Source organism: Chamaea fasciata, unplaced genomic scaffold, assembly GCF_029207755.1.
Source record: "Chamaea fasciata isolate MVZ Bird 193981 ecotype frontalis unplaced genomic scaffold, bChaFas1.0.hap1 SCAF_3, whole genome shotgun sequence".
NCBI classification, from domain to species: Eukaryota; Metazoa; Chordata; class Aves; order Passeriformes; family Sylviidae; genus Chamaea; species Chamaea fasciata.
In genome coordinates, this window is record NW_027094088.1 from 102,501,293 (window position 1) to 102,645,471 (window position 144,179).

Below are 144,179 nucleotides of genomic sequence, written 5' to 3' on the forward strand. Positions count from 1 at the left end.
GGAGAGTTGCAGTTTTAAGTATGATATTTTAAATTAAATATACAAAACCTTAATGCTCTGGAACCTCCTTTTTGTGTTTCACAGTGAAATTCATTGTGACTTTTATTTTATTCTGCACTTGATGCTCTCAGAATGTGTTAAATCTGACTTAAGGGGTAGAACATACCCTTTTAAAAACATAAACATAAGAAACCTCATACATTAAGAAACATGTCTAAACAGATTCAGGGCTTTAGATTAGACTGATGTCTTGAATTCAGAGGTCTACACTCTGTTTCAGAAACATAAGTGGTATTTGGGGGTTTTCACCATAAACTCATTTTCAAACTGTGACAAGTATGAAATGTCATTTCATACATATTGCATATTATTTATGGCCTTAAAGATGATATCTTGGTTTTGGCAGAGCTGAGGGTCTTCTGAGCACCATTAGAATTTTCTGTCACATTGCATGTCAGAATTTTTTTTTCTTCATTTAGTTCTTAAATGAAAAGTTAGAACTTCTAATGCTCGGAATACAAAACGGACATTTTGTCCTCAAAGCCCCTAGTTCCCAAATGCTCAGGAAGTGTCAGTGATGTTTTACACCCACTGACAGTCTGATTCCAGACAGCCAGCTCACTGCTTTCAAAGCTTAAAGTGACCATTTAAGCATTTAACCTTAGACATACAACTTCAGATCTTAACTGTTCAGTACTCATCTCCATAAGAGAAACACCTCCCTCAGGAAGATTTCACATGTTATCAGGTCTGGTTTTCATTTAACCAACAAGTAGCATAGCAACTGCCTTGTCTCTTATTAGCTGTGAGAGCCTAAGTAGATACTTCAAAGCCCCTCTTGAAATTATAATGAAAAACAATTTCTGGCTGAGAACAGTAGAATCATTTGCTTTGTGTTCCCACGGCACCAGAGAAGACAGAAGAGCACAATGAAGCTGAAGAGAAACGTGTTGACAGAGAGAGAGGCTGAAGGCTATAAAGACATGTAAAATAATAAACAGTATATGTCATGCCAACAAAATATTTCAGGGGGAAAAGCAATTCAGGAAAACAGTCTGCTTTGCAGCCGTACCATTTCCTTTTTTCAGATTCTATTTATTATAGTAAAATTGTACTGGATGCCCCTTAAGTTTCCATTGTAGGAAATGGCCAGCAATCAAGCTATATTGTTACCCAAAAGGCTACCAGAAATGGTTATTTAAATATTGAAACATATTTTTGCAGAAGAGCCTTTATTACTGCAGGTGTTTAAGTCCATTTTTTTTTTTGCTTACACATTTGTATTTTATGTATTCTGCAAGAATTGATTTGGTTTTGTGCTCAGAATTTTCATATTTTCTTCTCCTTAATCGTGTTTATGTTTATTGTGGTGTTGCAGAAATCCAGAGGGAAAAGACAGCCAAAAGCCAAGCTAGAGAGTCCACCTCTCTAAAGCTGAGTGTCTCCTGAGAATTCAAGGAGGAGAGGAGAATAAGGTCCCAAATATGAAATCCAGCATCTTGCTTTGCTGCACCAGATATGTGACTGCTCACTGCTCACAGATAAAGCAGGTTTATGCTCCATCCTCTAACCAGGACTCACCAGGTACCAAAATACGCCTTTGTAGAACTGACTGCACCACTGGAGGCAGCAAATGCTGTGATAACTTCAGGAGAAGTTGAAGTGACACTAAAGAAGACCCAGAGAGACCAGTGCAGTCCTAACAGGCTGAAGAAACATCATCCAGGAACCATTTACTGAGTACATCAATCCTGCATCTTACTACTGAATGAAACACTGAATTTGTAGCAATGGCCAACCCACATCCATGAGACATCATTGCAGCACCTCCACTCACTAAAGAAACTGGTGTTTAGTCCTTCCTGTGCCCACAGAAATGGCATATTTTGCCTTTCTTATATTCCTGGCATTTTCAGCCTTTCAGCATTATTCAGTACTGAGTGTCACTTCACTTTTCTCCCATATTATTCACTTCTCCAAATAGCTGAGAAAAATTCTACACTATTGTATTTCTCAACATTTCATTTTTCAATGACTCTGGCAATGGAGGAAAAAAGAGCTTCTATAGATTTTTGCATAGCCATCTCTTACTATGTGGAGAAATAAACATATCTGTGCCTTTTCTCTCTGTCTTCAAGTACAGTGCACAAATTGATGCTCCACCTTTATCAAATGGCTAATTACTCCTCCCATAATGAATTCATTTACTTACTTATATAACGAACAGATGTAATTACATAGTTGCAGATTGAGGCAACCCCTCTGCATGGGCTGCACATTCCCCAGGTAGATATGCCACTTTATTCAGATTTAGAATGAGATACTGCATTTCCACAAAAAACAGACCTAAACAGTCCACCAGTTAATTAGTATGTTTAATAATTACTAACATTCTTTTTAGTACCCTTGGTAATGTAACCTTATAAAATTTATTCATTTATATGACCCTCATTATTTATTTATTTAATGTCTGCTACTTTTTAAATTCTTAAAATTAGCCCTTTCCAAACCCAGAAAAAAAATTCTTTTTCCTCTCCCAAGCACTACCACTTTTGGTGTGTTATTTCATTATTTCTATATTTCACTCACAAAATTCTAAATAAAATCCCATTAGCATTTTTCTTTCTTTCTTACATTTCTATCTGACATGCTCAGTTGCTGAAGCATTTGTTTCTGGGCTGATAACTGGTCAGGCTGTTCCCAGGTCTGGAGCCAATCTGCAGGTCAGCCAGCTGGAGCAGTGACAGAAACACTGAACTGTGTTTCATCCTTCAGAGACCAGCCGCTGTCCTCTCAAAATGTCTTACTTCTTCCTTCATGTTCTCCTGGACAGTGGCCCTTTACTTGACATGCACTCCATCTTCTGAGCTGGTAGGTTTTTTTTGGTTCTTCAGTAGCTACGTCTGAGTAGCAAAGCCCATAATAGGAATGTTCTATAACAAAATACTATTGCAGTGTTTAAACAAATATTAAATTAATCAACCGCATCACATTTGGTAAAGTTTAAAGACTGCTGAAGTCTGCACATGTATGAAAACTCAGCTGAAGCCTCTACTCTTTGTACTTGTGCATTGCACCAAAGAGAACTGCTAAGTTCAAAGAGTTCTGCAAAGCTGAGTGCGATGCAGGCAGTTGGAGGTACAGAGGAAAAGCTGTCATTCTGCAGCTACACCACCTTTGGCATTTAATGGTTCAAGTTAAAAATTCAGGGTTAATTCTTGCCCCATGCGAGAAAGACAACAGTACAGCACACAGTGTTTTATTGAGCACAGCGTGTCTGTAGTTCCAGGCAATGAAGAAATGCCTTTACAGAGGTCTTCCGATGAGGGCAGCCAGTGAAGATACTAGAGTCTGCTGATACAGTTCACTCCTGTAACTGAATCTGTATGTGAGTTTTTGCCAGAGTAACTCTTTAGAAAGGTACAGCAATATAAGCTTGTGCTTATAGTAAAACATGAGTAGTGTTCTAACAGAATTATTAAGGACTCTATTTTAGATAACCTATGAGACAAGAAGCAGAGCAGTTAATCCAATCCACACTACAGGAACTAAGAAACGCATTTGCTGAACACATCCCGAGGCAGCTTAAAGTTTTCCTTTAAGGTCTGTCATCAATGAGCCAACACATACTCTTTCTTAAAGCAAAGGGTAATTTAGTGTCCACATAAGTAACAGAGTGTAACAAGGGTTAATGTAACCTAAGTCTATCAGGATGCTTCTATCTTCTACAAGAAGTCTTTTGACTATTCATCTCCTCTCATACAGGAGGTTCTAGGGTTTGGTTTACTTGAAAAAAGTAATATGTGACCTCCTTTAGAGAGACTATTTAAATTCCTCTCTTTTGTCTTTATCCATTTCATCTCAAAGACTCATAGCCTCACAGACTCATAGAATCATAAACTCATAGAATTATAGAATGGTTTGGTCTGGAAGGGACTTTAAAGATCATCCAGCTCCAACCTCCCCACCACAGGCAGGGACAATTTCCACTAGGTGAGGCTGATCAGGACCCCATCCAACCTGGCCTTAAACACTTCCAGGGATGGAATAATGCAGGTGTCTCCTCCACCTGTGTTTACTAACCTGGGGAAGACAGTCTGGTAAGCCCACAAAGAGGCAGAAGTAATCCCCCACTGTTGTGGGAGAGGCTATTTTGGCTGCCCTCCATCCTCCTGATCAGCAAGCCTTGGAATTTGGAGAGCAAACATATAACCTCCTTGATATTTCTCATCAAGCAGTGCCTCCAGCCTGTGACCACGGAGTTGTTATTGAGCGTATTGGTTGGGATTGGCATTGCAAAGTAAAAATTATCCCAAACGAGAATGCTTGTGATGACCCTCAGAGAAAGCACTAGGAGACACAAGCTGCTGCTGTGCTAGCTTCAGTGTTGGGAGAATCTGGTGATCTGTGTGATCTGAGTTTGAGAAGTGGTTTACATGCTGCATGTAGACTTAAAGCTAGATTCCCACCTTGAGTATAAATAGCTGCTTAATGGAAGGACAACTGATCTGGTGTTCCAGTGGTAATTCCTGAACATCTCCCTCTGCTGCGTCTGTTGGTTTCTGCCAACTTTCATTTTAGATTCGTCTTTTAAGATCTCTTAAAATTGGGTCAGGCACAATCTTTTCATTGTGTGTGTGCATCACACACAGCATAAGAGAGCCTGTGAAGCACTGTGATGTCTGTCTGCACCACTTGCTTGAGCAGTGTGAGATCAAGCCAGGGCCTGAGCCAACCCTGCTGCACAGATGCGTGGCCAGAGCTCCTATGTAAAACAGGACCCCTGCCTGGAGACTTTCTCCACTTGTCTTGGACAGGAGCAGGTCCATCAGGGACTTGGGGATCTAGGCTAACTTGACAAAAGAGACTTCAGGTGTAGTTTCACAGCTGCCTTGAGCTCACATTCCTTTCTGCTGACAGGCTAATCCTGCTCTCTCCTTACCCCAATTTCTTCCCAATTAAAACAGGTGGTCATACAGGTACAGGTGCATGTACTTTATGATGGAATCTACACTCCTTTTCCCAAAACTTGTTCCCACTTTAAGTAAAGAATGTAAAAATGAATTTGAATTTCTTAGTCTTTGTAAACTCCAAACCATAGGTTTCTGTGCTGACTGGTGACAGGATCCAAGGGAATGGCCTGAAGTTGTGTCAGGGGAGGTTTAGGTTGGATATTGGAAAGAGGTTCTTCATTCAGAGGGTCCTTGGGCACTAGAACGGGATCCCCAGAGAAGTGATCACAGCACCAGCCTGGCAGAGCTCAAGGAGCATTTGGACAATGCTCTCAGGCACATGACGTGACTCTTGGGGTATCCTGTGCAGGGCCAGGAGTTGGAGTCAATGATCCTTGCGGGTTCCTTCCAACTCATCAAATTGTGTGATTCTGTAAAATACGTTATTCTTGAAAGACACCACTGTGATAGTGAGTGGGAGCAGAAAGAGCTTATGGAATTCATAGGATCACAGAATGGTTTTGGCTAGAAGGGACTTAAAAGATCGTTCAGTTCCAGACCCTTTGCCGTGACCAGGGACAGCTTTCACTAGACCATGTTGCTCAAAGCCCATCCAAACTGTTCTCAAACCTTGCCAAGATGAGGCAATCACAGCTTCTCTGGACAACCTGTTCCAGTGCCACACAGCTCACACAGGAAAGAAATTTTTTCTTAATACCTCATCTAAACGTGCCCCCTTTCAGTTTAAAGGCATTCCCCCTATTGCAATGTGCCCTTGTCAAAAGTCCCCTCTAGCTCTCTTGTAGCCCCTTTGGATATTGGAAGATGCAATAGGACCTCCCCAGAGCCTTCTCTTCTTCAGGCCAAACAGCCCCAGCCCTTTCTGCCTGACTTCATAGGAGAGGTGCTCCAGCCCTCCCAGCATCTTTGTGGTTTCCTCTGGGCAATTTTTAGGTCAAGCCTTGCTCAAATAAACTGATGCAGTGCTGTCAATTCTACATTTCTTGATCTCTTTGTCTGGGACTTTTAAGATGCAATTTGAGCAGATTGTGTCAATCATTGTCTTACACAAGTAACAGTTCAGATGTTCCCAAAGCAGCTGCATCAGCACTTTTTTTTTATTTCTTACATTATTTTGTCTAAAAGGAAGGAGGATACCCTTTCAATATTGTAGTCAATATTTAAATATTTGTATCCAAGTCATTTTTGGGTGAGCATCTACATCCCCAAATAATTCGTGATGAAAAATGAACACTACCAGCAGCATGCTCCCCCAGTCAGCTCATCTTACAGCAACATTTCCTAAATGAAATTGTACTGAAGATGTACCAACATACACCACCTAAAAAATACTGAATAAACTGTGATTTTCAAGGACGTTTTACCAAGAAAATATTTCAATATCACTCTTTTACTCCAAACTACTGTGATTTTCCAAATCAGTAATCTTTAATTTAAAGATCCCTAACAATATTTTTGTCAGATAAGATAAGTGATTCCACAGGAACTGAAGTCCAAAAGGGTTAGTTTCAGGAGTGGGCAGAAGGAGAGTTACAAGCAGGTTAGGGTATTGACTGCAGAATCTTTCTATAAAATTGAATTTAAAAGAGGGGGTCTTTTCTATGTTGAAAAGTTTGGTCACTTGTAGTTGATCTATTATTCTCTTTCTGCTGTTGAAATACATCCTTCCACACTATCTGGGCTCACTCAGGGTCAGGACACTCTTTAATCCTTGACTCAAACTAGTTACAATACACAGATCTGTAGCCTGAAGTCTCTGAGAGAACAACACATTTGGGGAATTTTAAGGATTCTTCTGGAAGGGTCCACACATTCACAGGTTGTTGTATGAGAAGCTGCTATTATTTCCCTGCAATGCCTGGGACAGGGGGGACCTCAGTTGGATTAGAAGTCATTTATGTTGTTGGAGGAAGGACATTTTTTTAGACCTGTGAGTTTAACATTACTGGCATTTCATTTTTCTCTTAATCAGCTTTCAGTGAAGTTGATCTTGACTTAAGATAGGGGATGACCTCTCAAGGTCATACCCTTTCTGTCATCTGAAAAGCATTAAGCATGGGCAATCTAAGACTTGTTTCAATTGGCAGCCTTGTTGCCTGAGAGCAGAGCTTCAGACTTGACTTTTAATGCATTATATTATGAACTTTCTTTTTCTTTACTGATTCTTCTGTACATATAATGTACTTTGCCTATGAGATTTCAACCCTTTACCTTCCAAAATCAGTGTCAGTAAGCTAATTGTTCTGAGCAGTAAACAGAACTTGCAACCAGGTCTCTGTTCCTAAAAAACAATAATGAGAAAGTTATACAGTGCTTTTTTTCCACCTAGGTCTTGTGGAAATTGCCACCCCTTTTCACAAAATTTCATGATTCCAACGGCACAAGCTTCACTAAAGCTGGACATTCTCCTGATCATTTCTCCCAGTGATGTGTAAATAGGAACAATAATACATTTTAACTCAAATGTGCATGTCTTCAGCTTCCAGACATTGGTTCTTGTTACTTCCTTCCTCTGAGATTGAAGTGTTATTTAATACCCATGACAGTCTCCCTGTGAAAGTAGTGTGATTGTGATCAAGGGCAAAACTACATCATGCTGGCAGAGGCATCCAAGGCATCTGAGCTGTCTCAGTTTATACAAACCAGCACAAGTGGAAGTGTAGAGAAGTGCAGCACAGACACCCCAGCTCTGATTGCACACTGAGGAGACAGGACACAGAGAACAGCCTAGCTGCACTTGCAGGTAGACTGCAATTACAGCTAATTATCAGCACTTTTACCATGCTGAGACCTCACATTAGGTTGCTCCTTCATTTTGATCCCTAGGTCTTTTTCACGGTCCTGTTTATGCAAAGATCATCTTGCCTCATTGTCTTACCCTTATGTACTATTGTACCAACTTGTTTTTCTTTTTTAGATTTTAATTACAAATGTTATCATAAGTGATTTATTATTTACTTTCAAAAACAATCAGTGAAGTCGTTGAATGGTATCAGGTCTGCTATTAATTCCCATGAAACTCTGTTATAAGTATGTTCAGCTGTTGATAATTTCCTCGAGACAATCTCTTTCTAAGATCTATCACTTAACTAGTTCTTAATTCATAAAACATTTGTTTTATTAATAGTATATGATGCCAATGTTTAAATCAGAACATGCTGTGCTGCCAAATTCAAATATTTTACAAAAATCAGATTATTCAAACAAGCTTGCAATTTCATCAAAGAATAAAGTGAGATTTCTTTGACATGATCTGCTTTTCATAAAACCATGTTGTCTGGAAATAATTTTATTTCTATCTTTTAATTATTACTCAGCTGATTCTCTTCCCAGCTTTTCTGTTATATTTTCTGGAATAGATGTCAGACCAATTGACCTACACTGAACTCCAGTCATCTTGTCAGATTTTTTTTAATATTGGCTCACTGTAAACTCAATTTCAGTCTTCTGGAATTTTCCTGGTGTTCCAGAATTTGTTAAAAATAAGGATTAAAGATTTCCTAGAGCAATTTGTGTGCAAAACATCTGTTTCCACTGAATTAGAAGTGTTTAATTCTACTTAAAGTTGCTTTGTATTTTCCTCAGATCATGACAACCCAGAAAGAAATTTGTAGTTCTTTTATGGTGGAAGTACAACATCTGTGTTTTATTTCTAGGAATTCAGGTATTTTTATGAATTTTAACTATTCTATGTCTTCTAAAAAGAATTTGATGATTTGTTTCCAACATCATGATGGTGATATTTTCCAAAATCACTCTATCTTCAGATATATTTTTATACTAGCATACATTACAAACCTACATTTTATCATGCTAGTATTTTTCCTCCATATTTTTAGTTTCTCACTTTTTTTTCAGTATTTTTTAGCATGCAAGTGACATATTGTATATGATTGTGTTTGGGTTTTCTTGTAACTGCCATCTTACTTCTTAATGTAAGCAAGTTTTATTTATAAAAAAATTGAGAGACTTGAACGTGCATTATTAGAAGGTTTAGGTATGTAGCAATTATGAGTTAAAGCAAAATGTATTATCAGCCTAAATTTCTAGTCCAGTCCCTCCTTACCTCAATCTGGTTTTGCCTTTATAAATTGAACCCTTCTGAAGACACTTTGAAGTAAATAGTAAATAATATTTGAGATATATATTCTTCACCTTAAACATTGCAATGGGTGGTTTTTAAGCCTGTTTCCAGTCCAACAGCATTCTTACATTTATTCATCACTTAACACATCCTGTTACACCACTATGAAAGCTTGAAAACATAGAAAGAAGCTTCACCTGTTCCTGAAGAAATTTATCAGCAAAACTGACTTTTATGATTACACCAGTTTCTGTCCTGAAAACTAAAATTAAGTTGTTCCCACTCCAGTGAAGTGTTCCTCCTCGTTTCTCTAATTGTTCTAAACATGAACTCCCTTTGCAAACACGTTTCCTATATGACTGACTATGCAGCTAAAAAAAAAGGGCAAATTTGGAAAACATACAGCAACTTCACAAGTAAAGAGCCACTGAAAAGTGTCACAGAGAAAGAACAACAAAAACATCAGCCTGCCTGCAAAGGCTTCAGGTTTCAGGCAAAGCTAGTGAGAAGGATAATTTCCCAAATGTTACAGTCATTTGTAAGATGTTTAAATGAATTGTTATTTGAGCATGTCATAAGCTTTGCAACTCTCCTGCAAGAGGGAGTTGTTCCATATTTAAGTGTCATTTTTAGCTAATAGGACACTTGAAATGAATTGTTCAAGACCAAAAGTGAGCAGAAGAGGAGGGATTTGAACCCTCTTCTCTAAAAACTTATGAGACATTAAACTCATGAACTCAGCTTCCTTTTAGAAAAAATCTACAGCTGTTCTTTGGCTGGACAAGGAATGTACTTCCTGTGCAGTCAACTCACCCCCCAGCATCTTGGATTTACTTTCTTCCAGTTCTGTTATTCAGCTTTTTTGCTCCTAAACCCAAACAGCAGATAGAGAAATGGGTAGGTCTGGAATGAACTTTGTGATGAAATGAATAATATAAATCCCAGCAAGCTAACTAAACTTTCATCAGCCTACAATGACAATAAGCTCACAATAATCTATATTCCCATCTTCATCTTTCATTGTTCTAGCTAGGTTGTTTGTTTAAGCCTCTTAACCTAATTACTGAAATTCATTGTTCTCATTAGTGCCATTTGTTGCCAAACAAGAAGAAAAAGAAAAAATAAAGGGGTTTTCTGACAGAGCTGGAAAACTCCCAAAGTATGTGGTTGGCTGCAGCACTTCTCTCATTCTCACAAGCTTAGGCCAGCACAGAACATCTTTGTTTTGCAGTTGTCAAGGCTCTAACCACTTGTTGGAGTCTTTGCACATTTGGCATCATTTAAGGACAATGCGAAATATATTGACAGCAACATGGGCATAATTCCCATAAGGGATTACAAAAGGTAATTTTTCAGGAAATGGAAATACTGTGAATTGGTGCTAGTGTAAAAGTTTACAAGAACACAAACAAAGACTTCACTGTGTCAAATATTATTCTTATATTGTGATAAACCTAACTAGATGTTGCCAAAGGACTTTGCAAGAATTACAGCTTGCATTCCTGTCCATCTTGCATTCTAGTCCATTGGCCAGACTCATTTTCCCACAGTACATCTATACTCATGATTGCCTTTTTATACAAAATTAAGTTCATCTAAGGAGCTCATCCTCTACTTAGTTGAAAACATGGGAAAAAGTGAGGGTCTGTGTAAGCATTTCTTCAGTCCCATCCTCAGGCTCTAGCGTTTCCCTTTTCAATTGCAGGCCAGCTTTTAATATAGAATGTGGATGTGGTCAGATAAAATTTCAATTGGCAGTGCAATTTTAATTTGTATAACAGGTGCACTGGAAATATGTGGTGTAAACCCTTGGCAATGATATTGGAGTGAGTGTAATTTTTTTGCATGTGATACAACTGAAAAAATGTGTACTTTTCCTGTATACATTCTGAGAAGTCCCTTGTAAAAAATCTGATTTTTCAGGATGACATCACAATTTTCTAAACTTGTTGGATTTCAAGAGCTCTAGAACATGTGCATTTAGGCATCCACACTATAAGTGAAAACCTGTTTCTAAAATACAGAATTGCTATCTTCCCAATGTTTGAACACAGAAATTACCTGGCATCTCCATTTAGCAAGTCTGTTTAGCAAGATCTTTAAGTTCTTTTTCTGAAGCTACATTTTGGACTCTTAGCTTTATCTCTATATTAATAAACACATTGCATCTTATTCACAAGCAGAAATAACTGATCAAAAATTATCTGACACAAAATTGTATTCTCATTGATTCAAAGTTTATTTTAATGACATTTAAGGAAAGAGTTTAGCTAGGAAGTAATATTTTAAGAAAAAGCTTTACCTTAAGCCTCTAGAGAGGGAAGGGAAGGGAAGGGAAGGGAAGGGAAGGGAAGGGAAGGGAAGGGAAGGGAAGGGAAGGGAAGGGAAGGGAAGGGAAGGGAAGGGAAGGGAAGGGAAGGGAAGGGAAGGGAAGGGAAGGGAAGGGAAGGGAAGGGAAGGGAAGGGAAGGGAAGGGAAGGGAAGGGAAGGGAAGGGAAGGGAAGGGAAGGGAAGGGAAGGGAAGGGAAGGGAAGGGAAGGGAAGGGAAGGGAAGGGAAGGGAAGGGAAGGGAAGGGAAGGGAAGGGAAGGGAAGGGAAAAGAGGAGAGAAAGGGGAGGGAAAAGAGAGAGAGGAGTTTGTTGCAATTTCTGTTTTGTTTTACACTTCTGGCTGTTACCACTGAACAAGCAGTGCATGGATTTAAGAGTTAGAAAATCAAGTTTAAACTCCAGTCCTGCCAGCTTGCTGTTGTCTGCCCATAGGCAAGTTGCTTCAACTTAGATATTTCTTCCCCTGATATTTGTCCATCAAAATTATGGATACTGCTCTCTCCAGCAGTGTTTGACACAGAAATATTGACAAGTCCCACTCAATAGAATCATGTCATCCAGTGGGCGGGCCATGTGAACTCTATTTAATGTAAAATTACACCTTGGTCCTGCCTGAAAATGGAAAGGTCCTTATGCCAGTTATTGCACACTGGTAGAATGTACCTAAAAATCCATTTCTCATGAGATGTCCACCATCAAAGCATCTTGCAATGTAAATATGGACTAAAAACATAGAGTAGATTACCTTTTTAACCTCTCCTTCTCTTTCTCCCTTCCCTTTGCCTCCACCTTGAGCTTAGTAGTGGACCCATTCTCTTATTTTCTAGCCTTCAAAGCTTCTATTCTTCAGATCACAGGTCATAAACACACATTTCTTTCCTGAATTTTTTTCTTCTGCTGTAGTGAATAACCTTATCAATTCTAACAGAAACATTCCTTCCTGACACCATGATGAATCACAAATCCTTTAGATGCAAAGGAGACTGAGTCAATTTCAGGGAGGGAATCCAGAGAATCCAACAGTTCATCTCGTAAATAAGACCACCCCTTCTCGTGTTTAAACCAAATATGTGAGAAAAAAAAATAAATTAGAAACCAGTTTAAATTAAGTATACCTATAGAATGTTCTTTTATTTCCTTTGTAGGTAAAAGAAGCATTGACTACACTGAAGCATGTTGCTGAACTATTGTTATTTCAAAGTCTTAAAGCTGAGAGACATGGAGATAGAATTCTTCAGTATGTTGAATTGAAGAACAAATTAACTTCAATCTTAACTTCAGTGGATCAAGGGGATGACAGCATTTATTTCGATAGCTGAGATTTCACCTTCTGTAGCAAGCTCAGCAGTTCTCTTTGCTTGCAAAGTGCTTGGATTAGGCCCCTAGGACATTGCAAAGACCAAAGAATTTTCCTCTTCAGAAGCTTTTCAGAAAGCCCTAGAAATAAAAGCTACCTTTTGATTTGGATGTATCTGTAGGGTGGATTCCACTGGGGCAGGAAGGTCACCCCTTCTTCCTTCCTGAAGCTCAGGGAAATGGGAAAGAGAGGATTCCCTGAGCACAAGCAAGTCTCCTTCAGTAATGAACCACATGCTTGTTACTAAGCAAGCATAGTAATTATATTATATCCATCTGCAGCTTTTTATATTTGAATTAACTGACTTTGATTAACATATTATTTGATTAATTTTGCAGTATATATAAAAAAACTGATTTTTTTTTGCTAGATTTCCCAAGTTTTTGTACTTTATGTTGAACAGTTATTTATTGCAGCATGGAAACAATGTTTGCACCAGTAAATTAAATTTGAACCATATCATTCCCTGCCACTGAGGTCAAAGGACAAAGTAAAATGTGAATTGAGAACATTGTACCCAGCATGAATATCCAAATGGAAGCCATTCACCCAAAGTGCCTCCTGGAATTGGGATTTGCCCTGTGATAGCTTCTGAACATTTCTGAGGCATTTGGGATAGGGAGGACGGCTCTGGCTAAAGTTGTGCCAAGGATCTTCCTTAGAATTTAACATCACAAGTGATGAAGTTCCAGTCTCAGGAATGTCTGGTGGAGCTTTTCCATGTACATTAATGTAAGACACAGCTGAACAGCAGCAGGACTCTGAGCACAACCAGCTGAGGCCATTCAACAACACCCCCTGCCTCTTTTCTCTGCCTTCACCTGCAGGACTTGAAGGTGCTAGCAAATGTGGAAGAGGATGACGGCAGAGGACATAAGATAGATGCACCACTAGAGCCAGCCAAATGACCAATTGAAGTGGCTCAGTGATTAAACACGAGGTTGACAGCTGATCTCTGACTGCAGGATGGGATGAGGTGTATTTAGCACTCAGAGCCAATTTCATAGTTGAACCAAGTAGGTGCAAATCCTCTGCAGTTCTCTCTTCTGAGCTAATTCCCTGACCCTTGATTAATAGGACTTGCTGGAAATTAGACAGAGTCATAGCATCAACACAAACTGAAAATGCATTCTAGCCTCAAATCAATTGAATCAGCATCTTATCTACATTTCCTGCCTTTTACAAGTGCCAGTATTTAGCTCACCACAGTGACTTCAGAGTGTCAGTATATTTCACAATTCAATTAGTCATTCCCAAGTGAAGTATTGTAATTGATTCTTTTTTGGTCTCTACTGCTGATAAAGGTAATGGATGTTTTTGTCAAGTGATGGACTTCCTCTAAATATCTACTTCTCCGTGTCAGTGCTCTGAAGTAAATGGTGAGGCGTATTTCTATAAATAGACAAGTAGCTGGCAAGAGGAAAAAAAAAAAAAAAAAAAAAAAAGAGAAGGGTAAAAAAGAGTAGAGAACCATACATTTCCTGACGTTGCACTTTCAGGACGGTTTAATTACCACAAACCTACGTTCTTGAACGACTCTTATCTTAGGGAGCAGTGCAGGAAGCAGAGAATAATTTCAATGCTAAAAGATATTGCTTAAAATACAAAAAGAAAATTAATCAAATGCCCCTGTACAGTGTCCAAGGTTTCAGTTTTGGGCGAACTGATGTTTCCAGAAAAGGATGTTTCCAGAAAAGGCTGAATTTGCACCTCAGACTGAGAGCTGTGCCTTACAGCAAGAATTGATGTAACATCTTCCAGCAGCTGGTCTGCACTTGAAAAACAGAGTAAGCAACGCCTGAGAAAAGCAATCAATCAGCTGCATTTGTCACAGCTCTCTGAAGTCCACAGTTATGGATATCATTAACTGAACACAGTTTCCCTGCATGCAGTGAGGGGCAGCATGCCAAGAGCAGGGATAGGGTTACCTCCAAAAACACCCTGACTGCCAGGTTTTAGGGCCTTCCTCTTCATAATGCTTCCTTTCACCACACAGAAAATACTTGCAGACCTAAGAAACATCCTGGATCACATTAAAACCCCATCATATAGAAGCTCACTGGGAAGAATTTTTTCCTCATGGAAACCAACACCGCTGATTCCTTGGCTTGGTGCCAGCATTACAATGCAACCGAACAGGAACACCTGGCATCTTGCCAGGAATATGCACATCTGTCAGTAGTGGCCATTTCTTTCCTGATAGTCACATGAAGATGCTAAAGTAGGAAATTCCGGCATCCTAAGATTTCAAAAAATTAAAAGGTTATAGGGCTACTGTGGTCCCATATTTCCATTTAGCTGATTTTATGAAAGAACATCATGTATCACTCATAATGAAATATGCTCCACTGTAGTCACCAAACATGTCAGATCTAACATAAATCAAGGACTTCTAGAGCTGTACCTAGAGATGAAATATTTCAGAAAATTCTGATGATGTTTTCCCTAAATTCTGTTAAAGCTCTCTATGCTGTTGCCCTTGGATGACATAAAAATGTGAGGGAGGCTTTTGCATATTGCAATCCTATTTTCCAAGGCAAAAAGATATTAATCTGCTGCCAAATTTATTTGGGGATAGACAGTTTTCTGAAATTTCTCAGCTATCTCAGTAAGTTACAGCTGTTGACCTCTAGCCTGTCTTAAAATCTAGAGTGGTACTGTCATGTACTTCCAATACACTGCACAATTTTACATTAAAAATGGACAAAGAGATTAATAATTTTTATAATTATTAGGAAAGTAATCTGAATCAAAAAGCCTTATAATTAATATAAAATAGGATTTCTTACAATTAGAGATGTAAAGGATTGATTAGATCCCATATGGGTAAGATGTAATTTTGCAAAAGCATTGACTGTTGCTTTTCCTTGTAACCTGCATAAAGGACCTGAGCATTTAGAGGAGTTTAAGAATTTGGTAGTTAAAGTAGCTCATCTGATTCAAACCTAAGGATTAAGTTCATCTTAAGGGTTTTCCTTCTTCCGTAGGTAAATAGCACTACAAACCAAACATGAGGGACTAAATAACATCTTCATGAGTCCATTGTCAGCATAGGGAATTGTATCTTGTTGTCCACTCTTGGCAAAGAGAATGTGGAGCTCTCATCTGGGGTTGAAATACACTGAATTCACTGGCCTCTTGTCCATTTGAGTTGACACTTCACTTTGCGTCAGCATTTCTTCCCTACTGATAGAGATGGGCATAGAAGAAGTATGAATTTGCTTGGCTCTTCTCAAGGCCACAGCTTCCTTCCTAGGATTTTCTACCTAGTAAAAATAAAATACTGTTAAGTCCACATCCTTGGCTGCTGTTTTATTATGTGATCTTATAGATTTTGATGGCTGCTGATGCCTCTTTATTTCAAATGAGGATTGGGCTGTCACCAAAAAAATCACTTAACTTTCAAACCTCCTTTCTCAATTGGAAATAATGTTCTGCTTTATATTATGCATGTGACATTATAGTCCATATATTTTGAGTAATATTTTGCAACATTCTCAACCACATTCAAGTTTAGATACCTGATCAAAGCTGCTCATCAAGAAACGCCCCTCCTGCACATTAGTAATATACACAGGCACTGTGAAGGAGTGCCAATAATACGTCCTAAAAACAGCTGGCCTGAATGTTTGTCTGCAGAGGTGCCTGCCTTTCTCTGTGGACAGCAATCCTTTAAGCGGTTCACACAGAGAAGAAAATCTGCAGTTTATAGAGACAGGAAAAAACACTTTATTGATAAAAGGAGGTCACATCAAGCTTGCTCAGACAACTGGATTTAGTTTAGGGATGAAATACATATGCTCCAAAACCAACTCTCTGTCTCCATTAGAAAACATTGGGATATTGGAGGTGGTCTTTTTGGAAAAGAAGACAAATAATGGAGTTGTAGACTTTTTTTTTTTCCCTGTAAATATAGGAGGACTCTCTGTTAAACCTTCACTGATGCACAGCTGCCCTGTGATAGCTCAAAGTGCTCAAAGATCAGAAAAGGAGCAGATGTGGCAGAATTATTCAGCACTGAAGTGGCACAAGCCAGGTTTGCCAAGCAGCTGTCATGGACCACATACATCTGTTCCTCAGAGCTCAGCAGGCCAGCTGTGATGGAGAGAGATTAGCTCAAATGAAATGGAACATGAAAAGTCTGATGAAATTGCCACAAATAAAGTGTGGTTCCTGGAGAGACTAGCAGCTCCATCTGCAACAGATCTAATGAACCTTGGGTTTTATAATGGATTTCTGCCTTGTGGTTGGATTCTTTGTTGTGAGTACCAATTAAAACTCTTCCTGTGGTTGGAGCAGTCATAATAGTTGTCTTCTGTGTGAATTCTCCAGTGGGTGGAGAGCACACTGCAACCCCGTGACCAGAGAAGGTCTGACTTGATTAGACCACTAATGACACCTCTTTTTCCTGCTCAGCCACCCATTCCTACAAAACTGGATATTTAATTCTTGCTAACTTTTGCTATCCTGGGTTGAAACTAGTGAAGTGATTCAGAGTTATTGGGATGCTGCTGGACAGTATGGCAGACGCATGTGCATAGATTCCTGTATATGCACCAGTGGAGTGTAATCTCACACTGCTTACTGCAGGGACCATCACATGGGCCTAGGATATTATCTCCCGGGTAATGCTGGCTTATGATTGAAATAACAAAAGCTGAAACATGCCGGTGTCAAGGTGATGATGTCTACTGAGACGACAGTGAGTAGAGATATGTTCTTGAAGACACATGCCATTCAGCTGTAAGAGTCAGTCCAGGCTTGTGGGTAGAGCACTGCGTGGGGCAAAGGAAACATGAAATCTCACCTTATGCTTTATTTGGAAAAGAAGCTTCAGCTACAGCTCCTGTTTGTAAAAGAAAATAGTAATTCCATCCACATTTTTATCCTTGTCATTACTTTCACATCACATTTTCATGGTCCCTGTAATCTGAGGAGTTTTCACCTTATATGATGATGATGGCCATGACTTGATTGCTGGTTATCCCACTTATGTGACCATGGAACAGATATTTCAGGTGACAGCACTTTCATTTTTGGAAAGCAGAAGTCACCTTTAAGAGAAAGTCCACAGCTCTAATGTAAAGGTCTGCAAAATTAAAATGAATTTTCTTCATGCTCAGTTCTTCTTGGCAATGGGACAAGTGGATATAGTTTTTTTAGCTACTTACTCAACTCTTATTTTTAGTGATCATTAAAGAGTGACAAGAAAATAGAAAAGATGGTGTTATATTTGGCACTACCCTGACTTCATTTCCTGACTTGGTCACAGCCTTTCTTTGTGATTTGAAATCTTGTACCATTTTTCACCCTGTCTAACAGGGTCTTTGCAAACTATGACCTTTTCTCTTTTTAGATGTAATGGTACAAAAGCGTAAATCTATATACACCCATGTAAACATCAAGTCAAGGTTAATATAATTTCAAATCTACTTAGTCACTCACAGAGATAGGATAAACAACTGAGTTCAGAAAAAGGCTAACTTTTTACAGACTACAGGAAACTATTTGCAGAATTCTTATTTTGTTCCATTATTTAAAACCACCAAAAATAATCTTTTTTTTTTTTTTCCCAAATATTTCCTCAGCTAGAGATTTAAACATTAAACAGAACATTTTTGTCAGGGCAATTATTTCATATTGTGTCCAATGATTATGTTAATTATAATGCATTGCTCCAGAACTATGGCTGTGGATTTTGTTATAATAGGACTCTCAGAACAAGAACATTTCTAGGATCCAGTCAAAGCGGTGATCTGGTTGCTGTCAGAGATTGAAACCAACTCTTCTCAGGTGGCAGCAGAGAATTGTCATGTATTTGTGGATTGTATTCTTGAGAAATATTATGCCAAGAACACCCCCACTTGGTCAAGGAAAGAAATGGAATCAGAGAATGATTACCACTTCTGAAATATAGTGCACAAAACCCCCTACTATTCTGTGCTTATTTTTTGAAAGCTGCTGTCCATGAATGTCAGCATGAATGAAATTCAACAGGTCATTGAGAGAAAAAATAAGGTAATAAATGACAATTTTTAGTGTTTTGGTATTCATTGAAAATCTCTCACACAAATGACATATCTCAGACTGCAGTGTAAATACTTAAGCCAACTTGACTGGCATAGCACCCAGGCTTCTACATCACCCTAAGCACAAACTAAGTTTTTTTGTTGTTACCAGGGAACACAATTTCTTAAATAATAATAATCTCAACTCCACAGGAATTTTTGTGTCTACAGGAACTATATCCTACTGTACACAGCCCAGACACAGTCACTGAAAAAGTGCTGTGAATGTTAGCACCTTTTAAAAATTTTATTATCATCTGTTTCTTTCTTTTAGCAAGAAGTTTTGAGTAGTGTTAAACAGTCACAAAGAGAAGCCACCTACACACAGCCACACATGAAGCACAACATCAACACAAACACTTTTTCTGCAGCCACTCTCAGCTTTCCCAGAAGAACAGAAAAGAAAACCAAGAATGCTTATTTTATTTGCTGTAGACAATCAACTTTGAATCATCCCTAATTAGCTTCCTACAAGGTGTCTGGTTCCAGTCCAGAAGTTCTTAATTAGTCTCTATAGCCATTGATTTCAAGGGGAGTTTTACCTGAGTGAGGATTTTAATGAGGTCATGAGGTGTGAGTGAGCCCTGAGGAAGAAAATGAAGCCTCACCCTTGTGCAGGTGTGCAGGTGAAATTTCAAGGAGCTTCACCACTCTTTCTAATATTTTTAGCCCCCTATAGGAAAAAGGCTGCAGTTTTAGCTTGGCACTACAGGAATTTAGAAGCATTCAGGCAGAGTTAAATGTGCCTCAGAAAAGGAAAAGATCCCAGGAAAACTGAGGAAAAAAAACGTAGGGAAAAGGAATCCACAATAAAGTTCACGAACAGCAAAGCTTCAGGAATATGAAATGAGGGTTTGAATTTGAGGCAGTGTTTCTGTGAAAAAAAAACAACAAAACAACCTTATAATAATAATAACAACAAAAACAATAATAATAAAGCAGCTTGTGGCAGGAGACTGGGAGGGAATTGTGAACAGGATGTGAGGAGCTGAGGCTGGACAGAGAAACAGAGGTCAAACCAGCTTCCTGGGCGTTAGGAGGTCTCTGTCCAAGCTCACACTTATGCACAAAAAAAGCCTTGGCCTGAGAACATGTGGGTCTGTAAAAGTGCAGACAATGAAATAAGAAAAGGAATGTCTTTACAGGAAGAACATGGTGATATGTTGCTGTGGGAAGATGAAGACCAAGATGTTGAAAAAAGCACAGACCCTCCCTCTTCCATATTTAAAGTCTCATGGCGTGTGGGTAACTCGATTACTTAAAGTAAATCATCTCGCTGTAACAGCTATAAAAACATATACTTTTCTTAAAACCCATGTATTAGTTTTCAGAAACAGCTGAAGTATTTTCAATAAAACTTTCTGTACATGTGCATTGAATTCTATACAAGACAGATTCTTAGAATAAAAAAAATAGCTGAGAAAATAGGAAAATTTATAAACAACTGAAATTGATTTCCTGTATGCAGAAATTCTTCTAACCTTATTACCTAATAACCTTAACAATATCCCTAATATGGGTCCCCCTTTAAGACTAAAAAATTAATTGAAAGATCTGGCAGACTGTGTGCATGTAAGAGTAGATAGATGATGAAGGTCAGTAAACACAATTGGAGCAATCAATAGGTATATATTGGCTTTGTAATTATCTTCCTATTAATGCTAAATTAGCTAAGGTATATTTTGGACATCTGTTATAATTTAAAGGATTGCCAATAATTCTTATCTTATTGAAAAATAGATTACTCCCTATTGGAAAGGCTGTAAAGCAAACCTGAAAATCTTTATCTATGGAGTTTGTCTCACAGTGCATGGTGTCATCAATAGAACATCTCATGGTCCACTCACTGCTGTGTGCAGACTGAGGACTATAGAAGGTGTTGATAATTTTCTGTCCTGATATACCCTAACACGTTTTAATGGTGGTATTGCTCTTGCATCATATCTCACTCCTTTAGGACATGTCAGCTCATCACCCAGCCGACCTATCCAGCATTCCTGGCATACCTTCAGTCAAGTACCATGAGCTGATATCCATAAAAATCCACTTTAGCTGACAGAAGGCGTATTGTATCCTGAGTTTAATTGCCTCTTTTTAAAAACCTGCTTTATAAAACTTATTTTTGCCTGCCCCCCTCACCTTCCCCCCAGCTCAGAATTTTTTTACACTTCAAGGGGCTGCTTGCATCTTCCTCTCTAGTCTTTACCAAACAATCTGAGGGAGGAGAAGGAGTTAAATATCTCACTACCCAAATGTTAACTCTCACAAATCACCTGTGGGGGGAAGAGTCTGCCTTTCCACACTGACATATTCTGTGCATGCCCCAACTTCTCTCCTATGCAGCTCTGGCAATTTTCTCAGAATTATGTGATTTACATTCTGCACAGGCATATGTGGATCCATACAGCTCAGCAGAAGTGATTTTTACAGATTTACTGCAGCAGCCATAGGCCAGGGTACGATTTGAAATTTTTTCTTACTAAGATGTGATTCACAGCAAAATCTCAATGGCAGAACACCCTCCAGCTGCTGCAGGCTTAAACTCCTGGGAAAATCATACCTGTCCAAGGTGGAAAGTCCTTCCCCAGATACAATGCCTGCCTAAGAATTTTTGAAGCAGCTAAAGGCAACAGAGGCCTCTGACACATGATCAAGGTATTGAATATTAATGAGTTACCTTGCATCAGCTGAACCGCAGCAGCTCCTGTGTACTTAATCACAGCCCATTGCTGCCACCAAGAATAACACACAAGTATTACCTTTTTCACAGAGGTCTGCTGTGACTCCTTTTACCCACATTTACTACGAACTAAATGCACACGCAAAAAGTGAGCTACAGCCACTCAGCTGACAGGCAGTAAGCCATGAAACTCTGGTCACAGGGGATACAGGGAAATCAGGAGTCAGGTTCATCAAAGTTGCTCATGCACTTCTGAAATGCAACGTCAGTTGTCAGTTTCATAGAAAAAGCGCTAGCAAATATCTCCTGAGTTAAAAAAAAGACATCCTTCAGCTGTCAAGAGAACAGCCTCAGTAAATGCTGAGCACTACTTTCAGTAGCTCTGTTCCTAAGCTCTCCCTCCACCTAAGGAGCGGGTATATCACACCAAAAGATGTCATTTCCTTCCAGAACATCTTTGCATTGCCACCATGCTCTTGGCAAGAGAATGAGGAGATTGTTTGCTGACCAGTGCAGCCTGATGTCAGTAAGATGTCTCAGTCTGTTCTTTTCCTATTCAATATGTAGCAAAATCAAGCTTTTAAACAATATCAAGTTTATGCACACAAAGAAGTCTTGAAAAGTGGCTTTTCTGGGTTTAGGGGATAGCTTGTAACTTGGATTTGAGTTTTTTGGCTTTGGTTTGATTTTTCTTTTTTTTTTTTTTTTTTTTTTTTTTTTTTTTTTTTTTTTTTTTTTTTCTTTTTGTTACTGTAGAAAATGGCACGTGGAGTTTATCCACAAAAAATATTTTTGATTTTAGATAACAACAGCCAGCTGGGAGCAGGGAGTGGGAGCACTGCTAGGTAATTGGCCTTTTGTGTGATCTCAGGGGCCATAAGCCACTGAACACTCTTAAAATGTTATTGCTAAGGAGGAAAATATGATACGCTACAGTGACCATCAAAAGTTTGTGAATACAAATGCTAGGGAGGAGAAGTTTCTGTGGGCCACTGAGTGTAAGAGATACTGTATCCTTGCTTTCAAAATTCATTCCCTGAAATACATTTCATGGGTAGCACTTAAAAGATACTTGGGGCTGTTCATAATTGTTCTTGATTTGTTATTGCACAGCTGCAATTCAGCCTCACTGTTCTAAGGGAATTGAGTCTTCTTATGGACCAAGAGAAGTAAAATCTCACCTTGAGCCTAATTCAAGCTAGCAACATACAAGAGCACAGCACAGGTATTTGTGACTCCTGTGTATCCAGACCTCCTGTGCACTAAGGACTAAAATTACCTTCGGTTGTGTTAGTTGCACTGAGAAAACCTGCAGTGTAGAAGTCTCTTTGCAAGTCCATTCTCCCCTAATTCTTGTAAAAATTGATGTAATATCATATTCCTTTATTATAAATGCATTACTTTCATTCTGTCAACCTTTTTTTCCCCACTAAAATCTGATTTTTCCAACAGCTTCTAAGTGAAAATTCTAAGGTGGGATTTCAAAAAGCATGTCATTAAGTGAACATTGCAAACCAAAGTCACTGGGAATACTCCAGAAAGAAGAGAGGTATGTCAAAGGTAGCAGATTTTCAGAGAAAAAAAAAACCCAAAACAATCTAAAGAATCACTAACCAAGAACTCCTTTGCCCATTATTGCAAAATGACTTAAAGTGAGACAGAGCCCTCCTGTTTTGACTGGTGGAGAAATAATAGTAAGAGGCAAATTAATGTGAAAAAGACATTTCTTTCTTTTCATAGCATTTAAATTCCCATTCTGTTACCATACCATACAGGTGATTGATATGCAGGAGTAATATTGATTGAAACCATGATTGCATTTTATGTCCAGAACTCTTAGCCCTCTGGGAAATTTATACTTTTCAATACAAGATCTTATAAGAAGGTATGAATTTTGCAAATAGCCTTTGCTTTTTGTACATCATTGTATCAATGGACCTTTTGCAGCCTCACTTCCCCCTCTTTGTGTGAGCTCCTTGGAGACAGGAATCCTGGAAGCAGGAGAGAGACAAAGCCCTGTCCTTGGGCTCACAGGTCAGCCAGCACAAGGTGACTATATCCACAGTATTGAGCTCTCACTCTTAGCATCACTGAATAATTTCGGTTGGAAGGCTCTTTTAAAGGTAATCTAGTCCAAGCCCCTGCAAATGGGCATCTGCCACTAGATCAGATAACTCAGAGCCCTGACCAACAGGACCTTGAATGTTTCCAGGGATGGGACATCTACAACCTCTCTGGACAACTTCTTTCATTGTTTCACCATCCTCATCCTTCTAGCTAGCCTGAATCTACACTCTTTTAAAGTTTAAAATCATTACCCCTCGTTCTGTTGCTACAGCCCCTACTAAAACGTCTTGTCCCCATCTTTCTTATCAGCCCCCTTTAAGTACTGAAAGGCTGTATTAAGGTCTCTACAAAGCCTTCTCCTCTCCAGACTGAACAATCCAATGCTCTCAGCCTGTCCTCATGGAGGAGGTGTTTCATCTCCCTAATCATCTTGTTGATCTCCTCTGGAAGTGTTCACACAGATCCATGTCCTTCCTGTGCTGGCGACCCCAAAGCTGGATGCAGCCCTGCAGGTGGGGTCACACTGGGGCAGAGCAGAGGGGCAGAATCCCCTCCCTCACCCGCTGCCCACGCTGCTTTAGATGCACCCCAGCACACCTTTGGCTTTCTGGGCTACAAGGGCACATGGTTGGGTCATGTCCAGCCTCTCACCCACAGCACCCCAAGTCCTCCTCAGCCAGGCTGCTCTCTATGAGCTCTTCTCCCAAATTCCACTGAGGGTGCATTTGATCCCAAGGTTACCAATGAAGGTATTAAACAGCAGTGGTCCCAATATGGACCCTGGGGGACATCACTCATCACCACTCTTGGTGCTTCCAGAACAGGTTGCCCATGCTGAGATTGCTACTGGGACAAGGTGTTCCTTGCAGAATTGAAGATGCAGACTGTTATCCCTGTAGTTCAGTGTTGAGACACCTCACCTTACGCTCTACTAGTACATGTCTAATAGATAATTTTAAAATTCATTATGTGCTTAACGGATGAGAAAAAGCGGGCAGGGAGTTGTGTGCGGCTTTGCAGGGTCCATATCGTCAGTGATCCCAGTGCCGGGGGAGCGGACTGCGGGCACAGCCCAGCCAGACACGGAGCCCTGGCGGTGATGGGAAAACGCTCGGCGAGTCTGGCAAAGCTCCAAAGCCGCAGGACAGGGAGGGAGTCGCAGGGAAGGCAAGGAACAGAACATCTGTCCCAAAACGAGCTCTCACGGAGTGGGCGGCCGGGCAGCCCCGGCTCTCCGGGACTCGCATCAGCGCTGCGGGGCGGAAGCAGCTCCAGCCCGGCCAGCGAGAGGGACAAGAGACAAAGCGGGGCCCTTCCCTCCCGGGCTGCCGGCAGGAGATGGATGAGCAGGGTCCGACACGGCTGCCCCGGCGCTTCCCGGCACGGCGGGGCCGCGGCCGGCACGGAGCGCCCGCGCCCCGCCCTCCAGCGCCCGGGCCTGCGGAGGCCGCAGCCGGCTCTGAGGGACACGGCTGGGGGTGACACTGCTGGGGGTGACACTGCTGGGGGTGACACTGCTTGGGGTGACACTGCTGGGGGGTGTGACACTGCTGGGGGGTGTGACACGGCTGGGGGTGACACTGCTGGGGGGTGTGACACTGCTGGGGGATGTGACACTGCTGGGGGATGTGACACTGCTGGGGGATGTGACACTGCTGGGGGTGACACTGCTGGGGGGTGACAGTGCTGGGGGGTGTGACACTGGGGGTGACACTGCTGGGGGGTGTGACACTGCTGGGGGTGACACTGCTGGGGGGTGTGACACTGCTGGGGGGTGACAGTGCTGGGGGGTGTGACACTGCTGGGGGTGACACTGCTGGGGGGTGTGACACTGCTGGGGGATGTGACACTGTTGGGGGTGACACTGCTGGGAGGTGTGACACTGCTGGGGGATGTGACACTGCTGGGGGATGTGACACTGCTGGGGAGTGACACTCTGGGGGGTGTGACACTGCTGGGGGGTGTGACACTGCTGGGGGATGTGACACTGCTGGGGGTGACACTCTGGGGGATGTGACACTGCTGGGGGGTGTGACACTGCTGGGGGGTGTGACACTGCTGGGGGATGTGACACTGTTGGGGGTGACACTGCTGTTTGGGTGTCACAGTGTTGTGTGTGTCTGCTGAGGACACCCAAGCGTGTGGACCTTTCGTTGATCCATGTTCCTGGGTGTTGGCTGCCATCACCCCCTCACACTTTTTGTCCCTGATGGCATTGGATGGCCTTCCAATCCATGACGCAGTCTTGTGGTTTGTGGTTGTCATTGCCATCAGATGTGACTACTGCACAAATGTTATGGACTGAATTACAAGGCTCACAGAGGGAGACATTTGGAGAGGAACAAGAGAACAAGAGGTGAATTCCTCCTGCTCCATCCTTTGCTGTATACTAGAATCCAGCCTTTCACAAGTCCCAACTCAGGAAGATTTTAGCCTGTGAACATATATGGCTCTTGTCCAAAAAGACAGAAACTATCTAACTTCCTTGGCCGGTTAAGATTTTCCAGTCTACCTGCTTCCGTATGCGTAAATATCCACACTTCTACAGCAACTTGTTTAACTCTCCAGTGTCAAAAACATTTAACTATGTGATTCTAATTGCGTCCCTCAAAACTGTCTAAGATCACAGAATCACAGAATAGTTAAGGCTGAAGGAGACCACTGCACCTTTCTGCTCAAGCAGGCTTCCCTGGAACACATCATTCAGAGTTGTGCCCAGGTAGCTTTGAATGTCTCCAGTGAGGGAGATCCACAGCCTCTCTGGAAAATCTCTTCCACTGTGTGGTCACCTGCACAGTAAAGAATTTCTTCCTCATGTTCAGGTGGAACTTCCTATGCATCAGTTTCTGCCTGTTGTCTCAGCACCACCAAGGAGAGCCTGGTCCATCCTCTTGACACCCTCCCCTCAGGTAATTACAGGCACTGATGAGGTCTCTCCGTCACCTTCAGGTTGAACAGGCCCAACTCCCTCAGCTGCTTCTTCTAAGAGAGTTGTTCCCCTCGCCTGATCATCTTTGTAGCCCTATTGATGCTCTGAAATATCTAAAGTTCTCTTGAATTTGTACTTCAAAATCATACTTACTAAGAAAAAAGACCCTGAAGCTTTAAAAAATCTGTTAGCACAGCAGTAGTGCCACTTTTAAGATAAAAAAGATCTCTGATTAGAAAGCAGGAGCTACCCTGCAGTTTAACCTGGATTTTTTTCACTCACTTTCTATTATATTTCAGATAATAAGACAAGAAGGGTAATGATTGATGAAATACAAATATTGGAAAAGAGATAATGTAATTAATTAGCCTTGGATAAAAGAGTTGAGTTTAATGGACAGTTATCTGTTCAAAATTGAGAATATTTCTAGTTGTTGTCATTAAAACAAGTCTAGAAATACCACATCCATGGCCTTTTTAATGCACCAGCATAAGGGTGTGCTTTCCCTGCATGCAGAGTTATGAACACAGCTAATTTGGCAGGAAGGGGACTGTGCTTTAGGGAGAGGACTAAATGCTCATCTTCATTGTGCATATAGGGTGGAGTAGTTACACCTGTAGATGGTGGTTCAGAGGCATAAAACAAAGCTTGGGGAAGCAACAAGAAATGCTCTGAGCTTGCTTCTGATAGGCCTTGCCCAACGTACACAGTACATTGGGCAAGGCCTATTCCCAGTACTGCCCAAGTGAGTCAATACACAAAGACTGATGCTTCAGTGAAACACAGCAAAACTGACTGACAGAGAGGCCTCTGAGTCTGCAGTGTTACGCAGGTCACGGCTCACAGGTTATACATTCAAACTCCAGTGAGCAAGGAGGCATGCAGGCTGCTACATGGGTAATAACAGCGAAACACTGAACAAGACAGCAGTCCTGAACAACAGCTACGTGGGACTGAAAAGCAGCAAGATTGAAAGTTGAGGTGAAGTGCTCCAGGTTTCAAAGGTAAAAGGGAAACCTGGTATCAACTTTTAGCTCCTAAGTCTGGCAATTTCCTAACCTCACAAAACACACAGCCTTGCTCTTGCTAATTTCATGAAACACTTCATATTGCTGATGATCATATTTTATTCAGATTTTGTCAGCGTATAAGCAGGCCATTTAAAAGCATTGCAGTAATTTTAGGCAGTGATACTTTTATTTAAATTTTAAAAAATGAATTCAATACAATATTAGAGAAACTTTCAAAAAGTTCAAGTTCTGATTAGCATTGTATACCAAATGCTACCCTTCCTGTTGAAAAATCAGCTGCAAGCTGTATGGTTTTACATTATAAAAATAAAAAAAAACCAACCCACTCCTAATTCCTTTATTTCTGTAACTTGCAACAGATTATTTTAGACTGCTCATTCTCAAACCATTGCTGGCATTTCCATGCTGTTCAATGAATTTGTTTGATGCAAACTCTCTGGTGCTCAGTTTAAGGCATGAACTGGTGACATCTATGAATAATTTTCTGTGATACTTTGAAGAAAGTAAGAGTGGTTCTAATTAATTAATAAGTGGTTTAAACAATTTTTATTTTACCATGATTAACTAACAGAAATAGTTTTGACACCCTGGTGAAGTTCCCTAACTGGTGCTTTACAGGTTCCTTCTGCACCCCCTTAAACTTGCTCACTTTCTGGTGCTGGATTTCTGCATTCCTAAGACCAGCTTTAATGAGGCCGTTGGGGTGCTGGAGCACAACTGTTTGCAAGCACAGAAGTTTTGCTTTGAAATCACAGGTGATCTTGACATTGCCAGCAGGCAGAACTTGCACTTGTGTAAAGTTGCTGGATCCAATCCAAAGAATTTGATTTGGATGAGTGAATACAGCTGAACTGAAACCCTGGGAATACCAGGGAATACTATAACTCAGAGAAGTACTGCTGGGCAGAGTCAAAATATTAAATTATAATTAAAAAAAAACCAAACCCTCTTGCTTTGTCATTCATGTGCTCCTCATGGTTTTAATGAAACTACTCACATTGGGAAATTGTGCAACATTTATCCCATTTTCTGAGGAACACTACCATATGCTATAATATCATGCCATTAATGTTTGGTTACCTGCACTGATAAAAGTTTGTTGTGTCACTGTATTTATTTTTATTTGTCCTGATAATATGCTCCCATAAATTATAGTACCTGATCCTTCTGTGTACAGTCCCTGTCCATGTGTTGAAACTCTAACTTGTTCCTTACCATTCTTACTGATGAAAAACTTTGCTATGAGCATTTTTCTATACACATATATTAGTTTTGGATTACTGAGATTTCCTAATGAGATCATAATCAGCTGTTAAATATTTCTGACAGAAAACATACAGTACAGAATTTGGAAAACATCTGTATCTCATGATGAAACCAATTTCTAGAAGATCTTGTTAGAAATATTCCCAAGGAAGCCTCTACAGTTTGGCAAGAAATTATCCTGAACAATGCTAATAAAGCAGAATTAGTTCAGGTTCCTGCTGATGGCAAAAGGTTCTCCATTATTTCACCCTATGAGTCTTCCACACTTGGAAATTATTACAAGCAACTGCTAGAAACAAGAAGATGAACATCGGAAAAAATGGAGAGAGAATTTGGGGCTTGGCCCCTTGGGATAATCATCCTAAACAGGATCCCAGCTCAGTCAGCTGGGTGAAACTGCCTCCAGTGAAACACACTTCCAGATGTGGGCAAAAATTCAGACTGGTTTCCTAGGAATTCTAGTTTTACAGAATGATGGGACTTTGTTTTATTACTCAACTCTTCAACAGAAGAATTTTAAAGGGAAGTTCATTTTTATGAAATTAATTTGGAAGTAAGCTGCTGTATGGTAGTGTGCTTTATTCATTGACATTCACAGGCAGGAATTCACCTGGTTGTAGGGAACTGGACTTTGCTAGTTTTTGGTACAATACTCTATTATATCTTCCTGTGATTGCTGGGAGATCAGGGAAGGGGCTGAGCCTTTTACCACCATGTCCAGTTGATTGTGGTAAAAAGCATTGGAATAAGTGTATAGTAAAGCTCTGACTAGTGTTAAATAATAATGGATTTGATGCAATTTATTTTTGTGGATGAAAAGAAGTGAATCTGTAGAGCAAAATTCATGGTGCTGAAATGATGTCCCCTGTATGTGAATTTTGGAGGTTTCATGTAAGGCCAGATCTATTCTGGTGACATGAAATGAATGTTCATTAGAAGCCAGGGCTGTAAAGTGAACTTTTGGAGCACATCACCTGGTTTGTTATCAGGGTAAAGTAGTTTTTTTGTGTGCTCCAAGACAGTTCCACCATATGGGTCAGAGACCTGCTTCAAAAACTCCATTCCCCTGATACAAATTAAAAAATTAAGGCTGATACACCCAAATATGTTGCTTAATTATTCTCATGGGCCTGTTGTATTTGGATGCAAACTGTGCTATGTCACCCTCCCTCATCTCAAATCCAGTCATGGGCTGCTGCCTATGCAAAATAAGCCACAACAGTCCTACCCTCACCACACACATTTCATTTGATGGAGAAAAGGGGGTAAATGCAACTCACATTTCTTCAACTTGATCTACAGATTGGACATTAAAGAAGTGGGAAATATGTGTCTGATGACCTCAGGCTATGTCTATGCTTGTAAATAAACCATGTCAAAGATCACAGCTTGGCTTACACCCAAACATGTAAGATCTCTTTCCTCCAAAACCAGGGTCTTCTCAGGTAAAAGTCTTGTTTTCTTGTATGGGTAAAGAGGTATGTGAAGCTGCACATACCTCTTATCCATCTCCTGATTTTTCTTGTTTAATTTTTTTGAAAGTTAAATAAAAAGTTTCATCAGAGTCAGATCAATCTCACTCTTCAAAAGAGTGGCACTGCCGTTTTTTTCATGGGAATGAGAAAGCTTTCGGAATTTGTTGTACACTCCAGCAGAGACTGGTGAAAGAGGATGTGATAATGAAATTGGATTTCTGTTTGGGAAGTCAGAATGGTGTACCCATCCCTTATTTTACCATCTCTGAGGAGTAGAATGCAGAGTGCATGAGCACACTTTAAGTCTGCAGCACCTATCACCTGACCTCAGAGACCTATGAATCCAAAATCCGCCATACAAAACTAGTAGAGCTAAAACCATTCTGCAGATTCTGTGTGTGTAGCTTTCCTGGCACTGATGAAGGTGCTGCTGATGCCCAGAGGTCTCAGTCATCATCACTTCTAATGTTGGTAGTTCTGTAAGTGCGGTGGCCTATTAGGTAAAAATTACATTTTATCCTCAGCTCACACTGAAATCTTCCATGTCTTCTATTTTTGCCTTTTTTATATAGTTATATAAGTGAAGACCAAAAATAGGAGCCTGTATTTCTACACAGACAACATAGTTCCATGGGGTTCAAGCATAAACTGTCCACATTTTGCCTCAGAATGCAGTGCTTGGCAAGCTCATATCCTGTACTTGGATTAATTAGAGATACTCATTAAATAGAGCTATTCTGATTTGTGCCAAATTGGGAGATGTTTTGATATGAAGAAAAAGTTCCTAAAAATTAGACACAGCATCCTTGAAGACTGATGAAGGAACATATTCTCATTCTCAGAGTTGGCAGGGACAGTTTTTTGATTTAACATCTCTGCACATATAAAGCTCCTGTCCAAGGATACCCTAAAAGTGCAAAACAATATTTGTCCTCAGAAATTACCAACTTAGCATGAGAATTGCTGTAGACAAATCTGCCTATAAAAATAATAACAAAAAACCTAAAATAAATTAAAAATCTATATTAATCCAAAATATTTCACTGAAATGAATTGCTTAAAGGAAAAATAATCCGTAATCAGTAGTTTCCTGCCAGAAGGAAGGTGTGTATCAAAAGATTTGTGGGCATCAATTTCTTCTCCCAAGGGAAAAAAATCATGGCAAATGGACTAGAGACTACTTCCAATACATTTGTAGGTAATAGCAATGTAGGATGGACTGAGAATGCAACAAAAAGGCTCAGGTACATCTTGCTACTGAAAAATGGTGCTGTTTTCCCCTACTTCCTTTCAGACACATTCATACAGGAGTTGACACTGAACATGGTATATAGGAAAGTGACATGACACCTGGCTCAGAATAGTGTGTCCTTTCAGCCACAGACTTTGTAAAGGCACCTTGCAATTGCACTGAAAACCAGAAACAGAGTTCAAAATCTTGACAAGTGGGAAATCCACTGGGAATAGGATTAAATGGGAGAGAAGTAAAATACTTCAGAAATACAGATGTCCATTGTAGGCAGCTTATAAGACTGCAATTCCCTCTTTGAGGGTGTTTTTTCATTGTTGTTGTTTGTTTGTTTGTTTTTTAATGCCCATAGTGATTTCTGATTGCACCATCTTGATCCTGTGCTTCTGTGCTACCTGTGTGGGTTTTGGGTTGTCTTTCCAGTTTGGTTATGATTAAGTGGCAGGGCAAAACAGAGAGAAGGCTGTCCCACAAGTCAGCAAGCCGATACTAAACCTGCTGCCAATACTTACTGCACATAACACTGTCATTTTGATTTTTTTTCAGCCTTCTGATGTTTATATTTTTGTACTGGAGTTTTTAATGGATTTTTTTGTAAACAACGAGTGATGTTTTGAAAATTGTGCATTCCTCTTTGGAGGAGGGACAATTGATGGACTTTTAGGTTGACCAGTGGGGTCGGAGAGGTGTCAACCTTATTGCCCAATCCCTGGTCAAACTCCAAAAACTATATAAATCAAAACTGAGAAATAAACGCCTCTCTTTCTGCTCTGACAACCTGATGGTGTGAGTGTCCTTCATTTCGTGTCCTCTAGCAACATAACACCTGTAGGAATCCCTGTGTTCTATAGAATTGTTTCACCTGTAGCCTCCAGCTTCTGCCTTTTCAAACAAGGCAGGAGACAAAACAAGCAAAAAATCTACTCTTCCAAGCAGAAATCACAACCTAAATAACGTGGTTAGGTGGCTTCACATCTCTCCTGTTGTATATCCAGAATTAAACCCAACACTGATCTTGCCTCAGTTTTCAAGGAGACCTTACTCAGGTGGAAACCTTGTGGAAGGGTTCAGTTCACCAGAGATCTCAGCTGCCTTCTCTTGATATCATTCTATCGTTATATGAATTTGCTTTCATAGACAGGCACTCAAAAACTGTACCTGCACCCTTCTATGCTTCAACAAATATAATTTCTATACTGCACTGCCCTTGTTACCTTCCCCCTATGAATGGAGCAATATTATGTGTATCTAACAGATGAGATTTCTCTTCTTAGGCTTTTACCAGAGGGATAATAATTTATTTTCCTAACTTTTAGATTAAAATGAAGGTTTATTGTTTTTGGTTTTTTTTTTTTGGTTTTTTTTTTTTTTGGTTTTTTTTTTTTGTTTGTTTGTTTTTTGGGTTTTTTTTTAATTGCCTTCTGATGGGATTTAAACTCATAGAATTACATAAAAGTATAGACAATATGCAAAAGAAGAGACTCAGGCTCCTCAGCCATGTTTACGCAGGCATCTGAGTGAGGAAACCCTTGTTCTGAGCCACACACACATCATTCTCCATGGAGTATAGTTTGTAAAAAGCTGTATTGTTTCCTCTTCCAGTTCACTCAGAGGCCTTTTTCTGTTTTCTGCTGCTTTCCTCTACTCCAGTCCTGTACACAGCCCATTTTCCTCCTTTTATTCTTCCTGCTGCTGTGTCCTGCTTCCTTCTTTGGGCTCTTTGCAGGATGTAACAGAGCTTGGATTCCTGCCTTTCAGCACAAAGACCAGCCTGCAGACCACAGGAACACACTGCAGGCTCAGCCCTGGCTAGGGACAGCAGCTCCTGAGCAGATCCTGAGACCCTTGGCTGCTGGCAGCAAAGTGAGCCACAGGGTGGGGAACTCCACGGCTCAGCATTTAGCCAGTGTCAGCCATAACTCACGTGCCCTGGTTTTACTTTACAGCTATACTGAGAAAACAAAAAACCAAACCAAACCAAACCCAAGCCAAACCAAAACCAAAACCAACCAACCAAAAAACACAAAAAAATACCCAACCCAAAACCAACCAACTAAAAGAAAAAAAAACAAAACAAAAAAACCCCAAAACGAAAAACAAACAAACAAACAAACAAACAAAAAACCCCAACCAACCAACCAAACCCCAAAATAAAAAAAAAAAAATTTAAAAAAAAAAAAAAGGAAAGGAAAGGAAGAGATCATAAAATTATGTGTAATACTTAAGTTTGCTGCCAAAACATTGTTCTCAACAGTTTATGCTGAAAAGAGTCTTTTCATCCCCAGGTAAGATCAAGCACTGATGGAAGTGAGATAAAAAATGGTTCACAAAATTTTGTTGTTGTTTGGCATCTATGTTTATTAAATCTGTCATTATAACAATTAGATTTTAATTTCTTCTTGTCTTACCTATTTTGACTATCTGCTGATAAAGATTATGTAGCAGGAATAGGAGAGTGAGAGTAACATTTTACCCATATTCAATTATGCTACACTTCACCTTTCCCAGATTATATTCATTATAATTCATGGCTTTCGCAAACCACTCATAGTTAAAGGGCACTCAAATAAGGAAGAAAAACAAACGTAATCTCTGACTCCAGGGTATTAATGCAAGCCCTCTTAGCCCAATGATTAAATGATCCAGCCTTGCATAATTATTCCTGTTCTATGAACTGGTAAATATAGGCAAAATGGTGGCTTTCCTAGTGAGAGTCAGCACAAGGATATCTTATCCATTAATTTCTACTGAAGTTTTAAAAATATTGTTAGAATATTAGTATTTTGCCTTGACGTTCACAAAGTTCAGTCAGGATAAACTCTTACATTTTACAACAATTATAGTGTTCCAGCAGGGTACAAGAGATGACATCTAAGTGCTTCACATTTCAGCCTGCATTGGAGTGGTTGTATTTCATCAGCTGTATGCATTTTTATATAATACCACTTAATAATTAACCACTTAATTGAACATTTTCCTTAATCCAAATGAACAGATCTTGGTGTTTGTTTAAAGGAATGACTACACAAAATGTATAATGGAATACAAAACATGTCAGATGAACCCTTTTTTTTCCCCATCCAACAGCTCTGTCTCCTTGAACCAGTTACCTGGAGTAAGATCCAAAGTGTCTACACAAAAAGGCTGCATCACTACCAGTAAATTGAACATGTGCAGTCTCTGGTCAGTGGTCTGACTTGCAGGATGTGGCTACAGCCATGCCCTTGTTCTGCCTCCAAAACAACATTGTCCCAACTGAGAGCAAAGGCTCAAGCTGTACATAGACCTTTGTGGGTTCTCGGGGCACAGGGTGAGACTGCAGCATGGCTGAACAAGCTCTCAGTCCTCACCCTATGCCCTGTACAGCAGGAGTGTCTGCATTCCAGAACGGGGGTTTATTCACCCTGTGACAGATTTATCTAGACCACACTGCTTTAGCTGCTTTCAGGCCATCTGTGTAGGGCAGTATCAAAAGCCCTCATGAAGGCAAAAGAACTTGATATTACTGCTTCTTCTGTGCTGCTTCCTGCTGTTAAGGAAACTGTACTGCTTTAACATGGTCTGGCACGGTCTGTTACCTATGCAGGCTAATTTTCACACCCCTACCTGATTTCCAAGGGCAGGCACATGACTCACCTCCCCTTTGGAAGTAACTACCTTGAGCTAATCCAGTTCATTAAATTCCTTACAATGAAGTTCATCAAGCCCAACCTACTCTAAAATATTGTAATTAGCTAAGGCTGGGAAGCATGGAATCAGTATTTAAGGATATTACTTAAAATATGAGATCACATGAGATCAGCTCAGTTGGTCAGCGCAGGGTGTTAATAATGCCAAGATTGTGGGTTTGATCCCCATATGGGCCATTCACTTAAGTGTTGGACTTGATGATCCCTGTGGGGCCATTTCAACTCCAAATATTCTGTGATTCTGTGGTATCTCCTACTTGCTGTGGGATAATGGTGAATAAACACTAGCTAAGGGACTGAGCAGCAAGTAACACTACAAAGCTCTTCTGTTACCAGGGTTCTGTTTTCTTATCTCAGTATTGTGCCACAGGAAGCATAATTCCTTTCTTTTTCCATCCATTTTAATGCTTCCACATATTTAATATTTTATATTGAGAAAGTTTCTTTCTCTATAAATATCTCCACTACTATCCATGTAGAAGTAGAGCACCTCTACCAAGTGAATGCTTATAGGAAACAGTCTCTGTTTTCAAGCATTCCAAAAAGCTGAACTGCTCTGCAATGTCTCAAATTCACTGCCTAATTCTAGAGGCTTTTTGTGGATCTTAAATGTTTCCAGGTCTCCCTGTCCCTGGTTGTTTGTATTCACCTCTCACGTTCTGATTTCACTGTTTGAAGGGCAAGGTAAGTTTACTGAATGGAAAGACCTTGGAGTCTACAATATCAAACAGCAGTGACCTCAAAGGAAAACGTATTTCATTAAAAAGAAAAAAGAGTTTCCTTGCAAATCCAGCTTGTTTTACCCACCCAGATCTGCCTTTTTGCTGCCTCTGTGGTGACACATGTTTTATATGAATCTATATTAAGATGAATTTTAACCTACAAATAACTAGATACAGCTATGCAGTAGGAGGGAATTCCTACAAGATGATGTAAAGTTTTTTAAGCAGTAAAATTAAAAATAGCACGTAAAACCTGACCAGTAGATTTGGATTTGAACCAAGGCAATACATTTGGGAAACATTATCAAGTTTATCAGGGGTAACATATCACAGAAAATCTGCTTCTGTTTATATGCCATTTATTATTCATTTTTGACATTTCCCTTTTTTCCTCAACCTTTTTTACCCCTAAGCAAATATATGTTAGACTTAACTGAAATGTGAGATAACGGACCAGTCTCTTATTTTTCTTTTTCTATAAGACAAAAGCAGATCTGAGTAGAAGGAAAATAAAAAGTTATGTGAAATATAAGTACAGGGAAAAAAAGTTGCCAGGGTAGAACTGGTAATAAGGGAGAAATCTGTCTCACAATGAAACCCCAGAAAAAAGAAATGTCTAATAAGATTAAACTCAGGGCCAAATTCTGTCCTTTCCTAGGCTCTCTTGCATTTTATGATGTATAAATAGCACATGAAAGCCTTTGCTTCATGAAACACACCACATGTGTGATAAAGGCTGGTTTTTATGTCTAGGACACTTATATTAATAGGGTTATGCCAGCATAGAGTTCTTTGCCCATGGTTGGCAGAATGTTTGCAGTTTATAATAATCAAGTCTAACTCAGGGAAAAATACAAACAATAAAAGCAATTTCACTCTAACTAAACAATCCAGTCCCTCAACTTTGCTTAAAAAAATTCTCACTCATTACATCACAATAAATTTGAGAATGAGCTGTATGTTTAGCTACACCTGATCTGATCAAAACAAAGGCAATCATTAAAAGTCAGCTTAAGACGCACAAAATTCATGCAGTCTTTCTACCTAATGTAAGTTGAAGCTCAAACTTGGATTATTTTGCAATTTTCTTGCATCAGTAGTTTGTAAATTTCTTCAGTGGACTCCAATGCAAAATATCAATATTTTTTTGAATAGTGAAATTGTTATTGAACAGCGGTTTGTTCTGATGCTGTGATCTCCAGCTGAGCTGAACGTTTACTATTCTTTGTTAGGATGAGGAAAACTTTTGGAGTGGTTTCAGGAGGATATCTTCCCTCTATGTGCTCTAGAATCCACACTTAGACCTTATTCTATCAGCAAACACTCCTTATATCTCAAAGAAAACAAACACAAGTAATAGGCATAAAATGGGGAATATATTTATTTTAAAATGCAAGCAACCCCCCAGATCATGATAATATAAATAGGCATTATTTATATTTATTGTTTAGTTTTATTTTAGTAAATGCTGAGGTTTCTAGAATCTATGTGATAAAAAAGCTCTGTGATTTTATAAGTTGTTGCATAGTTGCCGATGTAAATGCTTTGAGTATCTATTGAATAGTTCCATTTGAACAATTATTTGTAATTAGAATTAAAAACTACTTGTAATTACAACTAAGATTCTTGTAATTAAGACATACAATGAGCACAGAATTGCACCCAGAAATTACTAAAGAAATGCTGGGTAACTCTCCACTACTGCAGCAGAGCAAAAAACTTGTGCTTTGGCAAATGTAAGTTAACATGTTTTAAAATGTGGTATTTAGAGGACATTTATTCTAAGTGGATACAGATGGAAGAGACCAGAGAGAGTAAGTCAAAGGAGTTCCTAGTAACCCAGTAAGGTTGAACTGCTGAACCCTGTTGAGGAAATTAGCATTGCTGGTGATGCTGTCAGGTAGCTGAGTGCTACTAGACAGAGAAGATGATTTATAAGCACACATGAAGAAAAAGGTACAATTTGTAAGAGTGAAGAAGTTTTGCTTGGCCTTTTTTAGGTTTATTTCCAGCTTGGCAATTTGGGAGCTAATGACTCAAACAGACTTTGAATCAGATCCTCAAAGATAAACTAAATTAGAATGAAAACCATGTCATTTATTTTATAATGCTGCTTGTGCTGCCTCCCTCTTGCTGTTGCAGAAATCCCAGAACAGGATAGCATGAGATACTGCTCAAAGCAGAAACTTTCAGATACTGAGAACACTTGGATGCTTTGTTGCCTCTCCTGAAGATTACTGCAAGAGCTGGCATTTCATCCAAGGTAATAACCCAGGATCTCCACAGGCAACAGTGGAGAGACAGAGAATGAGGCCCATGGGAATCTCATGAGTTTCAACAAGGCCAAGTGCTGGTGCTGCACCTGGACTGGGGCAACCCCTGGTATCACTCCAGGCTGGGGGATGAACAGATCCAGAGCAGTCTGGCTGAGGAAGACTGTGGGTGAGAGGCTGGACATGACCCAGCCATGTGTCCTTGCATCCCATAAAGCCAAACATGTCCTGGGCTGCATCCAAAGCAGCGTGGGCAGCAGGTGAGGGAGGGGATTCTGCCCCTCTGCTTTGCTCTGATGAGACGCCACCTGCAGGGCTGCATCCAGCTCTGGAGTCTCCATGAGCAGAAGGCTGTTGACCTATTGGAGTGAGTCCAGAAGAGGCCACCAAGATTATTTAAGGGATGGAACACCTCTCTTGCAAGGAAAGGCTCAGAGAGTTGGGATTGCTCAGCCTGGAAAAGAGAAGGATCTGGGATGACCTAACTGTGGTCTTCCAGTACCTGAAAGTGCCACCAAAATAGATGGAGAAGGACTTTTTTCAAGAGCTTGTAGTGACAGGACGGGTGGGAATGGCTTCAAACTGAGAGTAGGTTTAGTTTAGATTTAAGGAAGAAATTCTTTAATGTGAGAGTGGTGAGGCACTGGGAACAGGTTGCCCATGGAAGTTGTGGATGCCCCATTCCTGGAAGTATTCAGGGCCAGGTTGGATGGGGCTCTTGAGCAACCTGGTCTAGCAGGAGGTGTGTCCCTGTCCACTGCAGGGTGATCAGAACTACATGAACTTTAATGTCCCTTCCAACTGAAACCATTCTATGATTTCTGGGGACAATTTAGTCTAAGAAGGGTCATTAGGGGTCTTTCTCTCCATACTCTTTGGAGGACTGCACATATGGCATAATTTGCTACCTCGTTTAAAAGCATTTAAAACCTATGTCTGTTCCAAGTGCTCTGCCTTGAAATGTCAAGAGTAAGTTTGTAACTCCTGTCACCTGTATTTTCAAGATGTTTGTGTCAGGCAGGATAAAAAATTCTGTGCTTCAAACAGCGTATCAGGTTAATATCTATATAAGCAAAGCTGTGGAAGAATCGGTCTACTTCAAATAGAGACAAAAATACATTTTCTAATTTTGAAAAGAGAATTAAAAAAATCATTGCCATTCAAAAGAAGGCGAGAGGATGACGTTTCAGCAACTCTGATACCAGTATTATGACCATGAATTAGTTTCATTTTGCTCCTAAGATCAGGGAGGTAAATGACCTGATTCTGCCAAGTCTATAATGCTATCTTTCATTTTTATGCTTTTTGACCCATAAAGTCAATAGAAGAAGTCCCAGAATTCTTCCAGCAGAAGTTTCCAATACTAAATTAGAATCAATACAATCCAATACAATTGTGATACAATTGAACAAAAGCCACAGGAGAATTAACTTTTCACATACTCGCAAAACCCCAGGCTGACTTTGGCAAGGCCAAATCTCTGCTGTTTCCTGGGCCTTTTGTTTCACAAGGTAATGGTTCCACTAGTACCTGTCATGAAAATAATCTGAATTAAATTGATACCTGTGCCTTTCCAAGGTAAAACCTACAATGTCTGCTTGTTAAATTGGATAATTTTTATTAAGTATGGCATTTCAAATTGTATTTGGGGTCAAAGACAAACGACTTTTTTTTCCTTCTAATTTAATCAGTATGAAAGAACTGAGGAATCTCTAAATTTCCAACATGAACAGTTATCAGTGTCTTGGGCTTCTTGTCAAACTCTAACTAAATTGCTGTCTTTTCTCAGCTCAGTTACACTGTACCTCTTGATTTAAAATACTCACATACTCAGGCAATATCTGCAACAGTAAACCTTCAGTTTCTATTTGAAAAAAAACCCAAAATACAAAAATACTGTTACTTGTTTGAAAAATAATCTTGTCTCAGAAGTAGTATTTTTTCAACAAAATAATTTAAAGTAATTTTCACATAGCATGCACTTGAGTATTTTTGCTGATTCTATTTAACCTAACCTTTTATTACTCTAAACTCTGACCACTTATATAGCAAATGACAAAAATAAAGAAAAAAAATGGTCTCATCTGTGTATCTCAAATTAATTACAGATGTACAACACATAATCAGAACAGTGGGTCTCAATGTGAATCTGAAACCACTAAACAAAAAGAATCTTAAGCTTCAAATTTAATAAAGCAAATGTCAATCTTACAGGCTGTGTAAAACAAATGTGGCATTCACTCTGTAGTTTCAAAACACAGCTGCAAATACAGCGGCTAAGTCAGTAGTTACAAAAAATCTCTCACTGTGTAAGTATCATAGATATTACTATAAATGTATACCTGAATATGGGGAATTCAAAATTAATCTGAACAAATACGTTCATTTCATTTGATACACAACAAAATCCTTTAATCAGGTTGGCTATTTACCACAAATTTTCTTTCCCCAAACAAAAAATTTCCATAGGGATGTAATACCTGCTTCAGTCTCATATTGATACATTCAGTATTTACCTGAACATTTACCTGTTCAGTAAGTTCATCTAAGAAATTTAATTCAACTCCCCTGTAAGGCATCTTGTTTGGGAAGGTCTCTATTAAAGAGCCTTTGAGCTCTGATGCTGCACGTTATTTAAGCCTGAGTTTAACAGTGAAAGTGCCTGTAGTTAACCACAGCCTTATATGCAATACCAAAAAATCCCCAAAACAAAAGGAAAACCTAACGAAAACAAAACCAAACCAATCTCCACCTGACATGAAATGGATACTCACAGAACAAGAATTATCATGAGCTGTAATAGCACTTTTGATCCAAGCCACATACAAATATTCTTATCTTCAAGTTCTGGGAGCAATTTTAAAACGTCAAGAAGCCTGTCAAGTTCTTAATACCCAAGTCTACATATTTAGCTGTCAACAGTCAAAATACCCAAGACAAGAGAGTTATATTAATTCCAGCTCGATCCCAAATTAACATGTGTTGTAAAATAATGATGCTTCTTCCTCTTAAACTAGGGAATAGTCCTTGTGCCTGTGTTTTAACTATATACTTATTTTCTAGAACACCTACCTCATTGTTCATTTTAGCTTTATTTTCAAAGCAGTCAAGCACAGGAGATCTCTGCAAGATTATCATGTTACGCCATTGATCCTCACAAGAAGACTCAATTTGTTCAGTAATAAGCAACCTGGGTCAAAGGCCACAACTGAGAAAAGACAAAGGGCATTGTTTACACCTGTGTCAATCAGAAACAGCTCTACTGAAGTCCACTGAGTTATATTTGACTCAAATCTGTATGAAAAATTTCTGTGTTTGCTGAATCTGGATTATGTGGCAGCCAGGAATTCACATTTATTAGTCTGCAGCAGGAAGCATGACAGACTGCTAAATTAAAATACTAGTTTGCTATACTAGCTTTTTTAACCAAAACTGGGTTTTATTCTCTTCTTGATAATTCAAATCCACGTCACTGCTTCAGCGTGCTCACTTGCATTGCGTTACCTAGTGTGCTTCACAGCACAAAGTGATAGATTCTGTAATTTTAGATGAGAGAATCCATCATTCATTCCTCTGTTACTGAGGAAACAGTAATTAGTGTCCTACATTTTAAAGAAAAAGAACCAAAACCCCACCTCTTCCAACTATTTTCAACTACAAGCAAACTTCTAGATATGCAAGGTTTTGTATTTCTTTACTTTTGATGTTCACAAAACTACACACTTCTAAGAGTCCAAAAACATTAAAAGCATATTTTTGACTACACAGCCACAAGATGATTTACATAATAGATTTAACTTGGTAATTTTAATTTAGCTTGTTCAGGGATCTGGTTGGAAGCATTGCATGGAATACAGCCCCAGAGAGATTTGTCCAGGAGAGCTGGCTTACTTTCAAGGTCCTTCCTGACAAGCATGAAACTAAGCAAAGATTGCCATCTTTTTGGCATGGTTGGACTTAGGAAAGCCAAGGCCCTTCTGAAGTGAAATTTGGTGAAGGACACAAAGATCAGTAAAAAAGGGATTCTACAGGTGTATTAGCAGCAACAGGAAAGCTATGGAAAATGTGTGCCTGCTTCTAAATGGGCTACAGGACCTGTGACAAAGAATACAGAAAAGTTCAAGGAATTCAGTGCCCACTTAGCCTCTGTCTTTTAATGACAGAATTTGCCTTCAGGAATTCCAGGCCTCTGAAACCAGAAAGTCTGGTGCAAGAAAGACTTCACTTTGGCCAGATCAGGGATTATGGTGGGAACGCTTAAACAAGCTGGACCTACACAATCAGTGGGACCTGATGGGACACACCATAAATGTGGAGTGAGCTGACTGATGTCTTGTTTATCTTGACTTTAGCAAGGCTTCTGGCACTCTAACTTCCTCACAGGCAAACTGGCAGTGGGGTATACTGAGTGCTGGCTGCACTCTAAGCTCAAAGGGGATGTCATCAGCAGCACAAAATGCATCTTGAGGACAGTCACTAGTGGTGTTCCCCTGTGGTTGGTACTGGGATCAATACTATTTAACATCTTCCTAAATGACCCAGAGGGTGGGGCAGAATATACCCTCAGGAATTTTGGAGCTGATACAAAACTGCGGGGTGCTGCTGATACCCCAGATGGTTGTGCTGCCATTCAGAGGGACACTGACACACCAAGGATTGGACATCTGTACTGCTTTGGTTAAGATGTGACATGAAACAGTGATGCACCATTTCCCAAATGGGAATCTACTGAACTGGCATTGTATTGTCATAGGGATATATTGATTCCACTAAACTGCTCAAGAAATAAATGGGGGAGGGGGAAGACAGATCATTTAATATGAAGAATTTATGTCCTACATTGTTTAATTCAGAATAAATACAAGAATGCAAGCAATTTCATGCATATATGTCTTACTTCCAGTTCAGATTTAGCTGAAATACAACAGAGAAAGCAACACAGAGAGGACTTCTTGTTGGTTTGTAAATTTTAGTAGACATGGAAAATATAATTTATCTGAGTGATGTGGTCTACCAGAGACCAGTAAATGCAATCTCAGAAGCTGTCTTTCATGACAGCCACATAGTAGCAGCAGAAATCTTAGAAGTCATAAATTATGTTTCAAACACATTCTATTGTTCAAAGTGACAAATCTTAGTCTTTCAAATTCATACAACCCTAAAACAGTACTTCCTTCCACCATAAAACTAGCAAAATTTTTAGGGCTCTTCTGAATCAAACTATTCACACTCATTTATGAGCATTCTGAAGTGCCGTCATTATGAGGCTTAAATATTTATCATACCACAAACATGTTCTCTTACATAACAATGACACAATAAGAAGCACTGACAAAATGGAGATCAATAACTTTGACCATTAGTCTATATAGCTCTTCTTCCAAAAGCTATTCATTTGAATTTATCTTACAATCAAATGAATAATCCTTTGGTGACCTTATTGATTATAAACACAACCTGAGATGGCCCCCATAGGTCAGGATGACTAATGTGAAGATTTAAAAGTCAGAGAAAGGATTCATGCCCTCAGCAGTGACAATTTCCCTTGGTCACGATGACAAACAAGTGCTAAGATACGTCAAAAAAACACAAGATTTTTAAAGTGATGTGAGGTTATACTGTTGTAGCATAGAAGTTAAACCAGTGCTTTTAAAATAAACTACAAACTGGACACATAAAGGTGAGCTTACTATTTGATCCAAAACTTTAAATGAGGTATTTCTCAACCTGTTTATGCTGCCACTAAATATAGGGAGTCCCAAAGCTTACTGTACCAAATTTTTTATTATTTCAAACAAACTTCTTTACAAAAACATCAAAGCACGCAAAGAAATCCCGTGACTTCAGCAAACAGCACATGACAACTCACAGAATGCTTTAAGGTTTACATTTTTATTATACAAGTGACAAAGTTTTTCTCTGGGCCACTTAAAGATAAGACTTCATTGTTTAACAAAAAATTGCAGGTAAGCATATATTAACTTCAGTTATCAAAGCTCAACAGAATGGCCTGTCATCCACCTAATTTACCTAACTGGAAGTGACTATGAACAAAGCAGGATTTTCCCTAACATACATTTTTAAATGTCCCCCCATTAAAAATGGAGCCTGTAAACAGTGGATTTACTACTGTGAAAAAAGTGTGGTCATTGCTTTCAGAAAAAGAAAAAGATCTAATGTGAGTGAGTTCTAACTTTCTCCCCAACAACAACATAGCAACTGGCTGCTGCACCTGCGGAGGTGTGACATGAATGCTGGAGTTGTGGTGCTGTCCAGTATCAGGACATGCATGACATTGGCACCTGTGGGTTCTGATCAGGCCTGAGAAACCTCACAGGGGTTGCTCTTCTCAGAAATAAGCTCTCAAGTCAATCCCTACTCCAGAGAACTTGTGACATTAGTACTGTTTAAGGACTGAGTTCAATGACACAGTTTGTCACAGCACAGTTAAGTTCCAGCAGACCAAATGCATCTTCAAAGCCTTAAGGTAATGTTTTTAGAAGAGATGTGCATGAAAATTCCAGTGAAAGCACACAAACCCTGATTTATCTATATGGGAATAAGCAAATACAGTCTGAATCTGTGCACAAGCACTGGAGTTTCCACACATACATGCAAGCAAAGTACACAAAATCAAACACATTTTCAGAACGTGACCTCTGCAAGAATATGTACAGCAACTGCAGACCACCCAGTAGACACACTTAACAGAGCATGAGCACTTGGCTGTTTTTGGCAAAGTATTTCTACTCCATTAACTGGAAAATTTACCAGAAAGTAAGAACAAACAACTCAGCAAGGAAATTAACTTCTTGAAGTATCAATCACATCTCAAAAGCCAGTGAAGAGCAGTCAGCTGATAAATACTTCTGTGTTGACTCTGAATCATATAACGAATAACACTATTAGGAACTTAATGGAGTTCCTAAGAACAGATCAGCTCTTAAATTTAAGCCATCCCTAATCTGATGCGGCCAATTTGACACCAGGGAAGCTTGCTACAGGAGAGTGCACTGGTTTAGATCAGCCAAAAAATTACTTACTGCCTAGAGCTGTCTGGTAGTTAATGTTCACTGTGATATATTTACACTGACAAACCTTTTCCAGTTAAGTCAAGGCATTAATATTTTCCCTTTCCTTTCTAAATCTAATAAAATTACACAGATTTTTCAACATCTATCTGTGATCTTTAAACATATTTTCTGTTTATTTATACTGCATCTGAAAAAGGACATTAATTTCCTCAGTTGTTGAAAGGTATGGGTTATACTTAATTAAAAAGGTAAAATTACCTGTTTGAAATACATTTTTGGATGCCAGACAGTACAGAATCCTTAAAATTAGGTGATCTCCACTTAATACAGGAAAGACAATGCATTTTATGAAAGCGATGAACATTCAGGTATTCTCCTATTCATACTAGTTTGACAAGATCCCAAAACTGACCAAAAAACTGGGCACATGTTCTTTAAAACATACCAAATTATTTTTGCTTTCTCTTACATTAACCTTCTTCTTTGAAGTTCCCTTTCTGTGGTACCTTTGACATTTCAGTTTGATTTCCATTTTGTCTTCACTACTACTTACTTCTCTGACAGAGAAGGTGTTTAAGGATTAAAATGCACAGGTAAACTGTCATAACTGAAGTATCTAAGTAAAAAAGTATTTTAAAAGTCAAAAGATAAAGGCTAGAATAAAAACTTAGGTTGCACTATATAAAGTCAGTCAGGTTATGAACAGATTCATATATTTTAGCAATGTGAAGAAAATGGTTATGTAAATACACACAAGTATTAACATCAAACTGTATTAAATTATGTAAACATACACATCTTCTGTGATCAATACAAACATCTACTTTTCTCTGGATACTACTGCAGCATAGCTCGAATTTGTTTTGAAGTAGATTCATCATTCAGGTGTTTTGTAGTGAACCTAGAAATTACAAGTTAAAACAATAATTTATAAAATGAACAGGGATAGGAGAAATCTGAACACTTGAGCCTGTTTTAGAAATCAGCACAGTTCAGTTACACAAAGGAGGAATTTATATATTCCTCTACTGATCACTGGAATTTAACTGGTAGGAATCTGGTGCTCTTTATCTTCTAAATACCCTATGCAATAAATTATTCCCAGCTAAAAGGTGGAGAACTGTGGCTAAATCCTGTTTGGCATCTGTCTATGACACTGTCTTGGGTCAAATCTTGGGTTAAAATCTCTCATTTTTTCTAGTTAAAATCCTCAAAAGAAGCAAAATTATGAAAAGACATAAGAAATATGGTAAATACTACATAACTTAGGAATCTAGACTGAATTTTGGCATAAACTATGACTTTAAGCAGTTTTCTTAAATATTCTGAGAGGACTGCAGACCTTTAGTGTTTTTTCTGTTTAAACTCAAGCATTCTCCACTGTTTATGCTAATAGGGAGACTGATTATAACGTAAGTTTGAAACACTCTTGATACTTGTAGGATTTAACTCCACATCAACTTTAATTCAAAAGACATAATAAGCAAATATGGAGATGCAGTACCCCTCTATCCAAGCATGCAACAGCTAGAGAACTCAGCTCTGAAAAATTTGGTACTGACTCCCTTCTCAGCTGCAGAGAAGTGTCAGACCCCTGTGTGTCTTCCTTTCCAAGACAGCACTACAAGCAGGATTGGGATTTAGGATGCTGTTTTCTTGGAGACGTACAATTTAGAAAGATTAAAAAAAATAAAAAAATAAGGTTTTATAAAGAAGGAAAGGAAGAAGGAATGTAGTTAGGGCTTGAGAAATAGAAATCTAACACTTTTTTTCTAAAATACCCTAGATGCTGGGGTATTTTATATAGCAAATCTTAGCTAGGATATACTGTTTATAATATTAATAGTTATTGTTTATTCAAGTGAAATGAAATGGGAAGAAATTAATATTAAAAATCCCAGGTGATGAAGGGAAACCTGATAGGACAATCTTATTAAATCAATCTTCTAAAGTGAAGAATCTTAAGTATAAAGAGATTGTAAGAAAAATAAAGGAATTTTCGAAGGCTGAATCACACATACCTGAGAGCATTCAGAAGTCCTTCCACAGAGTCAGGTGGTTGCTCCTTTAAAACTTTTATGCATCCCTTCATCTGGGAACAGAAGCATGCCACTATTGAACAATAATATATGAATTGCACTAGCTGAAAACAAGGAAAAATTTCACCATATACAGGCAGGTTTCTTTTCTTAGAGAGTGTTAGTGCAGCTTTACATGATACAATAAAAGCATTACAACTTATTAAAAATTATTTCAAAGTTAAAAGTTTAACTTCGGAGAAAACATCAACTTTAATAAGCATTTGTAGAGAGTAAATTATGTATCAAGTGTCTATATTTTTAACTTGCACACTGTTTCTCCAATTCCAAGTAAAAAAATACAAAAAACAGGACCATCTGATGTAAACTGAAAAAAAGAGATTTTTGGGAGTTGCACGTCATTTCTATTAGCAACTCTAAGAAGAGATGTTCCAACTTTGACTTTTATTTTTATGTTTGCATACAAGCAGGCTGCAGTCGCTGTGGGGAGAATTTGTCATCATTGCAGGGCTCCATCTCCTGCTGCCTTTCTTGTACCACGTGTGGAACTCTGCTTGTAAGAGCAGCCGTTGCACAGGGTCCTTAACACCCCACCTCACCAAACAAAGGACCCTCTGCCATCTGCTGGGGCGCCTCAAGGGAAACTCCAGGATCCCAAACCTGCCTGGAGCCGGGCTGCTGCTTCTGCCCAGCCCCGCCGTTCCTCTTCCACTGCTCTGGTTTTTCTGCTGCACCGTAGCCCCACACCCCCTGCCTGTTGGGACGCCTCAGGGTTCCAGCTGCAGCTGAGGAGTTTCTAATACAACTCCTCCACCAGCCCAGAATTTTTGCTAATTCCTGCTGTTCCAGCTTGCTGCTTCCAAGAGTCCTGCTGAAGCACCAGGATCGGCTGCCCCAGGGTTTTTGAAGCGAAGCCTCTCTTCCATCCCTTCCCATCTTGGCCCAGCCGCCATTGCCCTGTGTTCCCCAGGCCCAGGCCACAGCGCCCCCTGCAGCCGCGGGGGAATCACCGCACCCGCCCTGCCTGCCGGGAGCCACCAGCGCCCCCGCTGGCTGTGACTGGAACTGCACCGAAGGGAAAGTGCTCAAAAAGCGGGAAAAGACTTCATTGGGTTTTCTGTTGGTTTTTTTTGTTTGTTTTTTTTTTTCTTTTGTTAATTGTTGCTGCCATTGTTGTTGTTCATTTGTCTTGTTATATACATACATACTAGTAAAGGACTGTTATTCCTTTTCCCATATCTTTGCCTGAAAGCCCCTTGATTTCAAAGTCACAGTAATTCAGAGGGAGGGGGTCATGTTCTCCATTCCAAGGGAGGTTCCCACCTTCCTTGGCAGATAACCGTCTTTCAAACCAACACAGATGTCCAAGCTAGGAGACTGTAATTAATAGCTCGAAATACAGCCTCAAGTCTTGAAAGAATAATGAAAGGGTAATATACTGCACTGTCCCTGAAATTCTCTTGAAATAGCTTGAATGACTAAAGTGAATAGTTTGGAGAAAGTAATTGTTTACCACAGTTAAACAAACTCATCATCTCAAACATTAGGAGACTTCTTAATTACAAAAAAATCACTAAACTAATTACACAAATCAAGATTTGGGACCATGTATTCATCTTTTTTAGACTGAGCCATACAGCTTCTGCCTCCCATTTACATCTAGCTAACTTTCCTATAAGATTACAGGGCTTTAGGACAAATATGAGAAACAAAGTACACACAATGTATATTTGGTCCTATCAGAATTTCATTTGTGTTGCCTCTGTAGGCAAGAGAACGAACTAGCAGTCAAGAAATCTGCATTCAAGTCCCAGGCTCTATCTGCTTCATGACCTTAAGAAAATCTATTCACCTCATTGTGACAAATCTTTCTCTCTGTAGAGAGTCTAAGAGGAGACGTGGTAAAATTCTGGTATCCACAGATGCAAAATGCTAATGAAGACCTAGTGTCATGGAGGGCAATAATATATGGGGTTTTTTTCTTTTATTTTGAAGCAGGCTTTCTTGTAAAGGGAAACACTTGGAATCTTTTTCATTAATAACAGCTTATTTCTGCTGAAAGAAGTGGTGCATGAGATTAAGGTTTGTAAAAACAAGTAGAAAAAACAAGAATACTCTTTCCATGTATGCTTGCAATTTCTCAAATGGAAAAAAAAAATGATTTCTCTATGACTGGCCATGCCAAACATAAAACTGAGGGATCATTATCAACATTACAACAGTAACATTTCAGTTCTAATATTTCAGATCTCAGACAAAAAGCAAAGACAACATTGAGTATCTACTTATTTACAAGAGAACTACCGTGAAAAATGAGCATTTCAGCATCAATAAATTACATGATTAAAAAAAAAATCATGACCACGGAACATATTCCAGGCCAGGTGTAGTACTAAATTATTTTAGCCTAACTATACAGTTGTCAAGAACGCAGGACTAACAAAGAAAAATTATTTTCTGTGTCTGGAAGAAAATAAAAAAGAAAAAAAGCTAGTCCTTATTTTCAAACAAACTGATGTATTAAAGTGCACAGGTGAAGACAAATTCTAAATTTCGCCATTCAAGAGTAATTAAAATTATTTATACCAAGCCATAAGCTTGTGCTGAAAAAGAGCTGCAGACTAGTATTATCAAACCTACAGAGTATTAAAAGAAAGGCCTCTCTTACATCAATCTTTGAAGTCTTTGAGAAAGCTCCCACAGGATGAACGTGATCGTACAGAATAATAACTCCCACCATTACCCGCATGCAGAACATAAGGGTCTCTTCACTGGTGAATCTACTCCTGTACTCTCTGGAAAACACAACAAAAGAAACAAACATTCTAGACCTTTTACTAGACAATTTTAAAAACTAGACTGTGAGTGGATGAAATCTAAACCAAAAGTGTATTTTAAGGTTGCAGATGCACAGTAGTAAGACTTTAAATATCTGTGAATTCCGTAAGCCTGTGCCAGAAGAATTTAGAAGAATGGTTAAAGAGTAGATAGATGTAAACCTCTTGTCATACCCATGCACAGCTGAGATCCTCAAAATGTATCTGATGATGGCTTCATAGAAAACTTCATGAAATTTGATGGAGACTGATCATACTTCAGTTTAATCTCAGAAACACCACATGCTGGAACCTCAAAGGAAAGCTATTATTTTTGCTTAAATTCTACTTTGGAATAGTTTAGTGGGATCTAAGTTCAGCAGCTCAGAAGTTCAGGGTTTCACTAAGGTGAACTCTAATAGTCATTTGTGCTTTCTCTGTATCTCTGTATAGTAGTACCTCTCAGCCTACAATAACTACAACTTTTATTCTTCCACGACATCGTAACATGAACAGATTTAAAGGCTACAGAAATTTTGATGTGAAAATGCTTGAATATCCCACAATTAGAATTAAATATCAGATAATCTTCTAGATGACTCACAACCTTTTTTTCTCCACTTTTGCCAAAAAAAGAGCTGACTCATAAGGCAACTTTTCAATTACTACTTCTGTGATGTCTCAGGATTGTGAGATGAGTCCCACCCCTACAGACAGCTCTCCAGAATTTCCATGAACAAATTCAAACCTCAGGAATTCTATCCATTACATGGCTCCATGAACAAATGGCTCATTGGCAGAACGACTACCTTGACTCTATCTTGTATGTGTTTTCCAGTCTAAGAGACATCTAACCTAAAATATACTCCAGTAAATAATAATAAAGAACCCCACTGGCTATTATTTTGGCTAGTATATACACTAGCATATACAAACACAATTGTACAGCTGAGTACATTTGTATGTATGAAAATTCATACCGCTGAATTCTTCATATCTGGAATAAGATGGCTGCATCCAAAAAAAGATCTACTTAAATGATCCTTGAACTAGCCCCTGTATATTTCCTAAAGTACTGCTTGGAAGAGCCAAATTCTTGCCCTCTGTGTGCTAATAATCAAGCAGCACAAGCAAGAAGGAGGCAGCAGTCAGCCTTTGGCTCTGGTTAGACAAGACACAGACACTGAAGCCTGTGAGTGCACAAGATTATTACACTCATATTTTAACCTTTTGTTGAAACGCAGACTGGCCATGTAAGCTCTCCCCAACAGAACTCAACACTGATTCATGGAAGATATCATAAGGAGGTTAGAACAGGCAGCAAGGCTTTCTAATACCAGGCTGTGCTTTGTATACAAAAGAATTAAACACGTAAGGCAAACATACAGGAATTCACTTGGAAAAAAAGCGTTACAGATGGTTAATTAAAATATAAGTTCTGTCATAGGAGCCCCCCAAGATTTAAGATAAAACTTACGGTGTTTCCAACATGACTTTACATACACTGGCCATAGTACTTAGACAGTCCGTTGTATTTTCAATTGGTAATGTTTTGTTCTGTAATGGTAAGAAAAAGGCAATGTTCAGTAAAGTATCTTGTAAAACTAAAATCAAGAATGTCTGTGTCAGACCTTTCTCCCCCTTTACATACTTCTGATACAAAATGTGTCGTTGCGTTACTGAGGGTTTTCAGCATTGGTGTGGCCTCTGCATAGAACAGGGACATCCTATTGGCCATTTCATTGTTCACTTCATTCTCAATGTCTAGCTGATGAAAACAGGAGAAAAAGTAGTCAGTAAAGCTCTTTAAAATCTTGCCAGCAGCAAGAGTAAGATGCAGTACATGTTCATGTCAGCAAGCAGATTGTTGCTCGAACAGTCCTCTCTAATCACTTCATCCAGACTGCTGATTAACTCTTGGTGTGAAGGAGAGAACATGACAGCTACTTAATCAAAAGCAAAAAACTTTGCCACAAATGGCATAAATGCATCCTGAAAAATAAATTCCTTACTGCGTGCAGCACATCAGTTTATTTACTTACATGCATGTTGTTTATTCTGTTGCGACTTATTGTCCGCCTGTAGTAACTGAAGTCATTCTGAATTGCTGGGTTTCTCATCTTCCAGGAAGACAAACAGGAAAGAATCAATTTGGGTTCAAAAGACATGGCAAAAGTCAACATGTATTGAAAGAAAGACTTTATTAACCTTAAGTTCATCAAAACGAAGAGTAAAATGTAAAATTTCTGCAAACTCTTTCGCTAGAGCCTGTTCCCGTTCCAGGTGCTGAGTTGGAGTGTAGGGAGGGCATGTCAAGGATTCCAGTAAACTCTGCAGGGCTTTCTCTGAATAAAAAACAGAAGCACAAATTGTGGTCAGTCCACACAAAGTTTTAACTACATATCTAAACATACTGCATTCAAAGGGAAAAAACCCTCCAAACATGCCAAGTCCTAACAGAAGTGTTTTTTCTTATTATTCTGAAGTGAGAAGCATTAATTAAAGACACCTGCCTTTTCAGGCTCTGCCATTTTCTCTCCATTTTGTATCATTGAACTCTTTTCCATTTTTTCTGGGAGCCCTATAAAAAATTCTAGAGGAAGCATTTTTCTTGCATTCAGATATTCAACACTTTCATCTTCCTCAATTAGCCATCAGATCAGTATAAAGATTATTCTGGCATCTCTGCTACTAAAAGTGTTCTTTAGGCACTTCTAGTAACAGAGATAGCAATATAAATCAGCTTCTGTGCCTGTAATTACTAGCATAACTCAGAATGTGAAAGACATAGAGGATGTTGAAGAATCCCCTTGCACTAGGAGCCCTCTCACTTTATATATTCAAGAGTCCTAATACAAAAAGTAATTACATCACCTTTTGTGTTTGTTGGGATGACAAAGTCAGTGTGCAACACATCCAACTTTGGATTTTCACCCTGTGAGAGAGTTTATTCAGACACTTTCCCCATTATCCTTGCTTTTAAAAAGTCTCAAAATATTATTGGCTTACACTTCTTTTAAAACTCCAAAGGATCCAAATTACAAAAAAATAAATTGCATTAGTCCAACTTGGTCACAGATGTGGAGAAACATGGCAGGAAACAGAGACAAACACTGTAGTTTTATCATGTTTTGTGCTTGTATGCTATTTAGGTAATATAAACAAACTAACAAAGTATGAAATAAAGATTAAAGAGATGCCTTGATAAATGCAATTGCATTTATTACAATGTCTGTTAAACGTCTGTTGATATCAAACAGAAATAATATTAACTCTAAAACTCTTTAAAAGTTTGTTGAAAGACAAAACTTCCTCTTTCATTATATATAAAAAACCTATTAAACAGATATACTAAAACAGGGCTCACCTAATCTGAGTGAAAACTCATAAAAGCGCTTTAGCCTTACAACCAGGGGACAGACTGAATTCCAGGCTTTTTCTTGCAACTGGATATCATTGGGATTTTGTATTGCCTGAAATGAAAATATTACTGTAAAGACATGTGATAAATGAATAACGAGCAAGAGGTTGTTTGGAATTTTTCTACATTATTTTAAAAAGTATTGTAAAACATAGAAGAATTCTGAGAAATTGCATTGCATAAGATTCAAAAAAACACTGTGTTTTTTACCTTCCCTTTCCCCCTGTAACTGATTTAAAATTATTCATTACAGTGAACCACTGAGATATAAAAGATGTTCTAGCATATTCATATGGGAGCAAAACTATTGAAAAAGCATTAGGTACAACCTTTTGTGTGACTACTGGTTGCAAAAGTAGCCTTTTTCTCAGGTTTTAATGCTTTTGAAACCTTCAACATGTTGAGGTTTTAAAGTAACCAACAGTTCATACTAAGAGTATCTGCACATCTGATGCAGGAAAAATTTTGGTCACCTGAGAAGAATTCTAAGTTACAGTTCAAAAGTGTACTTCAGGACCAGTTTCACAGAAGAAGATGCCTCTAAGTGGATGTCAAGTTATAATTTACTGTTGTTCATTATTCAACTTGCACAAATGTTGCTGCAGGACACGAAAGAAAGATTAAAGACTCCAAATATTTCAGAAGGCAAAGAGCATAGAAAAAGCTTTATTGTCTAAATTCTTACTACCTTTTATAAGGTGTTCTGATACACACTTAACATGACTGGTGAATAGGAACGATACCTCTCTAATTCTATGGATTAAACTAGAGAAACAGCAAAACACCACCTGGAGAAAGATCGTTTTGAAAAAGGATAGTTGTTTGCCAAGACTGTTTTGAGAAAAAGCTTTCTTGAGAATTTTTCCCTTGGGAAAAAGCAGCTGCCCACATGCAAAAGAACAACTATCTGTATCATGTATTTCCGACACCTCAGTATTACTTCTTTCGTGTCCTTCCATGTTCTCAAATTTGACTTCTGCCATGAGATACATGAAATAAGGTATATGAAATGGTGTTTCTTGAAGTGAAAAATAATAACTAATTAGTAACAGAAAACCTGAAAGAAGTTCCAACAGCCATCATTTTATAATTTCAAATTAGAACTTTATACTGAATGCTATGCATAATCTGTTACATATTTTAGAAATACAATTTCCCTTGAGTTCATAAAATGTGCTTGGATAGAGAACAGAAGCAAAGAACACATCGAGTTTTCCCTGATTTTGCTTCCAAAGAACTGTCATTAACAAACATACATCTCTAATTTCTTGTCCAGCTCCTTTGTAAGCCTGAAGATCTGCAAGCATGCTTTCCGAGTCCTGTAAAACTGCACTGATCTGGTTCCAGACCTCCCTTTCTCCATCCGTGGGCTGTGCATCTAAGAAGAGAAAAGCAAAATTCACAAAATCAAAAGGAAGCTGCAGTACAAATGGCAAAATTAATCAGCTCTACTTAACAATACCACATCCAGCTTGCCTATGTCTAACTCCATTCTGATGTAGTTTTTTCCAAATATACAATTATACTGCCATTCTGCTAACATCCATGCTTCTGCTTTTTATAGCAAGAAAGGAAAAACAGTACAGTTTTTGTATGCTCTGGCTCATAATGCCTCTTCTCAAAACGCAGCATTTTAAAGAGCAGCAGTATCATAAAGCAATGTTATTAAAAAATAGGATAATGCATCAGTCCCTCTCTTTCACAAGCTCCATGGCTCAATTACAAAGAATTGCTCACTTTTCTTGCAGCTTGGGGATAAAATCAGGCCTTTCAATGGGTGAAGCAGTGGGATATTGTTCCACTTTGACTTTCCTCCAGGCTTCCTTAACCAGGGTAATTTATTTCTCCTTTTGTAGAACAGATACAGTACTATTAAAAAGAATTTTTTTCTCATATATGTCAAGGATCATTCCTGCCACTAAAATAAATCCAGCTCTGTCAGTAATCAGTTTTCAGGGTGTGAGTGACTTGTAGACCCTTATTGTTGAAAAAAATGATATTTGAAAGTAGATCAATTTTCCTATTCAAACCTTCTCCTATGGGATTTACGCAGCAGTGTGACACCAGGGAGTGATGTTATCCCCAGAACACTGACACATTAGACAAGGCAGAGATCTTCTGTCTTTTTTTGCTTTAAAACATAAAGATGACAGGCACTGACCAAAGACTGGATGGCCTACATATGGGATTGCAGTCTATACATGCAGGAACAATATCATCCCAGCACATTTCTACAGACACAACTATTTTTTTTCCCCTTAGATTTGTATTAGCTTGTAAAGATAGAATGCTAATTTTTATGAAAGAATAAAATTACCTTGAAGTTGAATCTTAGAACTTAAAGACTCGTCTGAATTAAGAGCAATGACGTAAATTCCGTTCAAAACTCATCAATTAGGATAAGCTACTGTATTGATCTCTACATTAATAGGCAAGAAATATTAAAAGTATTTTTTCTATTTATTCATCTCACTGTCCTTAAGAAAACTGACAGAATTTTCTACTCATGAATCAGTATGAAATTCATTTACCCAGTCCCTATGAGAAACAAATGAATTGGTTCACACTGGAGTGTATGCAAAACAGGCATTCACTTCACAATGTCTCAGGTTCAGATAATTTGTTTAAATGTTTCAAGTAATCTATGGACTTTTCATGAACAGGACACGGATGTCTGACATTTACATATCTGGAGCTTCAAAGCAACTTGTACTTAAAACCCTTCCCATATTCCTATGGCATCGTGAGTCCCATGAGACTGCACACGTAATACTGACTGGACTTTCCTTTTATTCTGGAAGTTTTCCTTTCTCTTATTTAAAAGGTGAAAATAAACATAAACTGGGCTTACTTAGCTGGGTTTTATAGACAAAATATTTCACATAACTAAAAATTCCACTGTCCTTCAAAAAGTGAGGGAAAGGAACATTAAAGGGAAAACTGTCCCCACAGGAAAATCCCATGGGACATGGCCATTGAACTGACCCATCAGTCACATTAAATTTAGTGTTCCAGACTGGTTCTTTCCTCAAGCTGCAAGAAGTCTCAGGCACACACCATAAGGGATTTGCCATCTTGTGATAAAGAAGCAAAACAGAAAATCCTTCTGACTTAAACAGGGAAAGCAGTGATCCTGAGAAAAAGTTACATACCATACAACAACAGAGCAGGGGAAGGTAGGAGTCACATAAAAATCAATACTGGCATTTTAACAGTTAAATAAGTTAAAGAAAATAACATTTCAGTGAATACTAACATAAAAGAGAATAAATAACTTGTTAGTGCAGTTCATGAATGTAAAATCTGCATGTGGGTCACCTGAAGTATCTTGTTTAACCTTGTTGGTTACAAGGCGCTTCCATGTTAATTTTTACAATTTATTTGCTTTAAAATTTCTAGTGCTTAAGGGGCATGCAAATACTATAGACTGCACAACACTTTGGGACTTCAAAAAGGCCTTTAGTAGCACCCTTTACTGTAAGTAATTTTTAGAATTTCCCAAATCATCTTTTGGAAATTAGTGGAAGGAGGACTATTTGAAACTCAATGACGTTTCTGTAGTATCCCAGCACTTGGGGAAGTAAGAGCAAGAGGCAGGTAGGTGTGTGAAAGAGGGAAAGAAAGGGGAGAGGAAGAGGGCAGCAAAGGCTCCAGAGCAACAGGCTTAGCTAGCATTTGCAGAAGCGGTTTATATTTATGTTGGAAGTGTTTAGCTTAAAAAGAAAGGTAGGGAGGATGATACAGGCTTTTTTTTAAAAAAAACCTCATGCATTTACTTATGAAATAGAAGTTAGGCAAACAGATGTTCTGATAAGACCATGGCCATGTTTCAAAAGGGATTTTACAAGAAGATCCTGCCAAAAATGGTCAGCTGAAATAACCATAATGAATCACTTTGAAAACAAGTTCATCTTACTGTTAACAATAATAATAATAATAGCAACAACAACTAAAAGGAATCAAGACTTCATGACAGATTTTGACTTCTAAAACTGGCTTGCTATTCCAGTGAAACCAAAGCTTGTTTCTCAGCTCTGAATTAAAAAATGCAAGTCCTGAATCAGTGTGGAATCATTGGCTGGCCGTGCTCACCTCTTATCCCCACACCACCAGAGAACCAGCATGTGATTCAGGAACCTGAGCCCATTTATAAATGAAACACTTCCACTGACTAACCCACGGTGAATGCAAGCCCTCTCAGTAACAAGTTACCATAATAGCCAGACTCACTGCATTTCAAGGCTGAGTTTTTAGAACAGTCCTGATTAGCAATCAGAGCATTCTGTCTTTAATAAGACAAAATAAAGAACTCTTTAACCTCCCTTTGGACAAATGTTTCTAATGTGAACCCTAAACCAAACAACTACATGAATCCTGTATCTAATTAATGCAAGAGTCACATGAGGCTTGAATATCCGATATACAGATTCTACCAGCAGAATCTGAAAATTTTAGCTCTGGAGAGAAATACACTTCCACTGGCTCCACCAGAAATAGCCAGGACATGGTAATTCATCCATTCCATGAACACATGCTCTCTTTCACATTTACACATTGTCTATGCCATGCTTTGGATGGAACTTCAGACTTCACAAAGAACAAGTGGAAACCTGGACCCGCTACAGTTCATTTGTGGATACATTAAGCACTTCAGGTGAATGGTGGGGCATGGAAGTGGGGTCATCATCATTTTCTTAAGCAAAATATCTGCCATTTGTTTCAGAAAACCTTCCCAACATGTAAGGTATCTACCTCATCCTTCACCAAATGTGAGTTAAAAAAAAATAGAAATGTCTAGGTAGGTAAAACATTAGTAGTCATAGGACAAGTCTTAATATAGAAAGGATGTGATGCCTTTACCAATATCAAATGAAGTGTAACAATATCTCAGTAATTAACTTTAATGAAGAAAGAACAGTACTATGAACAGTACTAAAGAGAGAATTAGAAGAAGCACTTCCAACTCACACACCTTTTCTGAATCTGAAATGCAGACCAAAAGTTGAGAACTTTATTCCACCCTTAGGTGGTTAAGATTTCCACTGAGGCTGGTTAGTTCTTCCATTTCAGTGAATGCAAAATCATATTTGCCATAAAAATACCATGCCCTTCTGGCCTCGACAGCATAGCAAAAGAAAGTGAGTTAAACAAGAGCTTTCACAGGCTCTGCTTTCAGCTTTTCTTGTCATGCCCACTGCTGAATGTGGCAAATAATTCCATCAGTTAGAGAGCAGTGCACATATTTAACTGCATAATGCTGAAGTCCTATTTCAGATTTGTCACCATGACAATGATTTTTTTCCATGCCAATCTGGGACAAAATTAAAAGAAAAACTCAGAAATGAGCAAAGGCATGATAACCACAGTGAGCAGCACTTTAGAGGGTACCAGAACCTCTTACACTCCATACATTAAAGAACCCCCAGTACTGGACAGAAACAGTACCCTATCCAGGCTACACAGGATTTTTAAATTTTGTTCTTTCTAAACTAACTAGAATAAAGTGAAGGTCTCTGAATTGTTAATACTGGCTCCAGGCAGGGTGCTGTGCCAGGGAGATCAGTGCCTAGCTTCAGCTCTGTGGTGGGTGGGGGATGGACACACTGCACCTCTCTGACAGAGCTGCAGTTTCTGGCTCAAGGCACTCCACAGCTCAGGAATTGAGGGCAACCTCCCACAGGCTGGACCCAGATTATATCCCCAGCCTTGCTGCCTGTGCAACAAGGGTATTAATTAATAGCCTATTATGTGAAAAGTAGGCAGTTGCTCTGCTGCCAGACACGTTCTAATAATAAACCCTTTTAATTGTACATGAATAATAACTGAAAATTTCATGAATCTTTCTGGGGATGTGAGGGAATCCTAGAAAATAAGGTTCTTGGAGGGATGAGAGGGATTTAACTAGGATCAAGTGAAATCCACCTAGCTAACACTGAAATTAAAAAAAAAAAACAAAAAACAAACAAAAAAAAACAACAACAACAAAAAAACACACCTGCTAACATTGAGGTTAGAAATGTCTTATAAAAAGTATTTGAGGGGAGGATGGGACTGTAGGAGTCACTTAAGGACATCTCCAAATAATCTATAGGAGTTAGTCTTTTAGATTCAAAATAAATTTTTGCATTAACTTTAGAGTAATTTCCAAGAATTCATGTGGAATTATCTGTTTATTTTGCCTGAAAAAGGCAGCAGTGATTTGACCATAGATTTTCTGCAAAAAAAGAGAGCAAGACCATACAAAAAGATCTCAAATACCCAGAATTCATTTATCTGCAACTAATTTAAATAAGGTCAACAAGTAAAGTACAAAACATTTCTTGAACTGACAAAATCCATTTCAAGAGACTTTACTCTGAAATCCACAGACGCCCAAGACTTGCCATACCCAAGACTTGCCAGGCACTCACTTTTCCTAACATTATTTTCAAGCTGAGCAGTAAGAAAGAATTAAGGTAAAGTAAGTGGTATATAATCAAACCTAAGAGGTAGCAGCTTGATTAAAAATACTCCCATCAAGATCCAAGTGTAAAACAGCAATATGGTGCACTTTCTAAGAAGGATGAAATTATTTTTATTTAAACCTTACACTAGACCTTAAAAAAGAATAATTTGGCTGAATGCATTAAGTCTGCAATACCCCTCGAAGAAAAGGCCTTTCCACCTGCATGGAGAATGTTATTCTCCACACAGACCCAGAGTAACTGCCCAACTCTAAAATGAGTACTGGGGAGCAAACAGAACTGCTTTTGCTATACAGCATTAACTGGAATTAATGCTGGATTCTAGTTTTTCTCAAGTATGATCACGGAATCACAAAACTTGGTTTCCAGTTTGGATTGAAGAATAATGTTAGGTGTCAAAAAGAATTGCAACTGACAGTGTGGACACCTGCACGAAAGTAGGGGAAAAGAGATGATGTCAAACTATTTTTTTTTTTTGTAGCCAGCTAATGAAAAAGCCCACAGAAACTAAAAAACAAGATGCTGACGCAAATAATCAACACAGTAAACACATCAGTTCAGCACACCCATCATCCTCTGAATGGCCAACTGTAGTGACTTGTATTGTACTTGACCCATGAGCTTGAACTGACAGCTCAGGCCACAGAAAGCCACACGTCCAGCAAGTCCACACCAGACTCAGACCCATGTCCACTCACTCAGAGTGTCTTTTTCCACTGTATGATGGCCAATTATGTGAGACTAAAGCACAAAACCACAGCCCTTTTTTTAGTCACATCCCTTTGAGCCAATTCAGATTTTGTGCCACTAAAAACCTCTGGGACTGTATGTGGTGAGAAAAACTTTTAAACTTTCACTTACAAGCATGAAAGTCCCTGAAATTTGGAGCTGACAGTTTTGTTCCTCTCCAGGTAGGTGTGCCTGACTAGCGTGCCCTAACCACTGGCACCTCCTGTGGGAGAGGGGACTTCATTCAGTTCTTGGCCACATGCTTTTGGAAAGAAAAACAACCTTCACTGCCAAAGAAACAAATTCAGTATTTCCCTCTCTCACCATGACCTCTACCAAGGCTCCTCACTGCCACAGCACCTGTTTCCTGCCAAGCCTGCAGCCTGGGTCAGGAACACTTTCTTGCCAATAAGGACACAATGGGACTGATTAAACCTGTAAGCTCAGAGCAGTTGAAAGCTTTCACAGTAGCTTGGCAAAGCCACAGAGCACTGCCAAGACCCTCAAAAGTTTGGTAGAAAAAAATTAAGTGGTGGTTTGGATAGAGATTTGACAACCTGGGATGACAATAAAGTTTTCAAATTATAAAGACAAAGAAGGGATACATGGCTTCTCCTAGAGCTAAACTTTACCTTTATGAAGCTTTTTTTCATAATTTAAAACTGATTTTTCATAAGGTAATTAAGCTCTAGATGAGAAGATTAAGCTATGTGCACAGTTCCAATCATACATTCTAGCTCTAATCTAAGAAAGCATGTTTGAACAATTTCATCAGATTTAAATATGTATTTAAATGACTTTTTGAAGCAGTCCTTCTGAGTGTACATAGACATACATGTTCATAGCATGTCAGTTACTTCTTTCAGAGACTAATTCAGGAATAAATGATTAAAGAACAAAACTATTCCAAGATGACAAAGTATGTGTCTTATCACCTGAAATGCTCTTTTAAACCATGCTACAAAATGAAAGTATTTTAAAAACACTGGATATTCTCAAAACTTTTCGGTTGGCTTTTTTTTTTTTTTTTTTTTTAAGACTAGAGGTATTAAGGAGGAAAACGTCACACACTGTCAGTGTTTCGAAAAATATGCATTTCTCATATGTAGTGAAGACAGATTAAACCCATATTAAAGGATTTGGTGACAGTGTCTAGAAGTACATGCCAGGAAACTGTAGTCAGCAAAAGTGAAAACAGCTTTGAATTAAATATAGATGTGACAAGACAACTGGAATGAGAAACACTGTTCTGCAACTGAAAACCATGCAATTAAGAGAGATGCAATCAAGCACATACACTTTGACCATTTCACTACTTTTTAGAAACTATAAACCCAGCTAAATCATCAGTGAACCAAGCAAAAATAGTTCCACCTCCACTGGGGTTTTTTTCCCCCATCTTTTTATTTCCAACATATATTTCCATCCAAGGAAGAATCATAATTTTTGTTAACCCTGATTTGTTAAAGAAAGTTGAGGTTGAGTTCATTCATAAGTAAGTTTAAAAAGGCTCATAAACGCTTTGAATTTAATTCAAGATAAGGTTTTACTTGCATATCTTCCTCTCTGCCCCTTTCTCTGCTCAGAACGAAGTAATTTAGTATGGTTTTATAAATATCAGAAAGTAATATTCTACTGAAGTATAATTTGATTTGTTTGCAAATCCCTTTTGAATTGCTTTATGATGCATAAGCACATGCAATTTATTAGGAAATAATACGCAAAGAAGGCAAGCCAGGCAAGAAGCTTTGCTCACTTTCAAAGTCAAGGAAAAAATTTGGCCCCTGATCAAGCTCTGTGCAAGTGAGAACTTTTAAAAGATTTCCCATTTGGTTCCTGAAAAATAGAAAAGGAAGAGAAAAGGAGTCCTGAGTGAACAAATGATTTCAGAGACAAGGACTTGGACAGATTGGTTGTGCTGGAAAATACACACTGTAAGCAATCAGATTTTAAAAGTTTTCCCTCAGTTTGCTGCTAAGTCAGGGAAAAGATTCTCTCATTGTCTTGAAATTGTTTGAACTTACTTTCAAAATCCAGGAAAAAATGTGGATAGTTTTCAATTTCCCTGGTAAGGACCTTAAGAAGATTACCCATCCCAGCAAACCTAGTAAATGCAACAAAATCATAAACAGTTATACATGTAAACTCAGAATACTACAGCTAAGAGCTTGACACAGTCTGCATCATATATTCAACATTTTGGCAAGTTCTGGACAATGAGAAACATTTTGATGGTCAATTTTGTGATACATATGCAGAAAGAGGAAGACCTCAGATAAATACATAAATAATTCTCTTCAATGAATTGGAATTTAAACATCAGGATAACATCCCAGTGTATAAACAGATATTTATGAGTTTATTTACTTATTAGAGAAATAAAGCTATATCTCGATTTGTTAATTCTCTAAAATGTTGGGAGTCCAGATTACTGAATACCATTTCAAAGAAAAAACAAACATCTTAACACTTGTCTTAGATCTTAGCATAAATCCATGTCATTTTAAGAAAATAACTCAGTATAAGGAAAAAAACCCCACCTATTTGTTTCTAGTCAGTAAGATTTTATAATATATTACTATAAAATTCTATGAAAAAAGACAGCTTAAAAGCTTTTTAGCTTTTAAAAGTGTATGTATGTATTGAAAAAAAAGAGAGAGTAAAAAGGGGAGGTTTGAACTCTATGTTTTTATCTGTTATTCCTATCTTTTATCATCTTGGAATTCTTTGCATTTCAAGTTATGAACATCTCCCAAAAAGAAAAGTGACCAGTTCTCAAAAAAGCAAGTCTCTATGGAAGATAAAAAGGAAAGAGCTTTGAAGAAAGGTTTTTTGCCAGTACAGTCTTTAGGAAGATAAGTTATTCTAAAACTGTGTAAAAGTAGAGCTTTCTTGGTCAAACTTAAACTTTTTCTCAGAAGACAGTAAAATTAAACCATGAAAAGCACATATCAGGATAAAGAGATCTGCCTGGAGGGATGTAGAAAAATGTAATTTTAGATTTAAAACACAGATTGAAAACTGATTTTTGCCTCAAAGAGAAATTCTCATTACTCTAAACCACGACTCTTGGGGCTCACATCTGATGTTCATCTGTGATTAAGTTTAACTCTTTTCCCACTTAAGAAATCAGACCACAAAAAATTATTCTAAGCATGTACATGGCTGATACTCCACATGAGGAGACAAAGCTTTTTTCAAGTTTTCCCACAAGCATTACAGTAGGAAAAGTATCATCAACCCTTATTTCTACGTGCATATAAAGGATGTGTATTTCCACATCAGGAAAACCTAGGAAAGTAATATGAGGCTTGGAGATTTCAAAGCAGCCGCAGTCATACCATAAAATGATGTAAATTTAATCAATAATCTGTTCAGAACATGCAGTTTCATGTAAGCAAAGCTTTTGTTAAATAAATGGCTTTGTTTTGCATTAAACACTTCAAAATTTTCTCTCCAGAACAAATCCAGTGAGCAGACTGTCAAGCCCTTCATAATTAGCAACATCTTGCATACACAAAATTGAAACACAAAGAAACATTTTCCATTATTCATAAAGTCACATTCATTACATGCAGGGAAAATTATTTACACTTTTACTTCCAGAGCAAGATCAGCACCTTATAAACTTAGTTTGACTTTCTGATTAGCCTAGAAAGGAGAAAAACATGCAAACAGAGCAAAATAGATTTTATAATGTTAGAACTTATATCTTCAATAATTTAATATTTTCATCACACTGGTATAATACATTTTATTAGCATCAGCTAGGAGAAACATGATAAAGTACACACACTTATTTTGCTTTTCATAACCTTGAAAAAAACAATTACATTATGTAATACTATCACAATCAAAATGACTGACTCAGCTTGGATTCTTCACTTTCAACTCTTTTTAAGCCATATCTTACCTCATCGCCTTCAATCTTCAGAGAGTGCCCAAGCATTTCTTCTGCTGCCAAAGCTTGCACTGCATCCAGAACTGCTTTAGCTGATAGCATGCTTCGAACAGAGAGAAACCCTTTGTGCCAAAAACCTGAGGATACGCTCCGTCATTTGCATTGAGTAGCTTGAGGTCATGTGCCCAAGCTCTGCCTCTGATCCTTCTTAAACAAGTACAGCACATCTCAGCTTGGGAGATTTCAGAGTACTTTTCCGGAACTTTTCTTACATTTCCAAGCTTGTTTTTTCACTTTATTCCCTGTCCTTCAATCCCTGTGTAGAAACTGATCCAGCTATTCAGGTCTCAAGTATGGAACAGAAGCCTACCACAAACTTATATACACACGTGTTCATGCAGGCAGCATTTTCTAGTGATCCTGAAGGCTCTGGTTTGACACCATCCATTGTCAAAGCACATCAACCCCAAAAATAGTCACATTCACCATCAGCATCCAGAAAATATGGTTCAGGCAGCTACTAAGCATGTTTTAATTTTTTTTAATATTATTTCTTTATGGTTTCCTAAAAATCAAAACTAAAAGCAACATCTGGTTCCAAGAAATTTTCAACTGTAACTCATAATTCAACACTAAGTTTTAATTTCAAATTGAAAGGCCAACCTTCACCTTAAAAGAAGTGCTAATAAACACAAGTCTTTGCCTCCAAATGATTTATTTTATTCTGCATAGCCTGCTGCTCCCCAGTGATTGGCTCTTTCAAACTATCTTTCCTTAAAGAACTCTAATAACATATTCCAAACCTCAGGAACTGAAAGTCACCTCCAGGATAATTTTAATAAGATTTCAAAGTAACTAACAGCACACAGTCTGAGCAGATCCATATATATACATACTGTGGTTGCAAGAGAAATGCAAATAACAGCTGATGTACAGAAACAAATCATAGAGGTTTTAGTAGCAGCATAAAATTCTATTTCATTAAACAGGAAAACATTTTATTTTACTTACTGTAAAATCAGTTTAAATGCTGAACAAAGACTCAATGCATATATAAAAATATTGCTGATGTTGCACTTCTAAATGCCACCAGCTTCCCTTTAGTGACTAAATCTCTTAAAATTCCAACTTCTAACTATGCTTTAAAAATTGTGACACACTGACAACGATGTTCACATTTTATTTTTCCCTACTGTTTTCCAAACCATTAAAGCTTACCCTAAGATATTACATAAGCATATAAAAACCAGTTTTTAAGCTTTTGTTGACATTTTAAACCTCATCGCCTAATTTTTGATGCTCAACATTTAATTAGTAGTACAGGCACAAATAAACCATAAAGCAATGAACAGGAAGGTACATTTGGCATTTTTGATTTTATTTACCATTATCCAGTAGCACGTTTTAAAACTTGAGCTTTGAACAAAATATCACAGGTTGGTTTTCCAACAAATAACTGCGTTCCTAGAATTTCACTGATTTAATTTCAACATTCTAGAGATATTACCTTGTATGGGAAAATAAATTCCTTCTACCCCACTAAAGCAATCAGTTTACTTTTAAATTGTGATATAGAAAATACTATCCCCCAAAACAAATCAGAATTTCACCCTCCAAATCTGCCACAGATTTTAGACACATATAGAAAAAGTATACTGAAATATATTTATTATATACTTAAATCCACTTTCAAAAATTTAGTAAGTCTTCCCAAACTGGGTATTACTAACTGAACACTAAATATCATGTTATTCAATGCTTCTTTAAAATCTTGGTTTACACACTGTTTTAAGCAACTACACAATTTTCAAGTGTGGAGTTTTGCACCTTTTTCAAGTACTAGCTACACTACTATACAAATTGCTAGAGAAGTACTGATTGATTTCTTCTCTTACAGGGCTAATTTAATCAGTACTGATCCAACACCATCAGCAGCACTGCAGTACACTGAAGATGTAACAGAGAGACAAAGCTTTAAAACCTTGTGTTAATGAAAAAGGACACATTCACCAGCTCAAGCCTTTGCAACTCATCAGTGCTACTTTGCTGGATAGTATTTCCTAAATCTGTCTACTCACATAAACATGGTGTGAAAGGCTTTTGTCAAAATGAGCTGGATCAGCAAATACCTACTGCTTAACCTCATTTAGATCATCCTAAGGAAAGCAGGGCTGTGTGTGTTTACATGAGCAGCTCCACTCGGAGTTTCAGGAGAAACAGAGGCTCCCAAGCTCAAGAGTGGCAATGGATGATTCAGAATGATAACTTCTAGTGGCACACCTAAGTGTGTTGAGACATGAGGCATCCAGTCCACAGTCCGAGGGAAATGTACTAAGCACATCAGCATCATTAAAGCACTGGAACCAACCTTACTGCATGAATAATTAATTGTGGTTTCAAAAATATGCCAGCATCTGAACAAACTCAAGATCTTTCAGACCAAAAGCATGATTCCAATCACTGTGATATTCACTCATACAGTTTGTTGAAGCGCTTGTAGGGAAACAGCAGAAGTGCAAGATGCAGAAAAAGATCTTGGGAAATTAGCTGCTCATGGCTTGGACAAGCGCACAGGGTAAAGAAGTGTAGTGGTGAATGGAGTTAGATCCAAACTATGGCTGGACACAAACAGTGTTCCCCAGGGCTCAGTACTGGGGCCAGTCCCAGCTAATATATTTACCAGTGATCTGGACAAGGGGAATCGTACTCATGAGGCCACACTTCAATTGCTGTGTCCAGTTCTGAGCTCCTCACTACAAGAAAGGTATCAAGGTGCTAGAGCATTCCAGGGAAGGGCAATGGAACTGGGGAGGGGTCTGGGGCACAAGTCTGATGAGGAGCAGCTGAGGGAGCTGGGGGTGTTTGGCCAGGAGAAAAGGAGGCTCAGGGGAGACCTTGTCACTCTCTACAACCACCTGAAAGGAGACTGTGGCCAGGTGGGGGTTGGTCTCTTCTCCCAGGCAACTGGCAATAGGACGAGAGGACACGGCCTCGAGCTGCATCAGGGGAAGCTCAGGTTGGACACCAGGAAGGACTTGTTCATGGTAAGAGTGGTTAAACACAGGAACAGACTGGCCACGGAGGTGGTGGAATCACCACCTCGGAAGTGTTCAAGAAACAACTGGACATGGCACTTAGTGCCACTCTCTAGTTGGCATGATGGTGTTCAATAAAAGGTTGGACTCGATAATCTTGGAGCTCTTTTCCAACCTAAATGATTACATGATTGAACTCTCATTCAGTTCACACACAACACCAAGTTGAGCAGGAGTGTTAATCTGCTGGAGGGCAGGAAGGCTCTGCAGAGGGATCAGGACAGGCTGGACTGATGCTGAGGGACAATTCTTCAACAAGTCCAAGTGCCAGGCCCTGCCCCTGGGTCACAACAACCCCAGCAGTGCTATAGGCTGGGGAAGAGTGGCTGGAAAGTGGCCAAGAGCAAAAAGGATCTGGAGGTGTTGGTCAACTGCAGCTGAACCTGAGGTAGGAGTGCCCAGGTGGTCAAGTAGGCCAATGGCACCTGGCCTGCATCAGCAATAGAGTGGCCTGCAGGACCACAGGGAAGTGGTAATGAGAAATAAGACAAGAGGAAACGGCCTCAAGTTGCACCAGGGAGGTTTTGATTGAATATTAGGAAAAATTTCTTCTCTGAGAGGGCTGTCAAGCACTGGCATGTGCTGCCCAGGGAAGTGGGTGAGTCACCATCTCTGGAGGTATTTAAAAGACTTGTAGATCTCGTGTTTAGGGACATGCTGGATTTGGCAGGATCAGGTCAACAGCTGAACTCAATGAACTTGGAGATCTTTTCCAACCTAAATGATTCTATATTTCTATTACTTCTTCCCATCAATTCCACAGTAGGCTTCTTTTTAATAATCTCTTCTCTTATACTTGAGAATATTTGCATGGATATGGTATTATTACTGTATTCAGTTGTTTTACTGCTAAGTGTTTAAATCATACAAACTGCAGTTGCAATGATGAAGAAAAAAATATAACAACTGACATTTAATGGTCTCAGTTGTGCAAATCCAGTTAGTTCTCAAAAATGGTATTATTTCTCTATGGATTTTATTTTAGAACTAAGTTAAAAATGTATAGTAATACTAATGAAAAAGTAAAAATACTCATACATTTTTGTTGAGGTGATAATTGTACAAAACCCAAAGATACTAAATAATAAAATATGTACAGTACACTCTACAAGGCCCAGATAAGACAAAAACATAACCAAATTCATTTCAGAAGGCAAGTTACATTCATTTTCCAGGAAAAAAGAAATTATCCCCAATGCTGGCCTCTAAACACTGTATTTATGAGGTTTTCATAAAAGAAACAACATACATAAAGTGCACCAAGTGGCAACCTATACACAAGCAAATAAAAACCAGTGCCACACATTCCTTTGGCAGGTGAAGTATAAACAGACAAAAAGAAACCCCAACAAAACTCAAAGCCAGAAAATAGCTATAAAGAAGTGAAAAGTGGAATAAGAGAAGAAAATTGCTCAAGGTAAAAGTAACTCAAGATAAAAGAATCATTCCCTCTTTGAACAACCACTTTATTAAAATTTCTAGTTAAGGAACACTTCCAACCAAGAGCTTTTGCTGTTAAGTGATATACAGATTGCAGGACACAATTAAAACCTACAAAAAAAAGTGACGCAAGTCAAAGGGAATTAATAAATGGGTTGTAATGACAAATATGTTTTTCAGTAACCACACAGTGTTTAAAGAGCTAGCCAACATTAGTATCTGTAGCCGTAAGGATTACAGAACTTGGCCTGTGGTTTCTTTAAAATTAAAAGGCAAAAAAAGAAAAAATTACCTTAGATGAACCTAAAACCTATCCAGCAGGGGGATTTCTCTATATGCCAACCCTCACACCTGAATTTACCTTGAACAGAACTCCTGCATATTTTCGCAGTATATAGTGTCAGAGCAGCCATCATGAAAAAAAGAAAACCACACAACCAAAATATCTGGATTTTGATATCTGGTCATAATAAAAACCAAAACAAAACACAAACCAGACAAACAAACATCAGGAGAAATGTAGAATGGAATCCAATTAACTAATTAGAGTAAAATTATATTTGAATTTAAGAAAGCACTGCTGCACTTTGATCCCTCTGCCTGAGCATAGAGTAACTAGAGTAAACTAGCCTGAATATGGCCTTGCCTGCACAGATGCTTTACACAATCCAGGGAAATAATTCCTCTGAATGCAACAAATGGAGCCGCTATCAATTTTTACCAGCAGTTTACTGGCAAAGATGAGACACCTTTAAAAGATACAGGACAGGTTTGGCGAGTTTGAGTGTATCTTCCTCCAAAATAAAACCACTGTATTTTGTTCCAAGTGGAGTTTGACTTAGTTCCTCCAAGATCTTGTAAGAGAGCCACACCATCATCTTCCTCTTAAAAGTTTTCTTGTCCTCATCATCTCTCACCAAATTCGTAGTGAGAAAAGAAATAAGCCATCTTAAACCACACTCAATTTGGAAATGTAATGATTTGAACATTTGAGAAGGTATCTGGTTTCAATATTTGTGAATATAATGAGTGAAAAATCTACACTAGATCAGATAAGACTTAGAATCAGAAAAAGGAGTTTTGGATGAAAAATCAGGAACAGAAAAAAAAAAAATTTCCTGGTCCTTTTTGCCTGTACATGACTGATGATCATCCAACCTTCTGACTATGCCACACAGAGTATTTTTATTATATGCAAAGAAAACCCAATGCAAATGTCTGAAAAACAAGATGAAAACCATCATGTTCTAGTTCTCTGGGCAACTATGGTAAAAACTTTCCTCAGAGTGATTTTATTTTCCAATTATTTCTTGTGTCAGTTGATAACAGGAGTAAGTCTTTGCCTGCTAGCTTTCTTCTCTTTCTATTTTACTTCTCATTTTAATACATAAATGCTAAAACAGCACATCTAATTTCAGTAAGTCAAACATAAATTCTACAGGGACTGGGGATTTCTTAGTGCATATTTCCTAGTGATCTGCTCTGAATGTGTCAGTATGTAGGATATAATGCATTTTGCCATTTTGTATTTATGGTTTGGAGGGTAATAATCTATGAGATACAGATCAGAAGCAGTCTTTACAAGTATGGTTTCCCAGGGAAGGGGAGATAAAGTCAAGAACATCTTAAAATACTAAACAGGCAATTAATTCAATCAAAGATATTGACATTAGTGGAATTAAGACAGCTATGGCTGGAAATATTTATCACTAGCTCAAGATTTGAGGAATTAAAGATGAAATGTGGATCTTTCTAGGGATTTGCTGCTTTTAGTTTAAAAATTTGTTACAGTGGCCTTATTTAATATCTCAGTGCAAAAATAAGAAAACTTGCTGACCTATTACAAGGCTCTTACAGGGTTGCTGATGGAAATAGTAAGATTTCCACTAGGAAAAAAAAAAAATCAAAACTGTAAACAAACTGGAGGACAATGTATACTTTTAAAATGTATTTAATATGTCAGAAAAAGGTAAAAGAAAAACTTCTGTGTGTGTCTAGGTAAAGAAAAGAAAAAAAATAAACAATAGGTAATATCCCAAAACAACAACCTGAGAGACCGCGTAACCCAGGCAAGTGTTTAAGAAGGTTCTGCTGAAGCGTGGAGGCATATGAGTAACAGAATGGGGCAGGAAGCTTCAGGAGGATTAATTAACCATGTATCTCCAAAGGTTTCTGGAGTAATAAATGTCATTTCTGGAGGCTATTATTGAGTTTGATGGTAGTTATGGGGAAAATTAACTGAACATAAGGATGGAAACAGGAGAAATTATAAAGAGAGGAGGTTACTAAACAAGGAGAAAACAGCAAATGAAACTGATTTCACAAAAGCAGTTTCAATCATCTCAGACCTGGAAGGACAGGCTTCTTGGAAAGTTGATATACAGGATAAGGGAGTGCAGGAAACTTAGCAGAAAAGAAAATGCACAACAGGTTATTCTGATGGACAAGAGAGAATAAACAGAGGCTCAGAAATCAATACACCTGTATAAGAAATATACAGAGGGAACTTTGACAAAGCGGTAGAGAGAAGGAGAGAGTAAATGTCATTTACTACCATAATTTTGCTAGAACACTGAAAATCTGAAAAAGCACCTGTCAGCAGTTAACTGGCAAAAAAAAAAAAAAAAAAGACTATGGTATTTTTAAACAGTATCTCTTGTATAGATCTAGTTTTGTTCAATACTTTTAATTAAGCGACAGGCATAGAGGAAGAAAATACCCTTTTAAAATATGCACTAGTCTAGAAGGGAATTAAAATATTCTGGAAAATAGGATCATAATTAAAAATACTTTAATAAACTGGAAATACTATCCAGAAGACATTCCATTAATACAAATGTAAATTATTCCACTCAATGACAAAACTAAATCAATCCCACAAATGGAGATGGACTGGTAAGCAGAAAGACCGAGGAAAAAATATTTAATCATTATACTGGACTATAAATTAAACATAAATCAGGTTAGAAAGTTGCTAAACTCTGGAATTTTTCAATGACTGGTCTCACAGTCAAATTAAGGGATGAGGAGACTGAATATTGAACAATAAAAGGTGTTCTCCAAAACACTAGTCTAAGCTGTAAGTATGCAGGAGTTACTGGAAAGTATAAATTTCAATAAAATTCCTCTTTTTTTCCTCAATTAATTCTGTGTAATTTTTTTTAATCCTTCTGATCTTATTTTGTTTTGAAAGTGCACACACTTTCAAATTAAAGACTCAATTCATTAAGACATACAGGGCAGAATGGGTTTGTGGCATTTTTCTGAAAGAGCCTGCTCTGAAAATTGTGTTAATAGACAAGCACATTAGCCCTCTTAATAATGCAAACACAAAGAGATTCTTAATTTTGCATTGTGCCTAATACTTTAAGAAGCACATTCCCTAGTAAATCTATTTTCAAACAATGTGTTTTACTTACACTGATTGGCAAACAAGCCTTGTGCCTCACCATGAGCTGCTAAAACCAGTGCAACTTTTTTTGGTATATTAACAATTCTTTCATTTGCCTAAAATGACAAGCAGAGAACGACTACTATGGATGGCGCAGAATTAAAACCATCCTTTTAATTAAAAATTAGATTTCTTGTAAGTGTAAATGAAAATTGAAAGCATGTACTGACCCTGGCAAGCTCTGCAGTAATTAATTCCAATCACTCCTGGAAGCCATTCCTAGTTTAGTAATGAAATTTGCACAGTAACTTTTTATTAAGACAATAAAATTGATGCACGGTAGTGACTTTATACCCTACTCCCACTTCCCTGTACGTATGTATTGCTGACTGACCAGTGCGGATGGCGGCCAGTCCCAGACCCATTTCTGCCGGTTGGATCCCCACCCTGGCAGGCGCACAGACCTGCAGAGGCTCATTATCCCCTACCGATTATCCATCATCCTTTAACCATGGACAGCGGAGTGCGGACGGGACGGCGTGGGAGCGCCCCCTGCTGCCGCAAGGCCGCCACTGCACCACCCCAGGCTTTGGAACAGCTCCAGCGAGGGAGAGCGATATACAGCCCCCCTGAGCGATTCACAGCCCCTCCGAGCAATACACAACCCCCCTGGGCAATGCACAGCCCCTCCGGGCGACCCACAGCCCCTCCGAGCAATACACAACCCCCCTGGGCAATGCACAGCCCCTCCGGGCGATCCACAGCCCCTCCGAGCAATACACAACCCCCCTGGGCAATGCACAGCCCCTCCGGGCGACCCACAGCCCCTCCGAGCAATACACAACCCCTCTGGGCAATGCACAGCCCCTCCGGGCGATCCACAGCCCCTCCGAGCAATACACAACCCCCCTGGGCAATGCACAGCCCCTCCGGGCGATCCACAGCCCCTCCGAGCAATACACAACCCCCCTGGGCAATGCACAGCCCCTCCGGGCGATCCACAGCCCCCGTGGGAGATCCACAGCCCCTCCGGGCGATCCACAGCCCCTCCGGGCGATCCACAGCCCCTCCGGGCGATCCGCTCCCGCACAGGGACGCTCTTCCTCACGTTCAGGTAGAACTTCCTTCCACATCAGTTTCTGCCCATTGCCTCTCGTCCTACTGCTGGGCACCACCGAGCAGAGCCAGGTCCATCCTCTTGACACCCTCCCTTTTACACACATTGATGGGGTCCACTCTCACTTTTCTCCTCTCCAGGCTAAACAGCCGCAGCTCCCTCAGCCTTTGCTTACAGACGGGGTGCACCAGCTCCCTGACCGTCTCCACAGCCCAGCCTCCCATCTAAACAAAGGCCATGGAGCCCTCGCACCAGCGGAAATAAGCCCAACAGTAACAACCTCCCCCAGCACGATCAGCCGGCATTTCTGCATGGGCTCCAGCGCCTTCTCCTCTACTCTCACAGCTCAAACAAAACCCAAACCAATCCAGACAATATTATAATAACCACATTTCAGAACTGATACCAGTATTACAAACCGAATTATATTGCTTTCCCTTTCTTCCTGCTGAAACTCAGAATTTAGCTTAAAAGTAACTGTGACTGCATCTGAAATTACCAGAAGTGCCATTTCCACTCAAAGGTTGAAGACCACATGGGGGCTGCTCCGGCTTGGCACAGCGAGATCCCGAGGCTGGTGAGGGCTCTCAGCAGGGCATCCCTGCCTGGCATCTGCTGTGTGCCACATCAGCCCTGGCACCAGCCCAGTCTGTACAGAAACACTCATTTCATTTACGCTTTTTCAGGAAGTATGGATTAACATTCTTTTGAATTCAAGAAGCAGGCTAGAGTTGAGAATGAAGAAATGGTTTTGTAGTCTGACTAGAAGAGGTACACAAGAATGAGAGCTCTAATTTTAAAATGCCAGTTACCTGCTACCAAAAATGGAAGGAAGCAGTCACATCCAAGACTTTATTACTGCTTTTGCTGAATCCCATTTCAAAGGCAATTCATGCCTTCTAGACCTAGGAAGTACACAGAATATTTAGGTTTAAAGCAAAATTTAAAATTTTACTTTTGCATAAACTTGTTTCATTGTCACTTGTAACTAACTTGCCACCACATTTAGAGGTGACAGAAGTCACATTTAAAACAAAGAAGTCACATCCTTGAAAAGGCACCATTCATTAGTTTCTGAGAAAATTTCAAATTATAAACAACTATTTAAATAGGAAATGTAAAAATATTTGAAACTTCGTTGAAATTTACTGAAGTCAAAAAACCGTTCAAAGAACGGAGTTTAGTGACTAAAAAGAAATTGAAAGACCTAAATCAATTCACGTTTCAAAAGTGCAAGAAATCTTTTCCATAAAAAAAATCCCAAACCTTTAAATTGCAAAAAGGATGATATTCTTTTTGCACAGACTAGATTTTTTTAAACACTAATATTAGGAAAAACTATACTATATAGATTATAGTATTTATATAAATTTATAAAAATATACCATATATAGTATATTATATGTATGTATTGGTATCAGATAAAAGACAGATTTTTTAATATATTTACATTTTGTATCAAATACACCAAGTTATTAATACTACCATCCCAACTACTTAGCAAAAAAGAACCTTTATTAAAATATATATATTCAGGTAATGGTAATTTTCAATGATGGTGGTAGAACAGACATTCAGTGTCTATCTCACCTTCCTAATCTTGCGAAGGAGAATTACAGAATCACGGAATATTCGGAGTTGGAAGGGATCCATGAGGATCATCGAGTCCAACTCTGAAGTGAATGGCCCAAGTGGGGATCAAACCCCCAACTTTGGCATTATCAGCACCCTGCTCTCATCAGTCTGAAAAAGCCCAAATACAACAGGGCCTATCCCACTCCCATCTGGGATACATCAACCAAAAGGCACTCACTACTTCCTTGGATTCAGTTCTTGAACTATCAGCTTGTTCCAGCTCAGTGTTTGCCCAGTCACCAACCAAAAGGGCTAAAGCAAAGCATTCCCTTAACCACCAAAATTGTCACCTTACTGTCAATTAATATTTCATTAACCTAAAGAATCAGTGCAAAGTGAACAAGACTGTTGTTCAGTGTTTCAAATCAAATTAAATATGCAAATAAGATACTTAGTTTCTTCTAAGTTCAAAATTCAGTAATAAAGAATTCCTACATTTTAATAAATTTAATCAAAAAACTGAACTAGCTATAATTAACATCTTAAAATGCGCCTGATAATTAAGTTTCTTGAAAACATGCTATAGTCAACCTATTCCAGGCAGGAGGAAAACTCCAATATACAAATAAAGAGCTCTGTGGCACCTGATTTGGCTTTGGAACAGGCTGCAGTTAACGCAGATATCCACTAAGTGGCATTAGCAACCCAAACACCTAATTTGGACAAAAAATAATCATAATACAGACCACTTCACCGCCTACAAACAAATAGACAGAAGACACTTCCTTTGAATGATTCATTTTATTCAATTTTGTCATATGCTTTGGCATAATTCCAAACAGAATTATCAATTTACTTTTCAGATCGAGACATTTGCAAGTATTTAGCAGGATGGTCAGATGAGAAATAAAACCATCATGACAAAGGTAATAAACAAAGCAACAAAAAATATGGGAGCAATGTGAGTCCAAATTCAGATACAAAGAACTACAGCAAGGTATTTTAAAAGGAGTTGGGGTTTCAGAAGTGCTGTAAAATAACAAGCCTGTCGTGAAATGTGAAGGCATAAAAGTCACACCAATCATTTACTTTACATAAAATATTTTAAAAAAAGAGATAATTCTAATAATTTAGATATACTGATGCTACCTGATTCTAAAGAGTATAAAAGATTACGACAACTGGGAAAGTAAGAAAACCACTGTACTTCACTTATTGAAGGACTTGTTTTCAAAATATTAATTAAGGGTTAATGACTGTAAACATACGGTTCTGACAATTGTTTACTGGAAAAATGCCTTTAGGAACAACATAAATTTCAGAGAAAAATTTTAGAACAGAACTCTCCCTTTAAAATAGTTTTCCCCTATTCCTATTGTTTGTCCCTAGTCTTTTATCACTGTTAGCTTGTTCATACATAAACAGCTCATGAAAATAAAGGGGTTGGAAAGATTACTATTACTGTATACAAGATTACAGAAAATTTAAATGAGCAAGTACTTCTGTCTCTCTGCCTCATCAAAGCATATATTTTAAGATTGTGAAATAATGTATGCACTCAAAATTCCCAGCATACTTTAATGCTACAAGGAGTAGGACATTCCTTTTTTTTTTTTTTTTTTTTAAAGTGATTTTTTTCTCCTTGCTGGCCACAGAGGAATTGCATTAGGACATAGTCCTTTTTCCCTACATCCGCCTACGACAAACATTTGCTGCAAGCCAGCGACTCCAAAACCAAATTGTTTACAATTAACTCAAAAAGCCATTAAAAATTTGTTTTTTGTTCCAGTTGGACAGAGAGACAGCCAGATGTGTGGCTTGTTGATCTTGCTCTTTTCTGACCTCTGAGTGTAGGAAGAACTGCAGCTGAGGAAGGAAGTCAGCAAGTTGTGTTAATGAAGGTGAGTATTGCAAAAAAAAAGGCTTGCAATCTTTTTCATGAAAGAAAAATATATTTGAAGGACTTTTTTATTTAAAAAAAAAAAGATAATCCAAGGCCTTATTTTTTCCTGTAAGTGAAAAATTAGAGCCTTTGTTTCAGAAGAAGTCACTGAGTTTATGTCTTTTGCTACTTTTGAAAAATTATAGCCTTAATTTCAAAAACTTAATGAAGTCTCAATGAGGCATCTGTAAATTAGCAGACATCTCATCATTAACACCTGCTGGAAAACCATCCTTTTTTGAGGATGTAAAACTCAGTAAAAGCCTTTTAATTTTAGGCTCTGAGTCACAGTCTAGCACTACAGACCAAAATCTGGCATAAAGCTGAATTCCAGACTGAGAGTGTGCCCAGTTCTTGGGGAAAACACATCTGGCCAATAATACAAGGCAACCTCTACAATTACCAGAGTACTTTTCTTCACACTTCTCCCTGAAACACATTTATGGATTATATCTGTAAAATACCTGGCAATGAATTAACTAGAGGTCTGTGTTAAAAACTTCATTATGTGGTACTCCTTATAACTGTATAGAACATGCCCATACAAGATATTCTGTGAGATAAAAACAGTCTCAAAAACTGCACAGCAACAGGTGTGAAATGTTATCATCTTGTTTCTAAACTTTTAATTTCTAAAAAAATGTCTGAAATGCATTCTGAAATTCTACGACCACAGCGCTCCTCATTTTATCAAGATACCTGAGATGTTAGTAAGTCATCATGGCCTAAGGTAAACTAAGGACACATTTGTGTGTGAAGTACAAATTCACTCCAGAGATTCAGCTTTAGATATTAATTCTGGCACTCAACATCAATCCTTAAGCAGTTAGTGAAGCCTACTTCAGACATCCAACTTAATTGTCTGGATTAGGTTAAATGCTTGATCTTGCTCTACCTGCATTGCTAACTTCATCTTAAACAGTTCACACTACTTTTGGTGGAAAATTCTTGTCAAGCTGTTACTATTTTAAGAACATACTTACCATGTGAAGACCTGAATATAGTCATCATAGTTCATCTTCCAACTGTCTACTATGACATTAATTAAGAAAGGTTCCAATGTATTCTTAGAAAACAGGAAATTGAAAATGAAAACTAGTTTACTCTCTTCCCACCCCAAATTCTCCTGCTCCCAAGGTCATTTAAAAACCAACAGTAAGACATCACTATATACACATATACACAGAACATTTCTGAAAACAGTTATACTATTATTTAATCTGATAAGGACATTCAAACTCTGGAGAACTATAGCAATAATTCATGTCACACCTTTCAAAAATTGTAAGGGAGACTGGCCATTTCAAAAACAGTCTACAAGATTCAGTTTTCCTCTTTGCACTGACAGAAATGAACACCTTATCATGTAAAGTTCGTAGCACAGATCAAACAGCTCACACGTAAGAGCACAAAAAATTGCTTCTGCTGCATTAGCATTTAGAATTTATTACTGGCTTGTCACTTTTATATGAAGATTTGATTTTCAGAACCTTTCCTTTTACACACACACACAAAATCATCTTCATATGCTTCTGCAGATTGTATTTGATCAGTTTAAAAAATCAATTTTTAAGACCAGTAAATTCACATTTAAGGGTTTCATTTAGAAAAAAGTCTTAACTGTAAAAGGTCTCTAACAGCCAACAGTTAGAACTTCACAAATATATCAGGTAAAAAAAAATTACTAACTAATTTTCTTACCCAGCGTAATTCCTACGAGTTTATTATTTTCTACCAATGAAACTAGTAAAAACAATGAGCCACGCTGTAGTAGTATTAACTTTTTATGGAATAAATATGAAATAGTCCATAATTTAACAAATCTTTATTTCCTCATTTCACTCCCTTTTTCCCCCCCCTTTTCTGTTTCTTCTGTCACATCAAGATTCATCTCCACTCCTACCATTTTTCTTTTTATTTTTCCTTTTCATTCTACTTGTCCTGTCTCTAAGATCTCCCTTCAACTCATCTCAGTTCCAGCCACTGGAGTGGGTAAGTCCATGCTGAACACCCATTTTTGAGATTCTCTCCTCTCTGGTTCAGAAGGATCATCCTGGACCATTAATTTTAGTTGAAATGTCATTATAAAATTTAATAGGTATGTCACATACATAATTCCTATTTCAACTTCCATATGACTGTAACAAAATAGAAGGTTGGAAGTTCTTTTAATGGATAAAGTAAAACCTAAAAAAAAAAAAAAAAAAAAAGCAAAATAGTTTTGCTGGTTGTGTATACAGTCCTTACAAGTTCACACCAGTAGTTTAAAACACAGAGAATAATTTTCTACCCTGCAGAAATTTTCAAAGCTCTGATTGCAGCCTTTCATCTTAAGTCTCTCCTGCGACCCCTCCCATCCACCTCCTCCCCTGGACCTGAGTTTGTTCACCCATCCAATGAAATGGAACAGGAATATTGCTGTCTTTCAGCTATGCTGGTTCCACATCCTTTGTGACCTTAAAGAGATGAATCTCTACCCCTTCCACCTCTGCAAGTGGCTTTATTTCTTTTGAACAAACCTCCTCACAGCCAGCAAACACCTTTATTTTGACAGACTGCCCTGACTTCACCTGGGTACTGTGAACCGGCTTTGATAGAAACCCAGTCAGGCGGCTGCCGGCTGCCGCGTTGGGCTTGTTTTCACCTGCAACAAATGGAAGTTTTGTGGTCTTTTGCCCACAGCACCACTTGTTGGATGCCTCTCACAGCAAGCTGAATTAATTCACTGTTACTAAAGCAGGGTTAACTTAAAAATCCTTTCCATACTCAATGGCTTCCATCTCTTTGAGAAACCACTGGATCAAAGCTACCATCTTGCACAGCCTTGCTACCCACAATACAGATAAGATACCATTGCCTTTCAGATTTTAGGTGTTAACATGCTGCAAGCGCTCCAGGGCAAATGTCCTGTCTGCTTCCCAGGAATCCAGGAAGGGCTGGCAAACAACATGTTTGGGTCACAACAAGAACTGATGTCCATGCCTCTCAGCCCTGCAGCCCCAGCGCAGGGCTGACCACAACTCGGCTGCATGTGAAGTGTGACAGAGATTGCCTTTCTGATCCCTATAATCTTTGTAGAAAACACAAGAAGCCAGACAGGCACAACCTCCACTATTTCACTAAGTAGTTTGTTTTCAATGACAAATTTTCTTTTAATTACATCTACAGATCAAAACCTTCTAGTTCATCTCTATCACCGCTTGCTTCCCCTCAGCTATTGAAGTCTGCAGCTGCTCACAACCCCTTCATAGTGCTTCTCATGCATCAAACCTTTTCTTGGAGCAGAGAGAAATAAGAAGTTTAAAACCAACAAAAAAGTTTGTTGCTGCAGGTACTGGCACTGACTCCCTTGCGTTGATATCAGTACTTGTGTGAATCTGCAGTGAGCTGATGCAGAGGTCTAATCCGACAGAAGAGTAATCCTCCAGGAAACCTTTGCAAACCCATAGATTTACAGCAGCAAATTCCCTAAACCACCACATCCTGCTGAGTGAAGGTGTTGATGCAGGAGAAGGGGCAGACAGCACTCACCTCTACATGGCAATGAGCTAACAGAACATATACACCTGATCACAAAAATAAGTCCTGTACATATGGAGTGGCTGGTGTGGTTTCTCTCAGGGAACTTAGACATTTAGAACAATGAACTATTAGCACTAAAAATCTCAAGTAACATGGGACTCATTCAACAAACACATAAACACTGCAAAAAGCAAAGTCCAGCATATTACATACACTCTTTAGCTTTCTCACAATTCACGTATAAGAGGAAGAGAGTACTTAACACAAACACACAGTTATGTCTTACCTAGAAACAAAGTGGTTCCAATTCACATTCAAAAATCCAAAGAAGTGATGCTAAACATTCAACGTCCGTCTGTCGTGAAAAACATTCAAGATTACACATGGGGTTGGCTTTGCTTTTCCCTATCTCAATTTTGCAATGAAAATTTCTAGTTTAAAAAAGAAATTTCCATGAGAAATGAAGTTATTCTATTCAAAGTGAAATTTGTAACATCCAAACATTTTTGTAGTAATGCTATTAAAAAATGCAGCTGGGTAGAAATTATCAGGTATTCAAACTAAATTTCATCCCATATAATTCTGCTGCATAGATTCAATTTAAGTGGGATTTCATAATGAGCTGTTGCCAAGACTGGTAAAGCCAAAAGAAAATAATATGCACTGGTAATGGCATGCAGTATATTAAGAATTAAAAGATATAATAATGAAATCATAGAAATGGAAATACATTTGCAAAACATTTAGCAATTTAGTATAAAGGCTAAATTTATTTAAAACTATATTTATATTGAAAAAAATCCAGTTAAAGCAGTTCTAAGTTCAGAAATTAATTTTCCAATCTTTTGAAACTATTGAAATAAATAATGTAATTTAAATGCTCAATAGTGACTTCATTTTCCGAGTGTTGGGGCAATGGAGGCCACTAGAAAAACAAGGGGACTAGGTCCTTCATAAAGTTCTATACAGACAGCTATTTTAATGTTACTTTTTCAAGTCCCTAAATAAAATAACTTAAGAGAGATGCAAGTTTGCTCCCAGAATAAAGGTGAAGGTAACAAGAAAAATAAAATCACTACAGAAAAGCTTGGAAGTGAAATTCGATTTCAACCATAACCTCAATTATGCTAATATAACTCCACAAATACTTTTCCCAAGTATTCAGTTTCACTATCCTCACAACCTCAGAGGTCAAGCCATCCAGTTCATAAATCAGCTTAATACAGCTTAATTAAGTTTTGGCTTTGAAAAACACACTGTCGTGTTTGTGCAGCTATATTTCTACATACGTGTTTAAAAACTGGGTTTAATCTAATTATGGGCTTTTATTCATTCAGCTTCAAAATGATAACCTTGATTGTTGCCCTAAAGAGGAATTATTTCTTGAAACTCCTGTGGTGCAGTGCAGATGTTTTTGCTGGTTTTTTTTTCCTAAAAATAGCTTCCTTGATGCAAATTGTAACAATTCATCATAAAAGTAGATTAAATTATATCAAAATGTAACACTAATTTCCCAAGTAGAACACCCACACAGGGATCTAATTAGGCATAGCTCCTCTGTGCAAACAAATCTTTGTACCAATTAGTAGCTGGTCAAGTCAGGGAACTCCCTTTCTCTAGGGGAAAAACTTTTTTTTTTTTTTTTTTTTTTTTTTTTTTTAATTCCTTGCTTTATTTTGCTGCTGGCTGCAAATTCTCTCCAGTTCTGTAGCAATGCATGGTATTTGCAACTTATATTTCAGACAGTTTGATGGGAACTCAGTCAAGATTTGGAAAAAAAATGGCAGCAGAAGACCCACAAAAATTACAGAAACAGGACTTCAAAAGGGATGTGAACAAATCCTGCTCTCTGCCTAAGCCAATTCTGTCCCAAGGGTTTAGACAGACCAGAACAATAACAGTGAAACGACTCAAAACAAACAGTGGAGTAAATGAATAAAGTACATGGGAAGAAGAATTCTCAATTGTTGTTCTATAATAAGAAAAGCAAACAAATAAAAACCTTAAGGCGAGAATATTGTGCCCAGATAGCATTCTGAAAGCGTCAGTGAGGTGCACTAGTAAAACTGCATAAAGAATGGTATTCAATGGGGGGTGAGTGTTCATTTATCATTGATGATGTTCAAATCTGCTCCACAGCTCTTCTGTGCAAATCTGAAAGTATCAGAGTTGACTCTTACCTTGCTGAAGATGATCCAGAGCCTTCCCAATACTTAGACAGAGGCTGCAATCTGTGGATTTTAAAATTTATTTTAAAAGATCATTATTAATGAAACTGTTTTAATTAATGAGTAAAAATCAGAAAAGTTACTTAAATGCCTTCATAATAAAGAATAACTTTCCTTTTTTCAAAAGCAAATATTACTCCACAAGGTGTCTTCTACTGTGCATTACTCCCAGAGCCAAAGGTCAATTAATCTCATATTAGTGCACACCAGGGTACTGAATGACTGCTGCAGGAGCACCTATTAAGCACAACCTCTTGTTCAGCTGAATTATAAAATTACAAAATCTTTGCAACTTATACAGCACAGCTATCCCTCAGCACTACTTAAGCAATAACTAGGATTGAACTAGATTTTTAATCAAATGCACACAACATTCTGAAAGTTGGCTTTTTAATCTTTTTTAAAAATTATCTGATACCTAAATTTCATTCAGTATTAAAGAAAATGAAACACAAAATCAAATGGGATGTAAAAACAAAGTCTATGTAATTTGCAGTGCAATTTGTATGAAATGGGCATTAAAAAAAGACTACAAACAGATGCCAGTAAGCATTTATTGTCTGTGAGCATGGAATGGGATGCAAGGCAAGTTCACTGAGGTACCACATTTGGATTGAGAGAGATGCTATCAAGTGGCATGGGCAGGAAGGAGGATAAACTAGTCTGAAAAGTTTAGAGTTTCCAATTTGGTATCTTTAAAATAATCCTTTAAAAGTGGAGACAAACATCCCAAGATTGGTATCAGAGTTTTCCCTAGGAAAGCTGAGAAAAATGAAGAGGAACAACACTAAGTAAGTATCAAGGTACCTCTTACAACACTGTGACTTAATCACAGGGTGAAGAAACCTATTTATGAGAAACCACTCTTGGGAGAATTTGCAAGTCAGAAATAAAGGAAAGTGACCCTTTCTTAAACACCAGCCTGATAAAAATTGATTGAAATAAATAAGGCACTCTGGAAACTTCAGTAAAACTTTAATGGTGCTTTAAGGGAAGGATATTAACAAGGAGGCAATCCATCACATATTAATGCAGAAGAGAAAATTCTCTTTTACTATTTTGGGAAGCTCCAGCATGTCAATCTATCTCTAGTTAAAATGCATTTATACAATGAAACACAGGAGTCATTTCGGTTCCCTTAGTGAAGTAGTCTGGGGGACCTGCTGGGAGTAAAGCTTATTATCCACCCAGGGATTTGAGCAGTCGTAGTTCACAACCAATTTGACTTAAGGAAAAACACAGCTGCTATTTTGAAAGTTTCCTGCTGTGTAAGAAATAATTAAGGCTGCACAATCAGTATTCAACAAAGCATAAATAGCAGAGATGCTAAATTAATTCTATTTGGAAAAGAGGAGTTAAGTGAAGCTGCATTTCAGAATGGACTACACAAGGCTCAAAGGCAAAAGAGAAGAGTTAAATGAGATGAAGTGTGAGTCAGAGGCCAAACTCTTTATCCTCACTATGCAACCACAACATTATTTCGTGTTTTAGAAGTCCTTTACTCAAGAAGTAGAAAGTACAAGTTCCAAAATGAAGCAATGAATTTTATTCTGATTTAAAATACAAAACCAAAAATGGAGCAGCAGCTGAACACACTTATCAATGTATAAACTGAAAAAGCACAGACTCATTAAAACCTCTACTTCCAAGACGGTATTATTTAAATCTTATGCAGAAAAATGCGAGAGATGTCAAAGGCAATACAGGTAACTCAGGGCAGGTCATCCTTGGAGCATCCTGACCTGAGCTTTGATTCTCTCCCCACGCAACCCTCAAAGCACAAACTGCACCAGGAATTCCCAGACCAGGAACGGCACTGTCCCTGCGGGGACTGGGAGCTCAATTTCTGATCACTGGACCACTTCCAGGGGGAGGAACACATGACAAGGTTACCAAGAAGTCTGTGCCATCCCAACAGCTATTCTTCATGTCCAAGCAAGGTGCTGAGACAGATGGCTGTGCTCTGCGGAGTAGAGTCAACCCGTGAGTTGTCTGTTGGACCAGACACTGTTAAGTCATTAGGATGCTAATAGCTTTAACACTGCTTAAAGAAAAAAAAAAAACACCCACACACAAAACTTCACACCCTACAGTTTTTTGCTAAATATAAGGTTAGACTTGCACCTCCCAGACAGAAGGCAAACAATTAGAAGAGGGCTGAGACATCTGCTTAAGACAAGAATTCCCCAGGGCAAAGCTAAGGATCATGCCAACTCAGGTTTGCCCTAGCACTGCTCCTTTAGCTAACAGAAAGCAAAGCTTAGGTCAGGGATAAATTTTAGTCTACTGCAAGGATATCCATCCTCCAGTTCAGGACATTGGACATGCCATCTGCTTAACACTCAGTTTATTCATTTTGATTTTAAATGCCAGGCCATAATTCTTCAAATATTTTTTTTAAACAAGTGCATTCAAAATGGCTGATTATACTTCAGTATTCTTTGGGGCTTATCTTATAAAAGAAATATGAAACTCAATTATTCCATGATTTTAAGTTGCGCTAGTTCATTTTTCCTGCTTTCCAGACAGCTTCTCACTTCCAGGCTTGAAAGAATTTTTCTTCTACCTTCCTAAGCACACAACAACAATGCTGCCACTGCCTTCCCAAACAAGCTGCTGAACCCCAGCTTCTTGGAAAGCAGGATCTGTGGCCACATGTATGTCAGAAAATAAAACAGACCAGGGCAAATAGCCCCATTCAGGGCTTGAAACCAGCAAACATGTTACAGCTTGTAGCTGGACAACTAAAATCCTATTCCTCCATCCAGCCCAGACAGATCCAAACAGCCTTTTGGAAACAGTTCATCATCTCTCCTAACCCCAGAACTATGCTTGGGCACTATCTGGGAGAGTGTTAATTGGCATAGAACAAAACTGTGTCATGAGCAGGACTAAAAATGTAACAGTACAGTCGCATGCCATACCCCCTCCTTATTTAGTTCCTACTATGAACATGCATCAGAAATACAGTATCCAGTTGCTCCTGGAGAACATAATTTTTAGAAGTTAATAACCACCCAAAGGCATTTCAGAATTAACACGCTACCCTTGCCTACGTCATTGTTGCTTTCAAATCAGGGGAACCAAACCACATAATCATGTAACATCTGAGCATTTGTGTTTCCACAAGAATCATTTGCAGCATATGTGAAAATTTCCACTCTCTAGGTTTTGAAACTTTTTAATGTGTTCAGATGGACTGAACTTGAGTATCTGATTTCTTAATTTCACTAAGTCTGGACTGCTGCCAGTAGAACATTAGCCCTGATTGTCAGCTGGTATAAAATGGGCATATCAACTGCATATCAACTGCATTCCAATGCACAGCTGAGATTCTGCTTCTCCAAACTTCACCAACATCAGAGTGATGGGCAAGGAAAAAATTCATCCTACAAGATCAGCATTTTAGGAACAAATCTGTGGGGATTTTTCAATAATTCACAAAGTTATATATGCCTTCACAAATTCGTTTCTTTCGTCTAAGTCAGAAATCACAAGTTAATTACTTCTAAAAAATTCATGCAAACCTGAATTGAAAACATTTACCCTTATTTTGCACAAAAAGGAACACAAGCAAGAAGTTTTTGTCAAGACAAGAGAGGCACATAAAACTTTCCAAAGGAAAACACAACCACCGTGGTGCAAATATGGATGTAAATATTGTAACTGGCAAGAATTACTGTGTGTAAAACTTTGTATAGATGTGATTATGCAGTGTCATAGGGGACTGAGAAATCATCCTGACAATACAAAAACATACAACCCTTTCACAGCTGCTGACCTACAGACCATCATCTTCAGTGCCAAGTCCTTATCTTGGAGTCTTTAAGTGCAATGGTACTGTGTACTGGGTTTCTGTGCCGAGGTTTTGGTTGTGGGGAGGGCAGTGAAGGGGAACAGGATGGGATGATACAACTTGCCACTGTCCAAGGCTGACCCCATCAGTGATGGTGGCAGCACTCTGGGATAACTGAGTTAAGACTGGGGAAAAGAACTGCTGCAGAAGAGCAGCCGAGGAGAAATTGAGTGCATGCACACAACAGCCCTGCAGACCCAGGGTCAGTGCAGAAGGAGGGGCAGGAGGTGCTCCAGATGCTGGAGCAGAGATTTCCTTGCAGCCCTTTGGTGCAGCCCATGGTGAGGCAGCTGTGCCCCTGCAGCCCATGAAGGACCATGGGTGAGCAGAGATCCACCTGCAGCCCATGGAGGAGCCCACAGTGGAGCTGGTGGGTGCCTGAAAGAGGTTGTGACCCTGTGGGAAGCCTACCCTGGAACAGGCTCCTGGCAAGACTTGTTGCCCTATGGAGAGAGGAGTCCATACAGGAACAGGTTTTCTGGCAGCACTTGTGACCCCATGGGGGACCCAGGCTGGAGCAGGCTGCTCCTGAGGGACTGCAGCCCATGGGAGGGATCACACTGGAGCACTTAATGAAGAACTGCAGGCCATAGGAAGGACTCAGAAAAGTTTATGAAGAACTGTCTCCTGTGGGAGGGACCCCATGCTGGAGAAGAGGAAGAATGTAAGGATAGAGTGGCAGAGATGGCTGAACTGACTGCAACCTCCATTCTCTGTCCCCCTGTGTTGATTGAGGGAAAGAAATTGACAGTGGGATTGAGGGAAAGAAAGTTGACGGTGAAGTTGAGCAGAGGAAGAAGAGGGGGGTGGGGATTTAAGGTGTTTTAAGATTTGGGTTTATTTCTCATTATTCCACACTGTAAGTTAAACTAATTTCCCCAAGTGGAGTCTGTTTTGCCCATGACAGTCACTGGTGAGGGATCTCTCTCTGCCTTTATCTCAACCCACAAGCTTTTCATTGTTTTCCGTTCCCTGCCAGCTGAGGAGGACAGTGACAGAGCAGCTTTGGTGGGCACCTGCCAGGGTCAACCCACATCAGTATTGACAAAACTGCTTATTACTCTGTAAAACCTTGAGCACCCATTTAAAACTGTTGCAATACCAGCTGCCAATCCGGTCCAGTGAGTCCACCTAATAATCTACCTAATAACCATCTGCTCCAACCTAGTAGTCCCAGATGAACTCCCACACTCTGATTTACCCATGAATACTTTAATTGTAGCACTTTGAACTACAGGTACAATTTTAGTCTTCCAAAGAGATGAAAAGATGACAAATATATCTCAACAATGACATCAACACTCAACTAAAGACCATCCAATGAACCATTAAACTGTCAGATCTTTCAAAAAAAACAACCAAAAGTCTAAAACACAATAAAAACCCACCCACATATGTGAAGTAACAAATTTATTAAATCCCAGCGATGATAACACTGCAGGCATGAGACAGACATCTGTTTTTCACAGATCTTGGCCTACATCCTAGTTCTGATGTAAAAAAAAAAAAAAAAAAGACCAAAACCCAACAGCTAGAGGGAAAAAAATACTTTAGACTCATAAATAGTATGGTCCTTTTGCTCTGTTCCCATGATACCTACAGTGACACTAGAAAAAGGTGATGCTAGGAAATGTAGGAAATGAATGTTCATTACTAAGATCTTAATTTTCTCCAGCTCCCTTTGGACTTCTTGATAAGATGCTTCATTTCATATGAAAGTAAATGTTTGGGTCGAAGATCTCCATTTCTCGTTGTTAAAGAAAAAAGTCTGGTTTGCACAGACACATCCATTTTTCTCTGATTTCTAAAACATCTTGTGTTGGACTGAGCAAGAGAGACGGCTGATTAGTATGCCCCCATGTCAAATCACTTCACAGCATCAGTAAATAAAGGGAACAGGCAAGGCTGACTAAACCCAAGCTGATCAATACTGTGAATTATCAACTCAGAGATGGCTTTGAACACACACACAGGACTTCGTCTGGCAGCATGGTTGGAGTTGACCATCCTGGTGCTTGCTGTGCACTCTGATGCAGAATCAGGAACCCATCAAACACCATCTAGTAACCCATGCCAAAAATTGGGTGGAACTCATTTAGAGCTGCTAATTGCCTTCTCTCTGTGGAGAAACTGTGACCCTCATGAGTGGGAGGGCTGTGCTTTTTGTCAGAATATGTCAAAGTCAGGCAACTCTTGCTTTATGGTAAAAGAGAGTCACTGTGAGACTGCAGAGTAAGAGAGCTCAAGGACTTTGTGAAAAGGCACAGAGTTGTCCAGATTTGATCTCTGAGCAATTCTTCAGAGAATCACCCAATTAGTCTGCTTTCTGGAAAAATTGGTGATGAAGCTTTTTAACAGTGCGAAATTAGGCAATGAATTCAGGCGTGCCTACCTACAGTCACTGGCACAAGATGGGAGAATACCACATAGAGTTATTCTTTAACAATCAGCAGGAAAGTGTCTGCAGGTTTGGAGGGCAGCCTAATCCCTAAGAACTGAAGTTATCTCCTTCCAAACTCATTTATATGACTTCCCTTCAGAATCTCTCATCCATGCAGAAAGAAAAAAAAAAGAAGTTATTATAAGAATGAAATGTTTGATTGCGATGTCAGTTGAAGGAAATATTACCACATACTTTGCTGGTAATCCCATATTAAACACAGAAAGCAGAATGTTTTTGTATCATGCACAAAAAACAAAGCTACCTGAATAACTTCCCCCCCCCCTCCGGCCCCAACCTCATCTTGTGATTCTCTCTAAAGCGAGTCATATGGCAGCACTTTTCTCCTTTTACGGGCAAAAAAAAAAAGGAGAAAGGAGAAAGGAAGTCAGCAGCCGAGCAGGACTGCAGTGCCACATGAATTAAGCAGCTCAGAGCTGTGCTGCTCCTCTCACATCCCCACCTCAGTGCATTATGGATAGGTACTCTCGGAGAGGGACACTATGAATCAACTTCCACTTAATGCACATATAATTACATGTCACTGAGTGTTTCACGCTGAACTCGTCACCACAGCATGTATTAAAAACCAAACGATAGAAGGCATGTAATATATTTGCATTTGCTTATCTATCATCTCCTTCCTTTGTGTGAATGTCCTGTCAATAGCAGGCAAACCCCTACTTTGGAAAACAGCTGTAGTGGTAGATGACACTGAGCAGCAATTAAAATTATAGTACTTTCTGCTGCAAGAATTTCCATGTGTTCCACACTGCCCCAGTGCTACCACCCACACCCACCTCAGTTCTTTTCATCAGCAGCTCTACAAGATGAAATCAGGCAAAGTTATTAATAATACAGTCTAGCAAATTTGGCACTTTTTTGAGAGAGAGGACTGTGTAAATTTCATTAGCTCAATGTTAGGGAAAGGTAAATGACACACAAAATTCCCTATGTATCAAGAATAAAAGCCTTACTGTTATTTTATCAATGGAAAGAAAGGAATCCTTGTTTCTGCCTCAATAGCTGATACCAGACAATATGAGGACTCACATCCATAAACAGCTACAGCATGGAGAAATTATAAAGAAGTCCACCTCCTCTCCAAGCACAGGTGATGGGATCAAGAACTTGTAAGTACTCCAGTGTGCACATGGCCACGGGCAGAACACCTGCTGGGAGTCTGGGAACACACCTGTCAGCCTCACAGGTACCACCACTGAGTCAGAGCCACCCTGCTTTCCACCAGCTCTTTATGCGCACTCATTCTGAGTTTTATTTGACTATTACAACTTAATTTGACTACTAGAACTTGACTGCTTTGTTTGGAAGTGATGCTGAAAGCAACCGAATTCAATTACATGAGCTCTGCTTGCTGGGTCACAGTCCACACTTCAAAGCTAAAATGTAGATAAGCATTTCCAGGGTCAGAGGCCTTGTCCTTAAAACTTTTTTGTTGTTGTTGTTTGGTTTTTTGTTTTGTTTTATTTTTAGGAAGGAAGCAGTCTCCCTGGTTATCAGATCATTATCAGGTCAGATCAGATGGCCAAAACACCACAGTTCAGTAAGGAGTTTAAAATAAGCCCATCATTTTTTGGAGTCTAGCACTGCTCTTGCACGAAACATGGAATTTGTTAAATATATGTATAGAAGTATATTTCTTATTGTTTAAGATTAACTATGTACTCCCTAGAATCCTTGAAATGTTACCACAGTGTTATTTAATTCTCTGTTGACAAATGTTATTTCTTTATAAACACAGATTATTTCTTTAAAAAGTAGTATTTTAAATTTGTAGGTGTCCCTTTGCCTTATGAATAAATTAGAAGACACTGAATAACAGCAACCGCCAAAGTACAAACACTTTATTACAGTTGTGGTGACTCAGACTGTCAGGATTTGGCAGCCCACAGTGTTCCTCAGCAGCAGAACAAAAGGGGATTTTTTTTGGCAGTTTTACTTTTAGTTCAGTAAAGGACAACATGATACTGTCTGTGCCTTAATGAATCAAAACCTCTGTAAAACAAAGGCTTAAGTAGCCAGACCCCAATAATTTTCTGTCTCACAGTATAAAACCGGACAAATGTATTACCTACACATCTAAGACCACTAATATGTTTGCTCTGTCCCTGTCTTTTGAGGAAAACATAAGATAAATAAAAACAGTAAGATCATCTAGTTATAGAAATGCAAATCAGTTCTACAGGCAAAACACAGCCCCAAAATACTTCAAGATCAGGAAATATTTTCTGTTTTCCTGTTGAATACAAGAGACATTGACAAAAAAATTCTAAGTGGATTTTTTAACACCTTCACTAACTAAAAACATAAACCAAAGACTTAAGTATTGCACTACAATAGCACAATCTCTAATGTATTCAGAGCACAAAACACATTTTGAGGGAGACTCGTTTTCCAGCACCCCCATCATGATCTCATCTGGAACAGCAAAACCATCCCCGCAGTAATTGGTATTACAGAGCCTGGCTGCAGCACAGCCTTGTGAGAGTGTGAGGGAAGCATTCCAGTCAGTCCTACAGGGCTCTGACCCTTTCATAATAAAAAAATAGGGAAAACGGCTTCAAAATATCAGAACCCACTTCCTCTGCCACCATCAGTTATTAGGGAGAGGATTACAGACTTATTTCCAGAAGCTTTCCAGTGTCCATCACGAAATCTGTATTTGGAGAAGTCCCCAACTGCCTGCAGATGATCCTTGAAGCAAAATACTGCAATTGCAGAGCAATACAGTACAGGGAGTCAGACCGTGTGTACGTGGGTAGGACAAAGTACAACTGAGACAAAATTAGACTGTCCCTGGAAATACAACATAACAAATTTAACAATTTAGCCTTCTCAAATCTAAACAGATCTCAACAACTCTGAGAAATGTAATAGAATTTTCCCCTTGCCACTGCCTCCCTCCCCAGGTTCCACAGTATTATAGCAATCCTCTCTGAAAAATAAGGACCAACAGATCACCCATACCCAACAAATACTATTGTATGTCTCCCATGGAGGCTATTTAAACACAAACCTGGAATCAATTTACTGGAGATAGAACCAAAAGGATCAGTTATCAGAGAGACTTCTCCTTCTTCTCCAAAACCAATTCTGCTCTGTAAGTGGCACCATCACTCAGCATTTCGATACCAGCTAAAGACAGAAATTAATTTTTGCCCCACAGCTGCACACCATTATTAACATGCACGAGAGAAACCAGAAGATGAACTTTCTCCCCTCTTCCCAGAAAGCCATTAACTCAAGCTAACCTTCCAGATTTTATCTGGGGCAGCTGCAAAATGAAAATTATAATGATCAAGGTAGGTATTAAATACACTCACAATAAAGAAAATAAAACAGAAAGCAGGTTTGCTTTGAAACATCTTTTAAAAACATGAAAATAACCCTTTCCCTCCCACTTCTCAGAATAACCACATACAGCTTAGGCAACAACAGTCTTGGGACACTACTGGGCTCAGTTCAGTTGCAGAGGCAAATAATACTGAGCTGTTTTGAAATATCCCAGTAGGTGCTCCAGGACATGGGTCTATGCAGGTCATGGGTCTTCTGGCCCCTTTGTGGCTGCCAACCAAGTATAGATGCAACAGTTGTTGCAAAGCAACAAATCTCATCCAGGACAAAACATTTACACTGGACAACTGAATCAAACCAGACTTAAACTGCATCCTAAACCCAAAAGAGAGAGTCTCCAGAAGTCCTCAGTCTTGCCAAAGTCTGGCCTCATCCCTTCAAAATCTATGCTCTTCTTAGATTTACTAATCCGTCTAAGTCTAGAAACCCAAATTAGACGCACAGGAGAATTTTGAGCATAGCTGCAACAAATTAGGGTATATAAGGGAAAGTAAGATAACTGGGATAGCAAGCAGGAAGCCACCTAACCTAATAGGTAAGAAAGTTGTGAAGACTGTACCTTAAACTGATGTCACCTATTCCTGGAAGCTCAAGAGGTACCTATGTTATTAAAAAGGGTTGTAAAACCCTCAGGCCTCTCTAGAAGCAAGATACAAAGTCATTCCTTTCACAAGCTCCTGAAGAAAGGTGTCATGCAATTTTGAAGTTTCGGATGAGAGGGCAGGAGCATGCCCTCAAGCACCACCGAGCTATTTAAAAGCATCAGGAAAGCAACCACAGAGGAAGTAGGAGCGGGTGGTAGGCTCTTTTCAGGTTGAGAGACTGCCTCCCAACCACATCTCTGCACACCAGGGTAGTGCCCTAAACCACAGGCTATTGTCAGTCCTAAGACTATCCCTGCAGAAGTTATGAAATGGAAAAATATTTACTGGATGAAAGAATGAAACACCTATAGAAACCAGATTTCCCTCACCTGAATGCCTCAATCATAGGGCAGGAGTCTAGGCCTCTGGCCTAATTACTGGGGGTTTTTTGTTTGTTTGTTTTGTTTTGTTTTTTGTTTGTTTGTTTGTTTTTGGTTTTTTTCCCAAAGGTTGCAGGTGAAATAAAGGACAGCTTATGACACTCTGCTTGTTTCACTCTCTTGGGAAGAGGGTGATGTGAGATCAAGGTACTTAAAAGTTAAAAAGGACAGAGAATAAACTGTCACACTTAATGAATATGGGATGCAACTAATGCACCATAAAACATGAAGAGAAGAGATTAACATCATTGCAAATGCTTCTACTCAAGTTTGAGTAAATAGCTTACACTTATTTCTTAGCAAAACAAGCTTTCCTAATCCTGAGGGAACATTCTCATCTCTGGATGCCAAAGGCAGTGAGGCAGGAGAGAAATTCCACTTTCCAGAACAGTATCAGTGGTAGCAGCTATGGAAGGATGCAGAACAGAAGTTCTGTGCATCTCATTTTCTTCACAGTAAAAAATGTAGAAAAGTGTGCTTTCAGACATGGGTTTTAGGACCATCAACCTCAGCTTTGAGGTACCTAATTGTAAAATAGGCCACTCAAATAATTTATGAATTCAGGCAGTAATACAGCAGAGAAAAATACACCCCACCCCCCCCCGCCTGAACCCCATAAATTATATATAAGAAAGCTTCTAACAACTATTTAAATTTTAAGTTAAACGTATGTGTACCATAGAGATGCAGGACAGTAGAGAATGGCTTTTATCTAAAATGTCAGTTTAAGTCTACACATTCCCTTAAAAACACCAAAGCACATCCACAGTGTTTTTCTATTATGCGAACTTGCTTTCTGTCATCCCCAGCTCATCACAGACAAATGGGATCAAACTCAAGATTTCAGTATGCTCCATGCCATATTCTAGACACAACAACTCTCATGACGAATGGATGTTATGGATGCTCTTCACCAGGCCTGAGGAACACATGTTCACCAATCACATTTATTAACCCAAAACTTGAAACAATCCAGACTAGCACTTAATGAGAGGTGCACACAATGGCACAAGCTGCACTGCTAACTGGAACCTTCAAAATTAACATTTCATGCATTATAATATCATAAATTCCTTACACAGATTTACTCAAAGGTAAGACTAGGAATTAGGCATTAGCTTCACCTTTGGCACTGCTGGTCATCCAAACCATATTGTTAAAATTTGTCACCCTGTCCCGGATGAAAAGCACTACAGAAGTACTGCCATGGACAGAAGGAAAAAAAAAAAACCAGTAGTATGCACAAAGAAGTCCCTCAGAGCACTGGTTTTCTAGTCTATTGACAAGTTCATGAATTAGACAAGAGTATTTCAGTTGTTAGCACACCAAAGTAAATGCTCCTCAGTTAAGGTAAGCCTGAGTGATGTTTAACTAAATCTCATGGTTGGTATCTTCATGTTGGCATCATTTCTAAACATTTTAAACCCACAATATTAAATAAAAATCTTTCAAGCACTTGTGTGTCAGTGCTGCCCTGGGTCACATCAGTCCTGAAAGGTTCTTGTCTTATACCAATTACTGTTATCTTTTCTGTAGAATCAACTGCTGCTACTAGTTTAAATCAAGAACTTGTATTGACCAGTATGTAAAGACAGATAATAAGACATGTTTTTCATTTTAATAGGAAGCAGGAATTGGAATTTCATGTAAGTGAAAGAATGGTAAATTCCTGGTACTTCATAAAGAGCAGAGCCTGTACAACTCAAATCATTCAGGTTGCTCTCATCATTCACACGAGTGCTGGGCACCTTATGTTACAATTTTAAACAACAAAATTCAAATTTATGACTGCATTTTTGCAGCTCTCAAACTGCCCCATATATTAAATATTTTAATTCATGCCTCTCAAACTGTTTTCTCTGATTTAGTATTACTGTTTTGCATTCCTAGATAACATGAGTAGAAAGCACTGCTAAAAGAATGATTGATAATATTGAAATGGATCCAAATACATACTGAATTCAGTACAGAGGAAACACTAAGAGGTTTGGCTGCTTGAAATTAACATATTTTGTTAGTATCCATACAACCCTATCTACTGACATTATAGGTCCCAGTAAAACACCCTGTTTGTCTTCAGGGATTTTAACAGGAGACTTAATGATGTCTGGATCATATACAGGGTGTGGATACAGAACAGCATTTTTCTGGTTTGTATAAATGTGAACTGAATGATTAAGTTCATGTGCTACTGCACATAATACGCATTTAGTGCTAAAAAATGCCAGTAATTCCACAAAAAATATTTTACAGTTTCTCCAAAAACTCTAATTAGAATGGCATTTGGAAGTAGATAAAAATATGATAAAGAGGTCTTACTTATAGTCTGTACACCTACAAAGTATTATTTCTATCAAAGTACAGGAATTATTATTCATCTAAATAACATCTAGTATTTAAGCTCATTTTGTGTATCACACAATGTGGAAATCTGCAACATATTGCACATGCAAATCCTCAATGTCTTTGTAAGGCTGCCATACTGCTGAGGACAAGATATTTCAGCCTGACAAAACAGCGTCAAAAATGATGTCATGAGAACAAGCTAAGCACACTAACAATGAATTATCTTCTCAGCACTGTAAAATTCACCAGTAGACTCACTGTCATGGCAAAACAACATCTGATGACTGTAACTATGCAATAGTATCCAAGATGATCACCATTTTTCCTTTCTGACTTAATCAAGGGGGTTTTATTCTGATTACTGGTATACACTGGCTTTTCAACCACTTGTGGTTTGTTTATTTTCAGTTTTTAATAAAGAGCAGAAGTTCATGGGGGAAAAAACAAAGCAACAAAGCATCACTGCAAAAACAGCACAGGGAGGGAAAAAGCACAGAGCAGAATACAGTATAATATTGTACAGTCTTTGAGAAACCATATAAGTAACTCAGAAATCCTTGATTACTTGCCATAGTTTACATTAAGTGAAACTTTAAACACCAGTGGTAAACTATACTACAGCAGTTTAAGTTGAAGAATAAAATTTTTAGAATTTTATTCTTAGTTGATTCTTTAAGCTTTTTATAAACTTAAGCCAAATCTTTGATGATATTCCCATAATCTGCAATTTAGATTCATTAAAACATTTTTTTAAAGTCTACCATAGGAAACAGGACTTTATCATTAGTTTTTAATCTGGGCCTGGTGAGAATGGGGAGTGGGGGAAATTACAAGGTTTATTTTTTAAATTACTTTAAAACAAAAGTACATTGCTGATGTAACAGTCTTCCTTACATGTTACAGAAATACGAAAGTTACCATAGCAGAGAAAAAGGAAGTAGCAGCTCAGTTCTTCCCTGTGTAACAGGAGTTGGGGTATTTTTGTAGAGCTGTGCTGAGCATGTGAAAATCTTTGCCCACAAGGCAACCTCATGTCACGACAGGATTTCATTCCAAATCTCCCCTCTAGGAGTTCACTGCCACAGTAATTTTAATTTTTTTATGGCCTTGCAGAAGGTCAAAACAGAAAAAGCCAAGCAAAGAGATCTCTGTCCCCCTTAACCTACCCTTTCCCCAAACACATATAAAGTGACTTTACAAAAACAGAGAGTGTAAAGATGGTCCGTATGGCAATTAGAGACCAGGAACAGGCTGGAAATCAACTCACATCACCACTCTCGGCAAGTTATTAGCAGCACCACTGAAAGCCTGTGCAGTTAAGAGCCTCGCTGTGTTGCCAGTGAATTACGGAGCATTCGATTTTACACAGTGGCACAATGCATTACTCAGACCGTAGCAAAACAAGCCCCAGATAAAAATAAATAAAACTAAACGGTCCTGGAATCAAATTAGGAGAAAAATAATAATAGAAAGAATAGATGCGAGCGCGCTATCTGTTCGCTGTAACACCTCCCAACATGGACAGCGATTTAAACGAGATGAACGCAGCGTTGCAGAGCTTTTCATCTCCTGTCTAGGTACATCCCTCTGGAAACACCACACTTATGGCACCCCGCATCCGGCAATCACCAGCAGATGGAACAGAAAGTTTTCGGTATAATCAAAGTTTGAAGCTTAATCACGCTCTTTGCCCCCCCTCCCTCCCCCGACACTGCACTCAGTCCAGTCGGGCACAGCGAGGGCTGTCTGACCGACACCCCGGGCAGCGCGGAGCTCCGCCGGGCTCCCCCGGGCCCTGCCGCGGGCACAGCCGGCTCCCGCACCGCCGCTGCTCGTCCCTGCGGCCGCGGCGGCTCCGGCATCCACCGGCCGCCAGCAAAAACCCGGAGACTTCCACCCTGGAGAGCCCAGCGGTCGGGGAAGCGTCTCCCTGGCGGGGCGAGGCCAATCGGGAGCCTCCGCTCGGGCTCGCACCGCAGCCGATGCCTCTCCGAGCAGGGCTGAGGGCGAATCCAGCCCCCGGCGCTCACCGCCCCGGGGCCGCTGGCAGCGCTCCGCGGCCGGCGCTTCCCAGGCAACAGTTGTCTGTGTCCCTCCGGGGGCCCCCGCCACCGCCCGCAGCCCCCGCGGTGACCCGGGGCCGGGGAGCGGGCACAAAGGCGGCCGCGGAGGCTCAGAGAGCGAGGGGAGCGGGGAAAACTCCGGGGCTGCAGCGCGCCGTCCCCGCCCCGCCGCGATGCGCTGGCGCCAAGAGAAGGAGCGGCAGAGGCGGCTCAGCCCCCAGCCCGCGCAGCCCCCAGCCCCGCCGCGCCTCCCTGCTCTTACCTGGGCCGCCCGTCGCCGCTGGCCGCCGCAGGTACCCTCGTCCATCCCCTGCCGCTGCCTCCGAATCAGCCGCCGGCGCTGCGGCGCGGCCCAGCCCGCCCGGCCCAGCGCGACGCTGGCAGACCCGCCCCGCCCCGCGGTGGCTGCGTGCGGCTCCCGCCGGCGGCCGCCCCGGGCGCGGCTCCCCCGGACCCGCCTCCCGCGCCGCGGGGCGAGGCGCCTTCCGATGGGGATGGGTCGGGGGTGGTGGGGATGGGTCTCGCACCCCGTGCAGACCGCACGCGGGGACCCCCTGGCTCCCCAGACGGCGGGTCGGGGCGCTGGGCGGCCCGCTCAGGAATCAGGGCAGGGGTGCGTGTGACTGTCACCCGCGCTGCGCCCCGCCCGGGGATGTGGACGCTGACCCAAAGCCTCCCCGTTTCTCAGGGATCCCATCCCCCTCTCTCTGGTGGCCTCTGTTTTGGTGTGGGGCAAGTGGGACGGGACGATGTCTGTGTGTAAACCCTGGAGTTCGGGACTTCACATACATTTTTTTGTACTTCTGGCTTTGCAGAAGGCAGCGCTTCCTCAAGACGTCAAAAACAGATCTGAGCCCATTCACAGCTCGTGAAAATACTTTGTACTTCCTCTTGTTGTGCTGAGGGTTAAATGAGGTCAAAGTCGCCAGAATGGCTGTGCAGCACTTGGTTTCCCCCTTCCCCAAAAGTCAGTCTGTTCGTCATTTACAGCGAGAAAGCAAGAAAAGAAAAACAAAACAAAAAGCCTACCAGTGACCAAATTAGAAGCACAGTACAGAAATACCTGCTCAGTTGTTCAAAGGGCTTTGCTTGCTGAGCTCTTTAAATGTGAGAAGCTGTGATGCTGACCACAAAGCCATCACAGCTCAGTGCCAGTGAACCTGAGAGTTCACAGCTGCGTCCTGCCTCGGGCAAATGTGTGGAGGAGAGCTGTGTGCTCTGAGAGGTGTGATTCTCATGAATGAGGCAAGTTTTGGAGCGCTGCGAAGTGGAGTGGTTTGGTGGAGCTGTGAGCACGTAGGGCCTGCTGCTGCCTTGACCCTCTGGCCTGTCACTCCCTCCGAGCAAGCACTCCAGAGCAGCGTAACTTTCATGATTTAACTTCTTCCTTTTACCCAGGCTGGATCCAGATGTCCTTGAATTGTTCTTTTTTTGGTCTGAAAATTCTAAATTGTCTAGTTAGAAAATAATTCAAGTGACATACTTAGTCTATTAAAAGGCTGTGTGTCTGTTGCTGTAGCACATTTAGTATAGTTGCCCTAACAGTACCCAGCTTAGTAGAACACTGAGCTGCTGGCTTGCATTTTTTACCCACAAGTCTCAAAGTACCTTTCAAAAGAAGTAAATAGCATTGCTCCACTTTCAAGCGGGAAGAACAGTCACATGGAAAACTTGAACCAGGAGAAAGAACTGGACCTCAGATTCCCAGCTAGCAACGTAATGTCCCCTTTTAATTATTTTTCTGGGACATGCATTCTGACTGCTTTATAATGGTCGTGTCTTGGACTGGATGCTTTTACAAAAGAAGAGGCAGCTGTCACCCATCTTTTGGAAATACCCTATGACTGCGTGCTATGTATGGTCTTAAGTTGTCTACACTGAATGCATCAAGGTCTTAATCAGAAGAATATTTTTATTCTGCATACAGGTAATATTTAGGAGTTAAAAAATCCAACTTTTAAATCCTGCCAAAATAAAGGGAGTGCTAGATATTGATGAAATGAACTGTAGAGTCATATACTAGCATGAGACTGAAGTTGATCAGCCTGTAGGGGAAATGGCAGGTGAGTGATCGATTTCAGATTCTCAGCTTTGGATGATGACGTTAGAGGCCAGGAAACAATTATTTAACTGCCTCTTGGCATATTAACCAAGCCATAACTGTCTGTGTGAAACTGTTACCTTAGTGCTTGTGTGAGGCAAATTCAGTTTGCAGCACATTGGGTAGGGATCAGATTCCTCAGTAAAATAATTTCTTATCACTTAGGTTCTGTGAGTGATCTCACGTATCACCCAGTTTTTTTCTGTAAAGAGATGCAGGATACCCATAAATTTCTGTCTCATCTCTACCAGCCCCCTCTCAATACCTCAAGCACCCTGAACTTTCTCAGGTGAAAGGATGTGCTTGCATTTACAGAGGTGAATTGTGTCTCTAAATTTGGGTATACAGACACCTTCATTTCTTAGATGTTATTTAGGTGTCTAATCTCCCATTACAGGCAGTACTAAAGTGCAAGTCTGGTGCTTTCATGAAGTTGTTTCACATAGCACAAGAAGCAGGTGGGCACCTAAAATCAGTTCTCTGGTGAGCAATGCAATGGGCCAGCCAGTAACAGTCTGGTTATCACAGCTTAAAGTTAGCCCAGTCCTGATTCATGGATGGGCTGAGCACAAACATCCAGAGATTTTTAAGTTACCCTTGGGTATCTTTCCTTATTTTCTACTAGTGTTCCAGAAGCGTGTCTAGGTCCTGTGACCTATAGATGTAGGTCAGAATGCCCATTGCTACCCAAGTGAATCTGTCATCACTATGGTGGAAATTTAAGTCACGTAGCTAAAGACACGTGCTGACAGGCATCTAAAACTTAGGAGTCTGAATCTCACACTGAATCCCATCCAAATCGATTTGCAATCTGAAATCTGAGGGGATTTTAACACATTTTATTTCATGGTTATGACAACGTATACACAACCAGTTGCCATGGCTAAATGGGACATAGCAGCATAGCAGCAATCTCTGGATTTTTTTTGGTGCTGGCCTTATAACGTTTGCTGAAATTTGAAGGGTGACATAGATTCTTTTTTTAAACAGGAATGATTCATAAAGTTGTCTGCAATACTGCCAAATACTTGTATTTTTATCTACCTGGAATAGGTTTGTTTAGTCTTTTGTATAGTGCCTTGCAAGTCTTGAAACTTACGGCTTTATGCAGAATTGCATTCAAAGTCACCTGGATGCAACCAGCAGTCTCAGAACAGATGGGCACATGAGTTTTCTGCTTCTGATGTTTAACTTGCTAAGCAGAACTAATGTATTTATCTAGCACTTTTCTCCAGTATTACATGTGGGAGGTTTTTTGTAGAATAAAAGGAAATATTCCTTAATGCTCATTTTAGCTCTGTGCAGACTGAAAGGAAAGAGGTTAGTACAAAGAGCATTTTCAGGAAAAGAAAGGTTTAGAGCTCTGTTCAGAAATTGCCAAATTCAAAGGAGAGAGTCTTTAATTTGTATTAAATTTCAGTGCCCATTTCATCAGCCTCATCAGCCCCTTAATCATTTCCTCAGTCTGGAAGCCTTTTTTTTTTTTTTTTTTTTTTTTTTTTTTTTTTTTTTTTTTTTTTTTTGTGATTAACACAGAAAAAAAGGATAATTATATAGTCTATTAAGTAAATTATATGAATATTCAGTACGATCCTGTCATCGCTTCTATAATTCACAGTACCACTGATATTTGTAATGGTAACTTTTGAAGGGGAGCCTCAGTGCTATTTTATAATTTAGGAACATAATCTTTTTCAGTTATGTGACTGAAAATTAGGAGCAGAGCCAGTAGCTTTCAAGACACAACAAACCAGAAGAGGAGAGGAAGGAGTTAATCTATAATTTTATAACTCTGAATTGTGTCTGAAATTGTTTCCTATGAAAGAAAAGTGCTGCTATGGCTTTCTCAGTATTTTTGTCTCCTGTCAAAGAACCAACCCTTAGTAAGGGGGTAGAGAAAACTTCCTCATCTCAATTGTCTCAGGTACCTTCAGCATGAAGACGTTGGTTTTTTTCCCCCTCAGAGCACACTGAGCCTTGACAGTAGTAACCCCCAGTTTCTCTCTTGTATCAGCTGGCACATGATGTTGGCAAAGGCATGGGCAGCCAGCTCTTTGCTGACAAGGGAGCAGCCACGGCAGATTAGAGCAGCTCCACCACTCACCAAAAACACTGGAGTCTCATCTGAATACAGCTGGAAATCTGTTTATCTACCTGTTTGGAAGTCAATATATAGGATATATAATCCCCTTTTAAAGACATATATATAACTTGAATGGCAAACAGTAAAAATGTAATTTTTTTAATACATGAAATGTCTCCACTAGGCACTCAATGAAAATTAAACAAATTTACTCAAAAAAGTGATATAATTTAACTTCTGGCACAGGCTTTTAAAAATATTGATATGCATGTGTAAAAAATTGAGATTTATAAAATATAATGCTTAAAATCAAACAAATTTTATTTTTGTCATTTTTAGCAAGTCAGAATAGTATACATTAAATAGGAGTTTGTCTGTGTCATTGTATAGAAATGTGGTTAGATCCTAAGACTTTTTTTGTATATGGTTGTCAACTATAACTACTTTACCCACATATTATGCATGGACAAAACATAATACCAGTGTTTCTATACACTGATAGATGCTTGTTGTTAAGGCTGTAGCCCTGAAAACCATAAAAACCAATTAACAAGAAACTTGCCATTTACATTCAAAAGTTTATAAAGAAGCAGGCATGGAATATTCACTCTGAATGATGCTTCTACAGTAAAACCTCAGGGTATTTTAGTAGAATTACATTGTATAACCATTAGTTCAGATTTGCTTGAAGTAACATTCCTTTTGCCAAACAAGTATTAATAATTTTAATAGCTCACTGTATATGTAATGTTTCATTTATCACTATTAATAAGAAAATGTCTAAGTTCCAAATTACTTTAAGCTGGTCGGCACAAACCCATTTTCATTTGCATCGAGCAAGATGTATCCTGGCAACCGTATATTTTTGGATTCGTAACAATTTATTCTATTCATTTTATGCAAATGAGGTAACCAATACTGCAGGAATCACAAGAATACAAGATGGATAACTTCCATCATTTCAGAGCTATAGATAGATGATTAGGAATTTGAGTTAGATTTTTTTTTTTAAATAATCTGTTAGACATTTTCTTCAGTGTATTTATCTTGCTTAAATGTGTATCTGGCATGATTCATGGCATCCTTTTTTACTCAAACATGGAAAGCAAGCAGCAATCCAACCTGTGTCCCATGAAGTCATGATTATTCCAAATCACAGCCCCGCTTCTTCTCTATTTTTTTCTATGTTGAAAATCCTGTATTTTTCACCAATCTCACATAGAACTTGGGGAGAGAAGCAGAGAAGCAAAGGCTCCCAACATTCCCACACATAGGAATGCTGACTTGAAAGCTTGAGAAGCTAACACAGCATCTACAGCAACATAAAGTTGAAGTGCCATATATATATATGTATTATCATATCATGTGTGAATGTCATTGAAAGGACGTTTTTCAGAGAGCTGTCTCCTGGTTTTGGTGTTTATGTGTCAGCTATTTTTTTTTTTTTACATTTGCTATAGAAGGTGGTTTACAGAAACCTGTGTATATTTGGTATATTCTAGTATTATAAAACATTTTTTAAAAAATTTTTCATAAGTTTCCATGAACTATGAAATTCATCAGGGACAAAGCTTGTTTATAGAAATGTACCATGTATAATACCCTATAAATGCATAACATTTATAAAAGTTGATTATTCTTTCCTGTTCTTTTAATATGTGTTCCTCAAGAGCTCTCAGCCTGGATCAAAATCACGGAGTCTGAATACTCTGAACAGCCAGGCCTATGTAGTTCCTTTCAAAACATCAACAATAAATGAAGCTTTTTCTAGCAGCATGGCTGGTAAGCTGAACCACAACCCTACAGCTACTCCTCAGTGAACATAATGGCTAATGTTGATCTACTTCTAAAATTATTTTCCTCTGACCAGTAGGACTCAGTTACACCCAGAAGAAATTCAAATTAGAGAACCGAAATGGTCCTCAGTCACTTTTCCTGTGCTCGTGCCAGAGTTAAATGTACATGTAACAAGAGAACTGTTTCTGAAGCAGCTCCTGGGCCACTGAAGTTTTCAGGTGGCCTAGGACTCTCCTTTCAATTTATATTCATATAGCTGCTGACCAACACAATATTCAGAATATGCTTCAGGAAATAAACAGTAGAGCTTTCCTTGAGTACGGCAGGCTTGTTCAAGGGAGAGGAGGACAGAGCTGATGGAAATGGAAATTTCAGCTGTCTAATTTTGCCCCATTTTTACATGGCAGTAACCAAATTTCAATCAAGCTGAAATCTTTGTAGGTAATTTAAAAGGCCAGACGCCAATTTGAAGATATATGAAGTGATGAGCAGTTGTTATAGGAAATTACACAAGTGTTTTGAAGTAACAGTTGGGTTGCTAAATTAGATTACTGTCTTTTGTAATAGGAGAAGCCAGGCTTTGAATTTCCCATATTATATCAGTGTGGATCCAACTTTTGCAAAATCCATATACATTACTGGCCATTGTTTATAAACCAATTCTCCAAGCCTGTGCTTTTCAGCCAGAAAGAAAGGTAGGTGCCCAACTGGACTATGGGAAATGTACATGGAAATTTTGATTCTGATATTTCCTGATTCCTAAAATCTTAACTTTGCAGCTTTAAATACTGTTTTTAGCAAATGCTTTTTGTATGCAGCACCATTGTTTAAAGACTGCATCAAACCAAATATGATCTAATACTCTGTCTTGCATAAACAAGGGTTTCCAAATATTTGGAAAGGATTTGCGGAATCCAGACCCTCCTTTGCAGGAGCATTAAGGTGTGAATGGATGTCATCTTCTCAGTTCCATTGTATTGGTACCACCCCATCACCACTCATAGCTTGCCTATATTTATTGTCCCCAAAGACTTCTGCAGTCTTTTGTAGTCAAAATGAGACAGGTTAGAGTTAACAGTTTAAGTAGTAGTTCTCTCCTGGGTCACTTCATTTTGAATGAACCATATTAAGATGTGCTCTACCTGTCAACTCTAGAAGAAGATGTGAGTAGATGTGACAATTTCCAGCACAGTGTGGAGAGAGATGGGCTGTTTGTTCCCGGAGTGGGCATCTGCTTAGTGCCCAGCAAACTCAAGGAATTTAAACAAATGAGTTCTCCTACAATTATTTGGCTCTTCTGGTATAGGAAATAACTTAAAGAACATGCTATAGCTTTTATTAAAGTCACTTGGATTTGTCTGTTTTTTGATGTATCAGGATGTATAAAAATCACTTGTTGTAAACCTAGTGAGTTTTTTTCTGCAGGACCCTTTTTTCTCTTTGTCCATGTTTCACAAAATGTAGAACATCTGTACTACAGGCAAGCCAGTAGGAGACTGGCCTCTCTTAATTTTTAATGTATTTTATTTATTTGAGATTACTGAAGATAAGTTTAAAACTGTCTTACACGTCATTTGACAAAAATATCCTCACATTCCTATAATTATTTTTTTCACCTAAAATCTGAAAAAAAAGCAAGAATGCTACCTCTTTGAAAAGGAGTTCAAAAATTTAAAAAAAAAAAAAAAAGGTGTATCACTACTGTTCAATTCTATTTGAGATGGTGCCAACATGAAAACAATTTTAGCCCTCCACAATTGAGACATTCCAAGCCTGGACTATAATTTGTCTAGCATGTAATACAAAGAGTACAGCAACAGAAGTGTTAGGAACATTGAGATAATGCTTTCCTCACTTCCCGAAAGTGCATTATTGGTTCTTCTGTCTTATTAGAATTAGAATAATCACAGCTCATATATTCTCCTTTTGATAGATGATAAAACTACTTTAAAAAAAGTAAATAGCCTTATTCTTAGTAAACTATTTTGGCCTTTTCTGGCATCTGAACTAGAAAAGCTGAACATGTTCTTCTGAGTTCTCTGAATAACCTTACATCTCTTCTTGCAAGCATTGAATCTATATGTAAATGAAATAAAGTATCACTGAACTGAAAGATAAATACTGCAGTAATTATGGAAAGTCAATAGTCAGCAGTCAAACAGATAATAAGAGATAATAATAGTTAATTCTAAGTCAATTGTAAGAAAAAAAGGAAGGTTCATTTATATGTGTGGAAAAAGACCCGTGTCCACAAAAAACTGAAAAATCATAGGGCCATGGGATCATAAAATAATTCCTGTTGGAAGAGACCTCAGGGAGTGTCTAGTCCAACATCTTGTTCCAAGAAGGGTCAATCTGAGATCAAACCATGTTGCTCTGGTGTTTATCCAGCTGGATTTTGAAAACCCTCAAGAAAGTTAACTGCGCAGCCTCTGTGTGAGAGCCGTTCTGCTCATGACTGTCCTCGTGTTGAGGACACTGCCTTACAACCAGTCTGAACATCTCTTTTGAACATAAATGCATTGTTGAAACCCCTCCACCTCCCATGCACCACTCAGGGCAACCTGTCCCTCCCTTACAATCACAGAATGGTTTGTGTTGGAAGGGACCTTAAAAATCATCTCATTCTACAAGGCTATGTTGTTCAGAGCTCCATACAACCTGGCCCTGAAAACTTCCAGGTGTGCAGTAGGGCTGGGTCTTCTTGATAACCTTCTCAAGGGCCTTAGAAAGCTGCTATTGGTTCCCACCTAGTAGAGATAAGCAATAGAGAGTAAATCTTTGCCACATTTTTCCCATCAAATGCTATGATTAAGAAATGAATGTCTTATTCCATCTCAATTTCCTCTGTTTACCCAATAATGTCACCTTTCCTAATCTCATCCCTCTCCCTTTTTCATCTTTTGAGATCTATTTATCCTAAAGCGTACAAAGCCATCTTCCATCGTGATGTTGCCTTGAGCTTTCATTCTAGGGAGAGGAGCTTCTCACCACTGGTGTCAAGAACTCAGAGGGTGTTGTTGCATTGGCATTGCTTCTTGCAATGGTCCAAGTTAGACATCTCGCAGTTCTACCTTGTAGAGTGATTTCGGTTTATCACTGTATTGCAAAACAAAATATTTTTCAGACAGCAGGTTATGCAAACAGCCTTTTCTAGCTCATTAATAGGTGGCAATAGAAAACTATTTCTTCCATGACAAAAATTCTGTTCATTCAGTTGTTAGAGGAGAAACTCTATTATATTTATAGAACAATTAATTTTGCATAAAACAAACGAAACATAAAAATGGAATGAAGCATATCCTCTCAGTCTTTCAGTGTATTTTCTGAATGTCTTTGCTTAAAATAAGTGGTTACTGCTACTGGTATCACTTTTGGAAGGAATTGTTAGACCCAAGACCTCTGTCTCAGTGCAGTCTTAACAAAAAAATGCTTAACTGCCCCACAGCTTCCATCAGGATGAAGATAAAAGAAAGCCACAGATGAAGACTGAAAAAGGATTTAAAATTTTCCTAGAGAAGACGGCCTTTATGTCTCAAGGATGGCACAGAAGAAGTCAACTAAAATAGCTTTTCCTGTCATAATTACTAGATCAAATCACAAGCAGATCTATCTGCATCACAGAGTTTGAAATTCAGTTAAAATCTGGGGAAAAAATGTGATTTAGTTGCATGCTAGTCTTCCTAGTAACACATGCAGAGCAGAAAAGAGCCTTGCCTTTTTCTGAGGTTCCAGATGAGGGAATGAATTTCCTTTTTGTGTGTTTTATTTGTGCAGCCAATGATTACAGATGGTATTTTTTTTATCCTGAAAGCTCAGCAATAATAGAGAAAGGCATGCAATTGACAACACTTAATGTGCCATTAGAGTTTTTCCTTCCCAAGCATTAGCTTGTATCCCATTTTGTGCTGAATTGTACTAACTCCTTCCCACCAACTAAAGCGCAGCATAAAGAGTAGGCTTAATGCAAAAGAGTCAGTGAGGTAATTAGTATTTTATTCAAACAAGCAGGTTCAATTCATGCAGTACCAAATAAGCATTTCCAGCTCTGCTTCCCTGACAATCTTCACTATTAATTGAGCACATCTAGCTTGCAGTTTGCTGAATAGCACAAAGATGACGCCATGGGCCACGCTGCTGCACATGGCTTGCAGTCCATTGATTACCCTACAGCAAACAGAGGAAAAAAAAGGGAGAAGGTTAAAAGTTGTATTTTAACCTCTTAATGCCTATGAAACCTACAGAGTTTAGGTTCTGTATCAGGGTTTCAGTATCTGGCAGTAGCAGCCAGATCTCTAAAGGGTTCCTCTCCCTTGGAGGGAAACTGCCCTGTGAAGCTCGGCAGAGAAGCACAGATATGCATATTCAGTCCTGGGCACAATAGCACCATTCTCACTGTCAGGTCAGCAGTCAAGTTCAGTGTAACTCCTCCTTCTGTTTCTGAATCAGGACTTTATGGAAATGCTGAACATTTTTAATAAAGCAACTCTGCTCTGAAACAAATCTGGCTTTCGTGACAGCTCTTTGCTAAGCAGCGCCACTGCAAAGCTTATTAAGTCAAAATTTTAAAGTTCAAAGGCAGCATCAGGTTTCAGTAGGCGTCTCTCCTCATCTGCTCTTCACAGCAATATAATTTGCTACCACCCATATTTTTATTACACAAGTAACGTCTACAAGCTCCTGCTGTTGTAACACTCGATCTATTTTAGTAACTAGTGAACCATTCACACATTTTTTTTTCTCAGAAGCTAGAACTTCAGATCTTTATACCGATTCTCAGCCTTTTTGTTCCTATATTCCGGCACACTCAATGTTTTCTAATCAGTGGCAAAGATCTTCCGTAAGCCTGGAAATGGTCATTTTCAGTGATCCGTATCACTGCGCAAAATTAAATTCATGCATCACCGAGCAGAGAAGAATATTATTCCATGATTCTAAATTCAGTCATTCATATGAGCTGACTTATGGTCAAATCTTGCTTCACTGAATATAATTTATCATGTGGGTAAATGACAGCCTTTTAAATTTTAGTGCTACAGCCTTTGCAAAAGAATGGTTGCAGGTGATTCTGGGATGAAATCAGCATCCAAAACTTTCATTTTTTAAACAAAGATGCAAAGCTTGCCATTTCTTGCAACATTCAAATAATAGTTGTTTTCTTATAATTTATTGTAGGAACCCTAAAAAAATTAGTCAAAAGTAGTCTTTGCAGCAATTAATGGGAATTGGTTTTATATTAATTTCAGTGCTTTGAGTCGCAATCACATGGAGCCCAGTTTTTAAGTGCAGAGGACTTGTAGGAGAGTTCAGTGCATGGAAAATGATTTCCCTTAAATTTCCAGTTCTTGTGATGCCCATATATAGGCAGAGTAACCACGAGCCCTGCAGCTCCTTCACTGTTGTGTGTCCAGCCACTAGCCTGAATGTGGTGTCTCCAACACGGTGATTTGGTCTCTGGGCCCAGTTTTGAGGATTTATGAATGCAAACTTACTGCTGTCCTTCTTTATGCCACAGTAATCCTATAGGTCACTGCTGAGGATCATTGTCCAAACCCACTGGATGCTAGTCCTCTGTCCAGGAATCCTTCCTCGGCCACTGCCAGAAAAAATTAGCATCAGTCATAATGAAAAGGTTTTGGAAAAAGTAATTTGAAGACAGCTAGTCCTTCAGTGAGTAGAATGCAGTAGGTTAAAAAAAACCAAAAACGTTGTGGTATTCTTTGTTGTTTTTTTTTTTAATTACACCCAATAATTCTTCATAATCTGTGATCAAGTTCATATATGATCATTGGACTCAGTAGATGCTGAGTGGGTATATCTGAGGAAAGATCTGACTGATAAGTTTTTTCCCAGTGTAAACTCAGCTGCCTTTTTTTTTGTTTTGGTCAAAGTTTCCATTTTCTGTGCAGGAAGTTTTCACTAAAAGAACTTTGGTGTCTGAAATTGTACGTAGCATATCATGGGAGGTGACAGTAGAGTAAATAGGATGCCTGCTAACGAAAGTGAGTTTCCTTCTACAGAGTCATTACTTTTGTCCTGCTAACTTTCCATATCCTGTAAATATGAATCTCACCTCGAGCAGGAAACACATGTGCACACGTTCTTGTCATTGAAAAAAATTGATAGAAGACAAAGTTAACTGGCACTGAACTTTTAGTCTGCAGTGTTTAGAAAAGTGACAAATACACCAAGAGGAGATTTTATGTAGAAAACATGAAGCATGAAGTTGTAAAGTAAGAGCTGAAAAATGAACAGCAACATTAATTAGATTTTCTTAAATAAGTCTGAGCATTCTGATTCCCTTTCCTTCTGGTTGTAAGCATTTCTTGTGCATATAATAGAAGCCCATAAACCCTCGAATACTGGGAATTCATCTTTGAAGTCTTAAAATGTTATGATACTGTATGTAGATAGTCCATTACCTGTCAAGGGCATGTTTATGTTAGCGTAGGCTGTTAAAACTCAAAGTGCAAACAAAGTACTTGCATGTGTACAGTGACATGTGTTCCTGTATATACAGAAATATTAGAACTACATTAAAGCACAGGAAAAACCCATCACCTCACAAACAATTGTTCTCAAGGGGACTTTATACCTTACACAGAAAAACATTGCACAGATTGTATTTTAATAAAGTTGGGAATGGAACTTCAGGGAGTCATGGGAGAATCCAGTGAAAAAAAATCTCTGGTAGCTTTAATTACTACCTTCATGCAGTAAGGAAAAATTTGACTCCATCTCTGATTTCCCATTTACAGCTAGAGCATTAATACTGTGCTGTGCTATGTGCATCTCAGCAAGTCATAATGGCTGTTGTGGCCAGGATATGTTGCTAGGAACTGCAATTAAGGGCTGGGATAATTGACATAGCTATAGCAGTGATATGTGCTATGAAGGAAAGAAAAAGAAGAAATTTCACAATGTGTTTCACAAAATTGTATTCTGATTATAGAAATCTTTTTTTTTTTCTGTAGCAGCTCTCACCTCAAAACATTCAAGCGATGCTGTAGTGATGAGTGCAAGTTGTGATGTTTGTGGCTGAGGCTGAAATTAGGCATCTTAATCTCAAAAGCAGTTCTCAAAATCCCCACTTTATTTCACAGATACTTCAATATTTCATCAGTTGTGCTTCCTACGGCCTTGGTTTAAGCCTTTCCTTAAAATTACTATCATTTTAGAGCAAACATCTACACCCTCTTTCCACAAATCAAGCTCATTCTAGGAATCAGAAATAGGCCCTCTGCTTCAGCCTGGTGATGAGCACAAACTGTCAGCACCTTCCTGGTGCCCACTGAGGGTGGGAGCAGAGCTCTGCCTGCCAGCCCAGCCTCTCCTTGGGTTCAAAGCTGCCCTTGGAGGTCCCCTGCAAAGGACATGGCATACTGAGCTTTCTTCATTCATTTTCTGCAGAGGGCACCTTGGGAAGGGCTGGGGTCTCTGTGTTTCAAACTAAGTGTTCAAATGAGCAGTGGGCTGTGGGTCAGGGGTTGGTTTGGGGAGCACTGAGGGTGCCCTCGCTCCGCCAGCACCGCTCCCCGGTGCCAGAGGCCAGGATGGGAATGGGGTCAGTCATGGCCCCTGCCATGATGCCATGTGACCCAGGCCAGCAAAATGCAGTCCTGTTATAATTATTTAACAGTATATTTCTGTAAGAAAATTTAATTTTTATGGAATTTAGTGTATATTAGGCTCAAGCAAAAAGCTTTCTGAGAAAAGCAAAGGTCCTAACTTCTGTTTTCCCACTGGATATATAAGAAAATAGTAATTATTTTTCTTTACAGTTATTTAAAAATCCAGTGGCTCTTTTTCATACCTATCTGTTCTGAAACTTCATCAGAGGGCAGTATTTCTGTCAGACCTGCAAATGCCTGCAGGAGCATTTCATCACTTGTTGCCTCAGACATCCATATGTCACACTACAGATATTTGAATATAATGTGAGGTCTGTCACAAGTCAAATGTTTCCAGGCAGTTGTAAAAGTACAGGTTGGTTCTTGATCAAACCTTGTATGTCTTTTCTTCTTTATAGATACACACTTGCAGTTACTCTTGTTTATAGGCATGCTAAAAGAAAAGGAACAAAGTGTAGGGCTGGTGGCCCAACTGCAACCAGAGAGGTCACTTGAGAGAAGGCTTAACTGTTCAAAGAACTGGCAAATACGGGTCTTGGCAGCTTCTGTGTAACCAGTTCTAAAAGGTCCTTACAAAAGGTCTAGTGAAATAGGATCTCCTTTAAAAAAAAAAAAAAATACTGCACATACTAAAGTGCTGATTGTAGAAAGTGACACTAGGAACATTAGATGTTTGTGTCATAGTCAATGAGGACAGCCCTTAGGAGTCATTGCACGTCCTTAAAATGACACTTTTTTTTTCTTTTTTTCCTGTTGGGATGCCTTGTAACAGAGTCAGACCAGTTATGGTAGCAGGCTTAGGCTGCAGGAGGTATTCATTCCAACTGCTACAATATTTGTAATAGAACATTCCTGGGAGGTCTACTGGCTTATTTCAAGATGATCTTTTTTATAGATACTATCTTTCATTTGAATACATGTTTAAAGCCTTTCTTCCCTTCCTTCCCTTTTACTTTTTTCTTTCTTTCTTTTTTTTTTTTTTTTTTTTTGGTGAAAAAGCTAGGATGCAAAATTCAAGATAGTAAAATAACTTCAATATTCATAGCTTTCCCAGAGACACAATAGTTATAGATAATATGGAATGCATGGAGGTGCAGCAAAAAAGGCCATGTTACAATATTCATTATTGTGCTTTTTGAGCCAAAAAGAATTCCTAAGGCACATAACATCCCTTTTACTAAAGACACACATCTCCTTGGCTACTGCAAACCACAGGTTATTTTTGCTATCTCTTTTTCCTGTCTATGAAGCCTTTTTCCCGAGTCTCTCGGTTTTCCATTCACATGAAATAGCAAGGTGTTATACAAAACTTAATCCATTACTGTGGTGTCCAACTCTTGCAAGTTCTAGACTTTGGGGATGTGGAACCAGGTCATCCAACTGGGAGTTGCTAACATAGCCAGTTTTCTTATTAAGAAGGCACACGAGCAAAGGTAAACAGTACTGCCATAAAGGCTTAGGAAACACAATTTTCATGTAAAGACTAGTAACATTTATGTAACATTTATGTAATATTTAGATTTTAAAGGTTTCTCTCATCCTTCATCTGATTAACTTATAGATCCTTCACAGTCCTCTGGCCAAGGATATGTGTGTACCTCCTTCAGTATTATATCTTCAGACTGCACAAGAAATGGCCAAATCAGAACTCATGCAGTTCTTCAGAACTGCCTTTGCAGGATATTCAGGTTTAGTCTTCCATGTATTTTCCTTCTTTAAGGATTTCTTGGTCCTCAATTCCATCAGGAAGGTATTTTCAACTTTCTTGTGATTTCATGGTTGTTCAGCCCCTTGAGCTTTAGCAACTTGCATATGCATATATCATGGCCATATGCAGTAATTTATTGCCTGGCAGTAAACATTTGGCATTTTCTTGACACCAAAGCCAGTTTGACAGAGAAACTTCCTCATCCCCTTCATTCCTGCTTTCTACTCTTTCTTCTGCTCATGTTTGCTGAACTTTTAGATGTTGCCAGTTATTTCTAGCTTCCATAATTTCACTGATCTATGTACAATCCAGTTTCACTAGGAATTGTATTTACATAAAGGAAGATTTGATGAATTGGATCAAAAGTGAAGAGGATTATTCTATGCTGAAAAAAGCATTTGCTAAAATATTCATCCCAGCAAGGCCTTATTCAACTCTCAGTCTTTGTTTAGAGGACAGAGTAAATTTAGGTCTAGGACTCCTAGCACCAGAACAGAATAATCACATGATAATAATAATTATTCTGGTATAAACACACTGTGTAAAGTCAAGCCTCTTTTAGTGATTAATTTATGTGAGGCATGGACCTTGCACTGCTAGATTTTATGCATAGTAAGTCATTGTCTATCTGGTTCCCCGTGTGCTGCATAAAATGCTTGCTGTTCTGTGTTCAGAATAGCAGAAAGACATAAAGCCAACAAATTTTGTGCCATATGTTTGAGACTAATGTTGTGGAAGTGTGATTATCTGCTTCTTTTTAAACCAAATAATTTTAAAATGCTCAGTTGAATATTGATGTTGATATACCTGTTTTACCACGGTGAAACTTTTCACTTGTTGAGACTTACAAACAATAACATGCAAGGTGATGATCATACTTCATACAAATATGCAAGTATAATAAATCTTTCTGACTTCTGACAACACTGTGGTAACAAGTCGCTTTGGAAGGAATGCAGCTCCTCCCTCCAAATCTGTCCTTAAGGGATACCACATTGCATGATTCATCTGACCTGACTTTAGATGCATACACCTGAGTTAGCCATACTGTATAAACAATCAGGAGAAATGGGCATGTGATTCATCTGACCTATTTTAATCACGTACTTTAGGACGCATTTAATTGCTGTCTAAAAATGTGTTGTAGCCTCCTTGACTAGAAAATTATCCTAAGAGGTCACATCATGTAAAAATGTATTAAATAGGACAGATGAATGCCATTTAAACTCTCTGAAAGCAGAGACCAGACTTTGTAAGACATTCCACAAACGAAAGGGGAAAAAAAAGGATACTAAAGCTATTTGGTGCCAGGAAAATTATAGATGTTGGGTGCTTGCTGAGCCATTTTTGTGCTGTAAAGGGATACTGAAACTCAAAATATCCTCTGTTCGCTTGCTCACACATAAATATTCACTGCTTTTGGGATGCCTTGCATATTTGGAAGCCTTGAAGAAATGTGTCAAACACAAGGGTGATCCAGACCATTCTGCAGTGGCAGGTAGGGACCAAGTCAACACTAACATGTATCTAACAATCCTAGAAGTCAAGACATGGACAATCACATCAGCTCTCTAATGGTCTCCTAGAAATACATCTAGGATGGAGTTCAGCTCGAGATGGAGGCACCTATGTTTATGTCTCTATCTGTAGGAATCTGTGCGTATGCTTGGTGTTTATTATTATTCAACAAGATTATCCAGTCCAGAGGATGTTATCAATGAAAGAAACTTTATCAAGTGAGGTGCAGACACTGAACCCTCTCCAGGTTCCTGTCCAACCGAGCGAATTTGGATTGTTCTACATAGAGTTATGTAGCAAATTGTGTTGATTGCACATTGGCCTCCAATGTTCCCAGTCAGAATGCTGTTGCTATATACGTACCTTGACGTATTTAGTAATTAAATAAAACTCCCATATCTTCAATAGCATCAACTTTATCATGATGGCCAAATTCACACCTTCTAATACCTCATTTGAGCTGTTACTATCTTCTCTTTATTCTATGCTATAGTATGATGTTCCTGTGCTATAAAATTAAATCAATTATAGTAGATTTATTCGGTCACACTGAAATATTACCAGTTACCTTCATGCAGGTACCAAAAAAAAAAAAAAAAAAGTCCAGTTTTCAGGTCCCATAAATACTGGTTTATTCCTAATCTTCAAAGCATTGGTTTTTCATTTTAAAATATTACTTCATGTCTTGTACAGTTTGTAATGAATGTTGTGAACTACTAGTAAGATTTAAATCTAATTTGTGACATTTTTTATTAAAAAAATAGGTATAAGTATGTAAATAGATAAATATACATGGAATAGAGGTAACATACTTCATATTTGCATGTGGCAATTTAGAAGTGCACTTCTAACAGATTTTTTTTTCATAATTCAACTCAATTTATTTCTAGATTTAGAGTATGCATTTATTACTAATTATGTAAATGTTTTGTGCCATTTAGATCACAAACACTGGAAAAAATGTATATTTTACATAAAGGTATAACACAAATGAATATTCCATAATTCAGGGATTTCTACATTCTGTCAGGCCTACCCTCTGAAAAATATCAAGAGGTGAATTTTTCAGGTAAAGGGCATTGCCCACAATTTTGAACATTACTCAGAACTCTGAATATAAATAATTTCTAGGTATTATATGAATATTGAAAATAATAAGCTTTATGAAGGTCTTAAAGCCATGACAATATTTATTCCCCTCCTTACTGTGACAAGAAAGCAATCACTAAATAAAAATTCAGATCTGGCTTAAAATTTATGCACATTTGAGGCAATTTACACTCTGTTACTGCAAGTGCATTTTATAGATCTTGTTGCTTAGAGACATGACAAGGCTGGACTATCTGCAGAATAGGAACTCTCTACAAACATATTTCAGGGTCCTGAGCCAGTCTTCCAAACACTATGTCTGTTTTTTCCCCCTCCTGACTCTCCTCCTTTCCCAGAAAACACATAAAGATCTGAGCTGAAAAACCCTTTGCCAAGATTCACACTTATTATTCCTTTCCTGTCTTGAACAGATTAAAGTATCCCAAATCCCTGATGTTACTCACCCTTTGTTTTTTTTTTTCTGCTTTCCTTCTCCATGAAGGCTGCTAAAATAATGCCTGAAAATCTTTTTCCCAATAGTAGATGTGAATGGACCTTTGATCAATGAGGTCATAGACTTACTGTGCCAGTGCACTGATGGGCCATGGTGTGGGTGTCAATCTCTTTTCCCAAGTAACAAGAACAGGATGACAGGAAATGGCCTCAGGTTGCACCAGGGTAGGTTTAGATTGGATATTAGGAAAAATCTAATCACCAGAAGAGTTGTCAAATGTTGGGACTGGGGGAAGTGAGTCACCATCCCTGCAGGCATGTAGATGTGGTGCTTAGGGACGTGGTTTAGTGCTGGACTTGGTAGTTCTGGATTGATGGTTGAACAAAACCTTAAAGTCTTTTCCAATCTAAATGATTCTACTATTAAGAAAGGTCTGGGAAATATTTTAGAATAGCAAATCAATACTTTTTAAAAAGCCTTCTAGCAACGCTTATCAAATTTGATGTTTCATACTTGAGATAATATTGCTGTACACAGACACGCACATTTGGTAGCTAAATATTTTCTTTTCCTGCACGTTCCAAATACAGAGGTAGAAAAAATATGGATAATATTTAAATAATCCAAAAAGGAAAGAATTTCAGACATCCCTTTAAATTCAGCATAGATTTTCCTTTTATCACTGGCTTTATTTGAAGCTCTACTTGTGATGAGTTGAGGTCAAAACTCAGTCAAATGTCCCAGGCATGTTTTTCTAAGACATGCCTGAAAAATGTTGTAAATTGACATTTTCCCACAAGAGAGAAAGTTGCCCTCCCCTGTATTGACATAAAGACAGGCTGTACATTAATTGGGTGACGTGCTCCCCACCAGGGCTTGTACATAGAACTTAAGACTGCTAACCAGGCAAAGATTTAATGGCCTACATTTTCCCAGTGAAGTCAGTGGGAATGAATGCCTTCTTCCATAGGCCTTTGGGAACACAGTGTTCCCTGAGAAATGCAAAGAAGATCCAGGACAAGACCTTCCAGGTAAAATTGATCTTGACATTCATGAAGGAATGTGGGTAATAAAGCTACCTAAGCTTTATGGAGCAAACCACTAATAGAAGAGACACAACTTTTTAGGTCTGAATAAGCATCAGCTGTCTTAAGTTTCAACCAACAATACCAAACTGAATGTATTTATTGGGTGTGCCCAAGAAGTTCTTTTGATCCACCTTTCTCCAAACTTAAAACACATTCCTGTGTTCCATGATCTAAGCACAGTGCTCTGTGTCACGCTGCTGTTGTGGGAAACTCAGGTATAATTCTTCTTAGGCCTACCAATAATGTCAATACACACACACTGCACAAACGTGTAGGTGCCCCTACTACAGAACTCCTTTCTTCTGCAAGATACTTCTTCTGACCAGAGAAACCAGTGTAGATGAATTTTCTTTCAAAGGAAAGAAAAAGGTGGAGGTATGCTGTGGGGACAAATAGTTTCTGAATCTTAAGTCTTACAATGAAGGCTTTAATACTTGACAATCTTAATGAGTTCTTTGCTCTCTGCCTCTGGATAACATTGAGGCAAATATGTCATTGCTGAATAAGTTCTACCCTATTTCTGTGGAATCTGCCATTTAGCAAACTTTTTGATTTTTTTATTAATATTAATTTTATATCTATAAGCTTATATATGTATCTTTTACTGGTTTTATATTATCATCCCTGTTAATAGATTTGTAATTTTAGGACACAGAATTGAGCCAATGGCATGAAGCAGTGCCATCTTGTGGCACTCATCACTTGTATGGTTATTTCCTGATTTTTCTGTTCTATTACTTTATAAAGTTAACATTTTTTAAGAGTGTTAATTTTTTGTTGTAATACAATAAACGCCCCCAATTTTAAGGCCTTTAAGATTGTTCTTGAAATGTTGTCTAAGAAAACAATTAAAGAAAATCTCCCTGTGCACCCAGGAACATTTTTGAGATCTTCTATTTCACTTTAAAAAAATTTCATATCATTAAATAAAAAGTCCTTATGTCTTCTAAAAGATATTTCAGGATTTGAAGCTAAGCAAACTGTCTTAACATGAAAATATGTTGTTGAGAAGGTTGCCCTGATAAAAATGCTGTTCGTGGGATGTAATTTATTTGCAATGTGTGAAAAGTGTTCTGGATACCAATGTATTGTACATAAACACTAAATATCTGAATTAAAAAATGGTTTTAAAAAACCCATATAGTATTACATCCATCTACTATCTAGCTGACTATTTTTATTCCTCAGAAAAGTGGAACTAACCAATTTTTCCCCTTTTTAACTCTGTGTTGCTCCCAATGGGAATGTTAGAGCCTGGGTAGGAGGAATCTGGTTCACTGTTTATGAGTATGATATGCATAAATAAATTACAGGATTAGGAGGGGAGCCTTCTTTTGACTTCTGTTCTCTGCCTGACCTTGAGTTTGAGAAGGTAGATTGGGATTTTCAAAATCATTTAGCCTTGACCCAGTTCTCCTCTAATTAAATCATTCCTAAAACTCCCACTCAGTAAGAGGTCATTTAGGCCATAACTGCGGACTTAAAAATTAGTACAGTTGCTTATTTATGCTTCAGTTCCTCCCTTCTGCATAATGTAATAATTATCTGCTCTGTAGGAGTTCAACAAAGCTTCATTAGTGTTGGATAAAACTGACAGCAGCAGTGCAAGGGGGTGTGTGCTTCTACTTCAGTTGCATTTGCGGTGTCTTCCCACATGGTATTTTGTTGTATAGCTCATAGGAGGGATTCTCCAGCTTACAGAACTTCATTAAGATATTATCTTTAAAACAGATAACATGGCTTACATTATATGTTTATTAATTAAATAACAACTGCAGTTAATGACAAATTTTCTCTGGAAATTCAGTTACAGTCCTACACAACATTACAATTATATTAGAGCAACACACTACCCAGCAGTGTTTGGTTTTTGTGCAACTGGTTTGTATGTATTGCAGTGAAGCCTAAGAACATCAAGGACTGTACTAGTAAGATGACAGGCACAAGAAGAGGGATGTAATTACTGCTGTCTATTCAGCACTCCTAAGACCTCCTTGAAAGTACTATGTCCAATTTTGTGCTTCTCAGCACAAATAAGACACTGATTAATTGAGCTGAGGGCCATCAAGATGACTGGGGGACTGGCACGTATGTCATGGATACAGTTGTAGAGAGATGGGTTTGTCCAGCCCACAGAAGAGCAAACAAACTACTTTTTCTCCAATGGTTTTGTGAGTATTTGCAGTGATGATGGAGCCAGATTCCTCTTAGAGGTGCACAGCCTCCAGTGCTGGGAGAAATGGGCACAAGCTGCAGACAGTTAAAATCCCAATTAAAAAGTAAGACAAAGCCAATTACTATAATGAGGGTGATAAATTGCTGGAATGGGTTGCCCAGAGACCCTGTGGGATCTTGATCCTTAGATACAAAGTTGGGCTTGCCAAAGCCCTGACCACCTTAGGGTTTCAAAGGTGGATTCAGCTTTGCAACTGGCTCTACTTTGAGTGGGGAGTTGGACACATGACTTCCAAAGATCCATTTGAACCTATATTTTGGCACAACTCCCCGATTTTACCTTAGTAAATGTGTTTAATGTTATCAGACTTTGCAAGAACATTCTCAGGCAATGAACATCGGCTTCCTCCATCTTTCCATAAACCTTAAATATTTTTGTTTGTACTTCAATTGGATCACAGTGGCAATAATGCTGTGTCATCTGGAATAAATTATTAACAATAGTGCTGTTGATTTCATATTTTGGTGATGGCGTAAAATGATTTCTCGCTTTTTTTATTTTGTCCCCTAAAAAGTTGTTATTTCTTTGCTTATAAACCCCTGAATATTATCTTTTGGAATTCTAGAGCAATCACACTGGGACTAAGGAAGGAAAAAAACCCAACCTTTTCATAATCTTTTTCATATGAGAAAAGAAAGTCTCTAAGGAAATTATGAGGGTGTTTTAGCAATCACTATGATGGTTCTTGATCTACCCTTTGCAGATACATACTATTATCTAGACTCCCATATTCTTCATATAGCCACGATAAAATCCAAAGTAGAAGGTATTTATTTATTGTAAACATTGTAGATGGTATATTCAATTTGGCCTACATATCTCCTGTGCTACTAAAGGAAAAATAACGAGTAGAAATTGTCCTGAAGTGATTTCAGCTTGACATGTGTTCTTTGTAGAGTAAATGGCTTGCGTTTTAGGGCACATGGATAGAGTCCCTCTCAAATGTGATTCTAGATGTTCTATTTTGCTCCTTCTCTCTGCACTAGTTAGTTTTGCTTTAGCCCTTAGCAACATCTCCATTTTGCCTCAGTTTTCAGGGAGAAATCAGGGGGTTTGTGGCAAAAAATAAAAGACAATTCTGGAAGAGAGGGTTCCTTCTTTATATCATTCCCTTCAAGGTATAGCTCAGTCAAGGATACTTTTCTGATCAAAAGTGTTTGGTATATTTCTCTTCCTAACTGTATCATGTCCACACAGATAATAATTGTGTGTTAGTGACTCAGCACAGATAACAATTTATATTATTGCTATTTTTCCCCAAGATTTGCATGAATACCTGGCAAAATCCCATAACATTTGCAAAATTAATGTAAAAAAATTTAAGCAACAACTAAAAAAGACCAGCGTGGGCACTTTAGTGTCACAACTTACATGCACATAGTTTGAAAGGCTTCTAAAGTAGGTGTCTTGAGGATTACAAGATGACATGAGATTGTGTTTTCCTTATACAAGTCTAATAGGCTCTAATGGGGAGGTACTAGAGTCAGTGAAACCAGACATTTTGGAGAAATTCAGTTGGGATTTTCTAAGCAGCAGACACATCAGATTGTGGTGACAAGGCAGGGTAGTAAGCCCAAAACAAAAGCAGAAGGTTAAACCCCTCTTTTTACACCTTCTAACACCAAGTAAACATGAGTCTGATAATTAGGATTAGAGCTCGTCTTTCTCCCAGCACACTCTGCTTGTCTGGAGGTAAGAGCAGATTAGTGCCTGATACAGGAGCACTCAGCTGTACCACTGACCACTGATTTGTTTTAGCACTTCCAACACTGATGCAATCCTTGACCTACTGCGTGCCTCTCATGTGTTTAAAAATAAATGATAAAACGTGTCAGTTGCCTATGTTTTATGAGGATTGGGAGGATATTTACACAGAAGGTGGTGTCTCTGTATGTGGGAGCAGGATCTGCCTCACTCAGCTTGTGTGTGTGAATAGCTTGTTCTCACTCCAGGGAGGGATATTACTGCAGGCTGGCAACATCCAGCAGATGGTGCTCAGAACAAATAAAATGAAATATATTAAGAAAAAAAAAATACAGGGAAAGGTTGTTGTTCATATTTCCCTGTGACTAACAGCTACTTTGGTGGGTTTTATGGGGTTATTTTGGTGGTTGTGGTTTTTTCCTTTGGTTTTTTGTAAAATTTGTTTTGGAGTATTTTTTGTTTGTTTGTTTGTTTGTTTGTTTGTTTGTTTGTTTGTTTTGTGATTTATCATCCTGCAGGAAATATTATAATTTCAATGGCATTTGTTCATAATTAGTTTTAGATGGTGGATGGGTGAGAGAGAGCATTGACTAGTTGTTGACAGGTCTTCTGCAAGCTCCTTAATGGCATCTTCTGGAGTCCAGACTGCTTTGTAATTCCTAAAAATTCCTATCGGATTCATCATAACATGAGTGGAAAGGATTGTTAACTGCTGTGGAAAAGCACCAGATTTTTAAGGAGAATTTCTGCACATCTTTTAGAGATCTAGTCCTACTGCAGATTGTTCACTATACTACCTTAATTAACATTTGGCAAAAGAATCACATCTGTTAATTGCTTAAAGTTAGTATTAACAAAAATCCTTGGGAATATGCCTTGAGATATTGATTAAAATAAAAATTAAGTCAAATATTTTCCATATTTACAAGTGATGTGTTTCCAGTCAGTTATTATAAAGTAAAATCAGGGATATATCAGATATTTGTTTTGTTTTTGTACAAGAAAGAAGAGCCTTGAGGTCTGTTGTCAATGGGATCTGACAATAGCTAGGAAACCCCCTAGCAGATTCTCAAGAGGCTGGAGCTGTGACATCTCCACGCCTAAGGGACAGTGCCAAGGCAGCTGAGCAGAGTTGTAGTGTACATGTAGAGGACAGAGACTGGCTTTTCACTGTCCCTGATGCCACTGTGGAGGGAGCTGTGTCCTTGCTGGCAAACACAGTGAAAACTCCTGGCTGTCGCCCTGGTGCAGAACTGCCAGGACACTTCCTCAGGGATGGTCATTCCCTTTTTAGTGCACTGCTGTCCTGTCCCATGGCAGATCTAACTTCATGTTTAATTCTGACCTTTTAAACACATCACTATGTTGACATTTGTTCCTCTTTTTCTTTTCCTCCTCCATCAATGAAGAAAATAACTGTTTTAATCCCAGTCCCAGGAAAAGATCACGAGCAGATGCCCAAAGTCACTAATAATAAAACTACAGCTCCTGAACCCTCTCCCTTCAGTGGGAGATCAGATCTCACTAGATTTTAAATGCAAGAAAATTTTATTTCAGTCTGTATCCTAACTATGTAAATAGCAGAAGCAGAATAAAAAGTGCAGAACAAAAAAAATGTGATTTCATTTGCTAAAATCTTTGGAAGCATGAAGCAGCTGTATCCTCCTCTTGAACTGTTTTGGGGCAAAGAGTGAGTGCACAATCTTCATGACAGCTCCTTGCTTTAAATAATGTTGCTAGTGCCTAGGACCCAAGCACTGGATGCAGTAGATATATTGCTGTGTTCCAAAGCAATCATACAATGTCATAAGGTAATTTAACCTGTGTAAACCCCCAGAATCTGTCTACTCTCAGCAAGTGCACTGGTGACATAAAAAAGCTGCTAGAAAAATGTACCACTGTAAGAGCCTGTAGAAAATTGGGATTTTGACAAATTTTGCATTGACAATATGCTTTTATTTGCAAAGCAGTAGCTTTTCTAAGTTGCAATATATGTATACAAGCACATATGTACTTTTCAAACAAAAAGAAATGTTGGGATTTCCAGGACTGGCATCAACATTTTATATAATTGCACTGAGGTAATTGTCTGTCTCTTTAAGGCAAATTCTAAGAAGTGTTTTACTGGTAGAAGTGGATAATAATAGTTTTTTTCTTTGTTTTGGGGGGTGATGGCAAATGAGTAAGAATAATGAGTAGCTTAAACTCATTATTTAAAACAACCCCCAGTCCTGATCTAGCTCCCTCTGTGACTGACTACATGTGACTGTATGACACAGCACTAACCCACATGTTCACATTTGATGACCTTATGGTGCAGAAACAACATTTTTATAGTTTTTCTGCAGGTATGGTGCAACCTGCCTGCTGCCTCAGCATGAGTGAGAGTTAGGGATGCTTGCATTTGGGAAACAGGTAGATTTAATGATGTTGCCTCCTAGCAGGTAGACTGCCCCCCAAGATTGCCCTAGGATTTGTCTTGGAGACATATTGTTGGAGATTTCCAGAAACACTCAGGGAACATAACACTGCTGAGTGTAGGAAAAGGGTCTCAGTGCTGAGTGTCCTTTCCGGGACATTTTTCATTCTGTAGTCCAGATATATAAAGACACCACGGAAGAGGAAGAGAAGGACAAGAATGAGGAGGAGGCAGTTGTGTATTCAATGTCCAAATAATGAGGTCAGTCCACCAGAGCTGAGAAGATGTCCAGATGAGGCAGCCTGCATGATAAAAAAGTCAGAAATTGAGAGAAAAATTTTCCTTATTCAAACCCTCCAGATTCCATCCATAGCCAATGGAATGACGTGGGGACCCCCATGTTAATGGCTCAAAGTGATGAGAGGTACAACAAATAGATGAAACAAAATTAGTTAAACAGACCATATAAATCAAATTCTAAGTATTCACTATAGAAGATCTTTGGACCCTTCTGTATTGCAATGGTCATGCAGAAAGTAGGAAGTCTATCAGATGAGAATTCTTCTATTCCCAGAATCATTCATAGCTTGCAGGAACTATATCCAATATGATTAAAATAGAATTTAAAAACACTTCTATGGCAGAACTATGTTACAATTACAAATGACATTATATTATATTATTCATTTAATTATATTTTCAACATAAGTCATACCCGCAATTCATTAGGAAGAGTCTCAGTAGCAATAGACTTTATTTTAAGACCAGAAGTAAAATGTTATTCTGGATTAAGGCAGAGAATTATTGTAATCTGCAATATTTTTTCCTGAGTACCAGTGTATTTAGAAATCTTCATTAGGATATTTTATCACCTATTTAGATTACTTCAGAAATTAAATCAACCTAAAAGTAAGATTTAAAAACAGGAATGTTCAAAAAGAGTTGCTAAATTAATTTCATGTGCAAACAAGCTCCCAAGAAGCCAGTAAAAGGGTGAAGAGTATCAAAGAGGGTGCTGAAAGGAGGGGAAGAAAATATTAAATACAAATTCAAATGGAATCGGACAGGAGGTTGAGTCTGAGTATTTATAGGTGACAGGGTGTTAATGTATTATGCAAAAGGAAATACAAAGCTGGTTTCTTTTTCCAGATATTACACAAAAAAGCAGTTTAGTAGAAGCATATTCTATCAACAATGCCATGTTCCTTCTACAGATAAAATAGAGCAGTCTAAAGAAATGAAGTTTAAATGATCGTTATTATCCTGCATAATTCCTCAGGTGAGTGGGGAAAGGCTGGTGAGCGCATTTCCAGAGAAGATGCCTGAAATAGAATTACAATTAGAAATTATAAAGCAGGTATGTTTTTTTTCTAGCTGGGACACATGGGAGGAAGGAGGGCTCTGCAGAGACACCTAGAATGCTTGGATGGATGGGCAGAGTCTAACAAGATGCAGTTTAATACGTCCAAGTGCCAAGTCCTGCACTTTGGCCACAATAACCCCCTGCAGCGTTATAGACTGGAGATGGTGTGGCTGGACAGTGCCCAGGCAGAAAGGGACCTGGAGGTTCTGGCGGCAGCAGCTGAACATGAGCCAGCAGTGTGCACAGGTGGCCAAGAAGGCCAATGGCACCTGGCCTGGATCAGGAATGGTGTGGCCAGCAGGAGCAGGGAGGTCACTCTCACCCTGTACTCAGCACTGGTGAGGCCACATCTCGAGTGCTGTGTCCAGTTCTGGCCCCTCAGTTCAGGAAGGACATTGAGACACTTGAGTGCGTCCAGAGGAGGCAACGAGGCTGGTGAGGGACTTGGAACACAAACCCTGTGAGGAACAGCTGAGGGAGCTGGGGTTTTTTAGTCTGGAGAAAAGGAGACTCAGGGGTGACTTTACCACTCTCTACAACTTTCTGAAGGGTGGTTGCAGTCAGGTGGAGGTTGGTCTCTTTCTCCAGGCAGCAACTGATAGAACAGGAGGACACAGTCTTAAACTGCACCAAGAGAAATACAGGTTGGATGTTAGGAAAAAGTTTTTCATTAAAAGAGTGATAAAGTACTTGAATGGTCTGCCTGGAGAGGTGGTGGAGTGACCATCCCTGGATGTGTTTAGAAGAAGACTGGATGTGGCACTTGGTGCCATGATCTAGTTGAGGTGTTAGGGCATGGGATGGACTCGATGATCTTGAAGGTCTCTTCCAACCTAGAAATTCTGTGATTCTGTGATTCTTCTGTGATTCTGTAAATACACATTGATCTCACAAACCCACACCTCCCCACCCACCCATTCCCTGCCTTCTCTCACTTCCTATTCTAATGAGCTGTCACGTCTCCTGGTGGTTGTGAGTTGGGGTCTTGAGAGGAAGGCTGATGTCTTCCTCAGGTTGATCTTTGCTTCTGGGCAGGTGCAGTGGAGGTTTGTCTATTTTTCAGGTCACTTTGCTCTTGCCAAAAATTAGGAGCTTGATTTTGCTGGATTCAAGCCACAAAGTTCTGCTTTATTGATTTTTGACAAATACGTAGGTCCTGCTTTGCTGAGTTTCAACATTATACATCTTACCTATATGACTTCTACTTAGTAACTACCTAACAACCAAGCTTAATAGCCCATCTTCTATGTGTTCTCAGTACAAGCTGTTTCTTTACTTTTACAAAATCACCAAAAGCTGCTTCTAAAATCCTGTATTTTTATATTCATATACATCCTTCATATCACTAGTGTTGACTTTTGCTAGTCCATCTTCAAAAATTGATGGACCTATTTACTAACAAAGGTGAGTCTTTCAGATAGTGTTGAGGGATTAAAGTTTTATGACACACAACTGCAAGTTTAACTTTGGAGCTGCTTGGAGCAGATGTCAATGCCTGAAATTGTGTGACCAGTTACTGATGAACCAAATAAGGCATCCCAAAAGCAAATCTTCAACATAAAACCAGGGTTCACATGTTGTGATAAACCACTTAAAGATTAAAAGGTCCCAGTGTGAGTCTACCTGGTTTATCATGTTCTTTATGTCATATGAAACATGCCATAGTCTCATGCTCAGCTGTTGCTATGGTTCCCACTATGGTTTCAGGTGTGGGATAGAAAGTCATCCCATCCTTTCTTCAGTGCTCCCTCTCCCTGGTGGCATTTTATGGCAACCACTGCATCAGTGCTGATATGAGACTTGCTCAAGAAAGGATTGCCACAGCTTTTGATGTGGATTCACATTCCAAGTAATCTGAAGTCAATTTGACCCAAAATTATACTTTGGAAAAACTATCACATTTGCCCTGCTAATAACAAGCAACTATTTTTTCAAGTTAGCCTGTAGAACATTTCACTTTCTTTAACTCTAAGGTGGACATCCTTTTAATGGGAAATATGGATGCTACAGCTTTTCAGCATATTTTCATCCCATTTGATTAGCTATGTGAAAGCATACTTCATTTCTACATGAAAACTCTCATTTATATGGAAACAGTTTATCCAGATTGTAGATCAGACACTGTTGTTTGTTCTGCTTGAATACGAGTCCAAGCACAGTAGCCAATAAATGCATTTACTTTTCTTGCAAGGCAAGCAGCAAAGCCTAAGACAGCTGCCTGTCAGTAACAGACCTGTTTAGCATAGCAGTAAGCTGTGTTCCTGGAAGCTGGAGTTCTCAAGGTTACAGGGAAAAGACAAATAGCTCTATTCCATGTCAGCTGCTATCCAGAAAGATTTCTTAATTTTGCCTGAACACAAGCTCTGCAGGAGATGTGCTAACTCCTGCAGATCCTCTTGTGGGTGTTACTGCTAGGAAAAAAACCCCAGAAAATTCATTCTGCCATAGCTCACAATGCCATAGCACACTTGGAGTTAGAAGTACAGACGGAAAGAAAAACAGCTTGTATTTTTCAGATTGAACAAAATCATATTTTCTTATAAAGTACTTACCCTTAAACCCCAAATCCTTTCAATGATCAACATTTCATGTCTCATATATTCACTTTTTAATGCTCTAGTCTAGTTTGGTATCATCATTCTCAGAAACACCTAACTTTCTGGAAGGGAACATTATTACCATCTTCTCATATCTCTAATTAAATAGCATATTTGTTAGTTTAAGCATTAATGTGTGTATAAATTGCAGTTTACTAAAAAAACCATGGCAGGACAGTTTCTTAGAATCTTACCATAATCAAAGTATGCTGACCAATATATAAAATAAATATATAGCTGCTAGCTTCCAAGCCCTGCAGCTTTGAGAAATCATGTGATTACAGGAAATATCTGGCTTTTATAAAAGATGTAAGTTCTGAGCTCTATTGCTATTGGAGAAAAGGCCTAAAAATATGATGAAGTGGAACTAAAGGGTGCAAAAACTAGACTAAATAAAATGAGGAATACTGACACTGCATTGTCGGAGCACTACTACCACATACAATCTGTCATACTAAGCTGCTCATTTATGTTGGGGTCATTAGGTTTGTACTTAAGGTTGAATGTTTGAGAATATGCTCTACACAAGTATAATTCTAGGGCCAAGATAGAAAGACTTAAGTCTTTAAAATCCTGATTGTGGCAAGAAGCTTGCAGCCAGCCTCACTTGTCAAAGTGTGAAGCCTGGAGCTGTAGAAAGTTAACAGCCTCTGTGCTCTTTGAGTCTTTGATGTTTATTAAATATAGTGAGTTTCATAGAATTAGTCCTCTAAAATTGCTGTCTCCTTTAGCTGCTGTCTTTATCCAGCTTAGTCTTCTGTTCCTGTGCTTTGATAATTCTATTCACAGAGCAGCCTCATGAAGCATGCAAGAAATGTGCCTATAATAAAGCTATCTTGAGCAGTTGCTTGGTAACTCTATGTGTTAAAATGTTTCTAATATTCAAGAGATACATGGATTACAATAATAAAAATACAGGAATACAGCAGGGAATCACTAACAGCTGTTTGGGATTTAACACCCACATCCAGATGCTTGAAAAAAACACGTTGTACTAATAAGCAATGGATTATTAGCTGTTTGAGTAATTGCTTTGGATTCAGCATAACGATGAATTTTTCAAAAAGCTTTTTGCTTTTTTTCATACTACCTAAAAGAATAATGATAGGGTTTACCTTCAGTCACTGTACTGCTTCCTTGCCTGACTCTGGAGTTTCTGTGGAAGCAGCCACAGTCTGTGATGGGGCACCTGACCAGCTCTGCAGAGTAGGGGTTAGGACAGGCCCTTGAGAAGTCAAATGCCTGCTTCTAATCCAGGCTCCAAAGACTATAAACATATGTTTGTACAAATCTGAACAAATCAGTGAGGAAAGATTAGAAGGCTATTGTGTACTACAATAGTAGTGTAATAGTGGTCAAGACATTATTGCAAATTAAAAAAAGAAAAAGGCCTAAACTGGAGGAAGAAATTAAACTGTCTAACTTTCTAATTTTTTGAACTACTTATTTGCTGGGACTTCAGTGCCAGCTTCAATTTTTCATGGAAGATACCATTTTGTGTGGTTTATGAATGTATTTGCAAAAATATCCAATAGAGGTTTCTTCCCCAAGAGTTGCATTATCTTCTGTGTTGACATATCTGACTATAGCAATAGCAACACAAAAAGTATTCCAGTCCTCTTTTTAAAGACTTTCCTATAGGTCATTGCTCCTAATTAATCTCCAATGGCTTTCTCCTAGTAGAAGATTAAGTTTCACAGTGGGAGGATAACCTTAATATCTTACTGACACTTTTGGGGAGACTGGGTATTGGTGGTGCTTCTAATTTGGGTTCAATTTTTAAAGTTGATATTATGAAATGTTAGTTTGAATAAATCTTTCCATTTTTGTCAGTTATGATGAACACATATTTAGTGGCAAGCATAGCCAACTAAATGAAATCCCTGAACTCTCTCTGCTAAATGCAGGGAAAGGGTAGGTACCTCCTCCTAATGCACTTCATCCTTGTGAGCTACATGTTTCAAAAAAAGAGGATGAGTTACATTCTGAAAATGTGCATATGTGTGGTCTCAATTCAGACCCCTAAACACGTGGTTTGGGATGTCCCACTCTGTCCAAACACCTGCATGGTGTTGACAAATGCATCACTTGTCTTGGCAAGTCTCACACCATTCTGTAGCAGCAGCTGGAGGCATCTCCAGTCTAACTCAAATAGACAGGAACGCTTATGTTCAGACAGCTGAATTGTCTGTTGTCTCTCTGTTTTGGATAGAGAGCAAATTTTTGGACTTGCATGGCAGTGTTCTCATAGCAGAGGGTCCAATAGGGAGGGCTTCTCTGAGAAGCTGCCAGAAGCTTCCTCACATCCAACAGAGTAAAGGTCAGCTGGCTCCAAGATGGACACACTGCTGGCCAAGGCCAGGCCAATCAGCAGTGGTGGTAACAGCTCTGTGATAAGATATTTAAGAAGGAAAAATAAAGTTATAGGGCAGAAGTAATTGTGGACAGAGAAGAGTAGAGTGGGGTGAGAACACACGAGAGCAACAAGACCCTGCAGATCCCAAGGTCAGTGCAGAAGGGAGGGCAGGAGGTGCTTCAGGCAGAAATTCCCCTGAAGCCCTTTGGTGCAGCCCATGGTGAGGCAGCTGTGCCCCTGCAGCCCATGGAGGAGCCCACAGTGGAGCTGGTGGGTGCCTGAAAGAGGTTGTGACCCTGTGGGAAGCCTACCCTGGAACAGGCTCCTGGCAGGACCTCTGGCCCTATGGAGAGAGGAGCCCATACAGGAACAGGTTTTCTGGCAGCACTTGTGACCCCATGGGGGACCCAGGCTGGAGCAGGCTGCTCCTGAGGGACTGCAGCCCATGGGAGGGATCCACTCTAGGGATGGACCCGCTCACAAGGAACTGCAGGCCATGGGAAGGCCTCAGTTTTTGGAAGCCTGTCTCCTGTGGTAGGGACCTCATGCTGGAGCAGAGGAAGGACTCCTCTCCCTGAGGGGGAAGCAACAGGAGAAACAGCATGAACTGACCGTAACCCCCATTCCACACCTCCCTGAGCTGCTGGGAGGGGAGGAATAAAGAACTGTAGATAAAGTTAAGTCAGAGAGGGTGGGAGGGGAAAGGTAAAGGTGGTTTAAGATTTTTTTACTTCTTATTATCCTGCTCTGCTTTTGATTGGTAATAAGTTAAATTAATTTCCCAGGCTGAGTCTGTTTTGCCCATGACAATCACTGGGGAGTGATCTCTCCCTGCCTTTATCTTAACCACAAGCCTTTTGTTATATTTTCTCTTCTGCTCAGGTGAGGAGAGCAGTGATAGAATGGCTTTGATGAGCATCCAAACCACTACATCAAGAGATAGAAGTCAGGAAAAATAAATGATAAATAAATAAATGAAAAATAAATGCACAGAGAATCAAGTGAAATTGGTATGATGGATGGTGATGTTGTGTAGATGTGGTAAAAGTTTTGTACCACAGACAAAACTCTCCCTTCTATCCCATGTACTTTTCCATAATTAATTATCTGATTACTTTCAGGTGCTTACTTGTCATTTATTACAAAAGAAATTGTGAAAGCACTGGAACCAGTGAATGCTGTGAAGAAAAATAATTTGAGTTTTCTTCAGTTTTTTTCACAGAAATGTAATGTCAGTAATATCAAAACTATAGAATGCATTCGCCTATCCCCTTTTCTGCCATTTAGTAATAATTCTATTTCGCTATTATTCTCTGTTGATAAATAGTACAATAGCAATGCCATCACCATTAGTCCTTCCATAATGCTGACTAGGGTGTAACACAGTAGACAAAAAGAAATAGAGGCCGAGATGATGTGGCCGAAGGGTAAAGGAAAGACAAAAATATAAGCAATACTTACCTGTCATGTGTAGTCACCCTTTCAGAGGAGAGGTTCTATGCAAATACAGAATAATACAGCAAAAAGAAGTCAGCTGTCTGAACTCTCATAACAATTAAAATTTATTTACTCAAGCAAATAAGAAAATCAAGATTTAGTGAGCACTTAAAGAGGCACAGAAATGTAACCTTTTATAATATTCTTCTGCATGTTAACTGTTAAAATATTCTACTGCTCCATTTTAATGTTTCTTGTAACAGAGCCCAATGATGTTATGTATACTAGAAATTATGGACCAGATGATGAGACTGTATACAAAAAACCCAACTCTGTTCTAAGACTACTGAACTTTTATCTGGAGTTGCTATAGCTCAAAGCTATTTACTGAAAGTATTTTCCTTTTATGGATCAATTGATGAGAAATGCATTCTTGCACAACTCTTTTTATGAAAGAGGTTGTTTACATTATAATATATAGACTTGAATGCCCCAGCTATAGTTTTTATTTGCTGGGCAAAGCTAATTCCCATATAGTTGTCATTAGATCAATCATAATATAGTAAAAATAATTAGCTATTTTTTAGTTTTAAAGTTATTCTCAAATAAAAACTCTACCTTTGGTAACTTTATCAGCCAGATCAAATCAAGGAGTTCATATTATTATAGCAACTACCATGGGTGGTTTTACCTTAATAAAATAGTTTGAATGTAGAATCATAAAACTGTAGAATAGATTTGCTTTAAAAGGGCAGTAAAGAGCATCTAGTTCCATCCCCTGCCATGGGCAGGGACATCGTTCTCTGGACCAGGTTGCCCAAAGCCCCATCCAACGTGGCCTTGAACACTGCCAGGGATGGGGAATTCACAACTTCTTTGGGCAACCTGTGCCAGTGCCTGATCAACCCCGTAATGAAGAATTTGTTTCTTATATTGGATGGAAACCTGCCCTTTTTCAGTTTGAAGCTGTTTCCCCTTATCTGATCACTACATGTCCTTTTGAAAAGTTCCTCCTGCTCTTTAGAAGCCCCTTTAGGTACTGAAAGGTGTCATAAGGTCTTCCAGAAGCCTTTTTTCTCTCCAGTCTGAAAAACCCCTGCACAGCCTGTCTTCATAAGAGATGTGCTCAAGCCTTTTGAGCATCTTTGTGACCTCATCTGGATGTGCTCCAACAGATCCATGTCCTTGTTATGCGGAGAACTCCAGGGCAGGACGCAGTACTCCAGGCTCCTGAGAGCATTGACCCACTGGTCACCGTGCTCATCACAGACTCATCAAGGCTGGAAGATAATGCAGTTCCATTGTCAACCCAGCACCAGCATAATCCCCCCTAAACCATATCCCCAAATGTCACATCCAGACGCCTCTTGAGCACTTCCAGAGATGGTGACTCCACCATCTCCCTGGGCAGCTTATTCCAGTGTCTAACCCCTCTCTTAGTGATTTTTTTCCCCATTATCTAATCTGAACCATGCAATCTTTTGATACAGGAAAAACCCAGGAAGTGGTTGGCTTTCTAGGATGTAAGTGCACATGTCAAAGTTTTCATCCACAAACAATCCCAAGATGTTTTCCCCAGGGCTGCTCGCAGTCCATTCTCCACCCAGGCTGTACTTGTGGTTGGGATTGCCCTGAACCAGGTTCAGGACCTTGCACTTGGCCTTGTTGATTCAACTTCGTGAGGGTTGCACAAGTGGTCGATCACAGCACAGCCTGGTGTCAGTGTCATTGGCAAACTGGATGAGGTTGCACTCAGTATATTTATAAAAGTATTTTCATTACACGATTACAGAAAATGCAAGGATTATTTACTGATTGTATGTTCACTGTGTGAATAGTTGGCAGGTATTCTGGTTGTGGTTGTCTTTTATGATCATATTTGCCAAGTTTTGAGTTGTTTGAGTCTAGTTTTTCATCAGTATGCCATGTACAGTGATCAGATAATTGTCTGGATAAAGATATTTATAATGATACAGAGAAGGGAGATTTAATTAACAGTCATAAATCTTAAATCATGATCATTTTGCCAATCTGATATAGTTACACTGGAAGGCTTTGAACTAATCTTAATTTCTATGCACATCAAGTCAAGTTTCCTTCTCTTTCCTCAATCACCAATTGTTTTGGTACTAGAATGGATAATAATAAATGGCGTGCTTACAGTAAAAGGCTCAGAACAATTTCATTGCTGTTTTCACCTTCACAATCTGACACCTTGAATTGCAACTCAAATTGTTAAGAAATTTCACAGAAAGGTTTCCTTGCAGGTTTTTAGTTGGATGACTCCTGCCTGCAACAAATCTGCAATATGCATACATAGCAACATGGGAAACTCTCTTGGTTTATGCATGTTTGTTTATTTGGTACACTTTGGATGGCTGTGGACAGAGAAAGAAGAAACCCAGAAAATATAAAATCAAAAAATGGAAAATACAGTATTTTCTTTAAAAGTCATGCGGGATGCTATTTTTACTTCTGCAGTAGAAACCAAAGAGTTCATTTGGCATTAACTGGTTATTTCTAATCACCTTCTCTCTTTTACTAAAAAGCCATGTTCATATTTTCTCCAATACTCAGCCTGGCTGGAGTCTAACTAAGCTTAGGAAATCTTGAACATTGTTTTAAACAGAGCAGAGAATTCTGTAGCCAACCTACAGTATTAACTTTGGTCTTTCTAGTCCTGATTATGTACATTAATCATAACATTATCACTATTCCTGTCGGCACTTTCTCAGAATTAGCTCTGTCTGAAAGGTGTCAAAACTGTTAATTAAAGCCAGAGATAATCATAACAATCTGGGATCTTTGACACAACCACCACCCCCTCCCATCACAACCCTTTTCAGAGGGAACTGCTGGGTAATGTACTATACTTCTGCAAGAAACATTTCACCTACAGAGGAAAGAGAAATCATAAATCTTTCTTCATATATGTCAAGGAGCATAATTGCTTTTTTCTTTTTATTTCTTCTACTATGGTCTGTATATCCATGATATCTGACATTGAAGCTATAAGTAATTTATCAAAGACAGAAAGAAATTATAGGAAAGGAAGTAGGACAACATTCTAGCTTTAGAGTGCTAATGGATGGATGCTTTCTGTAGTTTGCGTCAAATTTACTGAATAATAAGGGAAATCATTCATGTTTCCTTGGTTACAAATTTCTGTCCTTAAGGCATTAGAATTTGAAGGTCAAGTGCAGACTAAAAGAATACAGGTTAATAGAGTCCAGACTGAATTTCTGGATTTCCTTCCAGAACAGGATAAAATATATTAATGTGTTGAATCTCAGTCAGATTCTTCATAAATCGGAGGCCTAATATTTGAGATTGAAAACATGATCATCCCCCTGTCTCAGGCAGCAGGATAGTTTTGCTGTGACCAAGGAAGTAGCCAAATTGGCAAAACAACTTGTAGGTCTTCAAGAAGTCCCACTCATAGTGTCCAGAACAAGCATATCATGAGTGCCAGCAATAGTGAAGCAAATCAGAAACCAACAGCAAATCAAAACTGAACGATCTGATCATCAGCAAGATTTTCTTTAGCCAGTTCTAAAGATAGGGACACTCAAGTGTGTTTGGGTATTGGGATAACCAAAAGTGTCTGAAAAATAGCTCTAGGGAGGAAAGTCCCCCAGCCATGGTCCAGGTTTGGGGATCATCTCTCCATCTGGGTAACTCATGGAGCAGGGAGGAGCCCATGAAAGCTTCCCAGCAGGAACCTGTGCTCACTGCCAAGGCTCCCAGCAGCACCGTGCCGTCTCTCGCATGGAACAAAGAGGTTATGTAGCCATGTTAACCTAACTGGCTTCTCTTCCCCACTGCACCATGTCCACCACAGCCTGGGGAAGTAATCTCATTAACAAAACTGAAAATATCTGTGATTTAAGTGCTATGGTATCCAAATATATTTACTCTCCACACTGTTATTTGTGTTGATGTTTGACACTTGCAGGGTCTGATGTACTTAGGAAAAGGGGAGTCAGTGGAAGCAAATCTAATACAACTGCAAGCTCTAGGAGCTTAGAGACAGGAAATGAATGGTTATTCACCAGTTTGATCCTTTTTGGAGATGAATACTATTGAAAAATGCTATAATCTGAGTGAGGAATCTGCAAGTGAAATATGCTGACACTGTGACTGCTTGCACTTTGAGAGAAAGAAAAGATAATCTAGAGACATCTTTTCATGTGGCTGCTTGCATTAGCATGATCTGTTCAATACAAACTCAAAATTTTCCACTATTTGCATAGAAATGATTTTAATTATTTTTTATTTAAATGCAAAAATCTTAATGAAAAAGTTTCTCAGATTCTACTTGATTTAGATAAAGTATATAATTAAGCAGGGACAAAATGCCAAATGAAATAGAAATTATCAGTGTGATGGAAAGCAATCTGCTTTTTACTTATCTAGCTGACCCTTACATGTTGGCTGAGCACTATCTCTGAGCCTCCAGTATCTTATTGGCATTTGTAACCTTGCACAGAGAGCAGTAATTTGCAGTAAATCTCCTCACACAGGGTTATATTCAGAGTGAATTCTTATCTGAATGGTGCAGTGAATACTGATGATAAAATACCAAGCTTTCATGCTTGCCAAGAAGAAAACAACAATTTCACAACTTCCCTCCAAAAGATAAAGGCCAAATCAACAGGTAGGAGAAAAAAAAAAAAAAAAAGTAGAGCTGAAAGACTAGTACCTATGAAGAACTAATAAAAACCAACCAACCAAGCAAAACAAAACACAAGAGATAAATAGATAATTACTTAAAGTACAACAATGTCTTTTTGTTCTTGATTCCCCTTTTTTCTTACCAACCTGACGTGGCAAATCATTACTCTAGCAGCACACATACCCCTACTACCATTCTTCTTTTTCAGCTTCACACACAAAGAGAAGACCAAGTGTCTTTTTTGATCCCACTAGCAAGTAGCTCAAATATTCCTCATTTCTTTCAGGCCACAGTGAGGAAACGTGGCAGAAAAGCAGAAGCTGATCTAGTGATTTGCAGTTTATTCTTATACAAAACCTGATTACTGTTAATGAAATATTTGCAAGTCTTGTCACAGAAATATAATTTTCACCTAATGAATATTATTCTTCTACAAAAACATTTCCAGGAGTAGGTTTTCCTTCTCTTCTCATTTGCAACATCTGTGCAAATGAAATGGATTTGGCACATTTGTGATCATGATGCAATCTGCATCCTTAGAGCTAGTCTTCCTTATTTCCACAAAACAGGGGGTTCAAACCCAAACTTTTTGTTGCTCATGGTCCTGGCAGGGGCTGACCTTGCAGAACATCCAGACATTGTCTGAGGAAGTCTTAGTGAGCTGGAGCAAGACCTGTGCCATGGATCCTACTGGTAAAGAGCTGGAATGATCTCATGACAGGGGCAGCTCAGGTACGTTCCCTGCTCAGTTTACCAGCACAGAAGCAGCAAGGCCAACTATGTTTTCTGTCAGAAAAAGCCCTAGAATTATCTGTATTTCCCATTCTCTGTAGAAGAATAGAAATAGAAACATTTATGCAAAACTCCCTGATTTTCATTAGAAAATTATTTGGTAAGTTTTTACTAATCCTTTTAAGACTGCTGTTTGTTTCCTCCATGGTTCCACTATATCTGCTCCAGAGGGAAGGAGGTAAATGGGAGTGACATTTAAACTGTTGAACACTTCTAACTGAAAGTGTTTAATACTGCTTCATTTCGTATTACTTCTGGTTTGGGGAGAAGGAATGGCCATTCTAGGATATTATAGTGTAAAAATCCTATTTGTGTATGTGTATGTAGGATATGCATCAAATTTCAAATTCATTCAAAATTCCTGACACCAACTTGTGTAATATGTTGACATAGTTCTGAATGCATTTTACAGACCATGAAGTCTGGTACTAATGATTCCTTCAATAACACAGCTTTACCACTGTAAGCTGTGACTTCAACTTATGTCATGCTTTTAAAGGAAGTCTGTTGTAAGGGAAATCACTTCCTGCAGATGAACATTCCTGATATCTTTATTCTGCAAACATCTAAAAATGCAGTGTGTAATCTTGGCTCCTCTATAAATAACAAGCATTTTACCCTTCAGCTTCATACAGCCAAAAAAATCTACCTGTTATATTGTAAGTGTTGAAGTGAGCTGCTACCATGTGATAGACAAGTTTTGTACTAGACAAAATTCAACTAGCCTTGATAAAATTGTAAACAAATTTAATGGACCTATATTTAAGATTGCAGAGTTTATCTAATCCCCTCCACTCATGGTATGGCAAAACTCAGGTGATCTGAGTTGCAAATATTTCTTAACTCTCTCCCTATTTAACTTGTAAATAAATTATCAGAAATTTTGAAAGTAGCTCTATTTATTGGAGCAGAGACAAGAAAGAATCTTTTTTCAGTGTATTAAATTTACTAATACTTTCATCCTGTCAAAATGATTGAACTGATTTTACTAAGAAATAAAAGACAAAGATAAGCTATACAAGCAAATTTGTTTTAAATATAACTTTATGTGTGATAGACAGATACCTTGCAGTTATGTTAAAACATTAAGATAATTATTCTGTAGTTTAAATTCATTGTTTCCCCCACCTACTATAGTGGTTCTGCAATGATATAATTCTAAGATTTTATAGATAATTTCAATTTCCATATGAAGGATTGACTGCTTTCTATGGACAGAGAATGACAAATGAGAGGTAGGTTTGTGTCATAAGCGGATTGCACACTGAAAAGCCCCAGGCAGAAATGTCATTTGCATTCACTGCTGTACTGGGGAAATGATGAAGAAAAATACAACTGGAAACTCCTTCTAATTCAAGGCAGAAGCTTCTGATGCTATATACTGTATCAAGAAAGGATTTTCAGAATTATGCACTCTTGACAGGAAAATGCTCTAAAGTTGTCTGTCTTAAAAATAAGTATGCAATAAAAGCACAGAGTAACAACTGGTGATGCTGTATTGTGCTTATATTATAGTCAGGAAAATGTTGCATTAAAGGACATACTAGAAATTCCAATGGCTGCTGTAAATGCCTGAAATTAATTTATGAAACTCTTCTGTAAGAAAGAACCTTAATTGAACTGGAAATGCTTGGGAATTTAGGTGTTAACTTCGAGGGTTTTGGTATTTATAGCTGCTAGTATTCTGAAACATAGCATCTCCTCCTCCAGATTATCACACCCATTATGACTGAAGTGCACTTGCAAAACCATTTAGAAATGATACTATAGGAAAATCATTGATTCTTTCTAGAGAATGTTGCTGACAATAAGTGGCCTTCCCTATAATCTGTGATTTTCATGACTACTTTTTTAAACATTCATTCTGCTTGAAAAGATCCTTAAGAAATGGTATTGGACAATTGTGTAAAATGTTGTAGAGTTCATAATTAAGGGGTCACACACAGAATGACACACAGAATCACAGGGTTGGAAGAGACCTTCAAGATCATTGAGTGCAACTCATGCCCCAACACCTCAACAAAACTGTGGCACTGAGTGTCACATCCAATCTCTTTTGAAACATATCCAGGGATGGTGACTTCACCACCTCTTCAGGCAGACCATTCCATTACTTGATCGCCTTTTCTGTAAAATACTTTTTCCTAATATCCAACCTAAATTTTCCTTGGTGCAGTTCAAAACTGTGTCCTCTTGTTCTGTCAGTCACTGCCAGGAGAAAGAGATCAACCCCCACCCGACTACAACCACCTTTCAGAAAGTTGTAGAGAATGATAAGGTGATCTTTGAGTCTCCATTTCTCCAGCCTAAGCAACCCCAGCTCCCTCAGTTGCTCCTCACAGGGTTTGTGTTCCAAGTCCCTCGCCAGCCTCGTTGCCTCCTCTGGATGTGCTCAAGCATCTCACCATCTTTCCTAAACTGAGGGGCCAGAACTGGACACAGCACTCAAGGTGTGGCCTCACCAGTGCTGAGTACAGGGTGAGAGTGACCTCCCTGCTCCTGCTGGCCACACCATTCCTGATCCAGGCCAGGTGCCATTGGCCTTCTTGGCCACCTGTGCACACTGCTGGCTCATGTTCAGCTGCTGCCGCCAGAACCTCCAGGTCCCTTTCTGCCTGGGCACTGTCCAGTCACACCATCCCCAGTCTATAACGCTGCAGGGGGTTATTGTGGCCAAAGTGCAGGACTTGGCACTTGGACGTATTAAACTGCATCTTGTTAGACTCTGCCCATCCATCCAAGCATTCTAGGTGTCTCTGCAGAGACCTCCTTCCTTCCAACAGATCGATACATGGTCCCAGCTCACTGTCATCTGCAAATTTACTAATGGAAGACTCAATATTCTCATCCATGTCATCAGTAAAGATATTGAAGAGAACTGGCCCCAGCACAGACCCCCTAAGGGACACCACTGGCTGCCAGCTGGATGCAGCACCATTCACCACCGCTCTCTGGGCCTGGCCATGCAGCCAGTTCCTAATGCAGCAAGGGATGCTCCTGTCCAAGCCATGGGCTGCCAGCTTATCCAGGAGTATGCTGTGGGAGACAGTGTCAAAAGCCTTGCTGAAGTCCAAATAGAAAACATCCACAGCCCTTCCCGCATCCACCAGGCAAGTCACCTGGTCATAAAAGGAGACCAGGTTGATCAAATACGACCTACCCCTTCTAGACCCATGCTGGCTGGGCCTGATTCCCTGTCCATCCTGTATGTGGTGCATGATATCAGTCATAAACTTGTTCTATTATCTTACTGGGTACTGAGGTCAGGCTAACTGGCCTGTAACTACCAGAGTGCTCCTTCCCACCCTTTTTGTGGATGGAGGTCACATTGGCCAGCTTCCAGTCATCTGGAACCTTACCAGTGAGCCAGGACTGTTGGTAAATGATGGAGAGTGTCTTTGCAAGCTCATCTGCCAACTTCCTCATCACCCTGGGATGGACCCATCTGGTCGTTCAGCTTTGAAAGACCTTCAACACCCATTCTGTCTCATCACTTTTCTTTTTCTCTCCAACCCACATCAAGAATATTCCTGTCACTGAGATGTTGTAGGATGAAGTTGAAAGATATTTAAGTTATATCTCTTTTTGTGGCACATAGGAGGATACTCAAATAACAACTGACAGAGAGAATTGGAAGAATACCATATGCCTTAAACACAGACTGAGAAAGATGAAGATGGAGAATATTTTGAGGAACTTGAATAAAAGGATGTCCATCTCTCACTGAAGAGATATTTTTCAACAAGAACACCCACTATAAATCTAGGCAAAGGAGAACAGAAGTGAATTCTCTCACCTTTTACTTGCCAGAAGAGTCTAGATACCTTTCCCCCCCACAGATACAAACTTTTGCCTATGCTATTCTAAATTTTAACAAGAAAAAATTTTTACCAAGACAAGCGATGAATGCTCCCATTTCATTCCAGTAAGTTTAGGATTCAGTTATTGTTTTAGAAGTGGGAAAACATAGTGAAAGTATACTGAAACTCTTATTCTGTGCCCTAAAATAACTTCACCTTCATTTCCAGATGAAGTCCAAAATGCAGACTATTAAAAATATATTGTAAACCGTACATTAATATTGGGCAGAAATGCCTTGGCTACTTCTTCCATACAGAGGAAAACCACCCGTGAATCAGAAGGGAGTCTCAGCAGAAGCCCCTTATACACATACAGCTGCACTGAGCATATTATAACTGAGTGGCAACAAGCATCTAAATGAGGACATTTCATTCCTTACAAGCTCCCAGGTGCTGTGCAGGGCTAGGCACACCTACAGATTTAATGTGTTTCTTCTTTTTATAAAAGCATTGTCCTTTATAAATATAAATAAAATGTAGTGAATTCATTCCTAGTTTCAGGACTAGATTGACCCTTTAATTGATTTATCCATGTAAAAATTATTTGCCTCTCCACAACAACATGCATCACATGCTTATAATGTCTTGTACTTCAGAAAAAAAAAAAAAGAATTTCACAATGGTTTAGAAACCAAACACCTCCAAGGTAATGTGCTAGTAAATCTCAGAATAGCAAAATATTTAGTTATTGACAGCAATTCTTGTCCTTGAAATGTCAGTATTTTAGGCTTATTCACTGTAGGAACCAGAAGAAATTGGCAAGTAGTTATTGTTCTTTGCTCAGTTTCCATAGCAGCAACAGTAATAAGTTGGGGTGGGTTTTTTGGGGTTTTTGTTTTGTTTTGTTTTGTTTGTTTTTTGATGGGCTTGGGGTTTTTTAAATTTTTTTTTTTTTATTTAGTCTTTACAGAACTCCTTTTTCCCTTCACAATACTGGAAGTTTCTGGAAATTATAGTGTATCTATTCCCAAGCATACAATTGCTCTACTTCTGTCTAGGAGGAGCTGTGTTACAGCAAATAATGTTTTAATATTTATATAGAGAGAGTTTGCCACTGTATTGTAATGATCTTATGTACTGACATGGTAAAGTTTGCTGCTTATGAATCGACCACAATGGAAACATACTCCCAGGCACTAATTAATGTTCCAGTTTCCTTTTCCCCCTGTGGCAATTGTTGTCCCATGTTGTATCACAGGAAGAAGTTTAATGAGATTGTGCAGCTTTACAGCCATCTCCAAAATGCTACCTGATAAAACTCAAAATGTGAGAGCAGTGCCCTCAACCTGGCTCATGCAGAGCTTGGCTAGCGCTGCTCAGCAGTGATCCTGTTCCACATGGAGGTCCAAGGTGAGCCACATCCTATGCCCAAACTTTTTATGGAAAAGAATTCAGGCCATAATGCTGTGTGTGGCAGTCAGATCCATCAGCACAGGGTAGAGTACAACACAGGATTAGTATTTGCAACAGCTACTGACAGTAGAGACCCACTCAGGGATAACCTGTATGTTAATATGTAAATAAATTAATCAAAGCTTAAAAGGGAATAGGGTGGGCATCTGGATATAAATATTCCTTAGTTTCTAAGTAAAACAAGAGATTATGTACTCCTCTCCAAAACCAGGAGACTCAAATCTATGATTTTTTATTATACTGACTAGCACCTAATTATGTTAAAGGAATAAGGAAAAGACTATGTTTGGACCAAAGGCAAGAACATCACTTCATAGTTGTGGGAGCACAACTGCCATTAGAAAAAAAAAAAAAAGATTTTGTATGATTTCATATCTCTGGTATATATTTCAAAACTTAAACCACATTATTAACTATAGTATAACTTATTGATCCCCAGCATGTGCTTTCCTCAAAGTAGCCCAGCAGCTTTGAAGTGCTTCAAAACACAAGCTTAATATGAGCAGCTTAGGGAGTGGTATCAGGGGAGCTGTTTCAGCGGCTCATATCTTCCCTTCCTCTGTGGAATCCAAAACACATCCTGCTTCAGCGAGTAATTTCCTTAAAGCTAATGGCTTTATTGACAGCTGCAACTCCATCAATTCTTCTGGTTTACTGAAATGGCTCATATAAGCCAAATGTATTATATGCATTTAAATTGAAAATGTCCTAGTTGTATTTGTGTAATAGCTTATGCAAATGTGCATGTACTCTGTAGCCATGGTTTAAAAGAGGAACAGGAAAAGGCATTTGGCATCACTACTTTCAAAGGATGATGCTCTGAATGAAATTTTGGGTAAGAGCTGATTGCTTGTAAACAGAAGGAAAAACAAAGCTCAGGTCAAATCTCAAGCACTATTACTAAACACTGGTAAGAGGTAACTTCAGATGTGTCCTGTTCATTTGGGTGGGACCTCTCATACTAGTGAGTCACCAATGTGAGTATGACTTCAATAGTCTGTTCTCTAATTTCACATCACTGTCGCAGCTCTGCAGTGGAAGACAACCAATGCTGCTCCATTCTTTTGAAAGACGGACTTATGCAACACATTTAACTCAGAGATCTTGATATTATCTCTTGAAATTTTTTTTTGCCTTTTTTATGGCATCTTTTTTGGTCTAAGTAATGTTATTATCATGGGTTGTAATGTCAACACAAAAAAAACCCTACAATTAAAAAAAAATCTTTTAATTGACAGTTCAGTCCACATGGAAGTAATTGAATTCAGACAATGACTGGTCAGATTTCCCCAGCTATCTCCTGCCTCATGTAATCATAAATCTAAAGAGAAAATCCTGGTCTAGAACTTCTGACATTCCAGCTCAGGGATGGGAATTGAGAATTGATCTGCAATTTCTGATTGTGAAGCCAGGCTTTTGCAGAGTGCTGCAGATTTGGAAGAAATATGACTAGGTTAAATGCTTTTGTGAATATCTTGCAGGTAAAAAGGAGAAAAGCCATCTGTAAGCCATTCAATGAGGAGTTCTATTTTCAAGTCAAGAGGTGTATATATTTAAAAAAAAAAATAGCCAGTGCCCAGTAAGCTCTTCTTAGATCAAATTCTAATCTATAAAAACAGGAAAAAAAGCACAAGTTGGCACAGAAACCATACTATTCCAAAATTTCCTGACAAACTGTATTTCTTAACATCTACAGTTTTGGTTATGCATCTTTTTTCCTCTTTCATTAGCTCGCAGGACTATTTAATCTATTTATATTTCATAAACACTTGGGAAAAAATTGTGGAGAAATGTTATTTCCATGTATAAACTAATGATAATTTCAAAAATTTTAACAAATATGCAGC

The 144,179-nt window shown here is 38.9% G+C and overlaps 1 protein-coding gene across 7 annotated transcripts; it reads right to left on the reverse strand.

The window, feature by feature from the left end:
- Positions 1–44,066: 44,066 nt before the first annotated feature.
- CYRIA (CYFIP related Rac1 interactor A) lies at positions 44,067–98,392 on the reverse strand. Of its 7 annotated transcripts, none has more exons than XM_066179951.1 (13): positions 98,274–98,392; positions 82,860–82,910; positions 80,966–81,034; positions 62,453–62,532; positions 54,760–54,881; positions 53,450–53,555; positions 52,291–52,427; positions 52,125–52,202; positions 51,734–51,850; positions 51,560–51,639; positions 49,935–50,061; positions 47,249–47,370; positions 44,067–46,128 (listed from the first exon to the last, which is right to left on the reverse strand). In XM_066179951.1, exons 4-13 carry the CDS (start codon positions 62,523–62,525, stop codon positions 46,065–46,067), a joined length of 1,026 nt encoding a protein of 341 aa, XP_066036048.1. In that variant the 5' UTR covers positions 62,526–62,532; positions 80,966–81,034; positions 82,860–82,910; positions 98,274–98,392; the 3' UTR covers positions 44,067–46,064. The 7 variants fall into 7 exon arrangements, with proteins under 7 accessions (XP_066036048.1, XP_066036051.1, XP_066036052.1 ...); XM_066179954.1 differs by lacking the exon at positions 62,453–62,532 and adding an exon at positions 62,721–62,800; XM_066179955.1 differs by having other exon boundaries at positions 47,249–47,319; positions 98,274–98,391.
- Between the last annotated feature and the right edge of the window lie 45,787 nt (positions 98,393–144,179).

Coding starts and splice junctions, on each gene's coding strand:
- CYRIA (XM_066179951.1), bottom strand. CDS start 62,525: ATGGGAAATCTTTTAAAAGTTCTCACTTGCACAGAGCTTGATCAGGGG. Junction 54,882..62,452: donor TTTTTTCCTTGACTTTGAAA/GTGAGCAAAGCT, acceptor TTCTCTTCTTAG/ATGCACAGCCCACGGATGGA. Junction 47,371..49,934: donor CAAAGACTTCAAAGATTGAT/GTAAGAGAGGCC, acceptor CCTTGTTTTCAG/CTAGTGCAATTCATATATTA.